This window comes from Lytechinus variegatus, chromosome 19, assembly GCF_018143015.1.
Source record: "Lytechinus variegatus isolate NC3 chromosome 19, Lvar_3.0, whole genome shotgun sequence".
Taxonomy (NCBI): domain Eukaryota; kingdom Metazoa; phylum Echinodermata; class Echinoidea; order Temnopleuroida; family Toxopneustidae; genus Lytechinus; species Lytechinus variegatus.
In genome coordinates, this window is record NC_054758.1 from 4,808,198 (window position 1) to 4,925,117 (window position 116,920).

At 37.2% G+C, this 116,920-nt stretch overlaps 6 protein-coding genes, 1 long non-coding RNA gene and 1 pseudogene across 8 annotated transcripts; 6 read left to right on the forward strand and 2 right to left on the reverse strand.

Moving 5' to 3' along the window:
• Positions 1-3,816: 3,816 nt before the first annotated feature.
• LOC121406126 lies at positions 3,817-10,824 on the reverse strand. Its single transcript, XM_041597146.1, has 8 exons — positions 10,229-10,824; positions 9,404-9,565; positions 8,739-8,807; positions 7,821-7,853; positions 7,319-7,419; positions 6,856-6,887; positions 5,393-6,624; positions 3,817-4,434 (listed from the first exon to the last, which is right to left on the reverse strand). Exons 1-8 carry the CDS (start codon positions 10,279-10,281, stop codon positions 4,329-4,331), a joined length of 1,788 nt encoding a protein of 595 aa, XP_041453080.1. The 5' UTR covers positions 10,282-10,824; the 3' UTR covers positions 3,817-4,328.
• Positions 10,825-12,861: 2,037 nt separating this feature from the next.
• LOC121406093 lies at positions 12,862-16,281 on the forward strand. Its single transcript, XR_005968752.1, has 2 exons — positions 12,862-13,319; positions 14,724-16,281. It is a non-coding gene; the product is annotated as an uncharacterized LOC121406093 (long non-coding RNA).
• Positions 16,282-18,627: 2,346 nt separating this feature from the next.
• Positions 18,628-20,947, forward strand: LOC121405978. The gene is made up of 2 exons (XM_041596972.1): positions 18,628-19,175; positions 20,473-20,947. Exons 1-2 carry the CDS (start codon positions 18,928-18,930, stop codon positions 20,753-20,755), a joined length of 531 nt encoding a protein of 176 aa, XP_041452906.1. The 5' UTR covers positions 18,628-18,927; the 3' UTR covers positions 20,756-20,947.
• Positions 20,948-26,522: 5,575 nt separating this feature from the next.
• On the reverse strand, positions 26,523-33,323 carry LOC121406107. 2 transcript variants are annotated; one of them, XM_041597124.1, is made up of 5 exons: positions 32,971-33,323; positions 30,598-30,915; positions 29,423-29,641; positions 27,155-28,072; positions 27,003-27,123 (listed from the first exon to the last, which is right to left on the reverse strand). In XM_041597124.1, exons 2-5 carry the CDS (start codon positions 30,875-30,877, stop codon positions 27,101-27,103), a joined length of 1,440 nt encoding a protein of 479 aa, XP_041453058.1. In that variant the 5' UTR covers positions 30,878-30,915; positions 32,971-33,323; the 3' UTR covers positions 27,003-27,100. The 2 variants fall into 2 exon arrangements, with proteins under 2 accessions (XP_041453057.1, XP_041453058.1); XM_041597123.1 differs by having other exon boundaries at positions 26,523-28,072; positions 32,972-33,323.
• An 862-nt stretch (positions 33,324-34,185) lies between these two features.
• On the forward strand, positions 34,186-65,377 carry LOC121405703. Its single transcript, XM_041596623.1, has 23 exons — positions 34,186-34,319; positions 35,419-35,568; positions 39,495-39,639; positions 41,119-41,254; positions 41,595-41,669; positions 42,209-42,300; positions 42,824-42,917; positions 43,415-43,759; positions 44,155-44,269; positions 46,738-46,770; positions 47,791-47,879; positions 49,314-49,394; positions 51,031-51,161; positions 51,733-52,057; positions 53,055-53,136; positions 53,956-54,050; positions 55,371-55,484; positions 60,529-60,619; positions 61,839-61,975; positions 62,149-62,338; positions 62,813-62,871; positions 63,432-63,554; positions 64,142-65,377. The coding sequence occupies exons 2-23, from the start codon at positions 35,457-35,459 to the stop codon at positions 64,199-64,201; spliced, it is 2,724 nt and encodes a 907-aa protein (XP_041452557.1). The 5' UTR covers positions 34,186-34,319; positions 35,419-35,456; the 3' UTR covers positions 64,202-65,377.
• Positions 65,378-71,086: 5,709 nt separating this feature from the next.
• LOC121406130 lies at positions 71,087-97,907 on the forward strand. Its single transcript, XM_041597149.1, has 16 exons — positions 71,087-71,305; positions 72,082-72,275; positions 86,740-86,844; positions 87,709-87,896; positions 88,112-88,224; positions 88,475-88,740; positions 88,937-89,098; positions 89,388-89,428; positions 90,252-90,352; positions 90,903-91,161; positions 92,511-92,722; positions 93,587-93,837; positions 95,077-95,250; positions 96,367-96,469; positions 96,955-97,144; positions 97,567-97,907. The coding sequence occupies exons 1-16, from the start codon at positions 71,177-71,179 to the stop codon at positions 97,761-97,763; spliced, it is 2,685 nt and encodes an 894-aa protein (XP_041453083.1). The 5' UTR covers positions 71,087-71,176; the 3' UTR covers positions 97,764-97,907.
• A 7,047-nt stretch (positions 97,908-104,954) lies between these two features.
• LOC121406228 (ATP-dependent DNA helicase RecQ-like) lies at positions 104,955-106,274 on the forward strand. Its single transcript, XM_041597250.1, has 2 exons — positions 104,955-105,319; positions 106,079-106,274. Exons 1-2 carry the CDS (start codon positions 104,955-104,957, stop codon positions 106,272-106,274), a joined length of 561 nt encoding a protein of 186 aa, XP_041453184.1.
• Positions 106,275-109,341: 3,067 nt separating this feature from the next.
• Positions 109,342-114,867, forward strand: LOC121406229 (annotated as a pseudogene).
• The last annotated feature ends 2,053 nt before the right edge of the window (positions 114,868-116,920 follow it).

A 116,920-nucleotide genomic window follows, 5' to 3' on the forward strand; every position in this document is an offset into this window, starting at 1 on the left:
TGAACGAAAGATATTCGATCTCCGGCCGAGTCAGAAAAAACTGTGACTTACTGCCTTCTTGCGAGGCGCTCAGCATTTAGATTGGAGAAGGGTAATATGCAAGGCCCGCTGGAAGAACAGCTTACGGCTGAAGTTCATGGGTACCCTCGGTAAATAAGAGTTATCATTAATATTACCATATCAAGAACTTTACCTTCCTGCTATCTCGATAATAGGCATTCAAAGTTTGAAAGCTCCTTACAGAGAAGATGACATCGGTACCTTGAGAGGATCAGGAATGATGAAAGAAGTGAGTACAGGCCTACCTATAGCCTGCTCGTGAATTATCGTTTGATGTAATAACTGTTTAGATCTCCTTGCAATAACGCACATAAAATGGCAAAATGGTTAAGTCTGAATTACCATAATTATAGCGACAGCGATATGATCAACGAGAAGAGGTGATATATCCTTGATATAATCATGCAGCTATTTATTAGTCTACAAATGTAGACCCACATCTGCAGTGTGTGTACCTTAGCTGATTCAACGAGTCTGCATAGCAGACTAGGTCTACTGAGGCTGCAGAAATGGCTCGCTACGCTCCCCTTTCAGGCTGGTTTGCTTCGCAAACCAGTAGCAGATCCCAACTCACGAGCCATTCAGAGTCTGCATAGCAGACTAGCTATTTATAGCTTCATAATTATGATCATGGCAGTGTGGCGCCCAGTAAATTAATAATGGTCGTGTGTCGGGGTCTCGGGGATGTGTGTGGGGGGGGGGACGCCCAAAGGGTACGCCTCTGCAGGTGTGTGTATGCCACGCGAGAAATAGAAATAAGGGGAGAGTGTGTTTTTTTTAGTTGACTTAAAAAAAAGCTAAACATTGTTCCTTTCACGATTAGGAGCATTATTGGGGCTTCTCACTTTGTGAAAAGAGAAAGATTCCCTATAAAATAAGAGAAAAACAATCAAAATACACACACAAACAGAAAAAAAACGCACGAGATATTTCTAACATTCATAATGATGGTTGGTAAGAAAATTAACTAAATGAAAAATATAAAAAACTTGTCAAAGAGGTGTATATCCACTTGGTCAATTACCATTTGGTCTAACCACTATTTGGTCTAACCATTACTTGGTCTAATATGATGTGAAAGTCAATGTAACCTGTCCAGTATTAGAGAGTTTGCGCATTTACTAAACGGAGACACTCTCTACAACGCAGCATCGATTCCTTTGAAAATGCAATTAAAATCACAATGATAATGATGATGATAAGACACACATTAAGTTGGCCATTAATTGACCCATTCCCTACCCAGGCCACCTGGTTGGGTAAGGGTCTGAAAAAAATATTTGGTTTTTTTTTTCATTTCTTATTCTTGCATTGTAAATGCTACTTTGTTTTTTATTTCTGAAAGAGCCGAATAAAATAATAATAAGAAGAAGAATGGAGAGCTGAGAAGTTTTTGTCGAAAGTTGGCAGATCATCCGAAGGTTTTCATCGGAATAACAATGGCAAATGTGTGGTTGTCCAGAGTCAAAAGTTTCCAATACTGTACCGGTCCACCAACTATCGACAAAGCCTCTCAGCTCTCCATTGTTTTTGACTTGCATTTTTAAAGGATTTGGTGCGTTGTAGAAAGTGCCTCCGTAGTAAGTGCGAAAAGTCCGGACTGTTAGCGCCATCGCCACAGCAGTGACTGACTGGAATGTTCCCCTTGGAGTGGAAGATGTGATTGGATTGAATCCGATGACCGGGATGATAATAATAACTTGTTAATTAAAAGGAGTTGTATTGATAAGCCCATCATTTTTTCTTGTCAGAATTCTTTTTATTTTTTTTTTTTTTTATTCATTTTCCAACACATGGGCTGGATAGCCCTCTTCAGCCTAGCGGCTGTTCTTCTGGGAAATTATGACAATTTTCCGTGTAAAAAAAAAATTATGTTAGGAGGCATTCAAATAGCAAGTACTTCAATGAAGTGCACACGGGTGCATACTCCCTTTGAAAAGCTTGTGTGGACTTTTTTCTCAAATATAAAAAATGAACCTTTTTACGAAATGACAGAAAATAAGACTCCTCACACCGTCATTTTCTGTAAAAAAAAACAATAGGCTTTTATTAAACGATTGGCGAATGGGTAAAGTAAATCTATTTGAATATAACTGAGGAAAAAACAGCAACATAATACCAAACATTTCACTAAATTCAGATGTGAATGAAAAAGGTGTGGTATTTAAAAATTATATTATTTGCACAAAAACGACTAGGCAGATCGCCGATGAAATGGAAATATGAGAGCCGATGACGAAACACTATCAGATTTTTTTGTATATTCTATAATAAGTATGAAACACGAAATATATCTTTTACATGTTTAATGGTTCATTTGTGTCTTTGGTGTTGAATTTAGTTTAATTCCTCAGGGATAATGTAAAAATCATCATTATTATAATGTATTGAGATTGGGTTGAAATCCTCTTTATTATCAATATTGGTCTAATGCCAATTCGTCCAATTACCAACTCGTTTATTATCATTTGGTCTACCATCAGCTCGTCCACTATCCATATGGTCTAATAGTAAGTTCGTCCACTCACCATTTCATCTAATAACCAATGGTCCAATAGCCATTTAGTCTAATTGAGTATTAATTGGACGAAAAAAAAGAAAATCAAATGAATATTAGACCAAAATTGATGAGACGAAATGGTCATAGCTATTGACCAACAAATGATTAGACGAAGCGATGATTGGACCAAATGGTTGTTAAACTAAATGAAGTTACTAAGACCATTTGATGAGTGAACGAGTTGGCAATAGACGAATCGGCAGTTTACCCTCTTTTCACTTGAAGTAAACTTTAACATTAATTGACCTGAAACTCTCTGAGGATTCCCTGACATAGCAGCATCCTATTCATGCAAACTGTATCCAAACACCAACCGTAGGCGATTATCTCATGGATCTCGTAGCTAGAAGGTTCATGCATATATACAGTCTATTGTTCACTTGCATGTGCATTCCATGATAACGACATGGAGATAAGTCACTTTTCAAAAGTGAATTACAAGTCATTGATATGACATCTCCATTACTTTTTTTCATTGAATGAATTTATTCAAACAAACACGAAAACAATACACTCATCAAATATGATAACGCTAACATGCTTATAACAGCTGTATAATGATTTATGATTTGTTGTTCAGTGCCAGATCAAAGAGCACGAAATTCAACTATATCTAACTTCATTATTATTTTCTTTAATTCTACCAAGGAGCTGTGTTGGAAGCTCCTTGATCATACCATTGCAAACTATCACTCTCATGCAAAACGCACCAGGGTTGAGTGGCAGTTATAGCCATGTAGAAATTCCAAACCTTACGTTTTTATTGTATGTTTTAAAGGGTTTAACGAACCAAAGGGTTATATCCAACAATTTGAATGAAAAGAACTAATGAAGAATATGCCTTCCTTTGACCAGCTCAGCCCCCATCTATTCGCTCTCTCGGCAGAAAAAAAAAATAAATACCCCTATTCTTGCAGCCCCCACCAACCCCTTGAAAAATCCTCACCGTGACGGCCTCGTGTCATAAATCTCACATTCTCCTTTATGAATTTGAACTATTTCACCCCTTTTAGGAGAGAAACTCATTCTGAACTCAAGATGAGTTTAGATAAAAGTATATATGAAATAAAAGAAATGGTTTGCGAAAGACAAACTTAAATTTCAATTTTTGGACGCCCGAAACTAGAGATAAAGAGGAAATCAATAATCGAGAGATAAAACACCAGAAGACAGATTTAGACAATGCAAGAAAGACTTGATTTTTGTGTAAAATACATCTTTATTTACACTTTTTACACAGTAAACATAACATATTAAGCCAGCGGAATGAACAAATATTTTAGTCCCAAGATTGCATGTGGAGTATTACAGTCACCTTCTCACTCTCCCAGTTTATTTATGAAATAAATTCTCGGAGCCGCCCCCCCCCCCCACAAAAAAGTGAAAATTTGTTCTGCATCATGTTATGGAAATGGTATCGCAAATTGTCATTAACGTAAAAACAATTCATGAATAAGTTTTTAAACGACTTGGTGAGTGCTTCATTATCTAATTAAATATTAATCAAATGGCGAATTAGCAGAAGACTCATTTTTTTTGCGATAGACATGTGGAACCAGCCCCCCCCCCCTCCACTGAGAAAGATTATTTTCCTGTATAATTTTCGTATGCAGTTGCATTCTGCGTTTAGTAGTTTATTATATACACGAGCTTGAAACTGAATACTATATTACATAAATTACAACCGAATGACGTCACAGATACGTCATCATCCGCGGAAGACAGACGAATGGTCACCGTCGAAGAAGCATTTTCTCCCAGAATGCCTTGTGCTCCTGAGGTCTGGTATCTCTTCTGGGTACATGGTATGGTACCTTCAAAAATGAATAATGAAACAAAAAGAGATATCATCATAATGATATCAGGATTATTACCATCGTCATCATCGTCATTATGAAAATGCTAATATTTATTATGCTTACCCCCTCTTCATTTACCCCTAGTAGAGACCACTATCATCATTTACATCATCATCATCAGCAGCAGCAGCAGCAGCAGAACTGCCATCACATCATCATTATCATCGCCATTTTAGCCCCCACTGTGGCCGTAATGACCACACCCCCACTACCACTGCCGCCATCAATATCCTTCCATTCCCCTCCTCCTCACCACCACGGACAGCACCATCGTCAACCACTCACGACTACCCCACAACCATCATCATCACCAACACCACCACCACTACCATCATCGTGATCATCACCACCACCACCACCAGGTCTGCTTTCGTAGTCTTACAGCACATGAGTATAAACAAAAACTTATTTAATATCTGTTAGGTTTTATGTCAGATGACGTTGGTGAAGTTATTTCTGCAAAATTACGGTATCCGGACATCTACCACCTGGACATCAACCCCCGGATATCCACCCTCTGGGACATCCGCCCCCTAGGACAAGTAATTATATATATATTTATATATAATAATCAAACTAAATGAAGAATAGTCAAAGAATGCTCAACTATTTCACTTTAACTATTTTCGTCTTTAATTCTTCAGAAAGTGAAATATTGATTAACAACAAATTCAATTTATTTAATTTGTTGTTAATCAATATTTCACTTTTTGAAGAATTAAAGACGAAACTAGTTAAAGTGAAATATTTGAGCATTCTTTGACTATTCTTCATTTAGTTTGATTATCATTTACTTTCCGTGACGGGGGACATACTTCGTTATTTCATCGTATTTATATATATATATATATATATATATATATATATATATATATATATATATATATATATATATATATATAAACTCTCTTACCTCTTATGGGCTTCAGACTTGTATCTGAGGCCAAGCCGATGGGGTGTCTTGCTTCCTGATGGTGTCAGGCATTCCGACAGAGGAGCTGGTGGCAGAACAAGCGGTGCAGCTTGGTATCCTTTCCTGATCATAATCCGCTTGGCAATCTCATCATGCAGCTTCCGAACAGGGTCCGAGTACGGCCGAAGGCCTGGCAGTGAGCCGAGCACACCCGAAGGCTTCATCGGCTGCATTCGGTAGCTCGGCGGTATCACGAAAGGCTGGTTCTGCTGCCTGGCGAGAAGCTGCGGTGCGATGCCTTCGCCTCCCATTGTCAGGGGAAAAGTGTCTCCTGCAGGGTATTTGTCCAATCTATCTGATTTAAGACTGGCTATGGCGGATGAACCGGACTTCAGTGATGAGGGTAAAGGAACCGTCGGAAGCGTTGACGGCTTTGGACCAAGAGGCGGTCGAGGAATGTACGCAATGTGTTCTCCAATCTTGGAAGAGGACAACATCTTCTTCAGTGGATCACTAGTACGACCCCTTGTCGCTGATCCTGCAGACACTCCTGCAGGAGGGTTGGTGATGTCCCTCCTTTCTAGGAGCTGTGAACCTCGGATGTTCTCGATGACTAAAGAGGTACTGGGTGGCCAGCATGGACCTGTACCTTGCAGCGCTGGAGAAGCAACAACAGTCCCCGCACCGCTACAACTGAGCTCCGAAACGTCATCATCTCTTGCGGAAGCTCGACTATCAAGGATCTGAACCTGCGGTGTCTCATTGAAGCTGACACTGCGTTTGGTTGATTGAGATTTGGATGACTTTGGTCGAGCGGCCGACCTACCAGCGTCTGAAACGAGGATGCCTCTTAGCTCTGATGATCCACCTTGAGAGGAAATATCCTCATCTTCATCTCCCTCCTTTTCATCCTGGCCCTTGTCCGCTTCATCCCCCTCTTCGTCATCTTCATCTTCGTTCTTCTCCTCCTCATCTGTACTCTCCTTCCCCACATCTTCCCGGTTGCCACCTTTCAATCCCCCTCCTTCTGTCCTCCCCACCATTCCTCCAGCTTCTCCCGCTCTCAAACTCTCCAACCTTGAGTCAAGAGGAGCAGTTGTGCCATAAGGGTGTTGACGAGACCCTGACGTATCCTGAAAATGGTCTTTGTAGGTTTGTTGGTAGAGCGAAGTATGGTACAGCTTGTGATGTAAACGTCGGAGTGCATCATCATATGAATTAGTAGTATTTGTCTGTGAGGCAAGATCATAAATATTAATGATTTTTTGATTCGATCGTTTTTTTATAAGTATAATGCTATGAAGAACATAGACTATTTTTTTTTTTAGAACATTTGAACATTGTGTAATTATCACTTATCTTATTTGAGAAAACAGTTCTTTCAAGAATATATGCTGGAAGGTAATCAATGGGGGAATTAATAAAATGAAAGAAAAGGAGTTAGAGTATTGTCTTATATTTACCGAATAAGAAGATCGGCCATCGGACGTAGAATCTGTACAGGCAAAGACAAAATTCAAGAATGTAATTCTAATTATTATTGAAAACTATCAACACGACCACAGATACAGTGCTAACCTATGATCAAATACCACAAAGGAGGCAGAGAAGATGAAATGATTCGGTCCCTGAATATGACTATTTTGCCATTGCTGATGATTTGATGATGATAAAAACGGTATTAACATTACATTAAAGGCATCATACCTAGTACTCGATTATCATTGCGATATCATAATGAACATATTGAATCAAACTTTGTAATCTTATGAATAAAGAGATAATGATCTTGTTGATGATGATGGAAATGACAATGATATAAAGCTTCTAAAAAGTTCGTAAGAGCGCCATCTTTTCACGTGTCGATGGAGATTGACTTCCATTGCACGATGGGATAATAGTGATGTGTGAAAAAATGATACCTACCTTGATCGGCGTTTGGCTTCACTTCCGGAAAAACTTCAAAAATAGATTTATGTGAATAATAAGGATGGTTCCCAGGCCATTGTGCGCGCTGAAGGGGGAAGCTAGAACAAAAATTGAAACAAAAAGACCAAAGTTAGGAAGTGGTTACAATTGAATGCATAAATGTCTTTTCGTTCAACAGTGAGAAATAATATTTGTAGATATTGCATTATCAAGTAATCAACAATTTCTGTCCGCAACATTGATTTTTATCACCCTTTAATAATCACGCGCCAGTACATTTCGATTTCCTTTGCAAAACGACATCTTCATGATTTAATACAGTTCGTGCAGCAACATTATAATTTTAGATCACTCACTCAAATCCATCTTACTAATGTTGTTCTGACAATGTCTGACATTACGATGAATATATAGACCACATTTCGGATGATGAACATTGATTAATAGTCTTTGAGCTGAATGGCTTTGATTTTGAAATAAAAAAGAGAGGACTACTTACTTGTTTAGTTTCGTTTTCATGGGAGCTGACAACCTGTAAACGTAAAAAAAGAATCATTGTTTGGAGAACGAGATACAATGATGTAAACTTAATAAATCAAGTATGTTTTGCCATAAATGTTTAATGTTCTTCATTATACCAAACCCCTCTGATAATAACGACTATATAACATTAAGACCATTAGCGTAAAATCGTTAGACACCCAGTCGATATATAGGCAGCCAACTTGATCAAAATGGTAGTGACAATGGAGTATATTCATTTATTTCGGGCTTGTCCGACCATGTAAGCATTGGCGGCGGAAGCCAAAAATTTTAGGGGGGACCACCAAAATTTTTTGACAAGCCAAAAAAAAAGCTTATCTACCCAAAATTTGAGGGGGAGCACAGGCAAAAACAAAAAAAATATTGACAAGCAAAAAAAAAGATCATCAGCAAAAAATTTAGGGGGCGTGGGACCGTCCCCCCCACTTCAATTTTTTTGGGGGGGACACGTCCCCTCCCCGCTTCCGCCGCCTATGCAGGTAAATCCATGGTCTGAAAAAGCAGCGTCCGTCATATTTTAGTTATCAACAGCCGAGTTGTTCAACCTCTCCTCATAGTAGGCCTATAAATTCAACTGTGTGCGAAATATCATTTTTTCAAATATGAAGAGATACTTGATAAGCGGGCCACGTAATAGAATTTTGATAAAAAATCAATATTCGTGTCACAATGGACAGATTATTTTCGTCAAAATGACCAGATACTTGTCTTTGTAGCATAAAAACCGTTAATTTTTTTAACATAAATTTTATGAAAACTTATGTCCCTCTGATCATAATGGTATATATTAAGATAGGTAGATTATTTCAAAATGGATGCTCGCGCTACGATTCTTTACCAAACGAATATATCGTTGAATTGGAATAACTATTACCTCTCATCATTAATACGGCATCCGCTTTTACTCAGGTCGGTCACTCTATAAGGTTGATCATACGTCGCACTGAAAAAAAAATAACAGAATAAGTTACGATTAATCGAACAATACTTGATATAAGGCCTGTTGTAGCCGCAACTAAAACAATCTACCGCAAGTCCCAAATGTCCAAGAGAAACATTTTTTTTCTGAGGGTGTGTGTGTGTGGGTGGGTGGGTATGTATGTGTGAATGTTTGGGATGTGGGATGATAATTATAAGGCCAATGTACCATCATGGCCATGTTAATATTTAAAGAAACTTACAATGATGTCAGAGAAGGAAAAAAGGGAAACCAAAGTAGAAACAGAAAGTAAGCATATATACACTTAAAGAAATATTGGGTAAAAATGCTCCATGAGGGTAATTATGTGTCCAACCAACATATTTTTTGGGGCAATTTATTTATCCAGTATGATGAAAATTTTGCCCATTCTAAAGTAATTGATGCTTATTTTTTAACCTTACTGGACAATATGCTTCCCGCACTGGGTGAACTACTGCCCAAAATTGGTTGGACACATAATACTCTCGTGCTGGTTGAAATTTTACCCAATATTTTTTACATTGTATGAATCATATGAAGAAATTGCGGGAAAAAGATTAGTATATAGAACAACTTACGCCTTAGTGACGCCACTGCCAAAATGCCTATGGCTTCGGCTGACGAAGAGATCACGAACTCGTTGTTGTCCATGGAAGGGGTAGCCTCCAATACCACCATACTCTGTGAGCTTCTCTCCCCAGTACTTCCCGCCGAGTGGAGGCACTGCTTGCTGGTACTCCCTGGATGCATGGTTAATATGATCATTAGAAGAAAAGTAGATGGAGATGTCAATAAAAATAAATGAAAAAAAGAGAAAAATATCTTTATCTTAACGAGTTATCATGTTTTTCAGTGTGATAATCCGGAACGTAGGAAGTGAAACATCGTATTTTTGTGGCGAATAGTTATTCTATCAATACCATCCCATCTACCTCCCCTTCTCGTCGTCACCAACCTCCTCCTCCGTGTCTTCCTCCTCACCTTCGCCATCATCATCATCATCATCGTCATCATCATCATCATCTTCATCATCATCATCATCTTCGTCACCATCATCATCATCTTCGTCACCATCATCACCATCATCATTATCATCATCATCATCTTCATCATCATTATCATCATCATCATCATTATCATCATCATCACCATCATCACCATCATCATTAACATCATCATCATCATCATCATCACTCTCACCACCATCATCATCATCAAAACCATTTCACAACTAACATCACACAATTTTCTCAATGTATGAATATGGCGTGTCGGTTACTTCAAAACACTCTCTAAGCAAAGCTCAGAAAGTTCAAACTTGTCACCGCCAATTATTCCACGAGCGTCACTTCGCCTTTTTGTTAATAAATAGTCATGTTACAAAAATTAGTTGAAAAATTTACCATTTTCGTCTTTGCACTGCCTGAACGGCATCCAGCATTGTCATAGACGCCATGATGTCAGCAAAAACAAAATAAATCCTCTGTTAAGATCGCCAACAAATTAATAAGATATCTGTCATCATCTGCTTTTTCTAGTTCCACAATCTACATCTTTTTGTGTCTGATTCGAATACACAGTTTTGCGCCAAACATGACCAAAAGCTTCAAACCTCACGGCATTATCTCATCTAAAATAGTCATATTGATGGAAGATCGTGCAGTAAAATCATGATATATGGAGATGGTTCTGGTACAATACAAGAAGTCTCTGATTCACACCCGAACATCAAGAAATACTGTTGACGAAGAAAGTTTTGTTACTATCAATCACAACTTATCCAGTGTGTCCTGGATTTGAACGGATGAATATTGGTATTGACCTCACTGATGATCAACTAATGTGAGGTAGGTCCCGCGCTAAAAATGAAATAAACCTGCTGAAATGTGCTGAATAAAAAATCAATTTGATAAGTATGTCCTGCGTCTTTCATTCGAAATCGACGCGAAAGGTAATGACGAAATTTCTTTTGTCGAAACAACGAACCTGCAACACTTCAGTGTCCTGAATATCATAAGCCTACTTTAAGTGATATCAAGAGGGGTAAAGATGGCAGAAGTATTGGAGTTTATAAAAAGGGGATCAAGAAATATTGACGTCTGTCTTTTGTCTAATAAGACAGAAAATACGTCGTAATCGATGAAATCTTTTCAGCAAGGCAGCTCCTTTTTACGTAACGCCATCCCTGAAAAATCGACCAGCAGCTAGCCTTTTACGAACCTGAGATATTTAAAGATTTTTTCTTTTTCAAAAAACATATCTGCGATTTTTTTTAAGTGTAAGTAATAAAAAGAAAAGAAAGAGGGGAAAAGTATTAGCCCCCATGATGTGGGGTTTCCGAACTAGCAGATGTTATTTTATACGCCAAGACATGTTCACACTGTCCAATTGGGTGTGCATGCGGGTTACATTTTTAATTCCTAGTCTAATATCAAAAGTAGTTAATAACATTGATGTCTTAAAACAAGACCATAGCTTCAGCACCGATGAGGACAAATACTTGCTCTTCCAATCACGAAAAGCGACACTGCAAGTTCCAAATGGAAACACACAGGTGCATTATAATTTCGTCACCAAATGCCGTGTCGCACTGCGTAAAATAGCACCACCACCATCGGCTTGATCGGATCAAAATGTGAAAGGTCCATTTTAAGCATTTATTGTGAGATGCAAGTAACGCAAATCTTTTGTCACTTGTGTTTATATTCAATGCGGTTTTGAGTAATGGATGATTAAAGATTCAAAGGGCTTCGTTATGATGAACTAAACAGATAAAGTGCTATAAATATTTGTCAACTTTTGGACGGTGCCGAAGTTGATAAAGGGACAAGGTACTACCCTCCTTACAAGAAGAGAGAGAGAGAGAGAAAAGAAGTAGTAGAAGAAGAAGAGGAAGAACTGAGAAGAGAAAAAAGTGATGATGATAATAATAATGATTATTAATAATAGATGGATTTTGTACAGCATCTTTGCTAGATGACACAAGAGCTGACTTTAGCTCGAGCTACGTACCACTCTATCAACAGCGCTTAGTGCATTCAAGGTTTGATACCGGGTGCCCATTAATCTGGGTTGAGTGCGGCACAATGTTGATAAATTTCTTGCAGAAGGAAAACCCGCCATTGCTTGGATTCGAACCCACGACCCTCTCTGGTATAATAGAGAGGGAAAGGAAGTGGTAACGTAACCTTTATAGGTTAAAGCTAAAGTCTAAAAGTATTGGGTAAAAATGCTCCGTGAGGGTAATTATGTGTCAAACCAACAATGGGCATTTCTTTTGGGCATTTTTATTTATCCAGTGTGATGACAATTTTGCCCATTCTAAAGTAATATCTTATTTTTTTAACCTTACAGGAAAATATGCTTCACGCATTGGGTAAAATACTGTCCCAAATTGTTTGGACACATAATCACCCTCGTGCTGGTTCCTTCTGATTAAAGATTATATTAACCAGGGCAGACCCAGGATTTTCCAAAAGGGGGGCGGGGGACAAAATTTTCTCGGGAATATCCCGAGGAAATTTAGACAAGCCCCCCCCCAAAAAAAAAGAAAAAAAAGCCATCGCTTTCGAGGGGGAGGGGGACATTTGCGTTGAACGAAATATTTACATTACAAATTTTTTGTATGCCTCTCAAGGGGAGTACGGGCCGGATCCGCTATACTAGTGATATAGAAAGACTGATCATATTGGCCACAGATCATACTCGGACATCATAAGTTGATAGGCTAGCAAATTGAGAATCAGAGTAACTACAGATTGTGGTTTGTTTCAAATCATTTTGTACCACTGATTGCATGTTGTTTTGAACCTATAACCTTGGCTCCTCCTTCGATCCATTAAACCACAGGTGCACAGACCGCGCCCGAGACCACATATACCAGGGGCGCAATCACGAAACTCTACCAACCAGACTGGTTGTCCTATCTCTACATCTATCTTACGCATGTATTTACACACACCAGCACTAAGATATGAATTACACCACTCTTAATCCAAACTCAATGGTCGCCCAGTAACCACCCAAGCTTTCCGAGCTGTATGCCGCCACTTGTGAAATCGCACAATCAGAGTACTTAGCACACCGATCAATAATACATACCATTCCAAAGTCCTCACTTTACCAAGTGGCGGTGTATATTTACAACTCTTTGACTATCTAAACCTAGAACAATCGCATTAAAATAGTATTTGTGTGGTGTAGCGGCAAAGTCCCACACAACAACACGAAATCTCCATTAAAGTATACAACTATAACTTCAAGGAGTAATAAATCAACCATTTCTACAAATTCATGGACTAAATTCATATTACTACTGCCATCGTCAAGTCATCGAATAAAGTGCATTGGTATGGGCTGTGGATTGTAGTTGAAAGGCTTCATGATTTTCAAGACGCCTTGTTCGGTCTACATGTGATTTTGTTTATCATACATTCGAGTTGGACTCATCAGTTTAATCTTCTTTTATACCACTTGAGAAGGACCACAAGCCTGGTATGTATAGGCCTTCAGGAATTTATCAACTGGGAATGGCAAGACTACCTCTTATGGGAAGAGCTATTTCTATACTGATTATTCAAACTTTCTGATAACAAATCATTTTAATTACATGTCAAACATTTACAATTTCGCTGTTTTATTTCAATCGAATAAAAATACTCGATTATAGACTCGCCATGGATATTGGAGTATGACAATTTATATAAAGCTTCTGTATTTACCCCAGCTTTCAACAATTATTAATTAAAGTTTGTGAACTAGCTAAAAGCTAGTATGGAATTGGACAAAAATAACAACTCTTCATCATATTATGATCATTCATTTCAATCATTTTTATTATCAGTCCCATATCGTGAATTATGTGTGAATAGTATGATTTCGAAAAATTTTGTGGGATCAAACACGGCATGTGGGGCAAAATTTCTACACAATTTCGAGTGAGCGAAGGAAGCGAGCAAAAAAGTCGGACCTCAAATTTGGAATTGATTTTTCCCGGAGATTTTTTTTTACATATCAGGCTAGGATCACAATTACCATTTCTCTTTATATTTTCTTTCTAATTTCCCTTTTTTCGTGACGAGAAACTTTTGACTTTTGGGGCCCCCTATGCCCCCCATCTGTGCACCAGTGTATGAGTGTGCTATTCTCTCATAATCTAATAAACAGGATGAAAAAGTCTAAAATGTAGAATTTATATGGTTGATCCGGATGAATACTTTGCCCTATAAGTTGTTAAGCTAACATTGAAATTGACCTTTGACCTTCCGCAGAAGCAAATGTTTTCGAGTTAAGAATATCAGTGAAATAGGCGGCGATAGGAGGGGTGTATCTCCCTGATTTCCAAAGTTTGAAGAGTAGACCAAAAATCGAATAAAATAACTGACAGTGATCAGGAATAGGTGATTAAAAAAGTTCGATTTTAACAGACTAGTCGTTATGAAACAAAAGACACCTTACAGGCAATTCCATGATTACACACCAAATTTTACAACAACCGCGGATCTCGGATATTCCATACGAGCACCCCCCCAAATTTTGTATACTAGTTGATAAGTAAAATATGTGGAAGCCTTGTAATCAGAGGATCATGAGTTCGAATCCCATCGTAGTCTAGCATCATTTGGCAAGGTGCCAATCCAGACTTTGCCACTCTCCACACAGGTGTTAAAATGGTACCCGAAAAGATGCTAAAGCCTATGATGTAGTAAGGAAAGCTATTGATTCTTGAAACTCTTGTGTGCTCCCCAGGGAGTGGAGAATCCGATGACCGGGGCAATAATGATTACAATGTAAAGCGCTTAGAAACACAAAATATTAAGCGCTTTTATTGTTATATATTTTTTAGAATTAACGTTATAATAATTTATATTTTCGTTTGTTTCCCTCTACATTTTGCAGACTTCATAGCAAACATGCCACTATCAACTTTAGATCTCAGACCGAAAATCGACTACGCCCAAAACACGTATGGCGACCAGAAATACAACATCATGCATCTCATCAGCCTTTGCAACCAAGACTCCACCCAATCACCATGGCAACAGTCAAAGGGGAGTACCCAGATCACCCAAATACACAGCATCAAACTTCCAACCTTGAACTCGTCGGGTTTCGCCAATCAGAGCAGTGCAGTGTACGCGTCATCTTCGCAGCCACGCCTTAATCTACCGAGCGTTGGGCGTGGCATGGTCCACAGTACGCTGATGCCGTTTTCTTCGTACGGCAAACCGACGTGCGGCTATTTCTTCACAAGGACGACGGAGCATCGAAAAATGAGGATGGGGATTCCCCCTAAATTTGGGTACCTGAACGTTTCTGCACCGCCTATGAGATAAATCGTCTTAAAAATGAACATAATGAACATATTGAACAGAATAATATGAACAGTGGTTTAGGTACTGCCAACAAAAACGTTTGAAATATTTTCGCTTATAAGTTGTGTATATAATGTACATTGTTTTATGATGAAACAGCGTATTATGGCATAAGATGGTGGAGGCCAATATCATTCAAAATTCTATGAAGATATTTTGATCAAATTACCCATCTTCACTCATGGCCATACGCAGGAATTCCTTTTTTTTGGGGGGGGACAAGATGCTTATTTTTTTAAAAGAAATTCCAACGCGAGGAAGCGAAGGGACCGAAGCTCTCATTGGGGCACGTTTGCATTTTGAAAAAGTGAGATTGAAATATTTCGTGCACTCTTTTTGGTGATTTTTTGTTGAAATTTTCAAAATTTCTGCTCCACCCCCCCCCGCTGTGTACGGCCATGTCTTGTTTGTTCTTTGGCTGATTACTAGTATACGAGCAAAATTGGGTATAATAAGTTCGTTCAGGACTCTGATTATGGTCCGGAGAAGTCTATTATCAGCCTGGTAGGAGGTGGATGCAATATCATAATGCTATGTTAGGCAAACACAGAACAAAATGTATGTGACTTTTCTCTACTGTTCTTCTATTCTCCCTATTCAAACTATAAAGACTTCTCATTTTGATATGAAGTAAAAAAATGGACAATCATAAGAGATTATAATATTGGCGATGATGATGTTTATGATGAAAAGGATAAGGCAAAAACAACGAAAAGAATGGTGTGGTAAAGATGATGTTATCAAACTGCATTGTTAATAATGATGATGATTATAATTTTTTTTTGATGATGATAAATTGTGATAAAGATAATAGTAATGATAGTAATAACAATAATTTCGTATATAAAAAAATAATGATTAGAATAGTAATGGAAATGGTGATGCTGATATATAATAATCACAAAAAGTGTAAAGTGATTATTATCAAAATGTACAAATTTCTGTTACCTATCATGTATAAAAAGCTAATATGCCAAATCTTCTTTTAAAGTTGTGGTTCTTGTAAAAAATATCTGTGAATGTTTTTTTTTATTAAACCATTTGTTTCATGTATTTTCAACAATAAACTGATGATCGCAGTTTATTTTTACGTTATTTTTCATCATGTATTTTTCATGCATTACTGAAAACCATGTAGTATTCGTTTTAATGTTGAAGGAGGGAGGGAGAGAGAAAGAGGGTTAGGGTGACAATTTTTTTTTTCACCATTTATTCAATAATTCGTTAACAGGGGCTAGACCCGGAGAGCGTTTCATAAAAGTACCAGTCGAATGTTTTATCCGACAGTTACTAAGGTAACTTGGCTTCTAAACCAATCAAAATCAAAGAAAGTTGTCAGATCTGATGATACGCTCCCCAGGATTTTTGGCTTGGGAACAACTTGCTTTTCGAAAGTTATTCTTTTTTGTTATTTCAATGTTTCTCTCAAAACAATCAAAATTCAAAAAGTAAAAATGCCGTTAAAACAAAAGTGTCCCCCTCCCCTTCGAAAGTGAAGATTTTTGTTTCTTTTCCTTGGCAAAATTTTTCGTGGACGAAATGAAATCCCCTTAATTTTTGGTTGACCCCCCCCCCTTTCTGAAAAATCCTGCATGGATCCGCCCCTGATTATACCAATTATACAAATTGAAAATAAATTTTCGTCGATAGCCGGAAAACAAGTAAACAATCAAAGGTGATAATTAGAACGAGGGCATAAAAATAATTTAATACTCACGCGATACTCTGTTGTGTCTGTTTCGGTTCCCCGTATGGCCCAAACAGATCAGTTGATTGCACCGTACGGGAGACTAGGGCGGTGTACATGGGAGGGCCCGGTGGGTCCCAGGTTCGAACGTCTGCCGGAACAGCAAGCATCCTTTATGGTCCCCAGGTTATTGTTTTCAAATTTCTGTTTGGTTTACTTACTTCAGAGTTCTTTATTATTTTAAGCTTTTGTTTCAGATCATGTTTCTTTTTGCAGTCTTTTCATTTTCCCCTCTGTTGTTATGACTTTTGTTCCCAGCATTTCGCGATCGGTATTATTTCAGGCAAGACCGATTTATTAACTTATGATAAAAATTGTGATGTCATAATTTATTGGGTAGTGTATCGTGCGCGCTTGCGCGCTAGGTACCCATGGAGTTTGCATAAATTATCGGCATACGTTGATGACGTAAACAATGCCCGAAAATCTAAACGCGCTTGCACTGGCATATTCTATTATAAGATCGGGGAAGAATCTTTCACTTTCTTATTATGATTATGATGATTTTCTCTAAATATCAGTCAAACTGCGTCAAATTAATGTATTTCACCTCGTTAAATAGGGAAACAAAACAATTTTTATCTTCAATGTAGACTTTTCGGGGGGTTAAAGATTAGGCTGACCAAAGGAGCAAGATTATTTTTTTTTCATAATTTTCATTTAGAGTATGTCAAGTATGTTTACTCAAAATTTGGAACTCTACCCACATTTCTTTTGTCTGATCATTTTGGTGTGGGTATTTCTCACTTTTAATTGTAAGTGAGAATATGATGTAAGTGAAAAAGAGAACAAAGTCAAAATCAACAACAAAATGGTATTTTACGTCACTGAAAATATCAATCTGGTTGGTGCTACTTGTTGAAAATAATAATTATAAAAATATAGTATATCTCTAAGAGTGAAAGTGTAAAGCAATATTTTCCTAAAATTCCACACACGCAAAATATCCATGCTTGATTGACATTTTCATTTTATTTTTCACCAGTGGCGTAAGGAGCCAAAAATTTTGATGGGCCAGATATGGACAGGTGTATCCGGCAAAATTTATAAAATGTTACCAGCGAGCGAAGCAAGCGAGCACAAACTTTGACACTTGTATTCAAAAATCAAAGTTTGTGATAGACTTTGACATAATAACAGATTATAATTCCTATTCTCTTTTTTTTTCTCATGGTCGTGAGTTTTCTTTTCCCCGCTCCCACCATCTGTTTGCCACTGATTTTCACAAAACATAAGGCCAAGCGTTGGCCTAATAGCTGTGCAAATTTATGTTTGTAATTATACATTAAAGCGCTCTTATTCAAATGCAAAGTACCCCCTACAGAATAAAATAGGAGAGATCCAGTCATGCATAATAAGCTAGTAACGATACGCTCTTACGCTAGCAACAAAGGGCACCGCACTTTACTAGTTTTTGCCAAAGTCTCCGGGGCATTTTGAAACTAGTCCAGGATTTGCAATCACTTGCAAAAAACATGATTTTTTTTATATCATTTTATTACTGTTATTTAAGATTAATAAGTAGGTATTACAGCAGTTTCCTTTCAATCTCACTTGTCGATAAATCAATCAAAATATTCACATAACCGGGTTGCTAGTTTAGTAAAGGGTCTCCGAAATGAAACTAGACAAGCCATTGTGCGCATGTCTTTTGTGTCTGGTGGGGCGCGCGTCTAACAATACAATAGTCCGGGGACAATACAAGAGCTAAGCAAAAGCCAGAAGTCAACAAAAGAATTACATTTCATTTAATAACATTAAAAATATCGATAAATTGTAAAAAGTAACAACAAAATACGAAGAATAATAAGTGAAAGATTGTCATAGTTGACTGAGTGGGCTATTTTTGCAAAGAAAGTGACAGAAATCGACTTGATTTGAGCAGTAAACAGCGATTTGGCGGTGGAATTGATTCCAACTTTTGCAGACGACATCACACCCGTTTACTTTCTCCCTCGCTTGCTTCACCACCGCCGCCATCATGCCTAACTCAGGCTTTCAGGGGCAGATCAACCAGAAATTCTACGGGACACATAAGGGGGACCTGGTCCCGCTTGGAGACCGGTATGTCTCGGGGAACCTCCCAAATCCTGCATTTTGGAGGAGATTTATTCAAGAACCAGCGTCAAGTTTTGAAAGTTCGAGTCCCAGGGTTCTGACAACGACAGAAGTTCTTGCCCCCATTCGGCCGAGCAACGTCTACGCCATGACAATCACTAAAGACAACAGGTAAGAAAACCTCGCCGTTTCCTTCTTTTTTATATATTCTAATTAATTATTGGTTCATTGTGTTTTCATTTAGTTTTCACTTTGCAAACACATTTTCCCCCCTTTTTAAAGAGAGAGATAAGGGTGGAATGTATATGCATAGACATTAATGGCAAAATTTTAGAGGGGTGTTCATGTTGTTCATGATTCGTATGTTCACATAATGTTCAACCATTTACTCCTTCCCCGAATGACTCCAATAGTCCTATATAATTATGATCCGACTATTCTAAAGATTCCACCAACATGTGATTGCATTTTATGTGTATATCAAAAACCCAAACAATCCCCCCCCCAAAAAAAAAAGAACAACAACAACAACACGTATTTAACATCAGCATTGACGCAACATGCATAATTTAACTCAGGTTTTTTCAAATGGATCCGTCTTAAATTGATGAGTTTGGTAATGAACAAAAGTAAAACCCATTTTCTAAGAACATTTCGAATAATTTTGTATATTTTGGCGGTCGAAATATTTGCTTTAAACATCTTCACAATTAATTAAAAACAACAAATTTATTGACGTCGTCAACCTGAACTGTTTGTTATCTAACAACTTTTAGCCTCTTTTTCTTGTATTTATTCTTTCAAGAAAACAAAATGGAGATGCATATAGTCTTCCTAATCAATTGATGAATTTTATTGAAATTTTGATTTTTTTTTTGTCCATACCACTTTTTACTCCATTTCGATTAAAAACGTCAGTATGTTTTTTGACCCTTCATCTGTTTCACCCTTCATGGTAATTGAAAACAAACAAGGGTTGGCATTTGAACTAATCAATACTGATTGTTTGTGTAAATGACACCATTGTTGTCATCACAGAATAAGCTCAACGTAACATCGATATCAATCACCTTGAACCAAAGGACGATGATGAAACATTGATTTTACACAGTCAACACAATTGAGTAATCAGAGAAGTGTGTGACATGTGCATGATACCGCGTCGGTTTCCGCTAAAATTGCTCCAAAAGAAACGATATTCTGTGTAATTTCACGTGTTTCAAGCATTTTGTTAAAATAGTAACATTTGATTGCACTAGTATTCATGTATGACATATTGTAGTGCAAATAATATAAAAAAATGTTTTGTTTATGAGCGGTGTCACATGCAGAGGCGTAGGTGGGTGTGGTCGGGGGGAGGGGGGGCAGGTGGACGGTTTTTTGTTGTTGCTGTAAGCTTCACCCTCCGTATTATTATTATTTAGTTATTGAATCTTTACTTTTGCCCTTTGTTTTATTGCCGATATAGGTCAACGTCAAATACTCTACCAAGACTGGAAACGTCATCAACCCGCTCGACCAATGAGGGCTCAGACCACGCCCCTTCTCTCCATCCAAAGAAGCCACCCACCTCACTGGGTAGGGCTCGAGACTCGAACATACCACTGGTCGCCCTTAACTCGCTCGCTCCTTTTGCCACAACGTACAAACCAACTTGCGGATATTTCTTCTCGAGGGCGACAGATAACAAGAAGAAACAGATGGGCATTCCAGCAACAGATCTTGTGAAATACCGCTACTATGTGAAATAATAGTTTATCTTCAAAACACTGGACTTCTCCAAAGTGACTTTTATCAAACTCTGTATATAATTAGAAAGTATTACGGACCTATATACTCAAAGAGTTGGTCTTTAAAACCACTGTTTATTGCATGCTTGCCTGTTTTGAACTGTCTTCCTTCGTGTGTCTTTCATGAATATCTTAATATTGTTATGTGCTAATTTACAAACGTGTATATAGTAAAGTATTATATTTGCATGCCAAATTATTATCCCTTTTTGTCTTTTAATCTGTCACGTCAAGAGCGCGTGTTGCCTGCTTGAGCTACTAAATCTCTATTTAATTGCACCCCTCTTCGGGTGACTCCTTAACTTTAGAGTGAGATTTGTATTTTATGAGTGTGAATTTTAGCAACTTTTGAAAGAAAATACATAAAAAGACGCACAGATAACTCCAAAATGTCCGGAAGCCATCTACAATTAAGCTGGCCACGTTGATTTTATAGACTTATCGTCGACATCGTGATCGAGATACTGTCTTGCCAAAGTCAACTGATAAAATGTTTAATGTCGTCATGGCAATTTATGTTATTGTAATCTCCTGCGTTTTTCGCGCCATGACAACGTTGGCAAATAATTTTTATGAGTTAGCTTGCCAAGAAAACTTTACTCGATGTGTCGACTGACACAGTATTAAGTCGACATGGCAATTATTTCCATCTCGTCAAGTAGATGGAACTCCATAAAATGAGCTTAAATCCACTGTACAAAGATGTACAGTACACTCCAAATAGGCAGTTCCTTAGGGGGTGTTACAAGAAAATATTTGCGATCGATTGCAAATATTCTGTTGCAATTTTACAACTGATAGATCAACGTTAGCTGTAGCAAATCAGATTAAACTCCGTGTTTCAAGGAGCAAATTAGCAATCAATCACTAATTTGCAATTAACTGAAAGACATTGATTTAGGGATCGAAAATTGACTTGCAATTGATCGCAAGTTTCTTGGAACACCCCATTAGTCTCACTAAGAGATCAGAGTAATTAGGCAGACTAGCTCTTAAAATTGCATTCGGATAAAATAAAGATTGCCGGATAAAATAATGTCCAGTCATCAATCACTCCGCAGTCTCCACTTCTGCTCCTAGGTCGACGTGGACTCGGAGATGCTCTTTTAGGGTCTCTTTTTAAAACTTTGTTGTCATCAATAAATGAATATCTAATTTTGGATTTGTTTGAATATCTAAGTTCTGTTGTACCTCAACTTTTTCTGCAACGATATGGTTTATACAAGGACGGAGTTAAGCAAGTTTTAAAAATGAAATAAATATGTAGAAATCTTCCGATACCATTTTCCCTTTTTTTTTTATAAAAGCCCAAATCCAGTAAAGGTAAGCATGAACATGTCATGCTATGGGGATGGGACCTCAAACCCAATGCCTAGGGGCATAAGCTTCGCAAGCCAATCGGGAGGGACTGACTGAGAATAAACTTAAAATAATGACAGAAAACCTCTTCAAATTATTTTCCAATAAAACATTTTTATTCACATTTAATATATTAGTCACTCAAACAATAATATATGTTCATAATTAACATGGTTGATATTGCATTTTGATTAAGTCAGTTTATTTGATGATTGTTTTTACCCTTTACATCGAGCTGGTTACATAATTATATGTGTTAATGTATAAATTATGATTATTTTATTGTTTGGAAGGGATGGGGATTCTAATATGTTAAACTGTACCCGTGGACGATGCTGGAGAGATGGGAGAGGCAGATCGGGTAGCCGCAACTTTGGTTCTGTTAGGGGCGATTCCATACGTGTCGTACGGGACATTTTGACAATTTCAAGCCAAATGCTTGAGCAATAAAATATTCTTGTTTGTAAATGATAAAGTTATAGTGGGTAGTCCTGGGAAAAACTAAAAACCAACTCAAAAAAGAAAATGATAATGGGTAAATTTATTGGTGAAAATGTTGTGTGTCGTACGGGACGCGGAAATGTCCCATACGACACGCGAAATTTTAAACTCTAATTCACCTATGGACATGTTTTTGTTGGTCGTCAGTTTTCTGCATGTCTACTCTGTAGTACTTAAACTAATTGAAGTTCTTCGTTCGTTAGGACAGTAAAGTAAAAAAAAATGTTGTGAAAATGGCTAATTTTTCTAGCATGGAATCGCCCTAGGAAAGGAAAAGAAAATAGGAAGAAAGAAAAAAGATAAAAAGGATATCTAAAGAGACACCTCGGTTTTGTAACTATGTTTTACCCCCATTAGATCCAAATGAGGAAAAAAATAGGTCACCTTAGGTGATTCCTCCAATACTCAACGCCGCACTTGATTGTACTATACCTGCATTTTGATAGGAAAGATTAGGCTTATATCGCCATCTTACGACATCATTCAGGATACCCCTCTCGAGAGCTGCAGCATCTAAGTAAGAGAGATCGTGATTCTGCAGAATCATGATTTGAATCATAATTCAGAACATGATTCTAGAGTAAAAAAAAAAAATGGCGCATAAACGCTTTGATCAGGAGTCGGTTAAAAATAATGGCAAAATAGCAAATTTTAAAATAACAGTTAATAGCTACTGCAATCCCTCAATCTTATTGGCTGATAGTTAATTTCTTATAGAAATCGTGGATTTGTCTAAAATAAATGGGAAATGTCTAGTCGTAATGACGTATCAGTCGTACGATTGGCTACGATTTGAAACTGATTTGGCATTTACTCCAAAATAAAGGCTTGCAATCTTTCAAAATGGTTATATTAGAATTCTTTCAATTAATTTCGACCTCAAATAAGATATGTTCCATTCACATTTTCAGAAATGTCGAACAGTCGTAAGGTGTGCGGTGGCCTTAAGGCGTTTTTTATGAACATCATCAACCTCCAGTTGAGATATTGAAATAATTCTAACAACGCTTTTGGAGTTATTGAGATCATGACGCAACATTAAAGCTCTTCTATACCCTAAACATATATCAGTCTATATGCGCTGAAACATGGGACTATGTAGATCTATGAGTTTAACAGAGAATAATTGACTGGAGTGCGGTAAACATCACACAAATTAGAGTTATAATATTGTACTGATGAAAATATCAAGTCAACCTTGCCTTACCGCCGATATAAAGACTTGCAGTAATAGTGCGGTATGGTGTGTCATCCCGTAGGACTAGCGTGCCAAAATTGATTTTTTGGTTGTTTTGGCTTCAATAGGGTCCCCTTAGACCAAAAACGATGGGGGTCAAATTTTCAGACCCCTCCTTCCCTTTGTGGGGGGTCCTTTTTGGCGCCATATTGGCCTGTACAAAGCCCAATAGGATAATCCATTGTTTTCAACCTTATTTCTCACTTTTCTTCGCCAATTTTATTTTTAAGTTGTCTGAGGTGTACAAGAATGAATATTTGATAATGTTGTGAAGTCAATATTTTTTCACTTTTGCCATAAGTGGGGCGGATTTTACGAAAATGCCCCAAATTGTAAAATATTACCCCAAAAATGTAATTTTCCCCCTTTTTGGCACTAGAATTAGGACAAAAAGATTACAAAATGAAGTGCATATGTCTTGTTGTACAGTCCAATAACAGAGGAATACATCACAAGTAATTTATATGAATATTATTGGTAAATTAATGTAAAAGTCACCCCCATTTCAGGATTTTATGCAGTGAAAACCTAACTACAACACTAGAGGGCGCCATAACTTATCATGATGATATTAGTGTGGTACGGTATATCATGACACAGTTCCTGCAGGATTTTTGTGCCAAAATTGTGGGGTTTTTTGGATTCACTTGGGTCCAATCTATCACGAAATGATAGGGTTCCAATTTTCCCCACCCTCACCTATTGCCTGAGGGGGAGGGGGGTCACCTATATCGAGACCCACTAAAATCAAGAGTATTAGTAATTTTGCGCCCGGTTAAACAATGAATTATTTTATGGTGTTTTATCATCCCTAGACAGCTAAAATGCCTATATCTGAAGGCTTCAAGTTGGACGAGCATCCTACCAACCATATCCCCTACACAGTAAAAACGCTGTTTAAGATATTATACAACGCTGTTTACTATATGAACCTTACAGTAGTTGTTTAACAGTTTAAACAATCTTGTTTAATTTATTGAAGATTAGATACTGAAAATTAAACTTTGTTGTTTAAGATTTAAACACTTGTTTAAACTGTTCAAACTCGTTCTAGAGTACAATTTACGATTAAAGGACTTCTATTCGAATTGTCAATTATGTACTTCTCGGCTAATTTCCAATTACTGATAGACAGAAAAAACACATAAAATATAATTTTAGCCCCCCCCCCACACACACACACACGCACGCACATATGCACATATTCATTATTGAAATAACATGTGATGTTTAGAGAACTTCCGAACTTACATTGTTTTTCAACAGTAGTTAGTACTAATTGACCTTAGGAATAATATACTAAAAATCTACCAAAATCTGCATTTAGACTCAGATTTCTTCACGACATCTTGGATTTTCCGACATAGACCAATGACTGTCCTTGTTATGATATGGTAATATTAATAATATAGGTATATTTACCTAGGAAAGCTACTTCAGTTCTAAAAACTGTTCTCCCAGCGGGCCTTGCCATTATTATTATTACCCTGCCTTAGATGGGCTGCCTAGGCGCTTTAGCATTCAAGGAATTCCTTCGCGCATTCAGAGAATTTCTACCGGGTACCCATTTACCTCACCTGGGTTGAGTGCATCACAATGTTGATGAATTTCTTGCAGAATGAAACTATGCCATGGCTGGGATTCGAACCCACGACCCTTTCAAAGTCAAAAGACCAATCAACTGGGCCACAACACTCGAACGGTTGTAACTAATTTTCTGACTTTAAAAATCATGGTTTAAACATGAAACCATATTCTTGATGGATATTACATGTCCACCTGTAAATAACAGTGGGTATTTTATATTCCCCCGTTGGGGGGGGGGCGAGAATCAAAACAAATTAGATGCCCATACTATGAATCGGCATTGGAAATAATTGCTCTTGAAATGTGTCAGCTTCCAATTTTTTTGATAAAATTACAATGCCTTGAATTTGATTTTTTTAGGGAAGTGCTTATCATAAGTTATGGCGCCCTCTAGTGTTGTAGTAAGGTTTTCACTGCATAAAATCCTGAAATGGGGGTGATTTTTACATCAATTGACCAAAAATAATGATATACATTACATGTGATATATTCCTCTGTTGTTGGATTGTATAACAAGACATATTCATTTCATTTTGTAATCCTTTTGTCCTAATCTTAGTGCCAAAAAAGGGAAAAATAATATTTTGGGTGCAATATTTTACAATTTTGGGGCATTTTTCGTAAAGTCCGCCCCCGTATGGTAAAAGTTAAAAAACATTGACATCACAACATCATCAAATATTCATTCTCATACACCTCAGACAACTTTAAGTTATAATTGGCAAAGAAAAGTGAGAAATAAGGTTGAAAGCAATGGATTATCCTATTGGGCTTTGTACAGGCCAATATGGCGCCAAAAAGGACCCCCCACAAGGGATGGAGGGTCTGAAAATTTGACCCCCATCGTTTTTGGTCTAAGGGGACCCTATTGAAGCCAAAACAACCAAAAAATCAATTTTGGCACGCTAGTCCTACGGGAGCTGTGTCAGTGACATACCGTACCACACTATAACTCCGATCTTCAAGTATTATAAAATCATCTCAAATGAAATAGTTATAAAAAATTTCAACCCAATATTTTTCCAAAAAAAATATAACGTTTTCCTAACTTGGATCATAGATCATCTTGATGTGTTCTGGGGTAAGGGGGGGGGTGCGTTGTACCTATTCCATCTGTTTCTGCCGGTGCCGTGGTCGAGTGGTCTTCGGCGTTCGACTACATCATGGAAGTTCAGGGTTCGATTCCCGGAACGGCCTTTATCACAAGATAGATCATCTACTAACATTGCTCTTGAATCTTGTATGAAATAAATGAACATATGGATGCTAACATGGCTGTGCAAGTCTTTAAAGAAAATCTATATTGAAATTGCAGAATGGTCAATCATGGATTAACCCCTTTTCAACAATGATATAAAAAGGGATAACAAATCTCGATATATAAAAGATCCACGGATGTTGATGTAGTAAATTTCAATTAATATAAGCACACAAATTAATAAAGATATATTATTTTCATCTTTTTCTGCTCTTTCTACTCGTCGGCGTTTTTGTCGACACTTTCGTCGACGCCGTGGACACGGATTTCCGGGCGTATTTGTCGTAGATATCGGGAAGAAAGTTCACTCGCTGTGGCAGGTGCTTTGGTATGCTGTGCGTTCTCTTAATCTGGGCTAATTCGGCTAAATTGCTCGATTGATGAACACTGTGGTCGGGCATTTCTGATTTGAGACCACTGTGGTCGGTCATTTCTGGTTTGATCTGGGGTAGAGGTTTCGGCGGCTTGTGTCTCTTAACGATTCTCCGAGCTCTTCGGCCAGGGGATTCCATTCGGTATTTCCGTCGAAGCACTTTGAATTTCATGGGGACGGGTTTGACTGCCGTCGTTGTAAGGCTCTTTGCCTGCGTTATCGAAAGGGCATCCAAATCGGCATCGTTCTTATTAGCTTTGTCGAGATCATTGCTGCGGCCACTTGTTACCTTGTTGACGTCACGGACACACGCGATGACGTCATCGTCGTTATACGTTTGCTTGCCGTTGATTTTCAAGTCCAGGAACTCGTTAGACCTGTGGGTGAAGTTATAGATCGGCTTTACAGGTCCAGGGATGCGAACCACTCCTAACAAATCCTCAACAAATCCCGACTGGCTACTTCCAACAGTGCTTTTTCCATCGCCGGTGTCAACCTCCGAATCGTCCTCGCCATCGCGACCAGTTTTTATTTCGACCTCGACCTTCCTCTTCGGAACGATTTTCGGCAATCGCACACTCTCTTTTCCATCGCACTCCTCTCCACTGGCCTTAATCGCACCATCCAGTGTCTTACTAATTTGCGGAAGATTCGCTATTCTCCCTGCCTCTGTGTCGCCTCGAGAATCCCCATCATCAAGCTCATCGATATCACCCTCATCGTCCGTATCGACATCCGTCCATTCACTATCATCGCTCATCGATGCCGAGGTCATCACGGAGTCTGTGTACCCGTGGTCGATGGTCCTCGGGAGCTTGGACTTCATCTTCGCCTTCAGAGCTGACATCCTTTTCATCATGGTTTGGATGTCGACAGTGTTGAACCGTGATCGAGGCTTGAGGCTCTTCCGGAACGACTTGAGTTCTTTGGTCATAGAGATGCCCCTGTCGTCGGGTTTACACACTGTAAAAGATATCATAGAATACTGCAATGATAGCATAGAGTATTTATAATAGCGCACATAACCATCCACCTTCACTCATAACAAAAAAAAATATTGGGTAAAAATGCTCCATGAGGGTAATTATGTGTCCAACCAACATTGGGCATTTCTTTTGAGTATTTTTATTTATCCAGTGTGATGAAAATGTTGGCCATTCTACAGTAATTGCTGCTTATTTTTTTAAATCTTACTGGACAACAGGCTTCCCTCACTGGGTAAAATATTGCCCTGAATTGGTTGGACACATAATTAACCCCGTGCTGGTTAAAATTTTACCCAATATTTTTAACAGTGTTGCAGGTGCTTAATGCGCTCCTAGATCTGATTTTATTTCTGCATTTACATCAGACATTTCAGAGATATACAACGCAACATAATGTACAGAGGGTAATTACATATAACAAATCAACAGTACTGTGCTCGTAATATAACTAATCAAAATAAATAACAAAACATGTTATTTATTTACGAAATGATAAATTAGACAAATCCAGGAGACCGCCATGCACCGTGAGCAATTAGGCTTGATAATATGATGGCGGTCTCTTATTTATTGCTCAGCAGTAGTAATTCGCCCTCATTCATTAAGAAAACTGTCTTTGACCTTCTAGTGAGACACATAATTTTCTGTCTTAAAGGGTGAATCTTTATTTGAAAAAAAACATCTCCATGGGAATCTTGATGGTTTCGTTTGTTGATTGTTCAAATCAGCAAACAAAACAAAAAAACAAGCATGCCAAAATATTTCCCTTAAAAATGACAATAGCCTATTTTCGTCATCCATTGATTGTGAGACCTCAGCGACACTTCCAGTCGGATTAAACCGTGTCGATTTTTACTTTTTGTAAAGGCCTACATAATACCCAATGATCATATTGCAGTAAAATATCTTTGAAGTAATGATAATATATTTAATTATATGTACAAATATCCAAGGGCATGTCTTGGCATATCTTTTTGATGGCCTACCATTTCGTTGCATATCGGAAAATGATTATGTTCATACTTATGAACACCCTGATTCGCCCCTACACCAATAGGCAAATACCCTGAGACGACTGTTTTTACCAAACTGTCGTAACCCGTACTCTCCGGTAGTACTACAATCATTGGGCCGAGGGCGGACACAATTTTTAGTAAGGGGAAAACCCAGAAAAAGGAAGAGAAAATAGAAGGAAAAGTGGAAGAAAAGGAGAGAAAGAAGACCGAAAAATATAAGAGGTGTATGTCTGGTCACTCCTGATAAACTTAAATTCGGAAAGAATACGTCACCTATAGGTCATTCCCCCACGCCCCCTGTCGGTACTTACTATCATACATGATCTCGACGCCGATCTTCCGCATGTCGTTCTGTCGCTTGGTGCGGTATTCGAGGACGAGTTCGTAGAGGTCGGGACGGGCGATGTAGTAGAGGAGGGTCTGGAGGAAGAAGAGACTGTTCTCGGCCAGAAGACGATGTCGTTCCAGGATGGACATCAGTCGACCTCCTTTCATTGCTTGCCGCAAGACATCCGGTGGTTGGACATGGTCTGAGGAAAAAAGAAGAAGAAAGAAAATGATTAACAAGATTATTGAGATAACATTAAATAAGGATGATTTGTAATGCTTGTCATGCCAACGAAACGACGGATGATCTGTCATCGGTTATGTCGTAAGAGATGTGTTGGTCTGGAGTTGGTTCTGTCCGTTTGACTGAAGCATAACAATTCAATATCCATGTGGTCCAGTGGTTAGAGCATTGGACTCATAGTCGCAAGGTTGTGAGTTCAAATCCCCACTCTGCCATATATTGTCTCCACTTTGATACAAATGCCCAAGAACAAGATATGTTGTCTATAACGTCAGCCACTATGACTGATTAACCTAGACGTAAAATGTTTCCTATGTAATCGGTTATATACCAGCTTGGCGTCTACCAGCAAAAAGCTCTCCTGTCGAGTTCCTACGGGATTTACAATAAAAAGAAACAGAAACTTCATACTGTGTACCTGTTCGTCTGCGTACCACATCGTCTAATCTCGTCACCCCTCATTCAAGACTTCGTCATTCGATTAAACAATAAAATACAAATCTACCAGAGGGTGTCTGGAAGGGATTGATCATTTTGCTTTTCGTAAAATTTTCCTATTTTTTTCCTTTTAATAGTAAAGGTGTATAAAGAGCGTTAATTCATATCGTCACCCTTGGTCCAATCTATATAACTCTATAGGTCAACTCTGTGGGTCCAATCAACAGTTAGTTGTCCCCCGCGTGGTGTATAAACATTCTCCTCTTCTGTTTTCTGTACCATGTATACCGGTTCGTCGATATACCATTTCGTCTGATTTCGCCCCCCTGTAATTTTAGACTTCGTCCTTCAATGCGCGGCCATTTTTTTATCCAGGGATGACGATAGGATCATCTCCCGTATGCTGCGGTACAACATGCAAAATTAGAGGGGGCACAGCTTGTTTAAAGTAAAAATACATACAATACAAGCAATTACCTCTGCATAGGAATCTCATATCGGCGATATTCTCTCCCGTTAAACTTTCGCCGATATATCGAATCATCCACCGAAACTCCTTTTCCCTCGTCGTTCTCCATCGCCTAGCGATCGCCTCGTCTTCGTCATGGCATCCCAGGTTCAGTTTATGGTGACTGGATGTGTCGACCGCTGGTACGAGCGATAGTGGAGGAAGGAGGGGCATCGACCGAGCTGGGCGATAGTAGCGACCGTGATGGTAGTATCGTACTTGAGGCATGGTGATCGTTGTACCAGCCATGCGAGTGACGTCATGAAATGGTCAGAATTGCCATTTTACTGTAAAGATAATGAATAAATGTATTACGCGTTATTATCTTTAATAGGAGAGTGGGAGGGAGGGGATCGTTCACTTTAGTGGCTTAGCTGGAAAACCTCTTTAAAAAGTCACCGAAATAATGCAGGGGGGGGCACTTGACCACCCCCCCCCCTAAGTACATGTATGCTAGTAGGGGAACCATCGACATAAATTCAATTAACCATTAAATAAGTAAAACACAAAATACGTAATAAGGATGTAGTTTTTAATAAAGAATTAAAATCGGGATAAAGAGAAAGAGTCAAAGAATATGTGGAAGATCAGAGAAAATGTTTTTCTCTGACCACTTTAAAACAATGATTTTTAAATGTAAGACCGTGGTAACAATATAGTTATGGTGATGTAATATTATATATTTTCACTCCGATTTAACCATTTCGTCTAAAACCATGGTTTCACAATCATGCCGTGATTTACCTTGCCTCAATTTTTGGTTCGTGGTAAAACCATATATCTGTAAATGTTACACAGTTCTATGATTATATAAGCGAAGTTTAAACGCGAAAATTTGGATCGGACGTACAATTAAAAATGAGAATCACTTTATTGAATTGCCCTCGAAGGACAATATTTTTAGGTGGAATACGCTATAATTTAAAACTGTTTACCTCTTTATTAAGATGCATAAATTCTTAAAGAATCTGATTCTTGTGATAGTGAAAATATATATGGAACATATCCCATTGCGCCTCCTCTAATTTTAAGTCGACCATATATGATGGAGCACGTCGATGGAAGATATAAAGGCTTGGCTGTTGTTTCCAGTAATCAATGATATATCGATTACCTGGACATTGTAATGATGTGACATACATATCCAGGGTGGACTGGGGTGTTTTGTTAAATGCAAACAGATCAATAAACATCGTATAACTCCGTCACAGAATGGCCCCTGTATTATATGACCATACTACCTAGCCATACTGCATACTATTATCATGACTATATATATTTTCTACTACTACAGCTGCCGTCCCCCCCACCTAAAATTTAGGGTGGACAGATGCCCCCCGCTTCCGCCGCCTATGACTACTACTACTACTACTACTACTACTACTACTACTACTACTACTACTACTACTACTACTACTACTACTACTACTACTACTACTACTACTACTACTACTACTACTACTACTACTACTACTACTACTACTACTACTTCTGCTGCTGCTGCTGCTGCTGCTGCTACTACTACTACTACTACTATACCGGTATAGTAGTAGTAGTAGTAGTAGTAGCAAGGAGTTACCAACTCCTTGGTAGTAGTACTAGTAGTAACAGTAGTAGTAGCAGTAGTAGTAGTAGTAGTAGTAGTAGTAGGAGTAGTAGTAGTACACCACCACAACTGCCACAATCGATACTACTGCTATTCCTATATAGGCATTCTACTACTATTTTTAAAGAAAATGAGAAATACCAATCACATAAAATCTCTGTCCCGTCCCAACGGGACATGTAGGCAGATATATCATCATGAAATAGACTTGGTATCATTCATCGTGAAGTTCATGTGATTTTTTTTGTCGTAACTCTTTTATCCGACAACAATATGCAGCTGGCAATATACCCTTTTGTCAGAATAACAAAACTTTTATACCCCAAATTTTACGATTCAGTGCAATCAATAATTGATTTATGCGTACGGTGAATACAGGTTTTAAGGAACAATGATTCTATTCAATATGAAAAAAAACTCTTATATTACATTGCTATACTGCAATGTATGCGTGAGTGTCATAAACTTGAAACAAACATGACATCGGGTGATTTCCATGTGTTGCTGCTGTTGATTACTTTTCCTACATACAACATCCACAATCTGCATTAAAAAATGATTCAATCCCTCTCAGCACTTTATTTGAAATTTGATGCTATATGGGGCTATATGCTAACAACACCGCCAAAAGGTCAACGTCGAACTCGAAAACCCTACCGTCCCCTTAAAAATATTATGACAATGATTAGAAATGCAATAACATTATTTCCATGAATTCATAGATTGCAAAACTTACTTTATATATTTTGTTCGATTCTTGTGCAGCCTATATGGACATGACATCCAGTTGCAAGACAGTTCTCCCGATGGTGTATATGTATACACAAGGTGTTATCTTCAGACGAGCCTCTTCATAATTACTTGCAAAGTGGACACCGCACCGTCCCAAACAACAAAAATCGCTGTTTATTTTACTTCAGACTTCCAAAAATACATGTTATCGGAATGCTGGTAAATCTTATTTGTATACGCGGCGAAGGGATGATAGGCCGATTCGACTGCAAGCCTTGACTACTGTACACAAACTTCAATAGGAGAGAGAGAGAGAGAATGGAGGGGGAAGGGAGAGAGAGGTAAATAGAACATGTGTATGGCTTCGAATTCTATACGTCCCACCAGCATTACTTTGACATGTCGGGGGCAGTCTTTATTGACTCTTGGTAGGGAGTATTGATTTGGAGGGGGGGGGGCAAAGAGAGCCCAGAGATGGGGAGCTAGAGAAGGAGGGGGGGGGGGGGTCAAGGGAGGGGCAGAAAGAAGGAGTAAGAAAAGAAGGAGGTGGATATATATATAAATCAACCAGGAAAAATATGTCAACCGAATAAGGCTTATGAAGAGAGAAGGGCCAAAATATATTAAAGAAAGTAAAAAAAACACAACCCAACAGTATTACAAAAAAGGTAGCAACAGAAGAAGAAGGAGAAGAAGAAGAAGAAGAAATGGAAGAAGAAGAAGAAATGGAAGAAGAGGAGGAGGAGGAGGGAGGAGGTGCTTTCATTTTTTTGTAGACAGAAAACACTAGTCCTTTTTGTTTGAGACCCTTTTTGTTTGGCAAACCAATATAAGATTTATCAAAAGTATATCTATTATTTTAATGATACACCCTAAAAAAGTAGAAATAATGACACTTTCTTAATTGCGTTGTATACTTTAGATCATATGTGTATCTGGGACCTGGATCTGGGATAACACCTTATATGCTGAATCGTTGTACTTTGATAACAATCAGTAATGTGCCTGAAAATAAACCCTATATTATATATCAATCATCCATTTCGCAAACAAGATGAGAGCGCGACCCATACGGGATATTCGCCGGAACAACCTGTTCCTTCGTTTAACTGTTGCTAAGCTACGAAAAAGTTTGTTTTCTTTCAGTTACCCTCGTTCACATCAATTACACATACGTGGTCATGAAACGTACGTGATAATTACGTGGATTTGAAAATATTTAGGAACGAGGCCATTGTGACCCAAAGGTCACGAATGCCACAGATCGGTCTGCTTTTTGTTCGAAAATCATCACTCAAGCCGAAATATTATCTCATATTGTTGGATTTTTCTACTACAGAATCATATATAAATGTAAGAAAACGACTAAGCTAGCTATAAAGTTTTCGTTTGAATGTATTAAGAAATGTGGTAATCAAAAATGAGTGTAAACTACTCCTTTTTATGTGGGAGCGTGAAGTGTAGCGAAATGTTTAGTTCAGTCCCACGTTATCATTTCTGTGCAGTGTAGAGAAGTGTGAGTTGTAATATGTCATGAATTCGATTGGAGGGATCACCTAAGAGAGAGGGGCAGGCCTACCGTAATGACTTAACGTTAAAATAGATAAATTTCAATTGGTTGGATGAGTGAGATTTTATAGATAGATTCAAATGGTGTTGAAAAAGAAACTAGTAGGGTAAATTTTGCCAAAACAGACATGGGAAAGGAAAGCAAGGTCTGTTTCGAATTCGAGGAGTTAAATTTTTTTTTTAAAATTTCAATTTCTCCTCGTACAACACAGTCGCAGACAGCTCGCTATCGTGCAGCCACCATTGGCATTAGGGGGTTAACAATGCAAAAATCCCCACAATGGGACTCATTGATTTTCGTCTTTATTTCATAAAAATATATAAAAAGAACTGTACTACCAAAATAAGGATTATTAATTTATTCAGTTTTGGCCTGAAATGCACCAAAACAGGAAAAATAAACTTAAATAAATAAAATGAAAGGGGAAAAGCAGTGACTTACTTCGGCTGTCGCGCAACTCCCACTTCCCTGGTTGCCCTGTCCTATTTCTGATGAGGAAAATGAATCCAAAACTTAGTCCAAGATCAAAGAAATGGTGTGAAGTCAGGTACTGGAAGGATCCGAATTAAGGCTCAGTCATATGAAATCATGAAATATGATGAGATATGGCACAATATACTAGAAAGTAGAAGTGTATTCATTTAGCCTTGTGGGTCATCATGATGGTGAAAGTCAATCGTGCATATTGATTTGTTGCGAATAGATCATGACATGTGTTCCGCGCTAGCAAAAACAAAATGATTTTGCATTAGTGCCAGCGACCTCTCTCTCTTACTAGGTGATCCCTCCACTGTTTTGGAGATTCTCAGAAACAAATAGAACCCTATTAACATTTAATATCATCATTAACCTTTTTTTTTATTTCCTTTTGAATTTCTTCAGTTTTTGGTGGCTGCTAGCAAAGGAGAAAATATCCCACAATGCCCTCTGCAGGAGCAGTTTGTGTCCCGACTATAACCCCCCTGAGGGTGCCATTCACTGGGCAGACAAGCAGTCAGATCGATACCAACACCCTTATTGAAATCAAATCAGGTTAGTTTGAAATCATGTACATTTTCACTCATTCTATGAACAAGGTTATGATATAACCTTGTTCTCTGTTACTACTCCCTGTGTGGTGAAATATTGTTGGCAATGTTTTGGCATATTTTCTCTTTTTCTTTGGGACAAATGCTTGATTTTTTTACACTGTCAGTTTCCATTACAGCTATTCATCATATAACTTGGCTCTTAAGTAAATTTGGTTTCTTAAATTATATTTTCTTAATTAAAAATAGAGATTGAAAAATGACAATTGTCTTGCCATATTACTTACCAACAGAAAGTGTACACAAAAATATGCCCAAAATTCAATTTTTCGAGCACTCTGGTCAATACAAAATTGGCTCCCAAGTTACTAATGAAAAATAAATTGCAACTGTATGGAAATTAGTATGTTTGATCCAAAGGGTGATATTTTAATGATTTTTTAGAGTGTGTGTGCCGTGTACAGCATTGGAATTACATAGTCCTACCAATAGATTCCCCACAGGCAGGATGGTAATGAACCCTTTAGTGGTACATTTCCTACATTTTCACTACACCTTAAATCCAAACTTTGTGTTTGAATCGAGTGATAATTTTATAGAAGATCTTTGAAATCAAGGTGTATTTTTATCATTTCTTGGTAAGTTCTGGCATAGTATAAACAAGTGAAAGTATTGTAAATATTTTTTTTAATTTTTTTATTTATTTGTTATTATTATTATCATTATTATTTATTCATTTATTTTATTATTATTATTATTATTTTTTTGGGGGGGTCATGAGAAGCTGCATATGGCCATTATCATACAGAAATTAAATTTCCATGCTGGTGGGTGAAATAAGTGAAAAGGGAAATGGTTATATTCCAGTTTCTGAAGTTAATTAGACAGTTGCATTTGCCATGCCTGATCCCAGAGAAATATATTAGATCATTGATAAGTTATTCACAGGCAGACAGGGTGGGACTCAAACCCACGACCTCTGGATTACTAGATCAGTGTCATAACCACTAGACCATCAGAGTGCCCTTAGTTTAAGCTATGTCATATATATTTGATATCAAATCAAAGGATTCAGTGTTGGATGATAAATCATATGTTATTTAGGTTTCTCCATCAATACCACAAGGGTTACACAGCAACTGATATATGACATTTGTACAGATAGGCCCGTATTCTGAACTCGGGTTTAAATTAAACCCTGGTTTTTATTGTCTCACCTGCGAAGCAGAGTGAGACTATAGGCGCCGCTTTTCCGACGGCGGCGGCGGCGTCAACATCAAATCTTAACCTGAGGTTAAGTTTTTGAAATGACATCATAACTTAGAAAGTATATGGACCTAGTTCATGAAACTTGGCCATAAGGTTAATCAAGTATTACTGAACATCCTATTAAAGTTTCATGTCACATGACCAAGGTCAAAGGTCATTTAGGGTCAATGAACTTAGACCATGTTGGAGGAATCAACATCGAAATCTTAACCTGAGGTTAAGTTTTTGAAATGTCATCATAACTTGGAAAATATATGGACCTAGTTCATGAAACTTGGACATAAGGTTAATCAAGTATCACTGAATATCCTGCGTGAGTTTCACGTCACATGACCAAGGTCAAAGGTCATTTAGGGTCAATGAACTTTGGCCGAATTGGGGATATCTGTTGAATTCCCATCATAACTTTGAAAGTTTATGGATATGATTCATGAAACTTGGACATAATAGTAATCAAGCATCACTGAATATTTTGTGCAAGTTTCAGGTCTCATGATTAAGGTCAAAGGTCATTTAGGGTCAATGAACTTTGGCTGAATCGGGGGTATCTGTTGAATTACCATCATAACTTTGAAAGTTTATTAGTCTAGTTCATTAAACTTGGACATATGAGTAATCAAATATCACTGAACATCCTGTGCGCGTTTCAGGTCACATGACCAAGGTCAAAGGTCAATGAACTTTGGCCGAATTGGGTTTATCTGTTGAATTACCATCAAAACTATGAAAGTTAATGGATTTTATTCATGAAACTTGTACATAAGAGTAATCAAGTATCACTGAACATCCTGTGCGAGTTTCAGGTCACATGATCAAGGTCAAAGGTCATGTATGGTCAATGAACTTTGGCCATGTTGGGGTTTTTTGTTGAATAACCATCATATCTCTGTAAGTTTATTGGTCTCGTTCATAAAAAGTGGACATAAGAGTAACCATGTATCACTGAACATCTTGTGCGAGTTAGAGTAGTATTCAAAGTCAGCACTGCTGCTATATTGAACCGCGTGATGCAGGTGAGACGGCCAGAGGCATTCCACTTGTATGGTTTAACTATGTAGAGCCAATTGGAGCACAAAATCCCTAACACTGCACATTCAATTTATTAATTCATATGACACCCACATGGTTCATAATTGTCTGGGAAAGATAACTGAAGTATTTTTTGTCTCACCTGCATAGCAGAGTGAGACTATATAGGCGCCGCTTTTCCGACGGCGGCGGCAGCGGCGTCAACATCAAATCTTAACCTGAGGTTAAGTTTTTGAAATGACATCATAACTTAGAAAGTATATGGACCTAGTTCATGAAACTTGGTCATAAGGTTAATCAAGTATTACTGAAGATCCTATTAGAGTTTCATGTCACATGACCAATGTCAAAGGTCATTTAGGGTCAATGAACTTAGACCATGTTGGAGGAATCAACATCAAAATCTTAACCTGAGGTTAAGTTTTTGAAATGACGTCATAACTTAGAAAGTATATGGACCTAGTTCATGGAACTTGGACATAAGGTTAAGCAAGTATTATTGAACATCCTGCATGAGTTTTATGTCACATGATCAAGGTCAAAGGTCATTTAGGGTCATTGAACTTGGGCCGAATTGGGGGTATCTGTTGAATTCCCATCATAACTTTGAAAGTTTATGGATCTGATTCATGAAACTTGAACATAATAGTAATCAAGCATCACTGAACATTTTGTGCAAGTTTCAGGTCTCATTATTAAGGTCAAAGGTCATTTAGGGTCAATGAACTTTGGCTGAATTGGGGGTATCTGTTGAATTACCATTATAACTTTGAAAGTTTATGGATCTGATTCATGAAACTTGGACATTAGAGTAATCAAGTATCACTGAACATCCTGTGTGCATTTCAGGTCACATGACCAAGGTAAAAGGTCAATGAACTTTGGCCGATGTTGGGTGTATCTGTTGAATTACCATCATAACTTTTGAAAGTTTATGGATCTGATTCATAAAACTTGGACATAAGAGTCATCAAGTATCACTGAACATCCTGTGCGAGTTTCAGGTCACATGATCAAGGTCAAAGGTCATGTAAGGTCAATGAACTTTGGCCATGTTGGGTTTTTTTGTTGAATAACCATCATATCTCTGTAAGTTTATTGGTCTAGTTCATAAAAAGTGGACATAATAGTAACCATGTATCACTGAACATCTTGTGTGAGTTAGAGTAGTTTTCAAAGTCAGTACTGCTGCTATATTGAACTGCGTGATGCAGGTGAGACAGCCAGAGGCATTCCACTTGTCTTCATTATGAAAGCAAAAGGAAACAACAAAATAGTAAACATAAGAAATATACAATATAAACATAATTTTTGAAATTTTGGCTCCCTGTAAGTTTAGCAGGTTAGCACAAAGTAAGACTGTGGTCTTAATTAAACCTGACTACAGAATACAGGCCATAGCCTCCTGATTTCAATTAAGCATAAGTGCATGGCCAAGTGTCACCTGTCTAGATTACAAATTAATTCAAAAAGTAAAAAGGGTACAAAAGATATCCAGGTCCAATGAGATAAGCATGGAGGGCAATGAGAATGGCATCCAAGACCCTGTGATTGATCTGTATTGTTCTGTGATGTAAACTGATTTGTTCCTCTTCTTTCATTGACGGTATATCTCTTTCTTCCATGTCTTAGCAACTCGCAATGCAAGTGTGTACTTCAGTACTAATGGTAGTAAACCAGACCCTTTTGTCCGTAAGGACAAGAACACGATCAAGTATAAAGGACCTTTCCTTCTGAATCCTGGCAAGAGGACCATTAAAGCTATAGCAGTATCTGGGTGAGTATGGAGATCCCAAATGATTTTTTTTTTCGGGGTGGTGGGGGGCTGTTCTAGGGTTTTTATTGTGTATTTGGTGTTTGGGGGTCGAGTGGGCATTGTTAGCAGTTTCAAAATAATATAGGTATATTTTCCCAGGGTAGCCACTTCAGTTCTGAAAACTGTTCTACCAGCGGGCCCTGCTCTTATTATTACTCCGGCTTTAGCTGAGCTGCCTAGGCGCTCAAGCATTCTAGGAATTTCTTCCTACCGGGCAGCCATTCACCTCACCTGGGTTGAGTGCAGCACAATGTGGATGAATTTCTTGCTGAAGGAAATTACGCCATGGCTGGGATTCGAACCCACGACCCTCTGTTTCAAAGACTAATCCACTGGGCCACAACGCTCCAAATATTGCCATTGGGAACACAGTTTGAGTCATATGGAAGAGCTTCTATGTTTTGTGGTATGAGAGGCTAGGTTTGTGTGACTTGGCAAATTATCTCCACCATTACCCATTTATAAAGGATGTCTCTGACTGGATTTCTAATAATTGCATGAAAGCTGAACTTGACGGTTAGCTCCCAAAAATTTTGCGATAAATGCTGGGTAATCTTTCCTTTTACTGTAGCTGTATACATGTAGGTAGCAAAGATTGGCATTGTGTACAATACTTTATTGCATTACACTACTCTGATATCATTAATATTTTATATAATTTCTAGATAATGTGTAATATTAGATAGCCAAGACAGATAGCCGAGCGCGATTGGTCCATTACGCGTCACGTGATATGATCAAAATCAATGTATTTTCCCAGCCGGTCCACCTTCGATGAATATATTGACCAACCGGTCCATGAATATATTTTTCTACGTGTATGGCGCCCTCTTGTGGATTAGATGTTACCATGCATTATCGGCCTGCCTTGGGTCCTGGGCTCGAACTTGGATTTAAATCTAGGGCTAGGCCTAAACAAAGTTGATTTGAATAGAAAAGGGTTAGACTAACGTTATTTATAGATATCTATAGATCAAGATCTAACGTTAGATCTATACCAGTTCAATCAATCACTGTGAATATCATATACATGCTGCATGCATCGTTAGGCCTAACTTTAATTAGAGGCTATCTAATATAACAGATATTGACTGATGGGATGTGTAAAAAAAACATTCTTTGGACCACCTAAAGGATTAATATTTTCCCTCGTGATCATATTTTCCCTCAGCGCTGTGCGCTTCGGGAAAATATAACCCCTCTGGAAAATACAAATCCGGCGGTCCAAAGAATGTTTATATTACACACCCAATTAGTCAATATCTGTATAATATACTATAATTGTCTTGACAGTGATGGAAAATGTGAGAACCATGTAACCAGTACTTACGTGCATTTATTTACTGTGTTTCTTCCGAGAAAGATGGAATCATTCTGCTCTGATTTAGGCAATGCTATTAATTGACTTGAAAATGCCATATTTTATAATTGTCTTTATAGTGATGGACAACGTGAGAGTCATGTAAACAGTAAGACATTTATTGTGGACTGGGTTTCCCCCGACAACGACGAGAATCAAGAAGATGATGATCAGAGTTTTATCATGGACTCTAGGCGCCCTCAGAGATCACTTCACGTGAGTATATACATAGGATAGTGTAAATTTAGCATAGCTTTCAAGAATATTTTTTAGTTTCTCTTTATCTTGAAAGCTAGCAATTACAAATGGAATGTTGTTAGAATGAGAAAAATGCACTGAAATCGTTGATGCCGTTTCCAGCGAAGTATGATGTGTGATTATTAAGTTCATCATTACACTCTCTAAATTGGCAATGCGATGAAAATGGCCAAATCTGTTTTTAACAGCATTGGCTAATTTTCTTTGAAATTTAATTTACTTTTTGACTGATGATATATCCACGTTTGATTTTCAGATTTTTAAAGTAAAATGTGCTTTCATTTTATGTGCATCACAGAATTCCTTGAACAGTTCTGGTCCTTTAGAGACGATTCAAACAAACGGCAGTATGGCACTGGCAAGATCTTCTATGGTAAGTTAGATAATTCTTAAACTTTTAATTAGTCTTTAAATCTGGAAAAAGTCTTGCACCAATCGTCAGAATGAGGAAAGAAAATCTGCATGAAAAAAAATAATCTTATTGATAAATAATCACATGTCAAAATAATTACAGAAGATGTAAACAATATCATAAAAAAACATGAGATGGTTTTCTTCAACAATGTTATTTAAAAAAATACACAAAGTCTTAATTTTACAATGTTTCTCAATTTCTGCAAAATGTAATGTATGACCATATTGAATTTTGAACCCACTCCCTTGGACTTGTCAATAGAAGTGCTTGGAACTTAACCATGTGGACAAGCTTTTCAAAGTATCACACATAAGTCAATATCCTTACATTTTGTGTTCATGAATATTCATGAAGCTTAGTCTATAACCAAATAAATCCTGTTGTACCATTATTGTAGGCTGTTCAACAAAAATCAATATTTGAAATCACTTTCCAGTGTACTTGGTATTATGGAAAGCTAATATGCACTTTCTCATTATGATTTTCTCACATTATAGCCAATGCAGAATAGCATGCCATACAATGGATGGGTTGGTCCAACTCCGCAGCCACAAACAACCCTCAACCAGAACCCTGACTACTTTTTCCAGTGAGTACATAATATATGCGGCCATGACATTCGCTCTGGTAACAATTGCTCTGATGGAAAATCTACATATTAAACAAAACATAAAATGAAACTCCAAACCTAAATAAACCCTAATCCTTATTTTAACATTATTCTGAACCAAAAACTCTATTACAATCCTAACTCGAACCTTTTGCCTTCTGAGATATTAAGACAGGAGCAAATGTCCTAGGAGCAATGTCTTCTATTATGAATGAGAAATGGGCGGTGATACCGAGATGGATGGAGGGAGGGAGAGAGAAAGAAAGCATAATTTTACAGTAGGATATTTGATGAAGGAGTAGGACAGAAAAGTTTGAAGAAGCATACAAGAAGGAGCGAACAAAGTAACCTAATTATTTACAGTGCACTTTCGATTTCTTAGAATTGAAATTAAAGGTGTGATGGAAATATTTTAATAATTTTTGAACCAATTTGAATTAAAAAAAGAAATGTTTGATTATTTGCAAACATGACTCATCGTAATTTCTTGTTTCATTACCAGCTATCACATGCATCAGACGAGCCCTCGTCAGAACTCCTTGCGTCAGTCTGTAGGGTCTGGTCCTGCCATGGTTCAGCCTCCTGTTGTTGTTGATGTAAGTAGTAAAACTTTACAAGGGGAGATCAGAGTCAGCATCACTCACATTTTGCAACAGACTATGGTACATTTCTGTAACTTTCCCAACTTTACATGAATATGAATGGTTTGTACTAGTAATTTCCCCGACTTTATACGAATATGATGCTTGTGCTGCCGCCATGTTCTGAATGCCAAACCAATGGACAACTTGCCGTTCTGCCAACAGGTACATATTTGAAGCTTTCTCTAAAAACTGTGAATGTTGGCTCATTCCCCTATCGAACAAGATTCCCTATACTGAGAGATGTAGTAGTTCTATGATAGAACAATGATACATACATGTAGAATTTACAGAGCACCGTTAATCTAGATGCATATTAAAAGCTGCACATTGTATTACCTCTCCATTAGAGCCAGCTACCGCTTCTGCTCTTGTTGTATAAATATTGTATTTACATTATTACTCTCCCTCTATTATTTTCTCTTTCTTTCTCTCTCTCTTTCCCTCCTTAGGCCATGTCTGGCTACAACAACCAAGACGCCTGGCGCCCTCTCAGTGTTCCCCTCCCTGCAGTCCTCAACCAGTCCATCGCAACCCAGACCGTCGGCCTCTTCTACCCAACCCACGAACAGGCCACTCGCTCAGCCCAGGACGTGGAGGCGGTCCGGCAGGTCCGGGAACAGATCTCGACCGGGACGGGAATGGGCTCCGCCCAGGAGAAGCCCCGGCTGACGGACATCAGTCCTGGTAAAGGCTACTGGAAGCGGCAGATCGCGCATATCGCGGCACATCTTGAAGCGTTTTCGCAGAAGGATGCGGAGTTCAGAGCAGGTGTTGGAAAACCGAAGATGGGAAAGGTATGTATCTATTTCCACTTATGCTTTATTCATCAGTACTGGGACCAGTTGCAGAAACAGTTGCAATCAATCACAACTCCTACAATCAAATGAAACTTGATTTATAACCAATGAGACACATTCTAGACTTGATTAGCTTATCATTTTATGTTGCATGTTAATAAGACTTTCCACAACAGGCCTCTGCACATACTTTATCTTGAAAGTTAATATTCTTTAAAGCTTAGCTTATTGATTGCTAAATTTTAGAGGATTGAAGTATGATACATGTACATACTTAATTGGATTACTAAATTTAGAAAACTGAAATTTGATACGTGTACATAGCTGTATTATTATTTACCTTGAAATCGTCCAGAGATCTTTGTATTGCTTGAATTTGTCTTTGACCTTAGATCACATATGCCAGTGTTGAGGACGATGGAGTGGACGTCACATTGACCATTAGTCTTGAGTCCAGGGGGTCAAACCCACCGGTCAGAGGAAACAGGGCGCAAGTCGCAAGACAAGGTAGGTTTTCATTTTCTTTAAAGTAGGAATAATGATAACACAGTAAAACCTGTATTATAAAGACACCTCAAGGATGACAAGAGAGGTATTTATGAGCAGGTGTCTTTATGGATAGGAAACATAATACAGTGAAACTTGTATAAAGACCACTCAAAGAAGACAAGGTAGGTGGTCTTTAGGAGCAGGTGTCTTTATTGATAGGAAACTTAAAACACTGAAACCTGTATATAAAGACCACTCAAAGAAGACAAGGTAGGTGGTCTTTAGGAGCAGGTGTCTTTATTGATAGGAAACTTAAAACACTGAAACCTGTATATAAAGACCACTCAAAGAAGACAAGGTAGGTGGTCTTTAGGAGCAGGTGTCTTTATTGATAGGAAACTTAAAACACTGAAACCTGTATATAAAGACCACTCAAAGAAGACAAGGTAGGTGGTCTTTAGGAGCAGGTGTCTTTATTGATAGGAAACTTAAAACACTGAAACCTGTATATAAAGACCACTCAAAGAAGACAAGGTAGGTGGTCTTTAGGAGCAGGTGTCTTTATTGATAGGAAACTTAAAACACTGAAACCTGTATATAAAGACCACTCAAAGAAGACAAGGTAGGTGGTCTTTAGGAGCAGGTGTCTTTATTGATAGGAAACTTAAAACACTGAAACCTGTATATAAAGACCACTCAAAGAAGACAAGGTAGGTGGTCTTTAGGAGCAGGTGTCTTTATTGATAGGAAACTTAAAACACTGAAACCTGTATATAAAGACCACTCAAAGAAGACAAGGTAGGTGGTCTTTAGGAGCAGGTGTCTTTATGGATAGGAAACTTAAAACACTGAAACCTGTATATAAAGACCTCTCAAAGAAGACAAGGTAGGTGGTCTTTAGGAGCAGGTGTCTTTATGGATAGGAAACATAATACAGTGAAACCTGTTTATAAAGACCACTCAAAGAAGACAAGGTAGGTGGTCTTTAGGAGCAGGTGTCTTTATGGATAGGAAACATAATACACTGAAACCTGTATATAAAGACCACTCAAAGATGACAAGGTAGGTGTTCTTTAGGAGCAGGTGTCTTTATGGATAGGAAACTTAATACAGTGAAACCTGTTTATAAAGACCTCTCAAAGAAGACAAGGTAGGTGGTCTTTAGGAGCAGGTGTCTTTATGGATAGGAAACATAATACAGTGAAACCTGTATATAAAGACCTCTCAAAGAAGACAAGGTAGGTGGTCTTTAGGAGCAGGTGTCTTTATGGATAGGAAACATAATACAGTGAAACCTGTTTATAAAGACCACTCAAAGATGACAAGGTAGGTGGTCTTTAGGAGCAGGTGTCTTTATTGATAGGAAACTTAATACACTGAAACCTGTATATAAAGACCACTCAAAGATGACAAGGTAGGTGTTCTTTAGGAGCAGGTGTCTTTATTGATAGGAAACTTAATACAGTGAAACCTGTTTATAAAGACCACCCAAAGATGACAAGATAGGTGGTCTTTATGAGCAGTTGGTCTCTTAGGATATGTTCCTCTATGTTTCAGTGGGGGATAATATTTAATGGAAACCAAACTGGTGGTCTTTTTTGACAGGTGGTCACTAAAGCAGGTTTGACTGCACTTATTCATTTTAGAACACCCCTCTCCCATGTTAGACAGCCTCAGTGCACAGACAGATTTCACAAACTGCAAGAATATTCAGGGTGCTACGTACCGGTCAGCACTTGATTGCTCGGGGTTGTAAAAGTTAGAGTCTGGCAAGTGTTTTGAAGTGAAGACCAAAAATATTGCCTGAAATTGGGCAAGCAAAATACACACATTAGAATGCAAAATTCTCACAGTAGAATGACTAAAATTAGGGTCAATATGATATGATATTGACCCTAATTTGGGTCCTAGCAGGCAAGATAAAATCACTATGAAAAAATAAATGCAATAACAAGGTAGATCAGTTCATGTCAAAAGAGCGAAAAAGGTCAATGGTTTATAAAACTGCAAAACTTTCTTTTGAAGAGGTAATGTGCAGGGTGGCACCCTGCAAATTACATCTTGCTTTTTACTGCTAATATCAACAGTATGACCTATCTGGGGTGTGTTTCACAAAGATTTAAGTATGACTTAGAGTCGCACTTAAATGTCTAGTTGCGGGCAGTATAAAAGGCATGACAGCATTGGTCAGATCATGCCAAGAGGACGCGCACTACTGCGTATTGATCAATAAGATTGCGCGTTACATATCGTGTACGCGTCGACATTTAAGTGCGACCTAAGTCATACTTTAATCTTTGTGAAACACCCCCCTGATATATCAACAAGGTTTTTTTTTTAATTTGATGTAAAGATGCGCAGGGCATGAAACTCACTATGTTCTGACTTCAGTGCCCTTTTAGAGATGGACATTGATTTGAAATATTTATGATATGTTGTTTGAAACTAATTATTCTTTAATATATCTTTCAAATTTTTTTTTGTAGACGCTATCAATGCAAAGAGCAAGAATGAATCTGGTAAGAGACTTTATTGAATCATGATCAGAAAAGTGATTTTTTTAATGAAAAAGTTGATAGAATTTGTTAAGTGTTCATAAAAAAAGAGAATGTAAAATAAGTTTTCTTACAAATAAATGGTTACGTTATGATAATGACCTAATCTTTCAGTGACATTCAGAGGATTCATTTTGTGAACCAAACAGTAGCTGGAAAATTAAGAGTATGTACATGCATTTGAAGTATATTTCTGTTCCTAAGCTTTTAAATCATATTTGTTCATGCAAATTGAAATGCCTGTTTGTTTGTAAAGATTGCATTTCAGTATCCTTATTTCAACTTCCATTTTCAACTTCCATTTTCAATTCCCTTTTCACATACCAATCCTTTATTTTTCAAATTTAGACAACTGAAAATTCAGGATATTCATAAATTACAAGTTGCAATCTTTATGTTTTCTTATTTACACAATATATTACCTAAATTTTAAAATGATTGTTTTCAAGAGAATAATTTAACTGTTCCTTACACAACCAGGCAGTCAAGTCACATCCGTGTCCCTAAATTAAAATATGAGTTTTCTCGGTTTACAATTATTTTCATTAGTCCAAAGCTATGGAACTGTTTAGATCCCGATATGAAGAGTTGCCCACATTGTCTAGGTCTAAGAAGATGTATATAAATAATCTAATTCTCATACTCCCTGATTTTACTTCTATTTTTTAAGTTTTTTAATGACTATTGCTTTGTTTGTTTATTTGCTTGTTTGTTTATGATCAGTCATATGTTATCTTTATATGTTGGGGACAAGCCCTTGATAGGCCCCAGGCCTTTGTTTGTCCCTCCACTTTTTAATATTCTGTTAATGTTCCGTACTTTATTTATCCATTTGTTTTTTTTTACCATGTAGGTCTATGTATTGTATTATTCATTGTTCTTTGAATCACTTTGTGCAATTTTGATGTAATTTTTATTGAATTGTGGAAATAAAATGAATTGAATTGAAATTTTAGTTTATAATAATTTTGTTTTTTAATCAAGACTCACCGTATGGAGCGACAACCAGAAAGAAGAAACCGTTAACAAAGAGACTTGCAGCCAAGAAAAAAGTTGAAGAGGATAGACTGACGGTAAGTTGTTTTATAGATTGTAATAAATGTGTAATGCAGTCTGCATACCAGACTAGTAGTCCCCTAGTAACAAGCTGACATTCCATCTCTGTGAGATGCCCAATCACATACCAGCATGCCAGCGTAGATACCTTGTATTATGTAATATGCCTCTGTGAGGAACCACGGTAAACCCCTCACAACTTAAACAATAGGATGCCTGTATTCCATGAGATGCTGAATCATCAACCCACTTGCTACTGAGAGTTGAGTGAATAAACATCTAAAATACAAACCTCTTGTCTCTCGCTTCCTTTGTAATCTGCCTGTGTACAAGAACCCACAAATATCACATAGATAATGTTCAGGTCCAATATAAACAAGTTCTGGGTCTAGTACTTAAAGGTTTGTTATAAATTGCAAATATAAAAGAACTGATCTGATCAGTTGCTGGTCAGCATTTTTAACAAAGTGTTCATGATTGGTTATTGACATTGAGCCCTGGTTGCAAGATTGTATTGTGGAAGGAACAATCCCAAAGTGTTGGGAAATATTGATTATTATATAATATTGACTGGCCTTGAGGGGAACATCAAATATATTGCCAGCAAAAGAATCATATTGGCCTGAGTCTTTAGACGAGGGCAATATGTTTGATGTTCCCCAAAAGAAGAGCCAGTCAATATTTTTATTATCATCCAAATCAGATATCTAGAGCAAATATCGTGATAATGGTGATATTCTTTTTAAAATAGTTATATTGTGTCTTGTTAATATAAGGGTCTAGGCTCTGCACTTTACCATTATGACGTACTTGCAAGCGCTTGGATCCAGTGATGTCTTTATTATGACGTATATTGTTGGCGCGCTGATCCTTATGAAGCGTATCTCATTATACGCATCCTCAAATGCCTGGATGTGAGACCAGGGAAAATACAAAGGTATATTTTGCGTCGTCTCTGCATGCAAAGTAAATATGGGCATTGAGACCGAGGAAAATACAAATAATATACCTATCCCCTCCCGATATTCATGAATCTAGGGCGATACGGTTTTGTAAATGACCAGCTCAGATGTCTGATAGGGGTGATAATAAATAATAATGCATCAAGTTACGATCATGTAGAACTCTATAATGTATTGATTATTTTTCTTGATTTGCTTTATCTCGCTTCATTGCATGAGGAGTTTTTAATTCTTGATTATTTTCTTCTGGGAACCTATTTCTACAAGCTATGCTCTTTAATAGGTTCCTCATAGTTCACAATATTGTATTTCTTTGTAAAACACTCCAATTATGTATTTTTTGTCATCATCTTCTCATATGTTCAAGATGTATGTTTTTGTGGAATGTGGAACATCAAATCAAATCAAACATATTTCATGAATTTGTCGTGAATGTATATGTTCACATAAGAAAGTAACAATATATGTTTTCTCTTTTCTCCTGGTAAGCCTGAGGAGAAGCAATTGATCAGAGAGCTAGGACCAAGGGGAGATGGCAATACTGACGTTGTGCAAGACATGTTGGACGAGGTAAGAAACATTCTCCTCATATGAATTCTGTGTAAATAACAATTAGATAAATCTGATCATCTGGACTTACTGTTTAAAACCGAGAGTACAGTTTCACATCTGATCTGGGACGCCTTTTCAGTTTGAACTGGAGGGAAATCTTTTTTGCCGCTTGGCAGCAACGCACGATAGATGTTACCGTATTCAGACAAGCTGGAGAAGCGTCCTGGATCGGACGTGAAACTGTACTTTCCATTTCTAACATTAAGTCCCGATGATCAGATTTCTTTCTAATCGTTATTTGTCTTTCTTCCTGGATGAATCACATCATTCATCAGTTAAACTCTGTGTAAAGTTTGCAAGAGACCTGGGGTTGGTTTTGTAAACAGAGTTAAAGATAAATTCCAGTATTGGTAACGATCTCAAAATGACTTTTTACAGAATCTGATATAATGACCACCCTAGTGTCTGTTTGTATGAATAAAAAAAATCTGCCAAAGCCCAAAGGATTCTGGAAGGAATTCTGTAATTGCTGAGAAATAAGCAAAATAAGCGCGGATTTGGTCACTTCCGTCGGGTCTTTATTCCAGCAATAATAATACACTGTCCCACGTGTGCCTATCTGTGTTGGTGATCTTCAGTGTGAACATTTTTCAGCGTAGATTTCAATGTAATCTGTACCAGATCTAGATCCTAGATGGTATACTGACAATTAAGCCTGGTTTTACAGAATTTCTCATGAAATCAGTGTTTACTGCAACTACTGGCATTTCTCTTTAAGTGTAACATCAATTAACCTGTCGCCAGTCTTGTTATCTCGGTGGTTGGAGCCAATCAGAACCGTCCACTCCTCAAAATAAAGCAACTTGCTGCCCCACAGTCGGCAACAGTAAAACTAAGGAGAATTAATTTCCTACCTAACTATCCCATTTCATTTTTACAGATACATCAAAAGCAATACACAAATTTTACCACCTAATCGAAGCATTAATATCATTCGTTACGACTGTATTTGATCATTCTTGACCACCATTACATGACATTATTATCTTTTTAATTTTGTTTTTAGGGTGCTGATCCTAACTGTGAAACGAAGGATGGTATATCTGCTATTATGTATGCCTCTATGAACTATAATATCATTCTTTATGACTGTATTTGATCATTCTCAACCACCCTTACATTACCGTATTATCTTTTTAATTCTGTTCTTAGGGTGCTGATCCTAACTGTGAAACGAAGGATGGTATATCTGCTATTATGTATGCCTCTATGAACAATAATATCATTCTTTATGACTGTATTTGATCATTCTTGACCACCCTTACATTACCGTATTCTCTTTTTAATATTCTGTTCTTAGGGCGCTGATCCTAACTGTGAAACCAAGGATGGTATTCCTGCTATTATGTATGCCTCTATGAACTATAATATCATTCTTTATGACTGTATTTGATCATTCTTGACCACCCTTACATTACCGTATTATCTTTTTAATATTCTGTTCTTAGGGCGCTGATCCTAACTGTGAAACCAAGGATGGTATTCCTGCTATTATGTATGCCTCTATGAACTATAATATCATTCTTTATGACTGTATTTGATCATTCTCAACCACCATTACATTTACATATTATCTTTTTTATTTTGTTCTTAGGGTGCAGATCCTAACTGTGAAACGAAGGATGGTATACCAGCTATTGTGTATGCCTCTATGAACAATCAGGTTGAGAGTATACCGGTATTAGCAGATGCAGGAGCAGAGATGAATAGAAAGACACCGGCTAGGTAGGTCATTTGTTTTCTATTGTCTGTTTATTTTTTCAATTATTTGTGTAATTTTTTATTAATTAATTTATTTCATTTAATTGATTTAGTATATCGATTAATTTATTTTCATTTATTTATTTATTCACACAATTATTTGTGTATTTCTTTGTTTATTCTTTTTGTTTTTTGTGTGTATTTATTTATTGTTTGTTTATCCATTCGTTTGTTCTTTTGTGTGCTCACTCATTCATTCATTTAGTGATTTATTAATCTACTTATTTATTAGTAATTAATTTATTAGTTAATTGATTAATGTATTTGTATATTCAATTATTTTGCTGATTTATTTCTGTACTTGATGTTTTATAGTTTTGTTAGCTGCTTGTGTATTGTAATTTTTGTCACAGATAATCCATCTGTGATTCAAACACTTAATATATTTGTTTATTATTAATATTTCATTATTCAATCTATTCATTTATTCATTCATCCATTGCATAATTCAACTATCAATTCAAATGCTGATTAATTCATTCATTAAAGCCATTAACAATGGCACTCACAATCAGTCTCACCTCCAAATTTACAGGAAAGGCAACACCGCCCTCCACGAAGCCGTCCTCCTTGGACCTGACGGCCAGGAGGCGATCGAAGCCCTCCTCGACTCCGGAGCCAACCCCAAGGTCCAGAACAATAAGGGTGACACGCCCTATGACCTGGCCGTTGGCAACGGGTACTCCTCCATCGTGGCCCTCTTCACGTCTAGTATGGGACAGGATATGCTGAACAAGATGACGAAATCTAAGAAGGATAAAGGGAAGAAAGGAAGGCGGAAGGAGACGGAGAGTGAGGACGAGAGCGAAGAGGAGAAGCCAAGGCGGAAAAGCAAGAAATATAAAGAAAAATTGCCTAAGGTATGCTTGTGTGGCGTTTGAAATAATACTCGCCTTTATGGATTCTGTGATATCAAATTTGGTGTTGATAGTCTGGTGTTAGTGTTAAATATATCTTTACACCAGCATAACACCAAAATGAGAACACTTATCGTGGGGCAAGTCTCACTTAGTGTTAAGCTATTAATTATTTATTTACCTACTTTAATTAGGAGTCTTCTATTTATAGTAGGTTGGCCCTGTCGGTAACTGGTATATTGTTGACCTTGGAGGTTCTATTATGTGCTTTGGACCATTTTTTTAAACCAGATTAGATATTGGAGATATAGAAGGCATTCTTTTGTGCTTTCAACACCAGCATTGACACTGAACTAGAAAACCAACCATTGTATCGTGAGAAAACTGTCCTTATAAAGATACATTCAAGGCAAACATGCCCCAGTTAGACTGAGTACAGTTTTATCTATCTGTGAAGATAACCTCTATGCAGAATTGAGGTACATGTCTGTAATATGGACAGCCCCTAGTTTTGTTGAAGTAATCTGACATAATGGAATTCATCAGAAACCATGGGTGTTGAGCTGCTCGCACCTTCTTTATTCATTAGTGGGGGGTGGGGGATGGCGCTTTGTATTATTATGTAATATCCCTCCCAAGATTAATAGAACTTCCTGCAGATCGACACATTATCAGAAATAAATGAATCGATTCAATCATTATCAAAATGAATTCAAGGAGACTATTGTAATGATCGTTGTAAGCGTTAAATAACATTCAGCCAGAGCCATAAGGGACGGTACTCTCCAAAACATTTGAAGGAGAGATTTGATTTAATCATCAAAAAGATGTCAAGGTATTTCATAATGATATTAAATTGATAATTGGTAAAGTTAAATGCTAATTACTGCTCAGTCATAGTCATTCAGGATTTTCTTTTTCAAATGTTTTTCTTCTTTCTTAAAAAAAAAAAAATAAATGAATAAGAAAAAAAATAAAATGTTTGTTTCTTGTAATGCAGGATAAAGGAACCGTTGTGCCAGTGTCAAAGTTCAACCCAGAGAACGATGCGGAGAAGCTCAGGAAAGCTATGAAAGGTTTAGGTGAGTTGAGCAAGTTGAGAATTTAAACCAAAGAATAATAGTTTGCTGATGTTGAAACATGGTGACGGTGACACAGCATTTGCTCCTGGGAAAATTCCTGTAGGCTTCATTCTGTCTAAGATATAGTGATAGGGTTGCAATAAGGTTTTTGTTACATGTAGGTTTAGGGTAGGATATAGTGTTAAACCAAGGGTTGAAGGTGACCATTCCATTTGTGTGTGGAATGTACAACGGAGCAATTGTCACCAGAGCAAATGTCATGGAACCATTTCATACAGTATTGCACACAGAAAAAAGCATTAGCTGGAATCATGTTTACAAGTTTGTAGGCACAATATACAAATGAACATTGTTTAAACCTAGTTGTGTTGTACCCACACTTAATTGTATAACCACCCTGTCAAGTTGGAAACTTTTCATATCAGCTGATGTTGTCTAAAAAGTGTATTAGTTGACAGGATGGGTGCAAGATGGACCAGGGGAGCATTTCATGAAAGGACTTGTCAGACGTTTTATCCGACAGTTACTATGGTAACATTGCCTCTCGGCCAATCATTATCAAGGAAAGTTGTCAGACTTGACAACTTGTCGGACGAAAATGTTGATGAAAGGCTCCCCAGGTGTGCAGGTGACAAGGAAAAAAAGAGAATTGGGCTGGGGGCAAGACCCGCTTCGCCCCTACCCCTTGATCTGAGTCTGGAGTGTATTATGATTGGACAAACTGAGCACCACTATTCGTCCCACATTTTTTTCATTTTCTGATATTTTCAATTCAAATGTTTGCAAGACCTTGATAACTTTTGTTCTTTTGGCCTTCAGGTACTGACGAGCAAGCCATCATAGATGTTCTCGCCAACCGATCAAACGACCAACGGCAAAAGATCGCCAGACAGTTCAAACAAATGTTTGGAAAGGTGAAATGTTTTTCCCCTCTGTTTGACTTCAATATTAAACTAATTGACAAGTGTGTATTCAAGAAGCATTTAAAATATTGTTTGTGTGTTTAAAAAGGCTCATAGCTTGTAGCTCTCAACTACTGTAAAAGTGGAAATATTCGCGGTGTGGAAATTTTCGCGCATTTCGCGGCAAGATCGGCGAGCGCGAATTTAAAAACACGCGAATTTATGAGCGTCAAGTTTCGAAACGCGGTTCAATTGCGTGTATCGTTATGGCAAAGAGATTGCATAATCTGGTCTAAAGAGGGCGGCATTTACGCAAGCAAGCTTGAGCTCCAATATCGTGTGCATCGCGAGAATTTCTAAAAAGCAATGCGATCATTTTTTTAACAGTCGCAGATCGGTATTTAATTATGATTTTGGTTGCAATATAAATTGCTTTTGCTGTTTGATTGGTGAGTGTTTAGATCTGTTTAGTTTTTAAGAAGACGTTGGGTCGATCGCCTGTGTTTGTTGATTGATCCCATGCACTTTGAATAGCCGTAATCCCCCCGATCCTTACCCGGCTCGGCCGTCCGTACAAGGCCAGCAGCTAGCATCGCCTCCTTTTGCCTTTCCCAATGTCCGCCCCTCGAAGAAAAGTTGCGCTAAATGTCACAAAAGCTCATAATTAGATCAAAACAATGCTGAATTATGCCGCCCTAGAGCTAAAATTATGATCAGAAAATACAATTTCGTTGCTGATATTTTAATTAAAACCATTCAAAGATGGCAAGAAGGAAGTTACTTTGTGACTATGGAGTGTGCAGCGCGAATTTAAAAACCCGCGAATATGTTGTGAAGCCGCCAAGCGCGAAAAATTAATCCCGCGAAAATAACAGCGTCTACAGTAATCAGATTGCAGATTTTTTTCATCATCCATTTCATTTTATTACAAGCTAGAGTGATCTATTAGGCTTTGTAGTTCATAAGATGATATACACTTGAAATTCAATCATTTTGAATAGAAAAGTGATCATTGCTTTAACAATGTTTATTAGTAGTGTACATATGAGAGCTTTTGATTATAGGTCTAATAGGGCATTGCGAGAAACTTATTTTCAATTGGAAACCAAAAAGAAGTGTATGTTTCAAAAGAACACAAATTAATTTGTGTTTAATCAAAGGACTTATGCTTGATTTTGAATCGGACATAGACTTCAGTGCCTGCAATGCCTCATAGGTCATTTGCAACAGGTTAATGAAAATGCAGAAGACATAATTCCTGCAAGAATGTTTGTGTGACCTTAATATTTTAGACCCATGTCTGATATCTTCTCTCTCTTTCTTTCCAAACAGGATTTATTGAAAGAACTCAAGAGTGAGTTGAGTGGTAAACTCCTAGATGTTGTACAAGGACTGATGATGACCCCTGCTCAGTACGATGCTTATCAACTCAACAAGGCAGTCAAGGTAAGAGATGTGGATATTTACCAGTCTTTTTCCATACTTGCATGTAACTTGTGCTTAGCACATAAACTAAGCTGATATTAAAGAAATTATAATAATTATAATAATGATGATGATGATGGTGATGATGGTGATGATGATGATGATGATAATGATGATGATGGTGATGATGGCGATGGTGATGATGATGATGATGATGGTGATGATGATGGTGATGATGATGGTGATGATGATAATAATAATTAAGTTCTCATATAGTGGATATTATGTAATCATCTAATGTCTTTAGTTTGCTTCCAAAGGGACTTTAGGTATTATTACCCGGTCTGTGGCCTGGCAAACCTTTTGCATAAAAGTGTCTTTTTAGCGTGAAATCTGAAAGAATGTCGAAAATCACACATTTTTACATTTTGACGGAATAGGTTCACATTTTTTAATTTCCTTTGATATGCGATTCGTTTTATTTGAATTTTCAAGTCATAAGTCTGATAAATATACATTTCAAATTTGAATATTACACGCATGTATATGGTGCAGTGAAACATAAAACAACGATTTCCTCCAAAAAAAGTTTGTGAAAACTACATGTATCAAATAGTTTGAAGTTATTTTACACAACTTAAATTCTTTGATTTAAATGCGTTTACCCATTGAATGTATAGTAAATGTCCTAATGTTACAAATCTTACAAGAATTTTCAGTTAAGATGGAAGATATTTTATTTTTTGTTATCCGAAAAGGGTTAATGTATATTTTACCAGAGGCGCATTTTGAATTAAAAATTGAACATACCGTACATTATGTTCATAATTACATGTATAAAGTACATACTAAGAGATTTTATACTTTGGAAATTTGGATAGCAGAATTTGTCATATCTTGGCATCCCAGCTTAATCTTGCGCAAATACTAAGGAATAAGGTACGGGCGGATGCTAAGTGCACTTTTGTGTGAAAGTATCATTTTCGCGTAAAATCTGAAAGATTGTAGAAATCACATATTTTGATATTTTGACGGAATATGTTAAAGTTTTTTATTACACTTTTTTTATTTTGATATGCAATCATTCTTATATGTGGTAAATTAAAAGCCTAATAAATATACATTTCAAAGTGGAATATTACACACACATATATGGCTATATGGAACACAAAATTGTGATTTACTCAAAATATAAGTTTGTGAAAACTATCATTAGTATAGAATGTTTGTGTTCTACATCTCAAAGTAGTCCATTTTAACCCATTCATCGAATAAACACATGATAATTGTTGTCATGTCACATGTAGCGAAAAAAATTGAAATAAGATGTAAGATATATCATTTTATGTGATTCGAAAGAAAACAATGTACATTTACCTGAAGCGCATGTTTTATAAAAACAAACGGCGCATAATACATCTATATTACACATGATTATATACTATTTATACATACAGTATATAGGTCATTGCGATACCCGTCATGATTTGAGGATTATGTTTATGTTTGTAGAGTTATGCTGCTATGTTTATTGAAGAAATAACATCTTTATGTGAAAATATGAATAAGTATAGTCATAAAAGTTTCTTGGTTTTTACTCAGTTCATTTTACTTGATTACAACAAATCTATGTTTACATTCAATTTTCGCATTTGCTGTTATCATAGGTCCATGCTCATATATTGTAGTATGAAACATATAATACTGTACGTGCACAGGTAAAATTATACATTCAATCTTTATTTCAATATCTGCGCTGGACTCTGGTCATTAGCCTTTAGATTCGTTTGTCATGATGGTCATACGACTGCATATCCCAACATGACAATGCATGTGAAGAAATGAGATTTGAAAAAAAAGAATTAAAATGTGAACTCTAAGAGCCTACTCTTTTGGTATTTCAAACATCTTTCTCCAAATATGAAAACTTTTAGCTCATTCAAATGGTTATAGACCGATCTATTTATTATTTCTGGTCTAATGAATTCACTCTAAAAAAATATTGGGTAAAAGTGCTCCATGAGGGTAATTATGTGTCCAACCAACATTGGGCATTTCTTTGGGGCATTTTTATTTATCCAGTGTGATGAAAATTTTCCCATTCTAAAGTAATTGCAATATTCCATTATTGGATAAAATACTGCCCCAAACTGGTTGGACACATAATTATCCTCGTGGTTAAAATTTTACCCAATATTTTTTACAGTGCTGATCAATTAAAAGAGATCGTAGTTGCATGAAACAGTGCCTTCTAGATTCTAAAATATGAAAATTCTTTGTTTAATGAATAATAGGTACGCATGAAATTCCAAGCCAATTGTATGAAAAAATGCTAATTTATGATTACTGTACATAAATTATATTATAGGATTTAGTAATTTCACATTATACTCTGTTAAAGTGCCATTTACATGTTTGTGGGACACACTGTAGTGTACAATACTTGCTATGATCATGGAGCTACTCCATGTTATGATCATCCTCTTTAAAACCGGCGGTGTAGTTTTAACATTACTGTTTTTGAAAGAAAGCACACAAACAGATAATTCTTGTTGTGGCCGTATGCTCATGATTGACAACACTCAAAATCTGAAGAACAGAAAGTGGTTATAAACAAAGTCCTAGATCATTGTAAAAACCGATTCAATTAAATCCACGTTTTTAAAAGTTCATAACGAAACATTATATCATTGGTGTCTGAGCTTACAATCAGAACAAAGAGTCCTGCAATTGTGCAGTTTTCCATAGATTGAGAATTGCAATTAAGTAATTGCAGTATACACGATAGAGCAAGGCATTGATCTTCCAACAAGGAAAGTCCAAGGTGCAATTAGGTAGTGTGCCTGTGACAAGAGAAATTTCTTGTCACGGGCACACTGGTATCATTTTAGGTATCATTTTAGAGCAATATCAAGTAACGTATATTGACAATATACATAGTATTTCGTTAAAAAGTTGTTTTTTCCATAAAAATTCAAAGATGGCCGTCATAATAGCAAATTCTTAATGGTCATGTGCAATGAAAACGTTTATATTAATTCGCTAGACAGTTTAGGTTATATATTTTATAATGGTTAAAATGTAATGATACATGGGAAGCCGGCTATTTCTGACTCAGCTATTTTGGAAACGTCTGTAAAAAATGTGAAGGTGATTATAATCCACTTTGTCCATTTATACTTACAATGAACTTCTCTCTTGCAGTGGGTTGAAAATTTTACTAACATGACCAGGCCAATTTGGTGTAGCAGCTAGATTCTGTCAACCATTGGAAGAATTCCTTTTCAACTCTGCGTGCTTGCATTTTATGTATACTTTTATATTCATTCTAAAAACTACTTAAAATCTCCTTTTCATATTAGTTTACAACAAATTTCAACTCGCGTTTCACGCGCGCATTAATAGTTAATTACAAAAGGTGCTTAAAGGTAAATGCCAGTTGTTGTAACGATATCAAAATGAGTTAGTACAGAATCTAATGAAATGACCACCAAAGTGTCTGTTTGTATAAATAAAACATATGTGCCAAAGTGTTCTGGAAGAAATTGTTTAATTGCTGAGAAATCAGCAAATAAGCACAGGATTCAGGTCAAGTGTCGGGCCGACATTCAGAGCAATAATAATACACTGTCCCACGTGTGCTTATCTGTGTTGGTGATCTTCAGTATGAACATTTTTCAGCGTAGATTTCAAGATTTCACAAAGTTCAGTTATGAAATTGTACCATATCTAGATCCTTGGTGATATACTGACAATTAAGCCTTGTTTTACCATTACGTGAATCTCCCGTTTGATTCTCGACCGCACTTCAGACTGCAAACTGCGGTCCTATACCCCATTTTTCATTTGAAAAATCTCAACAACATTTCCAACCCCGATAAACCCATCTTGGCCAGGTAATCCCCTTGTCTCAATTTCACCACCACGGGCCAGTAAACGAGCGTTGAGCCAAGGACGAAATGATAAACAACAGCTGTGCTATTACGTAAGAATTGTCTGCCTTTAGAAGATAGAAAGGAAGGAAGGAAGGAAGAAAGAGAGAGAGGAAGGAAGAAAGAGAGAGAGAAAGAAAGAAAGGAAGAAAAAAGTTTCTATCAACGCGTGTATACATGGAACTCCATGCACTCACCAGAACTACACACATTGCAATCCATCGTGTGTGGCCCCCTGCTGTGACCGTTGATGCTGGGGTGTGTTATCTTCGGACCGAGGTCAAGAAACAGGTGTTTCTATACTTAAATTTCATGCTTGAGGGCAATAGGGTTTGTAGTACTCGGAGAAGAGAATTGATAAGGGAAACTGGGGTATACTGCTCTTCAAAGCAAGATTTTCGTCATGAGAATTTCTCATAAAATCAGTGTTTACTGCAACTATTGGCATTTCTCTTTAAAATATTCGTTTTCAGATATCTACTAATACTACAAATAATAAATTGAAATATATTTGTATTTGTATAGAGAAACTTAAATGTTTTGAGAGGAAGGGTAATTGTTCTATTATAAGTACTATTAGTATGTACTTACACATGTAATTATGTACGGTATGTTCAAGTTTTCATTCAGAATGCGCACATTGTAAAATACACATTGTCTCCTTTCGGATAACATGAAATGAGATATCTTCCATCTTATTTGAATTTTTAAAAAATATTTGTGGCATTAGGACATTTACTATACATTCGATGGATAAAAGAATTTAAATCGAAGAAAAAAATTGAGGTTTTATGTTTCATTGTGCCATGTACGTGTGTGTAATATTCAAATTTGAAATGTTTATTTATGAGACTTATATTTTGAAAAACCAAATAAAAAGAATCGCATATCAAAGATAATAAAAAATGTTAACATATTCAATCAAAATATCAAAATGCGTGATTTTCGACATTTTTTATGCTAAAAATTAAAACTTTCACGCAAAAATGGCATCCGACGGTACGCTATTTCTGGGTATTTTTGCAAGAGTTTTAGCTGAGATGCCAAGCATTAAGATGCATTAACAAACTTTGCCGTCCAAAGTATAAAAATTGTTTTGGCCAGTCTACTATTATGTCTGTTTTTCTTTTCAGGGCTTGGGAACCAATGAGGAGATCCTGATTGAGATCCTGTGTACTAGAACTAACAGCTCAATAGAAGCCATAAAAACAGTGTATGAAGACGGTAAGTATTGTACAACGCCTACTTAGCTTGTTGTACGCGATCAAATGGGAGGCTGAATGTCACACATTCGTACCGTTGCACACAAGACGTACCATCCAAAATGTACCATTGCACGGCTTTAGGAGGTGACGTGACAATGCGCGTACAGCCCGCTGGCTAAATGCACAATGCTGTCCAAGATCATGTGCGCTTGTGGGCCCGGCATGTGGGATTTCGCTTTTCGCTTTCAATATTTTTGCTCCCTTTTCATAGATTACTGGAGGGAAAAACTCTTGTTTTTTTCATATTTTCGCTAGATTCCGAGGCGTTGTACAACACAAATAGCGAATATTCTTATTCGTGCAATGGTGCGAGATTTCGCACCATCGCACTCATGCCTATTCACTATTTGTATACTGCAGACTTCAGAGTCTAATCGAACGCTAGGCTGATCTGTGGTCTGGCCAAGCCTTTCAATGCATGGTTCTCAGTCTTGGATATATATACAGTGGTGCTCAAAAGTTTATAGTGAACCCCACCGGAAAATCCCATATTTAAAGTGTTCAAGTTCTGCCATGTTTATAAATATTCAATTGTGAAGTCAGGTGGTAAAATAATACATTCCATAAAGTTTGTTTCTCTGGGCTAACCGAACATTGTGTGGTCGTTGTCTGCATTCAACACTCAGCATGAAGGAGTGCATTTTGTGGTGGGGTTTGCTGACTTTTGAGCACAAATGTATCTGTGTTTGTTCAATTATATATTATTTTGTAGTATAGGATTTGAGGTCTTTACAATGTGTGATAAACTAAAAGTTAATTGTGGGCGACTTTGAAGAGATTCTTGTCATTTTTGGGGGGCAAACAACAGGAAAGATTAATAGAATACACACAACGCATGCTAAAGGAATGAGTTTTCTGCACATAATGCGTTCATAGAGGATGTCTCTTTTATTGAGGTTCCCATACTTGCAGTTCATGTTGCAAAGGCAAGTCCATGATTGCTGAACCGGAAGAAATGATGCCAAAAGTATCATGATTATTGCTAGGTAATATATCATTCTGGCTGTATACCAGTTCATACAAATCAGAAGAGATCCGCATGGATGCTGGGGAGAGAAATTAATTAATAGCTATGATCCAGTGGTCTTCTTTTCCGATCCATCCTGGCTTTAAGCTAGATGGTGACTTAGTATATGGATTTGGACTTGTTATCATTGCAATATCATTTCTTTATACAGCATATGGAGAAGAGTTGGAAGAGGCCATTGCTGATGATACGTCCGGTCACTTTGAACGGCTCCTGGTCTCTGTGCTCCAGGGATCCAGACCAGAAGGAGATGAGGTGGATCCTGATAAAGCTAAAGCCGATGCAGAGGTGAGATGGAGTCTGTCTTTCTCCTTGGAAGGGGTTGAGGGGGGGGGGTAATGGGCTGGAGTGGCTCCTAGTCTCCGTGCTCAAGGCCAGAGGGATATCTTCAGATACAGGCTAGTCTAAACATTGCCTTTGACTGAAAATCGATTTAAAGAACTAATCCTTTCTCTGTACAGGCCCTATACAAGGCTGGGGAAGCTAAGTGGGGTACAGACGAGTCTCGCTTCAACGTGATCATGATGTCGAGGAGCTACGCCCAGCTGAGGGCGACATTCGAGGAGTACGGGAAGCTCGGCAAGCATGACATCGAGCAGTCCATCAAGAGAGAGATGTCGGGAGATCTGAAAGATGCGATGTTAACAGTCGGTAAGTCAGCCAAAGAAGAAGAGAAATAGTGATTGTCTGTTCAATGTTTCTTGTATGTTGCAACAGAGCCCCCCTCCCCAGGAAATAAATAAAAGTAGAATTTAAAAAGCAAAAGGTGCATTAAGAAATTTTCTATGATTGTACAGTGCGTAGTAACAAAAGGTATAAAGTGCTTTATAAATGTTCATTAGTATTATGTTAGAAGTATTGTATTGATATAATGGAAATATACATGATTCAGATAAGTTTAAGACTTTGCTGGTTAACGTGTGATGAACTCACTGCCCCAAAACTCTTCAATTACTTTCTAATTTTATTTCTCAATTTATACCTTTTGTATTTATATAACTGCCTATGGGCATGCTCAGCTATGTGTTATGTGCTGAAAAAGAATTTTATATCATTAATATCATTTTATTGTTATTGTTAATGATATTATTATTACTATAATTTTGTTGATATTATCTTTCACAGTGAGGTGTGTCCGTAACAAGCACAAATACTTCTCAGACAAACTCTATAAGACCATGAAGGTAAGTGGTATGGGAGGGGAATCACTCCCTGCCCCCTTATTAGTTCTCAGACTTCGCCCACATGTCAGAGATGGAAATCAACTTGTATGCATGCCTTGAATATGCAAACTTGAATTCAGGAGATGCATAAGACCCGGAAGAGTGAAATGTAGCGTTTAATGTTTTGGCTATTTGTCATGTTACAGAAATATCATGCAAAATGCGAGTATTGTTCAGACTCACCCAATAAATCATGGTTGGAATTTCCACTTGGATAAGGTTAATAGTCATTTTTGAACAGTTTTACATATAATTGTCATTAATATATGATAATGATTATATGAGATGTCTTTTCTTCATGGGATACCAGAACAAATTCACTTTTTTTGGCTGATTACACTCATCCATGATTTATGCAATATTGGGCCTAACTTGTTGAATATTTCTGATATTCCAATTTGAGCCATCCATTATAATATATGTATATTGACACTTTTTTTTAAAAGAGAAAAATTATTTCCACATATTCCACTGCAGGTCGTCCTATTGTTTTAATATTTCAATTTTTATTTTACCTTTAGGGTGCTGGTACAGATGACGATACATTGAAGAGAATTGTAATCTCCCGTGCCGAGGTCGACATGTTGAACATCAAAGGAGAGTTCCAGTCGGCGTATCAACAAACCTTGGGACAATTTATTGCTGTGAGTATTCAAATATCATTCCTTATAAAGGGTTAGTCTTAAACCAGCTATGTAGTAATTCAAAAAATTATGTTGGTAGTCAAAGTTTGAAAATAGATGTCGTTCGTCTGTTGTCCGTCACAAACATAATGGCACATAACTCCGCAACCGTAAGTCACTTTTCACCCTAACTTGGGTTGTAGATGTACCGAGGAGACCTGCATGTTATGGCGCAATCAGAGGTCACATGGTTAGGTCAAACATCATTTTGAGGTCAATGTTATGACACATAACTCTGCAACCGCAAGTCACTTTTAAACCAAACTTGGCTGGTAGGTGTACTTAAGAGACCTGCATGTTATTGTATTCAGAGGTCATATGGTAAGGTCAAAGTTCATTTTGAGGTCAACATTCAAGTTTATATGCAAAACTCTAATGACAAATGTTATTCCATCCCAGTTATTTCACAATGAAGTTTTTATACAATTCTGTTGTGTGCCCTTGCAAATCACGATATTTCTGGTTATTTTCATAAGTGGGCGAGACACAAAATAGCTTATGCCTTGTTGTATATTATTACTATTCAATTATTATTTTTTAATACACAGGATGATACATCGGGAGATTACAAGAAGATTCTTCTGGCCCTGGTCGGGGGTACCAACTAAGACAGTGTGAACATGGTCAGGTAGCAACTAAGACGCAGTGTTAACACATCCGGGGGTACCAACTAAGACATAAGTGTGAACATGGAAGGGGAACCAACTAAGACAGTGTGAACATGTAAGGGGTACCACTACAGACTTACGGTAGTGTGAACACGTAAGGGGAACCAACTAAGTTGTAGTGTGAACATGTAAGGGGAACCAACTAAGACATAGTGTGAACACCTAAGGAGGGGATATCAAATAAGACATAGTGTGAACACGTAAGGGGGTACCAAATAAGACATAGTGTGAACACGTAAGGGGTACAACTAAGACATAGTGTGAACATGTCAATATTTGAACAGTCATCACAATGGAGTGTGTATATCCAAGATGAAATTACAAGACCCAATTAATTTTCGTCATCAAGAAAAACAACAAAATCACATGCGTTTAATTAGAACAGAGAATTTCTTCAATCATTCACAAACGCTTCAGATCAGAGCCTCATCTTACAAATAATCTTTCATACATTGCACCCTGAACCCCTCCCTTAGCTGCTTTACTTCCTTTTAAATCATATCTGTTGTCATTATCCATGATTTGGCAAGTTCAAAGATGTACCTTTTTGTTAAATAGGACACAAACTCTATATTCTCAAATTATAATTGGCTGTCTCTGACACAACCTCAAATGTCGGTCGACCTGATCAGTAGATAAGGAAGGTCTCTGCCCCCATTTTAGTCAGAAACATGATTTAGTTTGAGGAAAATTGATAAATATCGGTCTGGGTTCCCAGTTCTGATGCCACCGACGGCTCTCATGCAGCGATTGCGTCGTATCGGTTACCGAACCCTTTAAAGATTTACAGGTATCGATGACGCACCCTTGGGAATAGTGAGAAGAGGAGTTTTCTTGCACTTGACCTTGTGTAAACAAACATGTCTCTTGAAGAGGTCGTGGAATGTGACCTTTGACCTGTTCATCTTCTTGGTTGTCAGATTGTCAGAGTCTCGTCACTGAGGGGCAGGAGGGAGGGGGTATAATAGAAATGATAAAATTACAAATTTATATGTCAAAGAAGTTATTGTTATGTACATCATTTTGAAAGATGCTAAATTGAAAAAGAATAAGGTTAAGGTATTTGTTTTGAAAAGTGGCAGAGAGAGAGAAAAGAGAAAATGGGGGTGGGGGTAAAGAAATGGGGAGGGGAAGAGGGAGGAAATCAGAAAGGGGGAAATAATAAAAATAGAAAAAAATGAAGGAAAGAAAAAAAATACGAGAATAAAGAATAAATGGAATATTTTTAGAAATTATTTTGGGTCAAGGTCGGAAGGGAGGGGGGGGGGTGGCTCTTTAAAGTTCAGTGTAGTTTGATTGATTAATATACCCACCCCCTTCTCTGGATATATTACACGTAGTTGGAATCATTTCTTATCTGTAGTAGAATCAGTATTATTTAGAATCTCAAACCCTCCTTTTAGGATGGGGGGGGGGGGTCCCTTTATATACTCACACTATCTAACAAAATTATAAAAAACTCACTTTGATAAACAATGGGATTACTTTCTAAATTTATCACCTATATCCCTTTTCCCAAGGGGATTTCGTGAGTGCTCTTGGTGATACAAACTTTTTTACAGTGTCAAAGTTCAAAGGTCGTGCTGATGTTAATCATGTTGCGAGTTGGATGAGATGTTTCAGATACAGTCTCAAATTTCTTTCTTTATCTCCAGCATCTATGTTTATAGATTTATACTTTTTAGGATGGCTGTACATTTAATACTGCATTGCAATGTAGTGTATGGTATCAAAGGGTATGTGTCTTAGAGTTTTATAGTAGTCTTGTATGTCTCAAATATATCTTTCTGTTTAATGTTTTTTAGAAATTCATTCAGAGTCTGCTTCTATGACTCAAACATTTCTCCTTTTTGACGTCTTAAGAATTTGTTTGAAGTCTAGTTGTGTGACTTGAATATTTCTTGCTTTTTAATGTCAGTCTAGAACAATGATGATTGTAATCTATAAAATGCAATTCAGGTATAAGCTGTGGCAATTTATTTTCACTTTCTAGAATCAAAAAGTTTTATCTGTATTTCTGTAATATACATTTATTCCGCTACATGAAATTAAAATTTATTCTTGGATTTCTTGTATTCAACAGTCATAGGCCTAGCAATTATTCTAGTATGCAAATTTTTATTGTAAATGTGTTGTGTATGATAATTATGAATATATGACTCTACTTTATTAATAGCTTATATATCATACATGTATCTACATGTATGTCTATCATGCATTATGTAATATGTAAATATGTTTGATATTCATGCAAACATGATATTGATTCACATTATATATTGGTAACTTTCCTTTGGGGTAAATCAATGCATTCTTGGCAGGAAGTGTCAATGATATATACTGTATCTAGTTCTTTGGATAACCTAATGCTCTAAACTTCAATTCAGATTATCAGTGTTGTATATGCTCTTAGTTGAAGATTAAATGTTGTAAATACAAAATATGGTATCAAATGTACTGAACATGTATGTCTAGAACAATTGATGAGCGTATATTTGTAGTAAACAAAGAGTTCTTATGTATATATAATTGTTACTGGTAAAAGATTGATGTACAGATTCATTAATACAAACAGACTAGAACAACTTTTTATATATATATTGAATATACATGTATATTATCTAAGGAAGTAATATATTATCTGAGGAAATGTTGGCAAGAATTAAAAAAAGAATTCTGAGGGAGAAAATATTTCTTAAAATTCAAATTAACATAATTGATAGTGTATTTTTCCATTCCAAGTTTTGAATCTCAAAGAACCGGTTATATCAGAGAAACAATGTAATTTGAAGGTATTTTATGAAGCTGTTTTTTTTAAAGTAATAAATGATATTGCAAAGGATTTCTTTTTAAAAGAATAACTGAAATAATGATTTATACATTTCCCTGACGTAAATAGTGTTAGTATTAATTTTTTGGTTTGTATAGAGTCCCCAGTAAAATCAAATTTAAATCATGTATTCCATTATTGTTATTAATGATTATGAGTTAAGGCATTGTATATTGATATTACTTTTTAAAATATTGAACATTCTTAATGACTGTTTTTTTTAATTATCAATTGTCATATGTTATGAATTTTTGAGTCAGAAATTCATCTCAAATTTGTAATTTACCTCAAGAGAGACACCTTGATTTTGATTAAAAGTATTGAATCATTAATGATACTTGATGTTGATAAGTGATCTTACAAATAGGCCTAGGTTTGTGTATATTTATGTGGATTGTCAGTTGAGGATGAAAATAATGAATTCTACATTATATTGTGTCTAATTGAGGTTTATGTATTCATATTATACCGTTTAGACATTGTTTTTGTATTCAGGGCCCAGTTTTCACGAAACCGTCATCAGTTTAGCTTTTAAGGCAATCCCTTGAAATGTGTATTGTACTCGTATACATCTCACACATCTCCATGGGATGTCCATGAACTTAGACTTATTTAGGGTTGTGTGAAACCGACCAAGGCTCTGTTAGGTGTATGTGTATTTCTATATGTGAAGCAATGTATTCAAGTCTTTCACCTTGATTAATATTTAATATTCAAATCATGTGTAAGTAGTGTGTAAATATTTCATTATGTGTAACAAATTCATTCCATGTTATGACATTTAAAGAAAAATACTTAGTTTTTGGTACAATGAAATTAACACACCTTGACTCTGGCTTTGGCTACAACGTTCATTGATCACTAGTGGATTTTATCTGTCAAGCCCACTGTTGGGTGAAAGGGATTGAAAGCGCACATGTGGAGCGTTGTGGCCCAGTGGATTAGTCTTCTGACTTCGAAGCAGAGGGCCGTGGGTTCGAATCCCAACCATGGCGTAATTTCCTTCAGCAAGAAATTGTCCACATTGTGCTGCACTCAACCCAGGTGAGATGAATGGGTACCTGGCACGAATTTATTCCTTGAATTGTTTCCGTGCTTTAAAAGGCCGTGGGGCTAAAGCCAGGGTAATAACATCCAAGTCCTTTGGAAGCACATATGGACGTTATAGTGGGATCTGAGCTATACAAGAACCGTGTTATCATCATAATCAACATTTTTGCAGCATTTGTATTTTGATGTACAGTATTTATACGTTTGGCAGACTAGCTTCTAAAAGCACTGTGGTAGATTCTAGATTATAACTGAATTTAGTCAACATACTTGTATTTCTTGTGAAGAATTTCTTATTCGGATTTTTGTTGTCGCCAAATATATTAGTTTCTGGGTGAAAAAGCATTTGAAAAACATTTGAAGGAGAAAATATTCAAGATTTACATTAGGCATAATACATGTATGTTGTTCACTACAAAATCAATGGATGTTATAAGTAGATGTAGGTGAAAGGGGGAGCATTGCCGTATCGTAAGTTGATTGGTTTTATGTAAGCATATTACCCTTTTTCTTTTTATTATATCCTTGTGCATGTATGAATTGAAATGAATCATGTAGTATGATCTTAAATGTATAGAAAGATTATAGAAACTCTATGTGTATGTACAAATAGAAATAAATACTTCTCATCAGGAACAATAGAATTAATCAAGATATGTCTTTTGTGATTTGTATCTTTGAATGAATATGAAGACGGTGTAAAAGTTCGGGTGCTATTTGTGTCGCAATCATGCATTCCATATATATTTTATTGAGGCTATCTACATATTATCCACAACTTGGGTCACTTTAATGATAATGGGTACTTGGACAACACTGCGAGAGGGGGTGGGGGAGTGGAAGGCTAACATTACAATTCTTAGAGTAGTGACAAAATGGGGAGAGTGAACAAATGAAGGAAAAATTAAAGAAGAGAAGTAATGAAATTAAAAGGAGAGTAGAAACAAAAGGGTTTGAGTCGTGTAACTCGATATTATTCAGTTGAGAGAGAGAGAGAAGAAAAAATGACATCAACCTTTGACAGGTATTGTGAAGTCAGGTTTAACTTAGGCCATGGTCTAACTCTCATGGGGAGCCAAAAAAGTCAAAAATTCTGTTTGTATTGTATATTTATGATGTTTACTATTTTGTTTCAGCCTTTAGCTTTCATAATGAAGAAAAATACTTTAAAATACTTCAGTTATCATTCCTTGACAAATATGAACAATATGAGTGTCATATGAGTAAATAAATTGGATGTGTGCTGTTAGGGATTCATGCCCCAATTTGCTCTCCATAGTTAAACCATAACTTCAAACCAGGGTTTCATTTAAACCTGAGTTTAGAATACGGGCTCATAGGTCTTTATACTTCCAAATTAAAATACCCTGGCGCAACTGAAGTGGCCCCTGATGTGATGATTTTGTTTGATGAAAAATTGAAATTGTATGAAAAAATATATATGAAAAAACATGAAGTGCTGTAAACATGATGAAGGATTTGATGGAAAAGGAACAAAACGACCGAGTAAAAGTCACAATATCTATGATATCTTTAAAAATATTGAGGTTTATCTAGTAGGCGATGCTAACTGTATTTGAAATGATGCGTGAAAGGAAAGCAATGAGACATCTTAACGACAAGTATCTCCAAACTTTTCTCTCCCAAAAGTGTTTCTCTGTAAATCATATGGACATCTTTTTATCCTTCCCGGGGCATAGTAACCGTCAAACCTCCTTAAAGAAATGGCAATGCAGATGCTGCAAAATTGGTCAAAATGATAATGTTAAGGTCACTTTATTAAAAATGAAAATAAACAAACTATGAAAAGCCCCGCCTCGGGAATGAATTGAAACTTAATAAGATAACTAACTCCAAATCTGACTCTGCCCGACTTCTGACATTGAAAATACTCTACATCAACGTGATCTGATTTACTTTAAAAAATTTGAAAAGCTTAGGTCCTTTTCACACGTGAATCTTGAATCATTATTGTAATGATTATTGCAATTCGTCTTAAGCATCATCGGACCTTTCACACGCTCACTCGAAAATTGTGATTTGAGTGAAACTTAACTGGAATTCACCTCCGAAGTAGAAATTGTAGAATGTGGGAAGAAACACATTTTTTTAAACCGATGGGGGGGGGGGGCAAGAAACACATTTTTTATCCGATGGGGGGGGGGGGGAGAAACACAATTTTCAATCGATAGAGAGAGTTTTCCTTATAACGTTTTTGCCCTATTATTAATTTTGATCAAATTTTAGTATTTTATGATTCAAATGCGCTTAATGTCAACATTTCTGTTTAAATCATCTCTTGGAATTTGTATTTCGGGAGGTTTTTCACATTCCTGCTGTACTTTGGTGGATATTGTAAGAGATTGATGATATTTTTTTTACAACGAATCGGAGAAGAAAAATAGGCCGTCTTCGAGGTAAAAACAATTCTTCTAACCTCTTTACTCCCTAATTTCTCGTATTTCATGTGTTTATGCGTCGTCAACGACGTCATTCAACGTTTTGGGTCATCTGTGTCATATTTCAAATTGTCAGATCATACAAATAGCCCAGAATCTTCTCAAAATAATCAGATTGACGCATTATCGAAAAGATTTTTAGTAAGTTGACGATATTGTGATCATTTAGAAACAGACATTGAGGTTGTTAGTTAGTTTTAATCGCTGCGCGTACCGAAAAATTGAAAGCCATCCAAAACAATGGCCAACAAAATAGTTTCATTGATTTCAAAATAATTTTGATTAGTTAGATCCATAATCCAAATTAAAATGCCTGACGTGCTTTTTATTTTTTCATTTTTTTTCAGATATACTGTCTATACCGAACATGATAACAATTTGATTTGACGACATACTGGAGCATCGCTCGCATCAGATTGAGAGACGGGGAATTCATTTTTAAAAAAATTGTTATCGGGTGGTGACCTAGGGATTTCGGTTTATATTCAAAAATTCGCTCGGCTGGGATTCCTGAAAAGTAGTTTTGTTTTGCAACTCAATCTGAAGTTTCCCTTCTCTGAAAGCAACGGAATTCGAATGATGAGCACGTCAAGCGGATTGGCATTAAGACTGCTCGTAGTCAGTTTCGTTTTCGACATCATCGACGTCGGCTATTGTGAGCATTTTCGAGGAGGGTCGATGTCATGGAGAGCAACCGACAATGGGGTAAGTTTCTCGACTGGGATGACGACTTTCGTACTGATAATCGGAATTATCAATATTTGTATATTTTCATGAATGTTAATTTTCGGATGGGGGAGGGGGGGGGGGGCAAAATTGAGAGAAAGTTGGAAAATTAGAATTTTGTGCGATATTTTTTAGACCAAGGTTGATGATGATGCACAGCATTTGTATAGCGCCATATAGATTCATGATTTTTACTGCTTTCCGATGTTTTTTTAAACATACAGTATATTTACAATGCATCCTATACATTGTCAATTGTCAAAATTATTGGGGCTGGTGCATATCGATATGCCCCAAATATTTTTTATGGGGAGTTCACCCCCTCCCCCCGGGTTAACGCCTCTGACCACCACTACCATCTCTATCTCCACCACCACCATCATCATCACCATCATCATCACCATCATCATCACCATCATCATCACCATCATCATTATCATCATCATTATCGTCATCATCATCATTATCATTATCATCATCATCATCATCATCGTCATCATAATAATCATCATCATCATCATCGTCATCACCATCATCATCACCACCACCATCGTCATCATCATCATCATCATCATCATCATCGTCGTCATCATCGTCGTCATCATCGTCATCATCATCATCATCCTCACCACCACCACCATCATCATCACCACGGATCACTACCACTCCCCCATCACCACACCAACAACACCACTGCTACCACCACTACCACTACCATCATCCTTACATCCTAATTCTTTCTTACACTCTTCTAGGATGTCGAGATCATGTACCGACTTGCCTGGAAAGCAGACACGGACGAGGGAGACCACAACTGCACTTTCGCCCGGATCTCCCCGACCAACACCCTGGTCAGTGGTGATTCAAGGGGCATTCGGATCCAGTATCCGAACGTCCCGGATAGCATCGGCTATCAACGGCATCGTCTGGACTATTATTGCACAACAAGGTAAGAACAAGAGGTTTCCACAGCTCAAAAACAATATCCCTCTAAATCCAGTGGCATTTTCGAGAATCGTCAAGGCGTTTGTCATGTTTGCTTTTTAAACAACTTTTGTCATGTTTCTGAGTCCCTTGTGAAAAGAAAAAAAAAGGAATAAAAATAGGTCAGTACAATGACTATCTTATACAATAAATCAGTAGTCAATTATTTTTTTGTATCCTTCCATGGCAAAAATTGAATTTTCTTATAGTAAGATGCAAAAGATTATGTGGGATATGACATAATCATCCTGCTCTTTGCATTAAACATGAAGACATACATAGAACGGTTACATCGAAATAATGCAAAACGTTTAAATGCCATGAATTCGTTTTTTCCGACTTTTGATGAAATGTTTAATGTTAAGTTATTATGATTTTACTATATCCTTTATTTCTTTCAGCCGGGAAAACCCCTTTAAGAGTTGTACCCTCCTGTCTTGTTTGAAAAGGATGTAGAGAAATTAAATGATTAAATCCTATATTCCCAGATTCAACTTTTAAATTCCGGATGACATGTAGTTTTTTCATCTATGATCTTGCATAATAATGCTAAATACATTTATTTTTTGTATTAAGAAGTGTTTTTTCTTATTTGATAATATCTTCGATTCTTGGCATAAACGAAATATCATATAATAATAACAATAATAATCAACATTTATAAATCGCCTATAATAAGCATTGTTTCTAAGCGCTGATTATCAATCAGTAGATAAATAGAAAACTCATTTACTTAGCACTATGTATTTTGTGTTTTTTTATTTTGGAAGCACTAACACAATATATTAAAATAATGTTGCTGTTTTTCTGTTACTTGCTACAAATTTTCTTGAATGTGTATCAATACAGTCTTGTATCACTGAATGTTACATTGAAACTCCATATCACACTTTCTTTCAAAACATAGTTCTAACTAGTATTGATGATACTAGTGTACCTGTATATTTATACTGGACTTATCGACTTAATCCCCTCATCAGACTTTTAAGAATCTGTAATCGATTACATTAAGGAGCTCTTAAAAGTTGGATTCTTATTTCATTTACTTACATCAGAATTAGCAGTTGATTTTACACTGATGCAAATCATATGCGCAATATTTTTTAATTTATTTTGTGTTGAAAAACTAAAAATCATATTTTCTGTAAATGGTATCATCATAAAAGGGATATTGATATGATACACTGTAAATAATATTACTTTGAATTAATTATATTACTTAAAGTTAGTTATTTAGAATTGTGTCCTGATGATACTATATCCAAAATTGTCTAAATGTTTGGAGGAGGAAATTACAACCGACGGTAATGTTCCTCAGAATATTTAAAGTAAACACTATTCCATATTACTACCTAACATGATCTTAGAAGGATTGATGTGTAGGGGCGTTAGAGGTGTTATGGCTCAGTAGATAAGTCTTCGGACCTTGAACCACAAGGTTCGGGGCTCAAATCTCACCGCAGCACTCGCGTCCGTTGGCAAGGCCTTTATCTACATTTGCCACTTCTCACCCAGGAGTAGTAAATGAGTACCCGGGAGGAAGGATTTCCTTTAATGCCGTGCTAAGGCCGGGGTAATACTACGCACGGTTACATATCATTATTATTACTAACTTAAAAGGTGTTCTTTTCATTTCTTCGTCAGTGACATTTCGATATGAACTCATTATTTGGAAGAAGGGTTTGCATAGGCAATGAGTTTTGAGCAGATGTACACTTTTTATAACGTCGATTTCTCAGAGAAAATATCATTTCATGGAATTCATAATAAATAACACATGGGACAACTGAACTGCTTGTATGTGGCCTCACAATCCAAATCTCCACCCCCCCAAAAAAAATCCTTATTTTTTAACAAGTGGAATGCCTCTGGCCGTCTCACCTGCATCACACGGTTCAATATAGCAGCAGTGCTGGCTTTGAATACTACTCTAACTCGAACAAGATGTTCAGTGATACATGGTTACTCTTATGTCCACTTTTTATGAACTAGACCAATAAACTTACAGAGATATGATGGTTATTCAACAAAAAACCCCAACATGGCCAAAGTTCATTGACCTTACATGACCTTTGACCTTGATCATGTGACCTGAAACTCGCACAGGATGTTCAGTGATACTTGATTACTCTTCCACCATCTCTCAACCAGAATCTACTTATTACACAAATATAAAAATAAACAAGTGGAATGCCTCTGGCCGTCTCACCTGCATCACTCGGTTCAATATAGCAGCAGTGCTGACTTTGAATACTACTCTAACTCGCACAAGATGTTCAGTGATACTTGATTACTCTTATGTACAAGTTTCATGAATCAGATCCATAAACTTTCAAAGTTATGATGGTAATTCAACAGATACACCCAATTCGGCAAAAGTTCATTGACCTTTGACCTTGGTCATGTGACCTGAAACGCGCACAGGATGTTCAGAGATACTTGATTACTCTAATGTCCAAGTTTAATGAACTAGACCAATAAACTTTCAAAGTTATGATGGTAATTCAACAGATACCCCCAATTCGGCCAAAGTTCATTGACCCTAAATAACCTTTGACCTTGGTCATGTGACGTGAAACTCGTGCAGGATGTTCAGTGATACTTGATTAACCTTATGTCCAAGTTTCATGAACTAGGTCCATACATTTTCTAAGTTATGATGACATTTCAAAAACTTAGCCTCAGGTTAAGATTTCGATGTTGATCCCTCCAACATGGTCTAAGTTCATTGAACCTTAATGACCTTTGACCTTGGTCATATGACATGAAACTCTAATAGGATGTTCAGTAATACTTGATTAACCTTATGGCCAAGTTTTATTAACTAGGTCCATATACTTTCTAAGTAAAGACGTCATTTCAAAAACTTAACCTCATGTTAAGATTTGATGTTGACGCCGCCGCCGCCGTCGGAAAAGCGGCGCCTATAGTCTCACTCTGCTTCGCGCAGGTGAGACAAAAATGAATCTCCGTCAAATCTTCAACTAAACTTCCATTATCATTCTTCTTCTTTGTTTTGCTTTATTAGAAATACCTTCATTAGAAGGGTGACCCCCGTAAGCGTTTCTCCACCTTGTCTGGTTTTAGAAAAAATGTTAGAAAAATAATAATTAAATTCTTCATTCTCCGATTCACTATTTATATTCTGAATTAATTTTATCTCTCTTTTAATATTCTTGTTTATTCAAGAAGGAGAACTAGTGCCGCACAATCTTGAAAGATACATAATGGATATTGACACTTGTTTGAAGTCAAAATCGTTACATATGAACCATAGTAAATATCACATTTTTATTTTTTGGCTCAAAGTCTCAACTTAACAAATTCAACATTGATTCCTTTTCTATCTCAGGCAATGGCATTCCCTCGTCAAAATCATGTCGCAATCTTGGAATTATTATTTTATTCTCACATGTCCATGTCCAACCAGCATAAAGCCAATATAAAGGCATGGTCACACTGCCCGAGCGTTGTTGGAGCGGTCGTGGAGCGGAGAAAAAAAAAATCATCACCGCTCGCTACCGTTCACCATTTTCGATTTCGATTTTTTTTTTATGCTTTCGATTTTTTCCCCAATTTCGAGAGCGAAATTCGACCCTCTTTCCCTACCGCTCCAACAACGCTCGGGCGGTGTGACCAAGCCTTTATATGGGCTTCATTTAAGAAAATATCTCACTCGATCAGCAACAGGGAAACTGGTACATTCACTCATTTCTTCACGATTCGATTTTGGTAAAAGCCTCCTTTACAACTTACCAGATTCTCAACTTGGGAAATTGCAGAGGTTGCAAAATGCAGCTGCGCGTATTGTAACTCTATCTAGCAAACGCAACCACACCACTCCTACATTGAAAGCTATTCTCTGGTTGCCCATGAAGGATCGCGTAGTCTTTGAAATCCTTCTTTCGTTCTTTCATATATTCCAATTGCTATGCGGGGAACGGGCCTTTTCTCATGCAGGTCCTAACCTGTGGAATTCTCTTCCACAGAGTTTGAAAACCCAGACTTCAGTGACCACCTTCAAGGACAACCTGAAAACATACCTGTAGTGCTTTATGATAGACATTGACTTATTGTTCAGACATGTAAATAGCTTTTGTCGTTGTTTTGCTCTGAAGTGCCTTGAGCATCTAATTAGATACGAGATCTAAGTTTGCTGTTATGTGGACCGATTTTTGTTTAACATGAATTTCATTTTAAACAAAAATCGGTCCGTATAACAGCAAACTTAGATCTCGTATCCAAACACTTAAGGAATCTAAGACCTCTGTTATGGGGTCACGCTCTCCCTATAGTCAGGGTGGAATCGCCAATCCGATGGCGAGTGGATAACGACACAAAATGATGCTCTATCATTTTTGTACTATTGCTATCTGGATTCCTTTCTCTTTCATAATGTGTGGAATTAGCTAATTAACATGATTAACCAGTAATCGTGCGAGGGGCGTTCAAGGTGCAAATTGGGATGTTACCTTCGTAATGTAACATCCTGGCAAAAATGGACTGAAAATAATTTATTCACGTTTGACAAAATGTCAACCAATAAATAGCGACGAGTACAGAAATCAATGTATTACTAAAGTTATAAATAATTATATTGTATTATAGTAAAAATCTTCAAAATACTGATATGAATAACCAAAAAACATTTTTCTAAATACATATGTAAAAATAAATAAAAAGGTTTTTACTATTATCAAATAATAATTATGAGACAAAGTATACATTCATGAGAGTAACATCCAAAATTATTAATAACTTAAAAAAAATAAAGTGCACACCTAGTTAGCAATAATGCATAAATCATTTCCATTTATTTGAAAGCAGGATAAAAGAGCATTCCAGATTAAATGCCTCGCTCATGGGCATAGGTATCACGGCCGGGAATCGAACCCCGGATTTTCCATGTATAGCCAGGCGCCTTAGACCACTCGGCCACGGCAACTCCACATATAACTATATTACACAATCGATTGTATTTGTGAAATGTGTTGAAATAAAAAAATGTGTGGAAATAACGAACGAATCGGCAGTGAGCGAGGGTGAAGAATATACATGACTTATCATGAGGATGTTACGTCCACAACGTAATATCCTGACAAAAAACACAATTTGTCAACAAAAACCTATCTAATTGACAAATTGTGACCATACAGAAATTTATATATTATCCAAATTATCAATAATTGTAGTGTATTACAGCAATGCTTCAAAATAGTCACATAAATAATCCAAAACACATTTTTAAACAAATATGTGAAGATAAATAATAAAATAAATTCTTCATTAAAGTATCAAACAATAAATATTAAGCAAAGTGTGCATTCATGAGAGAAAAATTCAACATTAGCAATAAATTAAAATATAATCGATTGTCTTTTCAGTGACTTCGATTACAATGAAAAATAATGTCACCAGTTACATCATCACGATCATAAATAATAATAATAATAATTGAGATTTAAGTAGCACACGTTTTATCTTGATTACATGCTCAAGGAATTTCAGAAAACAACGACAAAGCTATTTACATATAATACATGTCTGAAACAATAAGTCAATGTCTATCAAAAAGAACTAAACAGGTATGTTTTCAGGTTGCCCTTGAAGGTGGTCACTGAAGTCTGGGTTTTCAAACTCTGTGGAAGAGAATTTCATAGGTTAGGCCCTGCATGAGAAAAGGCCCGCATAGCAACTGGAATTTGTAAGAGATTAGATGATGAGGATCGTAAATTTCTTGACGGTTGGTAATAATGCATCAAAGACTAATTATAACTTGAGGAAGTACCATTGACTATGAAAGATCCAAAGAAGGATTTTAAAGACTATTGTGTTCCTTCAGGGGCAACCAGTGAAGAGTTTTCAATATAGGGGTGATGTGGCTGCGCTTGCTAGATATATACCGTGTTTGCACGCGAGCCGATTCAATAGCCGATTAAGTGTAAACAAGATAAAAGTTACAATATACGCGCAGCTGTATTTTGCATCCTCTACAATTATCCAAGTTGAGAATCTGGTAAGTTGTAAAGGAGGCTATTACTAAAATCGAATCGTGAAGAAATTAGTGAATGTTCCACTTTCTATGTTGCTGAGCGAGTGAGATATTTTCTAATGAATCCCATACAATATTGGCTTTATGCTGGTTGGACATGGACATGTGAGAATAAAATAACTCCAAGATTGCGACATGAATTTGACGAGGGAATGTCATTGGCTGAGATTGAAAATGAATCAATGTTGAATTTGTTGAGTTGAAACTTTGAGCCAAAAACTAAAAACTCACATTTACTATGGTTCATAAGTAACGAGTTTGACTTCAACCAAGTGACAATGTCCATTATGCATCTTTCAAGATTACACGGGGCTTGTGTGGCACCACTTCTCCTTAAATAAACAAGAAAATGAAAGATAAAATTAATTCAGATTATAAATATCGAATCGGGGAATGAAGAATTAAATTCTTTTATTTCTAACATTTTCTAAATTTTTTTTGTACTATTGATATCTGGATTCCCTTCTCTTTCATAATGTGTGGAATTAGCTAATTAACATGATTGACCAGTAATTGTGTGAGGGGCGTTTAAAAGGCAAATTGGGATGTTACCATCGTAATGTAACATCCTGGCAAAAATGGACTGAAAATAATTTATTCACGATTGACAAAACGTCAACCAATAGTTGAGGAGTACAGAAATTCAAATATTACTAAAGTTATAAATAATTATAGTGTGGAATAGTAAAAAAATCTCCAAATAGTGATATGATTAACAAAAAAAAAACATTTTTCTAAATACTTATGTAAAAATAAATAATAAAAAAGCATTTACTATTATCAATTAATAATTATGAGTCAAAGTGTACATTCATGAGAGAAAATCCAACATTGATAATAACTTTTTATACAATCGATTGTATTTATATATGGCGTGGAAAGAACGAACTAACCCAGTGTTTCCACAGCTCAAAAATAAATTTCCTGAAACTGAAACCCAAATTTCCTGAAATTCATAGATATTTCCTGGAATTTTCAAGATTGATTTTACACGAAAATCGGGCAATAATACAGCAAGCCTAAACTTGGCCTAGGTGGCCAAAATCAAGGATTTTTGCAGTTTTTTGTTCACGCCCTCTTTAAAAAAAGGAACAAAATTACAAATGCTAGCGCGGAGCGCGAGCGGAAAATTTTGTGCTACCGTACGTATGGCTGTAAAACATTAAAATATAACCTGAATATCATGAATATTGATAATTTCTATGTTTAATTGTCGTTTATTTGTAATTTTCGGATTTCCTGTAATACATTCATTTCCTGAACCTTTCCTGGAAAAAGTCTAAATTTCCTGAAATTTCCCGAATTTCTGGAAGAGTGGAAACACTGAACTAACCGGCAGTTAGCTCGGGTGAGAAGCATATATGACCTATAATGGGGACATTACGTTCATAACGTAATATCCTGGCAAAAAGTACAAATTATCAACGTATGACAAAAAGATATAACCAGCACGTCGCTGGCAAACATAAATTTATATATTATCCAAATTATCAATAATTGTAGTGTATTACAGTAATGCTTCAAAATAGTCACATAAATAACCCAAAACACATTTTTAAAAAATATGTAAAGATAAATATTAAAATAAATTATTCATTAAAATATCAAACAATAAATATGAAACAAAAAGCGCATTTATGAGAGAAAAATTCAACATTAGCAATTAATTAATATATAATCGATTTTGTTGTGTAATTGATTGTTGTGTGACCTCGATTACAATGAGCGCAAAACTAAAAGTCACATAAATGAACAAGAATAAAAGAGAGATAAAATTAATTCAGACTATAAATATTGAAGTGCCAAATGTAGATAAAGGCCTTGCCAAAGGAGGGGGGGGGGTACTGCATTGATATTTGAACCCCGGCGGATATCAGGGCTCAAATTCCGAACACTTATCCTCTGAGCCACAAAACCTCAGTAGAATGCCAATCTGACATACAGGAGAATTTACACAATGTAAACACCTCACAAGCAATCCTCTTGCTAAACTAATTTACAGCATTAGCTAGGTACACGAAGAAGAAAAGTGTATATTTGTGTAAATTATTTTAAAGTAATATTATTTTAGTGTGCTTTATCCATAGCCCTTTTAAGATAATATCATCTACAAAAATGTGGATTTAATATTTTTTAAAACAAAAGATGTAATTTTGTTAAAATTTATATCAGTGTAAAATAACTTGCGAATTCTGATGTATGTAGATGAGATAAGAATTAACCTATTACAAGCTCCTAAAATGTAATCGATTACATATTCTTCAAAGTATGTCCAGTATAAATATACAGGTACATTAGTATCATCAATATTATTTATAACCATGTGTTGAAAGAAAGTGTGATATGGAGTTTCAATGTAACACGCAGTAATAAAATACTGTATTGATACACATTCAAGAAAATTAGTAGCAAGTAAAAGAAAAACAACAACATTATTTTGATATATTGTGTTAGTGATTCCAAAAAGAAAGAACACAAAATACATATTAAGTATATGAGTTTTCCATTTATCTACTTATTGATAAAGAAATGATATTTCATTTTCTATATGTATTTTGTTTTGTATATTCCAAGAATCGAAGTTTAAAAAAAAAATTGATTAAAGAGAAAATGTATCTTGCATTATTATGCAAGATCATTTTATAGACGAAAAAAATAAACGTCATTCGGAATCTGGGAATATAGGATTTAATCATTTCATTTCTCTACATCCTTTTTAAAATAGACAGGAGGGTACAACTCTTGAAGAGGTTCTCCAGGCTGAACAAAAAAATTAAAAAAGATAAAGTAAAATCAGAATAACTCAGAATTATAAATTTCATAAAAAATCGGAAAAACGAATTCATGGCATTTTAACGTTTTGCAATGACGTCATCAGCCTATCGTTATGAATATTCATAACGCTCATGCATATCATTAAATACTACCAAATTCTAAAAAATAAATAACTTTGATAACTGTCGTCAGATTTTGATGAAACTTTAGCAGGCTGTATTTCTGTAAGTCGCCTGTATGTTTATAGTTTTTTTCCGGATTACTACTTTTTTTTTTATTATGAAAGGGCAAGTTTATACTGATGACAAATGTGCTTCAACAAACGGAGAATAAGATTTTTAAAAAATATATATTGTTAGAGGTTTGACGAAATTTCATAAAAAAAACGAATAGAGTTAGGATTTGAATTGGCGGCATCGCATGCAGCATTTTTTTAAAGGAAATCCTTAAAATACTAACTTCTCTCAGAAAATCAATTTACTGAATGACAAAGAACACCCCTTTCGAACAGTACTATTTTTACAAAGTTAATAAAGACTCATTTTGAACTACGCAATATTTACTTATACTGAGCTTCTGAATATACTGAATAAACCTCGAAGGATGCCACTGCTCTCAAGGGCATGGTGGTTAAGTTAATTTCGAAACTATAATGCATTTTTTTTGTCAAGAAGAGCCGTAGTGTAGTGGTTCTGACTCTCGCCCTGTAAACAGGTGGTCGTGTGGTCGAATCGGAACTGAAATGTCTACCCTAGGTAAATATGCTGTTATTATTATTATTATTATTATCATTACATATGTATATACAATAACTCTACATATCTTAAAGTTTCACGTATTGGCTTCTGTAAGGTAACAATATATATATACTCCTGAAGAAGACGGAGGACCGTCGAAAATTCGAGAAAAAATAAAAACTTTATTGGCAATGAAAGCATTGTCCTCAGCATATTTTGTTTCAATAACTCTACATATACATATAACTGTACTAATAAACTCAACGTACTTTTTTTTCAAGTGTCAAATATTCACGACATAGCATGAAATAAGAGATATTACAAGTAGACAAAAATAAATCAGTAATAAAACCTAGTCGAATTAAAGCCAATAAAAATATTTTAATAAAAAAACCCCAATCACCTCGGCCTCTTCACTGAGATATTTCATATAAAAAAAAACACTATCTCAGCCCTGCCCAGGGCCTTACCAAATTCCCCTCCCTAAGATTTTCGTCCTTATTTGTTAACAACTTCGATTCGTATACAAAATGAAACTCAAACATCAACTAAAATAGTAATACTAAATTGAGAACTCATATATTTAACACTTCACATCTTTTCTTCTTTTTTATTGAGTGCTACAATAATCCCTAATAAACTCAACGTACTCAAATCTTTTTTTCAATTGTTAACTTATCACAATATAAAAAGTTATATTTATATTGTGATTAGTTATTTTTATATTGTGATTAAATGTATAAAATAAGATATTACAAAACGTAATTTGACTAGACTAATGATACATAATTAATGTACTATTGTAAGTCAATCATACTATAAGTAAAAAAAAACCCAGGTTAATGTGCCGTGACCGAGTGGTCTAAGGCGCCTGGCTACACATGGAAAGTCCGGGATTCGATCCCCTTCCACGGCAGTTATGCCCGTGAGCAAGGCATTTAAACTACAATGCTCTTTTATCCTGCTTTCAAATAAATGAAAATGCTATATGCATTATTGGTAACTAGGTGTGCATTTGTTTACAAAAAAAATATACGTGCCAATTTGTAGGTTTATTATTTTTACATTTTTACATAATATTTCTATTGAAAAATGTATTTCTTGATTTTTTAATTTTGAAAAAAAAATGATTATTTTTCTACTATCTACCTTGCAAAATATAAAAGTATACAAAAAAATCATTAAAAATATTAATGAACTTATTTTCTTAAAAGATACAAATTTATATGAAACTTACTCCCTTCTCTTTATGACAATGTCGATTCAACACATCAAGTATTTCCGACGAAACGACTTTTCCAACGTATAATTATTTTTGGCGGGACCAGGACTCTGGACGAGCGTCGTCCCAATAATGCTTAGGTATTCGCGAGATCGCGTATACATTCCTTCGAATTTCCAATCGATGGAACGTTTCATCAACGTTTTTATCAGACAAATTTTCAAATCCGACCATTTTCCCTGAGTTTGATTGACTGGGGAATACTGTTGCTATGGTAACTGTTTGATAAAACGGAACCTTTTGGACAAAACATCTGACAAGTTCTAAAGAAACGCTCCCCAGGAAATGTCGAAATATATATAATCTCATCGAAAAACATAAAGAAAAAATAATGAGTGAACTCTATCATTTAACTGCCCTAGGAGTAATGTCAACTCAATTTGGAGTGAATACTTCTCGTTCATTTAACTTCCCTAGGAGTAATGTCAAATATTACCCAATTTGGAGTTAATACTTCTCGTTCATTTAACTTCCCTAGGAGTAATGTCAAATATTACCCAATTTGGAGTTAATGCTTCTCGTTCATTTAACTTCCCTAGGAGTAGGGTCAAATATTACCCAATTTGGAGTGAATACTTGTTCATTATTTTTACTTCATTATCATGGTTATTTTTCTGCTATTATTTCAACTTTTACTTGTAGAATCCATTCCTTCGAGGTACGGAGATCGGTGGAAAACCTTTTCTTCAGCGTGTATATCACTTTTAAGAGACCTGGGGGCGTTTCATCAATATTTTCGTCCGACAAGTTGTCAGATCTGACAACTTTCCTGGATTCTGATTGGTTGAGAAGCACTGTTACTATAGTAACTGTCGGATAAAACGTCTGACAAGTCCTTTCATGAAACGCTCCCCTGGGGTCCGTTGCAGAAAGAGTTGCGTTTAAACGCAAGTCAAAAAATCAATCGCAAGTCCCAAATGCGCGCTGTTGATTGGTTGAAAATCAAGTTACGCATGATTTTTAGAGTTGCGTTTGATTGCAACTCTTTCTGCAACGGGCGTCAGTTTGCAGTTACCTCTTGGACAATTTTGGTCAAATGTCCATTTTATTCTTAGAGTTTGATAGGCAGATTTCAATCATGTTAGCATGCCTTACATAGCAGGATAAAGAAATTGAATAGACCCGGTTACTAGAATAACTTGAATCCATTAGCATGTTGTTATAATGTACTGGCCAAACTGTTAAATACCTGTCGCTAGTGGATGCATTGCTGTTTTTCGTAGAGCTAATGAAAAACACTATTTAAAAAAATGTATATGAATAATCAAGGCATCAAAGTCAGTGCTTATCTCATTGAATATTAAACAACCACATCACTTTAACTACAAATTACCTTAATTTGATCATGCGCAGAATGGAGCTCTGAGGCCAAGCTGACTTACTGTCAAGTCAGGCTTATGCCATGGTCACATTTGTTCTACGGCGGCCATACGGCGAGTCGAAAACAGCCGTTTTAACATTTTTTTGTCCAACTACATATAGGTGGTTTGAATCAAAATGGATAAGACGGCTGTTTTCGACTAGCCGTACGGCCGCCGTAGAACAAAATGTGACCATGGTATTAGGGACTACACTTTTTCAGCGTATTGGTCCCGGTCAAATATTCCCGCGTCAATCCAACCGGGGGTCTCCCCTCCTGATCGAAAATCAGCGGAGCTAGCAGACAACGTCACGGACCAACCGGCGTTCTGCACCAACGCATGCGGATATTTGATAATATTGAAAATACCTTCAATAACGAAACGTTAACGGCTTTGTTTCGTTTTGTCATTAATGAGCCAATCATTAACATGGTTTATATTTAATTTTGATTTGATCTTTTTTTAAATGCATTTTTTAAATACAGTTAAACATAAAAAATGTATAACTATAGCTATCGGTATTGGAAATGACAATGAAATTTGTAAAATACGTATTTTTGAATCGATTACAAAAGTATGGAGCCTAGGATCGGAGCTGTGTGTTTACAATAGCAAGAAGTTAGGAGTACACACCCCGCATAGTAAATAATCAATTAGTTTCTTGTTCCACCCTCACACACACACATATCTTTTCATGTGTTTATACAAAATCGCCATTACATGTCATTGAACGAACACATTGATATATACATTTTTATACAATTTTTTAATGGGGTATTTTAAATTCTTATTTATAACTGTGTGTAATTGAACAGGAAAGAAAGTGTCTTATCCATTATAAACGAAAACTTTGATAGAACAGTGTGATTATTGTTCATAATATATTCAATTTCGTTTCATCGTTCACGTTGTTATTCCTTTGGAATATATATATTGCTCTCTACCTCTATATATGTAGACCCGTTATTGTGCGTTAGTTTGTAATCGATTATGTATTTTGAACATAAAAGGCCGACACAATCTTGATTTGTCTAATTTCTGATAATTTGATTAATTTTTCAAACAGCGGAATCACATTCAATCATATATTTAATGAATAGTATCACTTATTCGTGGTATCTAATAAACATGATTGACTTTTATCACACAACCCAGTGATGTTGTTGTTGTTCGGGTTTTAACGACACTCTTGCCGAAATGTGAAAAAGAATAAGAATATATTACATAAGTACCACTCATGTACACTGTAATACAATTCAATTCAATTTCGTTTCATCGTTCACGTTGTTATTCCTTTTGCTCACATTATGTACATTTGTAATAACACATTACAGGCAGAGATACAATTACACAAAAATGCTTTTGAAAGTGACTAATACAAGGGACAAGGGAAAGTGACTAATACAAGGGACAAGGGAAAGTGACAAATACAAAGTCTTTAGACATTTTTAAAAATTTTCCAGTTATGGATGTGAAAATTAAAAATCGTCCAGGTAAAATAGATCAGAAAAGAAAAAAAAACAGGTGGTGAGATTATTGGTATGTGTGGATTTAAAGGGGAACGAAGGAATAAATTTAGGAAACGTTGAGTGCGAGAGCTCAGTGACCGAAGTCGTTTACCTGAACGCATGAAAACACAATAGACCGGTTTACTAACATATTCAAATTTCATGCATACCAGTTTAACAAAGGTTGCCCCTACCAACCGGAAAGCTTGCCCGAGGTTTGCCCGACATAGCAAAAACTAATGTATGCAAATTGGATTCCAAGTATTGAAATACCATTGTTAGGTACAGGTTAATGGAGTAACCCGTTACTAGTCCCGAGGGAAGAAACGTCCATAAATTTGACTACATTAGTAAACCGGTCTATTGGAGAAGAGGAGTTGATTTTTGTTTTTCAGTATTGATAATAGATTAATCACGTTATTAAAAAAATAACACCATTCTGCAGGTTCTGCTCTGTGTTATTCTGTTCTCTTTGATTATTAATAAATAACGTGATAAATCAGATAAACGACTTCGGTCACTGAGCTGTCGCACTCAACGTTTCCTAAATTCCATTGTTCCCCTCTCCATCCGCACATACCTGATTTTTCTTTCTGATATTTTCTTCCGGACGATCTTTACTTTTTCAAAAAAAAAATATTGGAAACGCATTGAAATTATCCTGAAGAATTCGCTGCTTTGTGTTATTTTGTTCTCTTTAATTTTGTGTGACAGGCATGAGGCTGCGGATTATCCGAGTAGCCTGGACAGGAGCTGGGTTATGGGAGAAAATACCAAGATCATCTCGCCTCCAAATGGACGTCTAGACTTTGATCTATTGTTAGTGAGATGATTTATACGGTTTTGTATCCGTTTCATAATTATGAATGGATGGTTGGGTGGATGGTTGGTTGGATGGATTGGTGGATGGATGGATTGATGAATAAATGGATTGGCAGATAGATGGATTGATAGATGAATTGGTGGATGGATGGAAGAATGGATGGATGGAAAGATGGATGGATTGATGATGGACGGATGGTTGGGTAGATGGATGGGTGGACGGATAGATGGATGGATAGCTAGATGGATGGGTGGATGGATAGATAGATGGATGGGTGGATGGATAGATGGATGGATGGACGGATAGATGGATGGGTGGGTGGATGAATGAATATGTGGGTGGGTGGATGGATGGTTGGGTGGATTGATTAATGGATGGATAGTTAGATGGATGGATGAAGAAATGGGGGGGGGGTGTGATAGATAGCTGGATGGGTCGATGGATGAATGAATGAATGTGTGGATGCATGAATGGACATAAGAATGAATGAATGGGTGGATGGATAAAATAAATGAAAGGATAGATAGATGGATGAATGAATGAGAAAATGAATGAATGAATGAAAGGAGGAATTGATGAATATATTATATAAAGAAATTAATACATAAGTAATAAATTTATTGATATATCAAATCAATGAATATAGAAGTAATGAACCCTGAATGAATCAATGAATGGATAAATAAATTAATCAATAAATAAATAAGTATGTAAGTAAGTAAGTATGTAAGTAAGTATGTATGTAAGTAAGTATGTAAGTATGTATATGTAAGTAAGTAAGTACATGTACATAAGTAAGTATGTAAGTAAATAAGTAGATAGATAGATAGATAGATGGATAAATAATATTGTTATTTCAGATGGGACTCGTGTTGCTGGGTACATAGTCTGCAGAACTACGCCCCACCAAAGAGCTGGGACTTCGTCATGTCTGTAAACCTCACGGTACGGAACGACACTGGAGCCATAAACCACGCCCCTATCACCACTGGTCTACCAGTACAGAGGATCAATAAGGGGTGCACAAGAGCAGTTCTTAATATACCAAGTAAGTTCAAAACAAAATCCAATATATGTTTTGAAAGTGAAATTTAGTTATTTTGCTCCGGTGATAATTGCTTCGATGGAAAATCTGCATGTTAAGCCAAACACAAAACCTAAAATAACTGGTGTGGTCCGGTTAACACCACAGTTTCTGCTTGGAAATATTACTTTAGGCCTATTTACTTGATTCATCCCCTCAATATCCCTTTTACTCGGCAGCTTATGATGCAGATGGTGATGATGTAGAATGTCGCTGGGTCGACGGCACCAGAGACGTGTCCGAGTGCAGGAGTAATTGTGATGCCTGGCCACGATCTCAGTGGGTTCTACAGGTAGGCCATTACACTGTAACAATTTTTTTTTCAACAAGTCGATTCAATCTCAAATCATTACAATCATGAGTCCAATTTTCAAAATTACATGACTTTTTAAATCATTAAAATTTTGTCCGTTGTTCGGCCCATCTTCCAATATCCCCCACAATATCCATATTTCCTTTTAGAACAAAGTTTATTTGGGTTCATTTCCCCATTTCAATCCATTATTCTTATATGCTCCCAATTTCCACGTCGTCCTTTTCAGAATCGGCCACAAGGCTGTCGCCTCATCCTCCCGCGACTTCGCACCATGGATGCAGGATGGTACGCAGTGGCCATCATGATCGAGGACTCCTCGAACGGCGTCGTCCACAGCAAGGTCCCTTTCCAGTTCATGCTGGAGGTCACAGGTGATATGACCTGTTCGAAGCCAATCATCATTGGGCCGTCGGCGGATTCCTGCTGGATCCTTAGAGTGGGACAGACGTTTCGATTCAACGTAACCGCACAGACCCCGACTAACGAAACGAGGTAATTAATTTTTCATCTCACAACTGACAAGAACGTCACAAGGGATTTCGTGATGTGATCCACAAGTCACTAAACATTCCCTCGCTTAAAATTGTCCTTTAGTGAAGCACGATTTTACAGAAGTGTTTACCAAGATGTAGGTTCGAAATATGTTTCAACGAGGTTAAAAGATTCTCATTGTCTTACCTTGTCACAGCATCCGACAGATTGCCACGACCAGCGTCCGGGGAATGCAGAAGAGCCCCCTACGACGGGTTCCAACCAAACCTCTAATGGCTTACGTCACCATGTCTTGGACACCGACTGATGAAGACAGACGCGTGGCTCTATTCTGCTTCCAACCAGAGGATAATAATGGGTAATACTGTCTTAGTCACACTGACGAAATTAAATTACACAGACAAGACCATTGTTGCATGCCCATTTTGTTCAAACGTCTGACTACCGTATTACCAATCAGAACTGCCCTTTCAAATAATTTACAATCGACAATTATGTTCGTGTAAAAAATAGCAGTGACACTTTGAGCTGGGGTAGATTTTCGATTGTGTAATTCTCTGTAGAATAGTGAATTACAGACAATATATCATAGCCACATTGAAGAAAACTAGACCTTATGATATGTTTTTCCTTTCGTCCTTTTATAGATTGCAAGGAAATCAAAGGTGTATTGACATTTCTGTAGGAGGTAAGAACTATCGAATTCAACAACGAAATAAAACCATTACAGTGCTTCTGATAACCAGATGCGAACGATGCATTGATAAATTGGGCTGCAAGCTCCTGAAGTTTTCTAATAGACAGAACTTTACGATAAATTTGTTCAGAACTTGACGATAAATTCTTTTAAAGAATTAAAGGCTTCTTAGCTTATTCATACGTAAAATAACTGCAAACAACTATCTGAATAATAAAGGGGAGGTGATGAACCCTTGACTGCCTCGAGATGGAGGTGGTTCCTTGTCATATGTCGAAAATGCTGCCTAATAATTTTCAGTACAAGATATGGAAATTGGAAACCAAAGTATCATTGTTGAGCGGCGACAACATTACAGATATGACATTGATCTGATTTCTACTGATAAAAAGCTTATTAACTGCCTTTGCATGACAGCATTATTATGTAAACTTACTTCAGTACGTCTTACTCGGATTTTAGTGAAACACTATTTTTAATGACAGGGATAAGGATAATTTTGCGTTAATAAAAGGAATTAAGGTGCAACAAAACACTGGCGGATCGGGGGGGGGGGGGCAGCCGACCCGTGTCCCCCTTTTGAGTTTGAGAAGCAAAATTAAAATCTGTAGGTGTAAAAATGCAATTAAAACAGATATGTGCCACCCTTTTGAAAGTGAAGACCTTTTTTTTTGCTTGTCAAATTTTTCCTCGGAAAAATGTGCCCCACTTTTTGGAAAATCCTGGTTCCGCCACTGGTACAAAATATCCAATATTCGGCAGCTCTGGCCATGCTAGTTGTTTTTATCCAAATCCCGTTGTTTTCTTGTCTCAGATGAGCGTGCTCCGGTGCCTAGCCCTTTGTTCTCCTTCCCTGCCGCCGGTTTTCCTGTTCGTCCAGAAGGGACAGCTTTCGAGATAGTCTTTGACGATCTGGTAAGACCCTGTTAAAGAAAGACATTACTTTTCACTGAATTTAAGATACTTATGTGGGGGCTTCTACCTTCGAGTTACTCGCTCAAAGAGTTATTCTGTCCGGAAGATCAGGTCAAGGATGTGCTCAGGGTTATACCAGGATGATATACTCGACATGCGAGAAGTAATTCACCAAAGTGACACAACAGTACCATGGGTTAAGATTTTTTTGATTTTGCCCGACTCTGCTCCAAGATAAGTCAATGAATAATATTTCTAATATGACTAGAATGACGAACATGTACATTTGACTTCTTTGGCAATGTTCCTTCTATTGCAAGCGAAGCATTACCTTTCAGGAAACGATGAATTGAGATGTGTCATAAAATATATCTTTGACCAACCAGTGAATAAAATATCACCATTTAATGTTAATTTGCTAATGGTGTTGTGGATATATGCTAACTCTAGGAACGCAAGATATCATAATCAAGTATGTGCTGGAATATTTTTGATCTACATAAATTCTTGAGACAACAATAAATTTATGATCTTATTTCCTTAACTGCAGATAACCCGCCCTCAACATACAACCGAGATTCAAATCCTTCGAGCCGACGACCATTCCTTGGTTCACGAGGTCAAGGTCGAACCCGAACCAGGAGACAATCTCATCTATGACTACGACGCCATCTTGTTTAGCATTCCTTACGGTCTTCTGGTCGAAGGCACCAACTACACTCTTAGCCTGCCGGAAGGTCTGGCGAGGGGGTACAGCAGTTGTGAGCCCTGGTCCAAGGCGGCCTCGTGGGATTTCTACGTAGGATCAGGTAGATTTAAAGATGGCTACCGGGAGTGTTACCGGGGACCAAAGGAGAAGAAAAGTAATTCATAGACGATCGATCGGACAAGATCACTTGATTAGCTTCTTAGTTATAGTCTGGTAGATGACAAAGACCATGTAGAATAGCAGAGTATGCTTAATTGTAGGTACCGTTCTGCTGGGGTAGCAAAGATTTCTTGATCCTGGATCAGTAGCGGACCGTGACCCGAAGGAGACAAATGATCGGAGGGGCACTGTATTCTTTGTGAACAATGCTGTGCCCCTCCAATGCTTTGTCTCCTCCGGGTCAGGGTCCGCCGCTCTCCTAGATGACTGGTTCTTCGCTTTCTAGCTTTAGTCTTTCAAGGAAGTATAGATCATACAGAGTAGCAGAGGGCGCTTTCAATGTAGATAGTTGTTTTGCTGTGGTGGCTGAGGGTGATTTAACGGGAAGGCCATGGTGATGTGAGGGTGAGTTTTAGTTGCTTTCTCTATTAGGAAAGTAAGGGGTATTCTAGCTTTCACTCAACTCAACACCCAACTCATGTCAATACAATTTTGAGTGCCTTTCCCCTTCCCTTTTAACACCTTTTCATCACTTGAAAATTGATGAGTGGGTGTTAACCTAAAGGAACCATTTTTTCCCATTCTCTTGTATCTTAAGAGCTTCCCACATGCTAAACTTCACCCAACCGAACACAGTCATTTATAGTAAAGGGACGGAGTCTTACGTTGAGATGTACATTCGCTTTGCTAAAAAGACAATAACAAAACACATGTTGATTAGATTCCCCCTTCAACACTTGTCTTGTTCGAGCACACCTACTGCTCTTTTTGCTATTCGAGGAAGTGGTTTTACGAGTGTATCGTTAAATGTAGAAAACAGTTACTTCTCTTGATTTATCATATCGCTGAATTAGTGAGAATTATAGATATACAATATTTAACTCCGAGGTGATATTCAGAGAAAGAGAGTGAGCGGTGGTGGGGTGGGGAGAGATTATTATGTAGATGTATTTTATTGCATACAAAATAATAAAAATGACTAATAATGTATCGTTCAATAATGTACGGACATGGGTACCATGGAAAAATGTCCTTTCAACTTTTATTTTCGGAATTCAGCGGTGAGCAAGCATAAGATTGTTTTTTATTATAATTATTTGAAAGGGATATTGTGGAGGGGGGGGGGGGGCTATAGTTGTGGGTGGCATTCCCAAATCCACGCATCTGTCTGTTTCTTTTTTTTTGGGGGGGGGGGGCGTGGGGGAATCTTCGATTACAGGAAACTTTTTTATATTGTATATTTCTTTATCATGAATAAGCAAGCAAACAATTTTTGTCATTTCTTTGTAGATTCAAGAGGTACTACCCGACCGCCAAGCGAGCGTTTCCTTCCACGACCGCAGTGCTTCGGGACTTTCATGCAGATATTCATCCCGAAGACAATCGTTCCGTTTGAGGACCCGAACAACATGCACTTCAACGAGCCAACGTGCGTTGGGCGGGATCACAACGGCACGCATTTCGTTATGGGGACACACTACCAATACTGCGGAACGCACATCGTAAGACGTCCTGCATTCTCTTGACAATCCTTGGGATGGCATTGGTTTAGCAAACCATACACTGCAAAAACTCCAGTGTTGATTTAACACCAGCCCGGAATCAAACTAATTAGTGTTGTATAAACATCTATATGGTGTTAGACCAAAACGAAACTGGTGTTAACGCTTCTCTGGTGTAGACATAATTATATATAGATTCCGGGCTTGTGTTAAATCAACACCAGAGTTTTTGCAGCGTACACCCCCCAAAAAGACGAGTGGACCAAAGTTGGGTTCACTCATCTTTTTTTTGAGGGGGGTGGGGGTGGGGGAGGAGCGTATGGTTTATATTTCCATGCTAAACCAGTGCCATCACCAGCTTTTTATCAGGGGGAAGTGTGATTTAGGAAAAAAAAGACAACACTTACCAATGCCAATGTCAGGCTGTGGTGCAGATAATTATGTATCACATCTACAGTAGATGTGAATATAGCAACACTGATACTCAAAACATGTTACCCTCCTTAATGCCACTACCGGCAACGCCCCTGTAAAAAAATAACTGTACACTACTGGCAAACATAATTATTATGTGTGTGTGTGTGTGTGGGGGGGGGTAAACTTGAAGTTACGCCTAAATACATGTATATTTTTGTTTATTTATGTTTATTTTTCTTTAAAAAATTCTTTGTCCATATTGGAAGAATCAATATCTTTCTCTGTCAATATAATGCCTAAGTATATAGGTCGTGGAATGACGGTTTTTATTCAAGTTGACCCAAACGCAGATACTTTCCACCTGATAAAGACCGATTTCGTGAAAACTACACAAAAAATCTTTGTAAATTACATTTTGCCATTGATATGTTTCTTCTTTCTCAATAGGATTCAGGACGTGGCAAGTCAATAATATCAAACACCATTCGGATACCGACTATGACAATACCCGGACACCCGGCGGTTACCCGACACAACGCCACGGCGATCAACGTCATCTGCGAAATGGACAAGGATAAGGTTACGTTTGTCGAGTTCGATGCGGATCTACCCACAGTGGTTTATAACCGAACCGGTCATGGCGCGTTCAATTTCTCACTGAAGATGTATGAGGATGCACCTTACGACAGAAAATACGGGTTGGTCTTGGAATGTAATGTCGCAGACATACCAACGAAACCGACTCTAAACCGATCAAAGTTATGAGGTTACTTCGATTCGGATATCATCGGTCGGTTTCGTTTGTGTAACTGTAGCATATGTCTGTAAACCAGTTTTCCTATCAAAAGTCTAATGTCACAAATAATATTGAAGATGGCGATGACAAAATCAAATCCTTGTATATTACATTAAATATTTATTTCAGTCACTGGTATCTTTGTAAAAAGTAATGCTTGGAATGTCTTTCGGAATAATTAATAGCTAGAATATTGGCTTCATGAATATACGGGAACGAATGTATTTTTAAGTAAGTGTGAGTGGATGTCCGTTTTAAATTATGGAATGTGTTTCTTTTTTTTTATCAATTGTTGACTTTATTTACGGATAAATTATTTTACATCTGAGACCCTATTATGAAGAATTCCTTAATATTTATTTGTCACTGATGTCTTTTTAATAAGTAATGCTTAGATGGTCTTTCGGAATAATAGCAAGAATATTGGGATGAATTGTTTTTTTTTGTGTGGGTGAACAATGTACAATGAACAAAGTCATGGATTTTTTTTTTGGGGGGGGGGGGGGGGTAATTGAATTGTTATGTATTCCGCAAGATGGCCCAAAGCAATTACAAGAAGATAATTGTGGAGGAGCCGTGGTGTAGTGGTTCTGACTCTCGCCTTGTAAACAGAGGGTCGTGTGTTCGAATCCCACCGCGGTCTGGCGTCCTTTGGCAAGGCGTTAATCCACACTTTGCCACTCTCGACCCAGGTGCTAAATGGGTACCCGGTAGGATGTGAAAGTCATTGTAGCTTGTCCAGTATTGTGTGCGCCTCACAGGCGACTGACTGGAATACTCCCCAGGGAGTGGAGGATGTGCACACATTGTGTGTGGGAATGACTGATTGAATCCGATGACCGGGGTAATAATATATCTGTAAAGCGCTTAGAAACGTTGTTCCGATGGATTAAGCGCTATATAAAAGCGGATTATTATTATTATTATTATAATTACACCAAACATGTCTTCAAGAATTCAAAGTTGTAGATGAACGTTATAGTTTCAATGAATGATTTTTTCTATATTTTTTTCTCATCAATTTAATAATTAATTGTCATATATCTATTTTCGGTTCTATTTCCCTGACTAGCGTAATTACTAAATCCTTAATATGTTTACACATTGAATAATAAGTATAATTTCTTTTATTCTTATTCAGATATTCTGATTATCCTCTTGAAGTCGATCTTAATGATCGGCTATTCTTCGAGGCAAAGGTCCTTCTTCCGGATGACAATACGTTACCAGGGCAACGCATTTTCTTGAGGTCTTGTGAAGCCACGCCCACTCCCAATCCGGCTGACCGGTTGTATTACCGCTTTATAGAAAACGAGTAAGAAAATAACGTCGCTATGTTTGTAATTTTAAAGTCTATTAGGAAATTACAGTATTTATGATCAGCCCAGAACAACATCTGGCATTATTACATTAATGAGACGATGCCCATATAATATAAGATCGAAAGAAATATCAAAATAATTATGTAATGCATGGAATAAGACTTATTTAGACATAATTTTATCATATTAAAGTTTATTGGTGAATAATGAGAGGACGTGTGTGTGCACAGGTGTCTGTGTATGAGGGAAAGAGAGAGAGGGAGAGGGGGGGGGGGGGAGAGGGATGCGTGCATTTGTGGAGTATGCATTCATAGACCAAATGTTTTTAAATGGATGGATGTAATTATTCTTTTACACTCCCCAGTGCAGTAGGTTACTATAGAATGGAGTAAAAAAATTTCTCTTACTCTTCAAGGGCGTAGGGGGGGGGGGTGCACGTGCACCCTCCCACTAAAGCAGAGGAGTTCCAACACTGGCAAACAAAACAAAACTTGTACCCTCTCCTGCTTTCAACAGCTGATTTCCAAACTTTAGTTCCAACACCCCAAGATGTGCACCCCATACCACTTTAGTTCCACCTCCCCAAGATGTGCACCCCATACCACTTTAGTTCCAACACCCCAAGATGTGCACCCCATACCACTTTAGTTCCACCTCCCCAAGATGTGCACCCCATACCACTTTAGTTCCAACACCCCAAGATGTGCACCCCATACCACTTTAGTTCCAACACCCCAAGATGTGCACCCCATACCACTTTAGTTCCAACACCCCAAGATGTGCACCCCATACCACTTTAGTTCCACCTCCCCAAGATGTGCACCCCATACCACTTTAGTTCCAACACCCCAAGATGTGCACCCCATACCACTTTAGTTCCACCTCCCCAAGATGTGCACCCCATACCACTTTAGTTCCACCTCCCCAAGATGTGCACCCCATACCACTTTAGTTCCACCTCCCCAGGATGCACACCTCGCCCTTGCTCTTTTCCTAGATCAGTTGAGTAATAGCTGTAAATGGTTTAAAATTCTGATACACTCCAGGATTCTGGCATGTAAAGAGTGCAAATAACCCTATTTCTTACTTTTTATTTCATTTGTTAAAAGTTGTGCTATGGACCATACCATCCAATTCGGACTACAAGGACGCCTGAAGACACGGTTCTCCATTCAAGCTATAGCCTTTATGGGACACTTCATGAGCGAGTCGGTACGTAACGCCAGCAGGTGACATCTGGACAAATTTATACTGACATGAGAAAATCTAAAGTATAGGGATCATGGTTGCTGCATTGCAATCACTGTCATTGATCAGTATGGTATACAGATCAGTGATTGCAATCTGTATGAAATTAACTAAATGAAGCACTCAGCCTTTGACTTTGTAGATTTAAGTTTTGGCAACCATAAAGAGATGAGACAGACGAGAGGGGCCTAATCTAATTTGATGACTAAAGCTTGAATTAAATAGTTTCCCCGGCAATTAAGATCTTTTATCAACTTGGAGTTATTAATAATCATAAAACTTTTATGGTATATCAATGCAGTACATATTTGCTGTATTATCAAATGCTTCTCATTGGTTCTTTGATTAATCCTTAATTTAAGATTAATCTCAACTGAAGAAGTTTAAACTGTAATTTCATGCTTTAACTAGTCTTTTGAAACAATGTTTCGACTTGGCTTTCTTTGCAGATCTTTGTTCATTGTGAAATACAACTTCAGGACAGTGCGAGCGAACGTTCCTGTCCAGTGTACAGTATGCCGAGCAATAGAAAGCGTCGGTTTGCGGATACGTACAGCCTATCGCACGCTCTCTTTGGTACAGATGGACCAATCAGAGTAGTTGCTGAGAAGGGGCGTGGCAAGTCTTTCTCTGATCCAGGTAGGTTGGTGTCGTAGAAAACTTTTCTTGATGAGTTAGTGCAGCACACAGCAGGGATGGTACTGCACTACGAGCGTGACGAAGGGAAGGGGCTGGGTCTGCTTAAAAATTTTGTGCAATCCACTTTTGTGGGAGGGGGGGATGGGTACATAAAATATGGGGATGGACTTTCAAGAAGAATTTTCACTTCACTATTTAGCTTTGCTCAGATTTTAATGGGGGGGGGGGGGGGGGGGAGAAGGGAATCTGCGTTCATTTCATTGCCATTCATGTATGACAGTTATGTATCTGTTTCCTTCTCTGTATACATCTTCCTCCCTTCGTCTCTATCTCACTTTCTCCCTCTTTTTCCGTTTCCCCTCTTTCCATCTCCACCCCCTGCCTCTGTCCAACGCTCTCTTCCTTTCTCCTCTGTTTTACAGATAACAAGAAGCCTCTGTCCCAGAGCCCTCTTGGTTCCGTCTACGTGTCAGTGAGCGCCCTCATCGTTAGCCTCATCCTCGTAGCCATTCTCGTTTCCATGGTGACAGTGATGCGGAGGCTCCAGATTCAGAACCGGAGGTTGGGGAAGTTCGTGGGTAGCCCCGGGATCCCGCTGGACTCAATCACCGATCGTTAGAAATACTGAAGGAAAATAATGAACTCAGAGTTCGTTCAATATTAATATGGCTGAGTTTTATTTTTTTTTTACTTTTTGAATTTATATGATTTCATATTCATAAGATCAGAGCTTGTGGCAGTGGATGCTTTATATAGATGGTGACATAACATTTGCTCCGGTCTTAAAGGTCAAGTCCACCCCGGAAAAATGTTGATTTGAATAAACAGAGAAAAATCAAACTAGCATAGTGCTGAAAATTTCATCAGAAATCGGATGTAAAATAGGAATGTTACATTTTAAAGCTTCGCTTATTTTGCACGAATCATTATGCACAGCTCAGTGACATGCAAATGAGACAGTTGATCAATGTCTATCACTATTTCTTTTGTTTTTTATTGTTTGAATTATACAATATTTATATTTTTACAGATTTGACCAACTTGAATAAACCATTTAGTATTCAACAATGCTAATTCCACATGTTCTAGGAGGAATTAATGGTTGTTTTCATTTGACAATGAGAAAATGAGAACATTTCATATAATACAATCCAAAGAAATAGTGGATGACGTCAGTCATCTCATTAGCATACCGACCAAATTAAGCGAAACTTTAAAATGTCATAACTTTCTTATTTTACATCAGATTTTGATAAAAAATTTCAGTGTTATGCTTGTTTGATTTTTTCTCTTTCTATTCAAATCAACTTTTTTGTTGGGGTGGACTTGTGCTTTAATATCTCTGAGAGCAAATGATCAGAGTGAGGATTATGGTAGAGTTTTCGTTTCACTATAACCTAAAGATAAAGATTTGGGTTTATTTAGTTTTGGCAGATACATTTTATGTTTGCTAAATGTACAGATTTTCAATCTGAGCAATTGTCGCTGGAGAAAATGCCTTGATTATTGGCCCTCTCTTTAGCCTCAACTCTAAGGTATTACTGTGGCCCATTCATGCCTTAATATATAGGCATAGAGCTATAGCTCCATGCATATATCATGGAGCTCTAATAGCTCTTTGATGTATGGATATATGCTCTGGAGAATGTACATGAAAGTGGTGTTACCCTGAAAATAATCAAACTTAAGGTCAAATAGAAACAGCCAACACTAAAGTAATTCTGCTCATAACTTGAATAATGAAACGATATTCTTTCCATTCATCTTGGTAGTATTTATTGGTAACAAACAAATGAAAAACATGTGTGACATAAATATACTGATTGACAATGAATTCAACAGAAGCATTAATAATCATTGTTTTACACCTCATGTGTTATACACACAAAAACAGTACTGTTTCAGGGTAATCCAGCCCAGCCGACAAGGCAATTAATAAACAGAAATGAATGGATGAAAGTGGAAAGAGGGGCTGGCTGAAAAGATCTATTGAAATTGGACAAGTTCAATCGGCGATTTCATGTACAATGCAAAAAATGCCGGTGTTAATTCAACACCAGCCCAGTGGTATCTGTAGTCCACACCTGAGAAGCGTTTACACAACACAGGTTTGGCATTACGCTAACACCAATTAGGCGTTTTAGCAACACCGATTCGTGTTAAACCAATATCAGTGTCAATCTTTACTGGTATTTCAATGCTTCTCTGTTGTGGAATGATACCAGACTGGTATTTAAAGGACAAGTCCACCCCAACAAAAATTTGATTTGAATAAAAAGAGGAAAATTCAACAAGCATAACACTGAAAATTTCATCAAAATCGGATGTAAAATAAAAGTTATGACATTTTAAAGTTTCGCTTCATTTCACAAAACAGTTATATGAACGAGCCAGTAACTTCCAAAATGAGAGAGTCGATGATGTCACTCACTCACTGTTTCTTTTGTTTTTTATTTGTTTGAAATATGAAATATTTTGATTTTTCTCGTCATTGTCATGTGAAATGAAGATTCATTCCTCCCTGAACACGTGGAATTCCATTATTTTAACAATTTGTGCTTCAGGCAAGGAGGTCCTAATCATCAAATTCGCAAAAATTGAAATATTGTATAATTCAAACAATAAAAAACAAAAGAAATAGTGAGTGACATCATCGACTCTCTCATTTTGGATGTAACTGGCTCGCTCATATAACTATTTTGTTGACAATAATGTATAAGGGACACTTTAAAATGTCATAACTTTCTTATTTTACATCCGATTTTGATGAAATCTTCAGCATTGTTCTTGTCTGATTTTTCTCTATTGATTTAAATAAAAAAAATTTCTGAGGTGGACTTGACCTTTAATTAACACTGGCATTTTTGCAGTGTATTATAACTTTCATCAGAAATTAAAACCTTAATTCATCTACACTGAATCTTGGTTTCCATAATACACAAAAAAACTGTGGTGTTAACCGGTGTACATAGAGGACAACACCTGTTATTTTACACCGGTGTTAAATTGGTGGTGTTAGTTTTACACCTTTAGGTGTTATTACAACACCTTTTGTTGTTACAATTACACTCTCTGGTGTTACATTTAATCTCTAGGGTGTAATTTTAACACCTCGGGGTGTGGTCCTCTATTAACACCAATTGGTGTCCGTTTTAACACCAGTTTTTTACAGTGTAATCACACATAGAGCCAGGAATTTTTCTTAACATCACCATCAGCCCACCTCTCGCCCATCCCTCCAGGTTTTTACAGGAAATGTTCAATTTCAAATTAATGTAATTTCGAATGATGATCAGTGGTAAAACATGTCAAAACTGCCTTCAATTCAATTTCACTGCATAATTTTTATACTATAGGGAGGCAATGAGTTTGATTGGAGGATGGTGGGGGAGAGGGGGGGGGGAATGACTTTACTTTTAATTAACAATGGTCTGCAGCTTGAACATTGTTTTTAATACTTATTTTGCTGTCATTTCATGTTTTGATAAATATAATTTGGTTGTTTGGAATTCTTAATTGAAGTTGTGTAATCTGGGCAAGCAAGTGTATTTATGGGGGGGGGGGGTAGGAAGCAAGCTAACCTAAAGGTCACATGATATATGTGTGTTTATATACTAGTATATATTTTTTTCTGGGGGGGAGTTTGTATAGTTCTTATTTAACATAAACAAATCTAAGGAAAAAAATCTGACACCCATATTTTGTAGACTGTGACATTCTAAGAAATTAACAATGTTAACAATATAAAACATGAGATATCCTTTATATAACCAAATACAATAAATGAAAATGTTTTACTTTATAATGGATTTTAATTGACGGTCGTTGCTTTTCTCAGTTTCATTCGCAGAAGAAGAGGGGGGTGGTTAAAAAAATGTAAGAACATGGGAACAGATCATGAATGGAGAAAATAATACATAAGTAAATTGAGAACGAGAGGGCAAGGGAAAGGAGCAAACAAAATTGATAAAATGAGACCAAGAGTGACTCACCTAAGAATAGGAGAGGAATGCACACTGCAAAAACTCTGGTGTTGATTTAACACCAGCCTGGAATCTATATATGTCCACACCAGAGTAGTGTTAAACAACACCGGTTTTGTTTTGGTCTAACACCAGATATGTGATGATACAACACCAATTAGTATTAAAAGAGCATCGGTTTGATTCCAAACTGGTGTTGTTTCAATACTTCGCTGGTGTGGACATAATATATAGATTCCAGGCTGGTGTTAAGTCAACACCAGAGTTTTTGCAGTGCAATAATATATTAATACTAATAGTTAACAGATTAAATGCAATATAATTCATATACACATCACACACATTTTCTTTGTCCTACAAATAACATTTGAATTTAGTATTAACCAATTGACCACTGATTATTGTTGAACTCGCTACACATGAAAAAGTACATAAAATGCAAGTAATTTTTTCATAGGACAGTCCACAAACATGACAAATACAATATAATAATGCAAAAAAAAACAACAAAGTATTCCATGTATTGTCATCGGTTTAACAAAGTACACCTTTTGAATACAATTTTGAGTTTTATCAGGTTGATTAAATCTTATTTTGATTAGTTTGAATTCATTCTCAGAATAACTATTTTAGCATGAGTTCATCTACAGAGATAAATAAAAATCTCAAAAAAGCAACATTTGAAAGCAAACAAAAATAAACCCCAAACGCATGGAGCAAATTTCAAATAAGACACAAAAATGCAGCTTTGGGGCGAGCCAAGTAGAGGGAAAGGTTGTTAATAAGGATCATTTTAGCAAGAATTCACCTACAGAGATTAAAAAAATATCCTTTCAGAGTAACATTTTCATTTCATATCATCGTTTTTTCCATTTTTGCAGATGCCTACAGAAGCAAAAAAGGATTACCAAATTGAGGGGGGGGGGGGTGTAAATCCAAATTGCAGATGTGGGGCTAGCTTGAAGTGATGGGACAAGGAGGGAGGGAATATGTATAAAAGATGGAAAACTATATGCATGAGTGTTGTAGGGTCATAGACACCGTTCTCACTACCTTCTAAAGTTCTAGTTTACTGGAACTAGTTTAGTGGAAACTAGTTGAACGTGTCGTGAGAACGGTCAAAGCGATCTTGGAAGGGATCTTCCAAACTGGTTCAGAAAACCACCTCCAGATGTAGTTTTATAAATCGCTTCGCCTTGGTAAACTGGTTTTAGTACACATGAGGACACAACTGTTCTCCGGGAAGCGATCTTCACACATTTTGAGCACGGTACTTCATACAACAGGAGTACAATATGGAGAGCCATTGCTACCACAATTCATATTGCTAAACATATATTCAATTTCTTATACGTACAGAAATTGTCCAATCAGAAGGCCTTTTTTAGTATACGTACACTCTGTACATATACTATTTAACTCTACACGTATACTAGTTAACTCTTGTGCGTATACAAGTTAAGTCTTGTATGTATACTAGTTTACTCTTGAAAGAATACTAGTTAACTCTTGTATGTATATTAGTTAACTCTTGTACGTATACTAGTTAACTCTTGTACGTATACTAGTTAACTCTTGTACGTAAAGACGATTGGCCAATTAGCTGCCATCTTGCATAGTGTCCCGGAGCATGCTTCTGCACTTGCAAAAGCGCTAGCATTGGTGCGCTAACGCTGCCATACTTCCATGACTCAAGGCCAGGCCATATCGCAGGTATGTCTTCCCAGTAACATCGCCTGGCAGGGCGATTTAATTCTGCCATCGAGTGCCTGGAGGATGAAAAGTCTTCCAGATCTTCTCTAGCAGAAGGGTAAAGATTTTAGAGCAGTTTTAACTTTATCTGGCGAAGGGATGTGCAGAAACCTTTACCGCCTACTTTATCTTTGGAGTGGAGTACCCCCGCAATGGTAGGAATGTACCGCTGTTGTACCAACAGCAGTTTGCGACTTGACATGGACAAGATGTTGCCAGCGAAGGTTCAGCGCTTCATTAATAGCCAGCACAAGTAAGCTGCACATAATTGAAAAACATCTGTTAACTTCTATTATTATTATTATTATTATTTGTTTGGCATCACCTGTGCCTGGGAGGCGAAAAGTGAACTGAATCACTATGACCCGCAGGTCTCTCCTCCCGATATAACTGATTGGGGGGAATGCAGGTGGACCACTTCACCGGGGTTCCCCCTACTCCTATACGAATAGTGCAGTGGGTTCTTAACGTGCAAAGGTGGTGACTCTCCTCTACACGGGGCCTCCATTTAACGTCCTATCCGAGGGACTGAGTGTTCCATTGTAACATAGCCTGCATCTATGAAACATGGGAGAGACGTTTACACAAAACGCACTGGCTTCAGTCATCCGCCCGGGGTGGACTCGAACCCACGATCTGGTTCGACGGGCAGACGCGTTACCGACTGAGCCAACACCGCTCTCTATGCCTTAATACTTATTTGCATATGCAAATCTGATAGTGTCCAATGATTATTCAAATATAAAGAGAATGAAGCTCAGACCTATGAATTACAATAAAGAGGAGATGATGGAAATTTATTGGGCACACACTAAGGTGGGGGGGGGGGGCCTGAAAGCATCTGCAACATAGCATTGACCTGAGCAACAAAAAGGAAAAAAGGAAAAGTGTTAACAAATTATCATTTCCTCCTATAAAAGCCTCTTGATTTACTACAAATTAATGAGTTATTATTTTACACATTTATTTACGATATCCAATTTGACAAAGCTATAGCTAGTAACAACAACCACTGCGTACGGACCCCTGAAGGCTGAACAGAGTTATCGTGTAATGTTGGAAGTTTGACTATCGTAAGATTGTGCTTTATTTCTATATATCTACCGTTATTTATTGTTACCGTCGATATCAAATAAAACAAAACTTATCGCGGACGGTTTGTATTGAAACGGAAGGCCCAGGACCCTACGACTTCAAGTCACGTACTCGGCTGAAGAAAGCGCTCAACGAGCATAGAGCCACGTCGGTGCACTTTCAGCAGCAGCGAGAGTGACAGTGACGGAGCCGATGTTGAGCCACCGCACCACCACCAGATAGACTGGACGATGACTGGTGCAGTTGTGGAAATTGTACAGTGATGCCAACGCAAATGGATTGCATATGTTGCCACGAGATAGGAAACTGCAGTCAATTTTTGTCTCCGTCTGTGAACTGTGTTATAGATTATGAAGATTTTTCAAAAGTTTGTCTTGACTGGTGCAATTGTGGAAATTGAACAGTGATGCCAACGTAAATGGAGTGCATATGTTGCCACGAGATAGGAAACTGCCATCATTTTTTGGCTCTGTTTGTGAACTGTGTGATAGATTATGAAGATTTTTCAAAAGTTTGTCTGGAGCGTGCGGTGTTGAGAACTGCGCTTGTTGCCCGCCTGGACTAGTCTAGATCTGGACGTTCGTGGTTATTTGTTTGGAAAACCCTGCACGCATTCACCGCACACATAATATACCCGCCCGACTTTCACCTACCTCCACAAACGTCCAGTTCCATTCAGTTCATTTTACGACCTTGCTTCAAAATTCTGAAGCAAAGCAATAAAACCAGTCCCTCCCACCTCCTAGCGAGTTTGTTTGTTGTGTGCAGTAAAAAACAAAGCATGCAGTGCGAATGTGGTGGTACTGTGCCTACATATATACGCTATATACGGCGGCACATTCAAATTGTGTGTAGACCGGCGCTTACCAATTTGTAGATTCCAAACGAGTTCTGATTTTTTAGATTCCAAATGAGTTCTGATTTCTGATACATGCTTACTGATATCGTCAATTCTGGGCTTTCTGTTAATTGTTCCAATGATGGAAACAACAACAACTTGTGTCGATTCTTCCATCATTCGTGATTCCATCGTGTATGCCAAAAAGAAGTTGGGAATATCAACTCTCAAGCCACAGCAGGAGAAAGCATTTGAATCTATGTTAAGAGGGCACGATGTTTTCATGGGGTTACCAACAGGTTATGGGAAGAGCGTTGTTTTCCAAGGAGCGGCATTCTGTAGCGAATACATCAAGAGAATTCAAGAGAAGGACGACAGTAATTTTGTGGTTGTTGTCATGCCACTGAAGGCCCTTATTAAAGATCAACTGACCAGAGCTGGTGAACTTGGCATTGCTGCGGCTGACATAAGTAGTGGACTGACCGATGAACTTAGAGAGCAAATATCGTGGGCAAGATTTCGCTTTTGATGTCTTCTCCCGAGTTTCTGACCGGAGACTCAGGATCAGAATTTTTGAAGTCAGACTCTGTGCAACAGCAACTATGTGGATTTTTTGTTGATGAGAGTCATTGTGTTACGAGATGGTGAGTTTAGATCTAGATCTACAGCTTAATATTTCAGTTAGTCTGCTGTGCTATCGTCAGGTCTAACTCTAACTAAGTAACGTTAACTAGATCTAGGTAACCTGGTTATCATGGTATCATCATGAAAAATTTGATCTGGAATCTAGATCTAACGTTAACGTTTGAGACCTTCTTCTAGACATCGAATACTTTATAACACCATTAAAATTTTGTGAACTGTTTTGTGAAGATTTGAATATTCTATTTTTATAAAATTTTGACTGCTTGTTTGATTTCAAATCAATATTTACTTGGGTGGATTTGCATTTTAATTTGTCTTAAAACCACAATTTGAAAGGAGATAATAATGTTAAAGTTACTATGAATGTAAATGTACATGTAGTCTTAGACAAAGGGGAAAATCAGTGACCATTGGAAATTATTTTTTGCAACATCATCCAATTTCTGTCAGTTACATGTTAATTTTGGGGTTTAAAAGTTTCTACAGTATGACTAGATGCATACATTTAAATCTAATTAAAAAATATTCAACATTTTCATTACAAATTCATACATTGTTGACTTTTCATCCTGATGTGTCATCTGTATTAAGTCTAAGCATACTTATTCTTTCTATATGCAGGGGTCAGGCATCAGGGAAGACACAAGCTTTCTGTGGAAGTTACGGCCAACTCGGAGAGATACGGTCAACACTACCATCAGTCCCTGTCATTGCTATGACAGCAACGGCAACAACAGAGGCAAGGAAGCAAATTACACACAGCTTGGCCATGAGGAACTATGCCACTATCGTGGAGTCTCCAGATAAACCCAATTGATATCAAACATGTCATGTTGGAGACCAGAATGAGAGATGTCGCCGATTGCATGGAGTTTCTGATTGATGAGCTGAAGACCAAGGGACAGCGGTGTGAACGTGCCATTGTTTATTGCCAATCAAGGAAGCTTGTACCTGACCTGTATGCAATTTTTTGCAGTGAGTTGCCTACGTCATCTGCTGCTTTTGTTCAGATGTTCCATACAGCATACATCAAATACATCCCAGCGAGCTCATCACAGGAAGCTGACAGTGGTAGAGAGTGGGCTTTTTGTATCAGAGACACAAATATTCTTGGGGGCAAGTCCAGATGGAGTGGTGAGTTGCCAGTACTGTGGAGAGGGCGTACTTGAAATAAAGTGCCCATTTAGTGCATCACACACCTTTCCTTCGCCAGAGAATGTTGAATTCCTACAGGCATCAGATGATGGGACTGTTGGTCTAAAGAAGTCCCACCAATATTTCTCTCAAATACAATTTCAAATGGGAGTAATGAAGCGTAAATGGTGTGACTTCTTTGTCTACTCAAGACATGGACAGCACAACATACAAGTACAATTCGAGCAAGATAGATGGGACGAATTACTTCTTCACAGCAAAGACTTTTTACATCAGAGAAATTGCCGATGAATTAGTTTCGGCAGCTGCCGTATAAACTCCTTTACCCGAACTATATCTAGCAGAGACTTACATGTACTCTTTGAACATTCTTAAAGGCTGATGAACCTCTCTCCACACAGATAATCCAAGTTGACGTCACCATCAGTGGGAATGACAAGGAGATAACCACCAGGCCAGTGGCAAATGCAGCAAGGGCTCCATCGGTGCCGCCACCTGGACCTGACCCCGTACCAGCTCCGAATAGAATTGGCAAGAGTGTGGGAGCTGTGTGCCCATGCCGTCAGTGATTCAGTGTCGCTGTAGCCATGAAGTGGACAACTGTGATAGGTTTCGAGATGAAAGAATAACTTGCATTGTAAGACACGAGGACTTTCATAAAGTATGCCTCGAGAGAGTAGTTTTACGAACCGCCCTTGTCGCCAGACTAGATTCGAGAGGACATCGAAGGAACTTGCCTGAAGTGCTTGATAATGTGTAATTGAACTGCAAAATGAAATGACAATATCTTTGCGACCTTGCCACTTTCCAAAACATGTTCTACCACATGCCCAGACATTGGACACATTCAGACGTAAACCCACCACCTTTTAAAAAAATAATTTGTACATGTAGGTCATCAGAAATTGCTACATTGCCATTGATGCATGCAGTGGCGGACCGTGACCTGGAGGAGACAAAGCATTGGAGGTGCACTGTATTGTTTGTGAACAATGCTGTGCCCTTCCAATGCTTTGTCCCCTCCGGGTCATGGTCCGCCACTGGATGCATGTAATATTAGAAGATTCATCTACCCACCGCTACTGCTAAGCTTATTTGTAGCTGCAGAGTCTATACCATGCTCTTTTCCAACACTTGCATTATATGATTGTAAAATTCAGTATCAACGTCAGTAATCATATTCTTCCTTTTTTCCAGTTCCCAGAGATACGTAGCTTGCAGGCTATTTACCTAGTGGGTCCATCGCTACCTGGGAAAGGGCATCCTTCAGGTGATTCCTGCCTGTGCTGTCACACGGATCCATGAGGCTTTCCCTGCACCAGATGGAAATTACATTGGATTCAAGGAGGGAGATGATGGAGAGGAGATTCCTGTCCCCGAAGAATTGATGATCTAAATAACAGCAGATGGACACATATGCAGCAGGACAATATCCTCTTACCGTAGCATGATTTTTTTTCTTATCGATGCAGTGATTTCTTTTTTTACACATACAATTGTGCATTTTTGTGCAACTCTCAATAAGACTTTAATTTTTGTGAAACACCCCTTCTCAGGTTATGCATGCAGGCAAAACTGTAAGAGGCGTTCAACTTGCTTCATTTGTGCTTTGTTTGCTTATTCCATATTTGTACATGTAGTTTTATATTCATGACAATGTTATCTGTTAAATGAAAGAGATAATCTATATGAAGGAAGTCGATGAATGTCTTTTGTTAGGCTACAAAAAGAGCAGTTTTGGTGGGTAAAATGCCATAATGGAACTGTAGCCATTATTCAAATACTTTTTTTTAGGAACTTGTCCCTTTGTATGAAGATGGAGTACCAATCATAGGAGAATTCAAGAAGAAGGTAACCTTTCAGAAGGGGAAGACAAAGATAGCCCTTCTCTTCGCACTTCTGGAGGGTGTCTTTGAGAAGGATATATTGGCCCATGGGGAGGCCTGTGGGAGTCGGATAGCAGTTAACAAGGTGGGAGATAAGGACCACCACGCTCTAAACCCCGAAATCTCAATGAAATAAAAGGCGACAATATTCTTTTTCTATTTCAAGGCCCATTCCATTAAACAAAAATGCTTTGTTGGAACTTCAGGAAGTTGGAAGTTCAGGACCTCAAGCGGCGTTGCTTGCCTAACAGCCAGAGTTCCATGAAGAAAAGAAAAATTCTAAATGTGCGGCAGCCAGGCGGCTATAAAAACAAAAAGAATAAGTGAATACAGGGAATCATTTGTCATAGAACTCTTAAACACACAATTTTTTCTGTATAAGCATGTTCTTGTTTAGATAGTACTGTCAAGAAGTCCAACTAAACATTGAACAAATTTGAATGAAATTGCAAGAAATATGAAAAGACTCAAATGTTTCCACATCAGTGCCATGTTATATGATATCAAAACAAAAAAAAAGCTGAGTATTTCAGATAGGTTTTGGGCGATAAAACTTTGTCTCTTTCATCCTGTTCAGTCTATGTGTCTATGCGTTTTACGTGTTGAAGCAAAAATCTCATCATAACGATCGATCAAGATGGAGGTAAAGAGGAAAGCAAATTTTACTGAGGAGGAGAAAGTCACACTAATCGATGAAATAAGAGACAGGGAAGATATCCTGCGACCAAAATCCAATTCTAGGGTAACCTTCCAAGAGAAAGAAAAGGTGTGGGCCGAAATTGCCCTCGAACTAAATGCTGCAAACCCCATGGTGAAGAAATCGGTGCTAGAAATTTAGAAAAAATGGCACAACTTAACAAGCACCATGAAAGAGAATCTACATCAATAGAAACGGGCAATGGATCGGACAGGTAAGCAACGGTTTCTCTTTTCTTTCCTTCATTGTATTTTTTTCATATAGACTTATAAAATCTGGTAAATGTACATGTATTCGGTATATCCACCCCCGTACTTAACATAAAAAAAATGTTAGACTCTATCCAGCCGCCCTGGGGGTTAAATAATTAAAAGAAATCGAGATTCGATCAGCAGGCCAAACATTAGGTTTCTGGTCAGATTTTGACTGAAACATTGTAAGCTTTATTACTTTAAATCAGATAAAAGTGAATTAAAATGGGAAACATTTTTAGTGATTACTAATCACACACACGGTCTCGAACAAAGAAAACAAACACAACAAGAAGTGAAGTCAGATATCGGCCAGCCGACTGCTATTCTAATCTCGGCCGGCATAGCGTCACTCATGCATGAAAAAAAAAACGGAAAGACAAGACAAATATGAGCGACTGGTGTGGAACATTTTCTACTCCTTACAGTGGCAATCAGCTCACCATCGTCGAGAAGGATACCCACTGTCTCCCAATAGATGACCGTCTCAATTAAAAGTTTCGATTCGCTCTAGGGCAATGTCATCGTAGATGAGATTGGTGATGTACAGAATACCTTCCCTGTCCCTGTCGAATCAATCGGGCTTGATAACTTCAGCATTGGTATATGTATCCAAAGGGATGAACTTGTCTGTCTGCCATCTTTTCTGTTTATGCTATACGGCAACCAACAATTAAGACAGCTCACAACTGTCTTAAATTTAGGGTAAAATTCTTAGCCATGTAGTATTTATGGAATACAGACTCTGCATTTTTAAGAAAAGTTACTTAGCCATTCATCCCAAATCTGTCTTAGTCAGGCAAAAATTCTTAGCCAAATTCTAAGACAAAATTCTTAGCCAATTCTTTATGGAATACGCGTTTTGGCTAAGAATTTTGGCTTAGACAGAAAAATAAGACAAAATGCTTAGATTTTTTACTTAAGCATGTTTCATTTATGCAATACGGGCCCAGGTCATCAACTGAGCCAGTTTTTGTGGCTCAAGCCGGTGTTGATGGCGAGAGCGTCGACATGGGTGACGATAATGGTGAGGTTTTGTTCAACTTGCTTTCTTTTCTCTATTTTTCATCATTTTAGCTTAAACTAGGAACAAACATCCTCTGATAAGACAAGAGACAATGAGGATGGGGTCCAAGGTCATCTAGGGATAATGGTAAAAAATGGTGGGTCTTGTGGTTTCTGAACCGCCTTGTCTTCATATTATTTTTTTAATGTATTAATACAGGTGGAATTGAAACAAAGAAATTAAAAGTTTCACGTCGGATGACAGAAGAGGAGTTTCAGGAAAGAGTTAAGGAATTCCTTGGCCTGAAAGGGCGGGATTATGAATATGCCAAGGCGGGGAGAGCAAAAAAGTACTGGTGCTTCCCCATCTAAGGTAATCATGTGACCCTCACTGCTTCTTTCTTTTTTTCTATCCAGGATGCCAAGAATGGGAACAGTTTGCAAGAAAACAACAACTCCAACATTGTCATAATTGGGAAACCATAAAGATTAAAGACTTCAATGAAAAGAAAGAGAGAAAAATAGCAGCAAAGCAAAGAGAAGAAATGGACATCTAATATTTTTAATAAAAATCATGACTATGGAAGTAAAAATATGCATTAAAGTACAATACCACCGATCCCGCTATTTGAAGATCTATTTTAAGGACCTACTGAGATATGTGATATTTTTTCTTATCAATTACTTAAAGACGTCACTTTCATTTTCCAAAGGGCAAATGGCGTACTTTTGAGTGCATCACTATTAAAAGGGTTACCAATTTTCATGAAACGAATGACAACTAATCATAATTGATGAATTAAACAAAGGAAAAACTTGGTTTAATCCTCTGTATTACAAAGAAAAGAGGCAACAGTAAAGGTATCTTCAAAGTTGGGATTGTTTCAATTGAGTAAGAAGACCTAACACATAAAGCAAACAACTCTATTTTGAGGCACTGATGCACAATCCACGGGCTCCTTCTTGCTCATTGTCCTGTCAGGCAAGTTGGCGTGTTGGTATGGATCCCATCAGGTGCATCCTGCACTATGAAGAGATGAGGAAATGGTCATTAATATTAAATCTGATGACGAAAAGGAGGACAGACTGTTTCCAGAACAATCACAACTTTGCATTATTCACCTTCAAGATCAGGAATTGGAGGACATGGATGCAAGTACCAAAGAGCATATTAATTAAAAGTGGGAAAATGCTAAATTTTGAGAAAAAAAATCATTTTTTAATTTTTTTTATTTGATCTATTAATATCTAGAGAAGCTAAATCCAGAGTTTGGGTATAAAAAATGCACTAGAAATACCCTTAATTACCCAATTTAATACCCCTAATTAATTTCTTTTGTATGCTCTATAAATAAACAAAATGCCATATTTACTTTCAATCTTTGAACTGTCATAATTTCTTTATTGATTTGCCAATCAATTACAGTGAGTAAGGTATCATTTGAAAGAGTTTTTCTGCTCTCAAAGAAACACTCAATGTTGCAGTGTTTGCTGCTATCTGTATGTGAGGTTTGTCCAATATCAGCACATGTTGGAGCAGTGATTTGTCATCCTTGCGATCATTCATACAATTTTCATCAGTATGCCTAAAAAATGACAGAAATACGTAAAAAAACGAAGAAGGATTCAATGGAATCCCGTGGCAAGACATCAAAAAGGCCAGGAAAGAGGCAAACGAAGATCCATCACCCAAGACAGCTTCAGAAAGGAAGCTAAAGTTGAATAACTCCCCTGCTGCACTAAATTCCAAGCCTGGTCCCACTCATACCAATCTGCGTCAGGCTTTGGAGGGGAATTATATCAGTGGACCTCTTCTGACAGCTGCCCTTCAAAAGGCTCATGTGTGTCCAGGAGGTGAGATATTTTTAAATCAGGCATTACTTATGTGTTAAACATCTAATTTAAAGTAAAAAATATTCATTATTATTTACGAATTTTTTGTGTCTTATTGCAGCCAGGCAAAGCTATCTACTGCACATGCAGCGCAGTCTTATTTTTGTGGTCAATACTTTAGCATCAAAATTTAAATGTAAACAAGTTAAAACTGCATTGGAATTTGAAAGAGAACCATGAATGGATTGAAGCTGATAAATATTTTGTAAACAAGTGGAATGCCTCTGGCCGTCTCACCTGCATCACGCGGTTCAATATAGCAGCAGTGCTGACTTGAATACTACTCTAACTCGCACAAGATGTTCAGTGATACATGGTTACTCTTATGTCCACTTTTTATGAACTAGACCAATAAACTTACAGAGATATGACGGTTATTCAACAAAAAAACCCAACATGGCCAAAGTTCATTGACCTTTGACCTTGATCATGTGACCTAAAACTGGAACAGGATGTTCAGTGATACTTGATTACTCTTATGTACAACTTTCATGAATCAGATCCATAAACTTTCAAAGTTATGATGGTAATTCAACAGATACACCCAATTCGGCCAAAGTTCATTGACCTTTGACCTTAGACATGTGACCTGAAACGTGCACAGGATGTTCAGTGATACTTGATTACTCTAATGTCCAAGTTTAATGAACTAGACCAATAAACTTTCAAAGTTATGATGGTAATTCAACAGATACCCCGATTCGGCCAAAGTTCATTGACCCTAAATGACCTTTGACCTTAATCATGAGACCTGAAACTTGCACAAAATGTTCAGTGATGCTTGATTACTATTATGTCCAAGTTTCATGAATCAGATCCATAAACTTTCAAAGTTATGATGGGAATTCAACAGATATCCCCAATTCAGCCAAAGTTCATTGACCCTAAATGACCTTTGACCTTGGTCATGTGACGTGAAACTCATGCAGGATGTTCAGTGATACTTAATTAACCTTATGTCCAAGTTTCATGAACTAGGTCCACATATTTTCTAAGTTATGATGACATTTCAAAAACTTAACCTCAGGTTAAGATTTCGATGTTGATTCCTCCAACATGGTCTAAGTTCATTGACCCTAAATGACCTTTGACCTTGGTCATGTGACATGAAACTCTAATAGGATGTTCAGTAATACTTGATTAACCTTATGGCCAAGTTTTATTAACTAGGTCCATATACTTTCTAAGTTATGATGTCATTCCAAAAACTTAACCTCAGGTTAAGATTTGATGTTGACGCCGCCGCCGCCGTCGGAAAAGCGGCGCCTATAGTCTCACTTTGCTTCGCAGGTGAGACAAAAACGGTATGGATTGAGATTTTTAATTTGTATTTCAAACTCAAGTGCATACTACTGCTCATGACAAACAATGTGCCCGGCATGGCATCACGTCGCCATCGGTGCACATTCCATCACAAGAATGTTATAGATTACCAATTACTTTGCATGATAGAACAAGGCTGAACATAATCCTATTGCATGATATTTATGAATCTGTCATGCAATATTGACAAAGGATTATTGTCATGATTGTAATATGAATGAACTAATGAACATGTGTTTGCATGGTGTTTATATTTCAGGATACCTCATCCCTCTCAAAGACGAGCCTAAGTGAAGTGGGCTGAATACCAACATCGTTCTCCGGTGTTCTGAGTGTGGTGCCGAGTTCTCCTTTGTGACTTCAGAAAATGTCTTTCGAGGCCATCCAGATGGCAAAAGTGCCAGTATTAATAGGAAGGCAGTCCTGGCAGCATCTGAAGTTGGACTGGGGAGAGTGGGCTTGGCGGATCTCTCCAGCATCATGAGACCGGCACCACCACCTGAACAGCGGAGCTATCAGCGGCACTTGAAATGTGTGGCAACAGCTTCTGATCAGGAGATTAGATAAGTTTGTTATAAGCTAATTTTCATATGTGATGCAGTGTTCACTTTAAGACAATAATCTCATACTGAGCCAATCAAATATCTGAATAATTATAAAATCTAGATCTTATCTTACGTATAGAGTATAAAATATTTATCATGCAGTGTATAATGTATTTTTGGCCAAAAAAATCTTTATGACCTGTGCTGATCAAATATCAATCTTGTAACTAATTCTTGGTGGGTTTTCTTCTTTTTTATATTACAGGTATCTGAGGAGCAAATGAGGGAGGCTGCGAAGCGCCTGAGGGACAAGGCCAGAGAAGAAGACCCCTCAATTGGACCTGAGGATATTGTGGATGTGGCAGTGTCTATGACGGTACATGGCATAAGCGTGGGCACACGTCGAATCATGGGGTGGGGGTGGTGATATCATTAGATACTGGGGAGGTTTTGTCAAAAGTATGTAAGGAATGCAATGCACGGAAGGGATGGGATAGGTATAAGAAATGGAAGAGTGAGCATGAGTGTTATAGGGGTCATAGTGGGTCTAGTGGGGCTATGGAAGTAGTCCAGATTGGACCTTGTTGTTTGAAAGTGCCCTTTCCCAAAAGCTAACATAGAGGGCACATGTCTCCCAATCTCTATTCAGCGCCAATCTACTCATCTTGACTCAAGATGAGTAGATTGGCGCTGAATAGAGATTGGGAGACATGTGCCCTCTATGTTAGCTTTGGGGAAAGGGCACTTCCAAACAACAAGGTCCAAACTGGACTACTATGGAAGCAGCAGGAGCTAAAACATTATGGAGTAGGGCAGTAACTAAACATAAATTAAGATTTAAATACATGTTAGGCGATGGGGATAGTAGTGCTTTTAAGGGTGTAGAGGAGATTTATGGGGATGGGCATAAGGTACATAAGGTAGAGTGTGTAGGGCATGTAGGGAAACGTGTATAAGGCATTAGATAAGTATCGTAAAGATAAATCGAGTGAATTGTTAAGTGATGGTAAGAGGGTGGGGCATGATAAGGGCAGACTAAGGGGAACATCAGATACACTATCAATAGGAAGATTAAGTAAATTATATAGGGCAACAATACGTAGTTATAGTAATAAGGGGGCATTAGATAATGAAGAAGATAAGGTTAGGGCTGTAGAGAAGATGCGCAAGGCAATACTGGCAATCCTGTATCACTCAGTAAAAATGAGAAAAAACGGGATACGGTACGTCACCAGTACTGTCCCAAAGAAGGATGGTGTGAGTACAAAAAGACAGGCAAACAGGTCAACAGAGAGAATCACTTAGACCCTGTGTTTCTCAAAGAGCTGTTGCCTTCATTCACGCGACTCAGTAATCCAGATCTCCTTGAGAGATGCCTCCCAGGTATCACCCAGAACCAGAATGAGAGCTTCAATGCTCTCATCTGGAAAAGGTGTCCTAAACACCTGTGGAGAGGTCCACGTGTTGTACGCACTGCAGTCAACCATGCGTTCAACTGTGGCGCAGAGAATGGTCGCAACAGATTTATTTAGACACCTTCGACTCCCAATGGGGATCACACCATTCATGCAGCACGTAAAAGGGATTATTGTAGATTAAGTAATGCTAAATATAAATCAAGTAAATTAATAAAGAAAATTAGGGAATTGGGTAGGAAAGCTAGGAAAATTAGATTCTTCTAGATTTTATATTTTCAATTTATCTTCCTGTTGTAAATATTCATTAATAGCTTTATCGAATTTTCAATTTTTTCTGGTGTGTATATATTCATTAATGTTTTTATCAAATTTTAAATTGCAATTTTATTTTTAATTTTTTTTTGTAAATATGTTCATTTGTAAATATGTTAACTTGTAAATATGTTAACTTGTAAATATGTTTGAACTTAGGATGACAGTGTAAAATCTGCCATATCCACACTTCACTGCCACAGCATAAACATGGTATTCAGGGAAGCCGGCTACATTAAACAGATATAGACGCTGGTAGCTTGGCTTCCCCTCTTTTTTTTTTAATTGTTACAATTTTAATTCACTCTAATTTAATTCAATATATATCCATTTTAATTGTATATTTTATTTGTAATTAAAGCTATCTGTATATATTGAAAAGAATTTTATCCTGACAGTTTTAAGTTTTTGGATGGTGTGTATGTTGGATGCAGTGCCTGTATGTAATTCGTGTATGCATGCAAATGTATATCTTTTTATTTTCTTTGTTTTAACAGAAGTATGATTTCCAGGTGGTTGAATAAGTTGGGACACAGATTGAGTGAGAATGGAAAGGTAGATTGAGTCCAAATTTGGAAGGATGATTTGTGAATGCCTACTCTAAAACTTGTATGGAACATTTTCTCAAAACAACAAATTGTTTCTGCATAATTAGCTTTACGAATATTCAATTAGCAAGTCTGAAATATTATTAGTAAAAAAAAATCATAAAAAAATTTATACAACCAACAGCCATATCCAAATACGGTTTCCACTCTTCTCTGAGCCGAGTTGTTCTTAATTCATGTACATGTATATCAAAGAGCACCTTCAACGTCAAAAAATGTTAACATGCCCGTTGCGGCGCCCCAGCCACCATGTCGTCAACTAACCCCCCTGCCCGGCCTCCGGCGCGAGCGCGTGGCTGTATTTTCTATAGCTCAGTGCTAATAGATTTTATATATCATTTACAAAATTATGTAACAGAATTTTTGGGTA

Bases quoted from the DNA above. Each gene is read 5' to 3' on its own strand.
- LOC121406126 (XM_041597146.1), bottom strand. From the start codon at position 10,281: ATGGCGTCTATGACAATGCTGGATGCCGTTCAGGCAGTGCAAAGACGA. The intron at 9,566-10,228 runs GTAAATTTTTCA...CCATGCATCCAG, and splicing joins GCAGTGCAAAGACGAAAATG to GGAGTACCAGCAAGCAGTGC. The intron at 8,808-9,403 runs GTAAGTTGTTCT...TTTTTTTTTCAG, and splicing joins GGCAGTGGCGTCACTAAGGC to TGCGACGTATGATCAACCTT.
- LOC121405978 (XM_041596972.1), top strand. From the start codon at position 18,928: ATGCCTAACTCAGGCTTTCAGGGGCAGATCAACCAGAAATTCTACGGG. The intron at 19,176-20,472 runs GTAAGAAAACCT...TTGCCGATATAG, and splicing joins ACAATCACTAAAGACAACAG to GTCAACGTCAAATACTCTAC.
- LOC121406107 (XM_041597123.1), bottom strand. From the start codon at position 30,877: ATGGCTGGTACAACGATCACCATGCCTCAAGTACGATACTACCATCAC. The intron at 29,642-30,597 runs GTAATTGCTTGT...TTTTTTCCTCAG, and splicing joins TATGAGATTCCTATGCAGAG to ACCATGTCCAACCACCGGAT. The intron at 28,073-29,422 runs GTAAGTACCGAC...TATCTTTTACAG, and splicing joins CGTCGAGATCATGTATGATA to TGTGTAAACCCGACGACAGG.
- LOC121405703 (XM_041596623.1), top strand. From the start codon at position 35,457: ATGCCCTCTGCAGGAGCAGTTTGTGTCCCGACTATAACCCCCCTGAGG. The intron at 41,255-41,594 runs GTGAGTATATAC...TGTGCATCACAG, and splicing joins GCCCTCAGAGATCACTTCAC to AATTCCTTGAACAGTTCTGG. The intron at 55,485-60,528 runs GTAAGAGATGTG...TTTTCTTTTCAG, and splicing joins AACTCAACAAGGCAGTCAAG to GGCTTGGGAACCAATGAGGA.
- LOC121406130 (XM_041597149.1), top strand. From the start codon at position 71,177: ATGATGAGCACGTCAAGCGGATTGGCATTAAGACTGCTCGTAGTCAGT. The intron at 87,897-88,111 runs GTAAGTTCAAAA...TTTACTCGGCAG, and splicing joins AGCAGTTCTTAATATACCAA to CTTATGATGCAGATGGTGAT. The intron at 92,723-93,586 runs GTAAGACGTCCT...CTTTCTCAATAG, and splicing joins AATACTGCGGAACGCACATC to GATTCAGGACGTGGCAAGTC.
- LOC121406228 (XM_041597250.1), top strand. From the start codon at position 104,955: ATGGAAACAACAACAACTTGTGTCGATTCTTCCATCATTCGTGATTCC. The intron at 105,320-106,078 runs GTGGGCAAGATT...TTCTATATGCAG, and splicing joins GAACTTAGAGAGCAAATATC to GGGTCAGGCATCAGGGAAGA.